Here is a 111,599-nt window from a genome sequence, read left to right on the forward strand (position 1 = left end):
GCGGAGAAGGCTGAAGAAGACGAGTTGGATCCTCGTATAGGATCCGAAAGGGTCGTAGAACCAATGGAGGACGTCGAAGAGATACCAGTGTGCGACGACGACTCCACCAAAGTACTCCGGATAGGGAGAGGACTAGATCCGGAGGAAAAGAATAAGATAATAAAGACACTGAAGGGCGCCATTGACATTTTTGCATGGCGCCAAGAGGACATGACCGGCATCAGCCCTCATGTCATCACCCATGTCCTCAACGTCAACCCGGACATGCCTCCTATACAACAAAAGAGACGCCCGCTCGACTCGGCGAAAGCCGAGGCCTTAGAGAAAGAGGTGGATAAACTTTTGTCCAACAGCATGATCCGTGACGTATACTATCCGGAATGGCTGGCCAATCCGGTCCTGGTGCCCAAGCCGAACGGGACTTGGCGGGTTTGCATAGATTTCACAGATCTAAACAAAGCCTGCCCAAAGGACTGCTTTCCGCTGCCCAGGATTGACCAGATGGTGGACGCCACCTCCGGATTTAAACTACTATCTTTCATGGATGCCTATGCTGGGTACAATCAAATAAAGATGCATACGGCAGACCAGGAGTGCACTAGCTTCAGGACCGATAAGGGGGTATACTGTTACCTAGTCATGCCTTTCGGACTGAAAAACGCCGGAGCAACCTATCAAAGAATGGTTAACCGGATGTTTAAAAGCCTCCTGGGACGAAACATGGAAGTATATGTAGACGACATGCTCGTCAAATCCAAAGCATGCAATAGTCATGCAAACGACCTAGAAGAATGTTTCGAAGTCGTCCGGAGATACGGCATGAAGCTCAATCCGAAGAAGTGTACCTTCGGGGTCAAGTCGGGAAAATTCCTGGGCTTCATAGTCAGCCAAAGGGGGATTGAAGCGAACCCGGAGAAAATCCAAGCTCTCCTGGACATGCCATCCCCCAAGAAACATAAGGACGTGCAAAGTTTGACCGGAAAGGTGGCCGCATTGAGCCGTTTTATCTCACGATCCACGGACAAGTGCATACCCTTCTTCAACATACTGAAGAAATGCCAAAAGTTCGAATGGACGGACGAATGCGAAGAGGCATTCAAAAGGCTAAAAGACCATATGGCCAAACCTCCTATACTATCAAAGCCCGTCCTTGGAGAGGACTTGTTCCTTTACTTGGCCGTCTCCGAGCATGCGGTCGCGTCTTGCATTGGTCCGGGAGGAAGAAAAGATTCAGCACCCCGTGTACTATGTTAGTAAACGCATGATAGGGGCCGAAACAAGGTATCCGGTCATTGAAAAGCTGGTATTCTGCCTCCTGATGGCATCGCGGAAGTTGAGACCATACTTCCAAGCCCATCCAATCAGAATTTTGACCAATCATCCACTCCGGCAAGTCCTCCAGAAACCTGAAGCCTCCGGAAGACTCCTCAAATGGGCAATGGAACTGAGTCAGTTTGACTTGCATTACGTGCCCCGGATTTCGTAAAAGGCCAAGCCTTGGCGTACTTCATCACCGAATGTAATGAAGCCGAGGCAACAGCCTAATACTCCGAGCCACCCATCCCCACTTGGAGAGTATTTGTGGATGGAGCTTCAAACGAAAACGGTTCGGGAGCCGGAGTGGCTATGATATCACCCACTGGGTTGCGGCTCCGCAGCACTCCGATTCAACTTCACCGCTTCGAATAATGAAGCCGAGTATGAGGCCCTGATAGCAGGGCTAAAATTGGCTAAAGCTGTAGGAGCCAAGAGGGTGGAAATCTACAGTGATTCCCAGCTGGTCGTAAACCAAGTATCCGGAGAATACCAAACCCGCGGCGAAAGGATGGCCGCGTACGTAACAATAGCCCGAGAACTGCTCCACGAGTTCACGGACTATAAAATAGAAAGAATCCCCCGAGAAAAGAACGCTCATGCGGACTGTCTGGCTAAGTTAGCCTCGGATAGTGAGATCGAAGAGCTGGGGGTAGTACCCGTGGAACGCTTGGCAGAGCCAAGCATCAAAATAAAAGAGACCACACAAACGGTTGGGCAAGAACCCAGCTGGATGGTCCCCATCATAAAATACATAACCACAGGTGAGTTGCCCCAAGAGAGGGCACTGTCTCGAAAGATTCAGTATCAGGCTCATCGTTATGTAATGATGGATCAAATTCTCTACCGGAGAGGACTCAGCATGCCTTATTTAAGGTGTGTATCGGACCCTGAAGCTAGACAAATCATGCTGGAGGTCCACGAAGGGTTCTGTGGAGATCATACGGGAGGACCCAGCCTCTCAAAGAAAATATTGAGGCAAGGATACTTCTGGCCAACAATGAAAAAAGATTGTATAGACTATGTCCAAAAGTGTGACTCGTGCCAAAGGTACGCGAACATACCGAGAGCTCCTCCCAATGAGATCACGCTGATGACAAGCCCCTGGCCCTTCGCGGTCTGGGGCATAGATCTCATCGGGTCTCTACCTACGGGAAAAGGAGGAGTAAAGTATGCAATAGTAGCAGTAGACTACTTCACCAAATGGACAGAGGCTGAGCCTATGAAGACAATAACCGCTAAGAAGGCGTTGGACTTTGTTATCAAAAACATAGTGTGTCGATACGGCTTACCTCACAAAATAGTCTCAGACAATGGAAAGCAATTTGATTGCGAGGAATTTACTGACTTCTGCAACCGACACGGAGTAGTAAAAAGCTTCTCCGCGGTAGCCCGGCCTCAAACGAACGGCCAAAGTGCGGAGCGATCAATAAAATCCTAAAGGTCACCTTGAAAAAGAAGCCGCCGGCTTGTAAAAATAATCGGCTCGAAGAATTGCCAAGGGTATTGTGGGCCTACCGACGACCCCGTAACCACAACCGGTCACTCGCCGTTCTCAATGGCATACGGTTGTGAAGCAATGGTCCCGGTGGAAACATTATTCCCATCCCACAGGAGAACGACCTACGATCCGGCCACCAATCAGGCCCTGCTCCAAGAAGCTCTGGATCAAGTCGAAGAACTCCGGGATGAGTCCCAAATACGGATGGCCGCTTATCAAAAGAAGGTGACCAAGTATTTTAACTCCAAGGTTAAAAATAGAAAATTCGCTATCGGTGACATGGTCCTAAGAAGGGTCTTCCCAGCCACCCAAGAACCCGGAGTGGGGGTACTTGGACCAAATTGGGAAGGACCATATGAAATCGAGGACGAAATCGGCTCGGCACTTATAAATTGAAAAGAATGGACGGAACTACCGTCCCAAGAGCCCGGAATGCCGATCACCTCGTAAAATACTACCAAGAGCGAATTAAACTTAGCTTTTGTTCAAAGGGTTTGTACCGTCCAAATGTATGCCTCCTCTATATTAAATAAAGCTGAGTGCCTTAAAAACAAAGTTTCTATGCCACTCAGGGGGGTACTAGGGTATACCACACGGGCAAACAAAAACAAGCTAAGTAAAATATCCTGACCCAAAGGGCAGGTCGAGCTAAGTAAAAGATCCTGACCTAAAGGGCAGGTCAAGCTAAGTAAAATATCCTGACCCAAAGGGCAGGTCAAGCTAAGTAAAACATCCTGACCCAAAGGGCAGGTTAAGCTAAGTAAAATATCCTGACCCAAAGGGCAGGTCAAAAACATGCGCAAAAATAAAGGGCGTAAGTATGAAATCCTGAGCCAAAGGACAGGTTGAAATATATAAAGTGTGGAAAAAAGATCGCACATATATATAAATAAAAAAAAATATATAAAATATCCTAGCCCGAAGGTTAGGTCATACACATTTAAACGGCCCGGGGACAGGCCTTAAATTGTCTCCCCTTCAAATAAAAGCTGCCGCCTGTAAGTAAATTGTTCTAAGGCAGCAGCAAGTATGTACAAAGAAAAAAAAAAAAGAGTTATGAAGAGAACGGGTACAATCTGGTCCGCAATATGGCGGCTCGGTCGGCCGCGGCGAAGACGAGGTCCGATCCGTGCCTCGAAGCTCGGCATCAAGTCTCTTCTTCTTCTCCCGAAATTTGGCAATCATGTCCTCGGGTTTGGGATAGAAGGAAAGCTTGATACTCTGATCGTTGGTGGCCCAAGCCATGTAGACACCATCATCAAAGCGCTTCGGGCACCGGGCACAGGAGACGGGAGAAAGGAGCTCGGCCCTCTTGGCCTTCCTAATGGACTGATCTTTATAGTCCCGAAGCTCCTTCAACTCCGCAGCCAGAGCGGCCTTGGATTCAATATCCGACTGGTGAGTCTCCTCTAGAGACCTCACCTTGGCGGCCATTTCGTCCAAAGCCTCCCTGGCCTCCCGAAGGTCCCGCCTAGCCTTCTCGGCAGCCTCGGTTTGAGCCCTTAGCTCCTCCTGATGATGGGCCTCCATCCTGCCTCTCCGCTAGGCCTCAGCCTGGATCATGTCCTCCGCCTGAGCCTCCCTCCGGATGGCCTCTTCCTCCCTGGCCTTGGCCTTCTCTTCCTTGGCCTTGGCCGCTGCTTCCTGGCGTTCAGCCGCCTCCTGATAGATCTGCCTCTCCGCTGTAAGGTCTTGGAGGACCTTCTTGACGTCGTTCATGTCCCCAAAATCGGACAGAGCGAAGCCATGGCTTATGATGTTCTTGGAGAGGCGACCAGCCTCAGCTGCAAGCTGAGCCATAACGGGGTATAAGGAAAAATTTCTCAAAGGAAGAAAACAAAATACAAACACCAAAAAGGAAACGCAAGAAGTTGCAAAGTACTTACCACAGTGAGGGAATGGCTGAGGTCCTGGACTTGGAAGATGGAGTTCAGGGAAGCGCAAGTGGCAAATTGTTTGGGCGCACAGCGCGTAAGCTGAGAAGCGAACTCACCGGTCATTTCCGCGGCGAAGGGAGCCAGAGTGGGCCCTAGGAGGGGACGGAACCAGTCCGCCAAAGGATCCAGGTTGAGGTTCCACGGATCATGATAGTCCGGATGGTTAATGCTCGCCTCAACCTCCGCTCGCAGAATCCTCCTAAGGGCCTCCACATCGGCATATCCCCGGGAGTACTCGTCCATAGCGTAGTTGTGTTTGGCTATGCGAAGCTCCTGCCTTGCCTCATCCCCCGGAATCGGGGTAAGCTCAATGCGAGGAGGAGCAGGATTTTCCTCCATCGGAGAAACCCCGCCGTCTAGGCCATGAGCGGGAGTGTCGGCCCTCCGAGGCCTCTTCGGCTCGTCCTGGGCGATCATCTTGCCCTTACGCTTGCGAATCAGAGCCACTTCAGACTCCCTCCTCGTCCTCCTCTGCTACCACTGGAAGAGCTTGAGGTTCTCCAAGACCCCTCGGCGGCTTCCTCCGCGAAGTCCCACCCTTTCCCCTGGCCTTCTCCCGGAAGCACCTCCTCGTCATCCACCAAGTCGATGGTTTCGGGAGGAGCGCCGGAGGAAACCTTCAAGGAAGGGGCCGGGGGAGAGGGGGTGAAAGCCGGAGGAGCCACCGGAGTATGGACCCCAGCCAGCCGTTCCAGGATGGCATCCATGGAGGTACCTGTTCCAATAAAACAAGCAAGTGTTAAAAGTCCGTGAGAAATTACTTACAAAAAGGTGCAGTAAATAAACTACTCCTACCCGGACTCCCTAGTTCGGCCCTAGCAAAGTCCCGAACTTTAATGCTGGCAGCATCATCTCCAAGATAACTGTCCGAGGGCCGAAACCAGCTGGACGCTATGTAAGCCGACGGACCTAAGGGAATAGGTTCCGGAGGGCCGGGGCCCATCCGGGACCGACCTAGGTAATCTCCTAAGTTTGTAAAATAAAACTCCTTCAAATGATCCCCCCACCGGGTCGACGACATCTTAAACCTACGGAGACGCTCGTCGAACCCTATGGGCCTACGACTGGTATATTCATCAACGGAAGGGACATATTGAATTATCAAAGGAGACTTACCACCAGCACCAGAAGTGCTAGCACCGGGCTCCCCACGCGAAGCCCTCTCCCAGAGGCAGCCTGGGCACTAGAATACGCCTTCTCCTGGGCCTTCCGGTAGAGATAATCTTGGTACTTCTTCTCTGCCGTAGCAATAAGCTCATCCCGGAAGGCCTTCTCCGCGACCGGCGCCCTCACGTTAGGGCAGATAACCTTGGAAAGGTTGGAGTCATCCACGGATTGGTGAGAAAGGATAAGTTTGGCCTTTCTACAATTCTCCGTGGTGACCAGGCCCCCGACGTCAAGATCGGCATTGTCGTAGGAGGCGAAGGCTTGGGCCCTTCGAAGGAAAGCCTGAGTGGTAAGCGTCCGCTGGTAAGGTAGGATCCGCACCCACTCCGTGAGAAGCTCCGGATGGTCCACGGCCCTAAAACCGGAGGAGAAGAAAAATCGGTGGCGGTATTCCTTAACATGAGTCTGCCTGTTATACGGAACCTTCCCTTCGTTAGCAGGGTGGATCCGGAACCCATAAAAACCGTCCTTAAATTTGTCCCCTTTCTTGGGGACGGATACAAGTTCGTAAAAATATAAAATCTCCGCCGGGCTGGGAGACCCCCAGCCGCGTGCGGCGTAAAAAATAAATAAGCCTGAGAGCAGGCGGTAAGCTTGAGGAATAAGTTGGTATGGCGCAAGGCCGACAAATACAAGAAAATTAACAAAATAATCCTGGAGCGGGAGCATTGCACCGCCATCGGATGGGTCCGACTCCAGCCCCGAAGCCATCATAGTTGAAGTTGGGCGTCTCCGAGTCACGGGGAGGCCGGTGGAAGGTCCCTGAAGTAGAGGGTTTGATTCCAGCTACGTTAATGATGTTCTCCAGCTGGTGAGGGCAGGTCAGGGTCGATCGAAGCTCGGCCGCCTCCCGGCCGCGGGCGCGGGACTTGTACCCTTCCCGGGCAACAGTCCCGCAGAAACCTCCTCCGTGGTGGCAATATTCTTCCCCTTCTTCTTCGAAGACTTCGAGCCGTGCGGAGACATGTTATGCTGCGAGAAAAACGAAAAGAAAAAACCCGGCGAGTTAGGCCCCATATCAAACCCTAAACCGAGAAAAAGGGAGTGGGGGTCCCCTAACCGCCGGAAAGAGGCCCTCCGGACACGTGTCACACGGGAAATTCGAAAGAGAATCCCTGAACAAGTGTCGGGTGCAGTAAAATCACAGTAAAAGTGGTTTTGCAAAAAGGAAAAGAAAAGTCTTCCTACGCCCTAAGCAATTGCTAAACGAAGGATACACGGCCTTCTTCAAACAAAACTGTACGCCTACAACTAATACAAAGTAAAACGTAAAAGCGAGAACTCGAAGAACTCAAACACTCACACTCCGTAAATCTCTCGAGTACGAACCCAGAAAATAAACAAAATAAATGTAAGCATGTTAGTGTCTAAAGATGCGAAAAACTTACAGTTGATTGTTGAACTGGGGGTACTGGGTATGGTTGAGCGAGAGTTGAGAAGCACTGGCGAAATCGAACACTGGAAGATTACAGAAAGTGTTTAAGTGTTAAGACGGTTTGTGCTACTTTGAGGAATTTTTCTCTGAGAAATTCAAGCAAAAATGGTAAGGAATGGAAAGTAACCGAAATGAAGGAAAGGTGGTGGCTTTTATAGGCAAAAGTGCATGAGGAACAGGCGTCTTCACCTACCAATCGTACGGTAGGGGAAACGCACGATTCGAATTCCCAACAGATCAACGGGCCAGATCAATCCGCCATTAAGGCGGTGCAAACGTTTGAGTATCCGCCTGACACCATCAATGCGCCGCATCAATCATGGGGCGTGAAACGAATCGACCTCTGCAAAAGTGAATCACTGCATTTAATGCCATTATTAGACACATCTTCACGCGCCCCCAAGTCGTATCATAAGACCGAGGAGGCGGCTGGAAACATTCCTGCGAACAAGCATATTGTCGCATTAAATAACATCATTTAGTGTGCCCCCACGCGCTCGAGACTCGAGCTGGGGAAACGAGGAGTCAACTGGAGACACTTGAACAAGCCTTGGTTTATTTTTACTAAGTAAACAAGGCTTGGGGGGTAAATGTTGCTCCTAAAATCGCCCAATGTACGTGGACCAATCAGGAAGGGACACATGGATCAAATTACTTGAGAAGAACTGCTAAGTCTTTGTATGACACCAGGAAGCGTTGTTCGCATGGGTCCCGGATGATGCCCCCGGAGTACAAGGTACTCCCGGAAGCGAGCATAGCTTAAAGGCACTCCGGGATGTGTCAGGTCTCTCCCGAGACATCAAGTCGCATTTAATGCTGCATGGGAGGAAGCGTGTTGGGACTGTAACACGCAATAAAGTCTGACGGCACATCCCCCAAACAGCAGCGCTACAGTAATGATCATTTAAGTCTAGCGACGGCTACTCTGCGAAGAGTCACGTCAATCATAAGACAAAAAGGACATTCCCCATAAAAACCCTACAGCACCTAGGGATTTGACCATGCATCACCCATGGTATATTCATCGGAAATGCCCAACTTTATGGATACTTACAGACACATGTGTAAGTACAATTCTAGGGATTACCCCACCAAAACACTATAAATACCCCCTCAAAGCTCATTTAAGGAGGTCGGAGAATCTTGGCTGCTTAAGAGCAAACAGAGAAAAAACTCACCAAGAACATTCTTTGTATTAAAGAGAGAAACATTCTCCCAAGTGTAGAATCTGTATTAAAGACATCCATAAATATCAGTGGCTCGTGGACTAAGGCTCATTAACGCCCCAACCACGTAAAAAGTCTTCATCTCGCTTTCTTACAGCTCATTATTATATTCATATTTTATTAGTTGCCGAAAACCTCGGTCAACAATAACATATATATTATTTTATTAAACTTTTTAGTTTCTTTTATATACTATATGCTATAAGAAAATTAAGCTACTAAGATATACTATTTTTTTTTTAATAAGTATTACTTTACAATTATATTATTCATATAATTTTTAGTTATTTAAAGAAACTAAAAATATTTTTTTAACAAGCTAAATAATATCTTAAACATCATAAAATTAATTACATTATAAAAAATTTATTTAAGTAACAATATGCTATATTGTTGTTTCTTTTACATTATTTTTTTAGTAACATTTTCGTTACCTTTCTATTCAAAAATTTAATAAGATACAATAAATAATAAGTATTTATCAGATATCTCTTATTAGTAAAGTTATTAAATATAATAATTTTTATAATATAGCTAATTCTGTAATATTTGAAATACTATTTGGTAATGTTGACCGAGGTTTTTGGCAACCAATAAAATAATAATAATTTAGAGAGCTGTAAGAAATTAAAAAAGAGATTTTTTACGTGGTTGGGGCGTTAATGAGCCTTAATCCATGAGTCTGTGTATTTATGATAGTATTTTAATACAGAGAATGTTCTTGGTGAGTTTTTACTCTTCTTGCACTTGTGCAACCCAGAATTCTCGACCCCTTTAATGAGCTTTGGGGGGTATTTATAGTGTTTTTGTGGGGTGATCCCCAGAATTAAGGTACATGCATTTTTGTAACTATCAGTAAAGTTGTATATTTCCAATGAATATATCATGGGTAATGCATGGTCTAATCGCTAGGTGTTGTAGGGATTTTATGAGGGCAGTCCTTAATCCCTCTTGACTGATGTGATTCTTCACAGAGTAGCCGTCACTAGACTTTATTGGTTATAGCCTAGTAGGTACAGATCGGGGGTTGTGTCGTTAAACTTTATTGCGTGTGGCAGTTCCAATACGCCTCCTCCCATGCGGCATTAAATGCAAGATGACTGCTCAGAGGAAGCCTGACACCACCCCGGAGATGCTTCGATGCCATCTTGCTCTCCGGGAGCATATGAGACCTTGCATGCCTTCTCCGGGAGGCATATCCAAAATAATGCTTTGCTTTATAAAGACTTAGCTATTTAATTCAAACGCTAAACCCTTTCCATCCACGTATCACTGTCCGGTTGGTCTACGTATATTGGGCAAAATCAGGGGCAACAGGTAACTTTATAAGTTTTTTTTAAAAAAGATATAAGTAGACTTGTTCTAAATATATTATTTGGTAACTTTTAAATATTAAATAATAAAAATTATGAAATAATTTACAATCTTAGTTATTGTATTAAATTTTAATATATTATATGCTTCTCTTATATAAAAAATAAGATTCTAGTAACTTAACTTTTATTAACTAATAAAATTTATTGTTATATTAAATTTTGTTTTAATTTGATTGTTAGCTAAGTATATTTTAGAAATTTATCAATATTGTCTCACATACATTTTAGTAATTTTCAAATATTAAATAATAAAATAATATTTCTAATAATCAATAAAATTGATTGGTATATTTTATTTTGTTTAAACTTTTTTTTTTGGTTAATTAAATCAAAAGAAACTAAAAGGCTATTTTTTATTTTGATTAAATAATAAAAATTATGAAATAATTTACAATCTTGGTTATTGTATTAAATTTCAATATATTATATGCTTCTCTTATATAAAAAATAAGATTCTAGTAACTTAACTTTTATTAACTAATAAAATTTATTGTTATATTAAATTTTGTTTTAATTTGATTGTTAGCTAAGTATATTTTAGAAATTTATCAATATTGTCTCACATACATTTTAGTAACTTTCAAATATTAAATAACAAAATAATATTTCTAATAATCAATAAAATTGATTGGTATATTTTATTTTGTTTAAACTTTTTTTTTTTTTGGTTAATTAAATCAAAAGAAACTAAAAGGCCATTTTTTATTTTGATTATCCTTATGCTAAAAAAATATATGCTATCACATATTAAAATGACTCATTGAAGAGTACATTATAATGATACAACTCATATGACCAAACCATTACCAATGTAGTTGGAAAATATTTTCAAAACTATTTTTCTAATATAAAAGATATTTAAAACTATTAAAAGATAAAAAAAAAAATATACATGATAAATGTCCCATCATTTGAAAAAGAATTATTATAAGGAAAAGAAAATATTGCAAGTATATGAGTTAGATAAAAACTAAGAATAAAAGGAAAGAGGTGGATAGATATTCAAGAAGAAAAAAAGAAAGAAAAACCTAGTGTATCAATATAATAATAAGAAGAGAAAGAGTGAGAAAAACAAAATAAAACATGTAATGGCAAAATTAATGGGAAACTTACAAAAATACTGGAATTTGGATTAATTTTTATAAAAATACTGTCACACGGAAATCTTTTCAAAAATACTGTGTTTCTATAAAACACCAGGAAAACACAAAGCAGAATAACTCAAAACAATAGTAGAACACTAGTAAAACACCAGTAGAACACCAGTGAAAACTTAACACAGTATACTGCAGTATGAAACTTATAAAAAAATACAGTAAAAAAGTAAAAAATACCGCCTGGCAGTATTTTTGTAAAAAAATTGCAAAAGTTAATATACTATGTAAATTTCCCAAATAAATTAGGTACGTATACACGTGTCTAAACAAATTTAAAAAAATCTAACGGTATATGTTATAATTAAGATAGTGTTAATTGTGACATTTATTTCAAAATTTTGTCACAGCGTAAATTAGCTATTGGGCCACTTGGGTTGGGCCTAAGTTCTTATAACTTTTTTTTTTAAATACATGGGTCAAATATATGTGTGGGGTTTTTTGGGCTTTGGATTTGGTTGGGCTCTAAGAACAGGCCTAGTCCGTCTTAGCCCAAGATGGGACCTGTGGTCTGCAAGGGTTCCCCGCCATTTTCCTCTCGTTTGATCCTGCTTGACAATTTACAATACGTGCAAGTTAATCTTGTCCTGGCAAATTGTATTTCACGTAATTTTAATTTTAATTATGTGAACATGTCACATGAAGTAGATAAAAATTAAATTAACAGTACAATTAATGTAATTTTGCCACCAATGCTCTTTTATTATATATTGGACTTAACTTAATCCTTAAAAATTCAGGATGACATAATTGATATGCTGGCGTGAAAAGAATAATAGGTACGCAATTTTGACTATGTAGTGGTAATTATTATAATTAGCATAATTAGGCACACACTCTTTGACTTTATTTTGCATCAATTAATAAATTAAGGGAAATTTTATGCTAGTTTCGGTAAACTTTCTTTCAGACTAGTTAGTTTAGTATTTAGGAGAGTTTTGTCAATTTTTTTTTGTTTAATCATGATTGAGTACAATGTATTTAGTTACCACATCTAATTTTTTTTTTTTTTTTAAAAAAATGAAATAGTTTTGGGTACTAAAATTAAGATTTATATATTTTTGTTGTATCTATAATTATTTTTTTTATGTGCTTAGTGGCTATTTAAATTTTATTTTCAACACTGTAAATTATTCTGAATTTTTTAAAAATTTATAGGTAGTTCTAAACAATATAGCGTACACAATTATAAAAAAAACTAAAATTTCTTATTAAAGTCGAAAAAGATAGGGCTGACACTACAAAAAATCTTACTTTTAGTCACAGTAAAATTTGTGACTAAAATTGAAAAAATTTGTGACTAATTATAAATTATTGTTCCTATGTTGTAATCTAAAATGTCCTTAAATAAAAGTATTAGTCACAAAAATTACGATTTGTTGTGACTAAATGTGGTTTTAGTCACAATACTTGTTGTATAAAACTAAATTCGTGACAATTTGTATCCAAATATTATGTTTTAGTCACAATTATCTTTTTATTGTGACTAAAAATCACATCTAATCGCATAAAATTTATGATATAACTAAATTATTAGTAACATTGTATTTGTTTTTGTAGTGCGAAACACCTATAAAGATCGTGTATAGATTTTTTCATTTAATATGGCCATATAAATAAATGTTTAATATTCACTAATATACATTAAAACATTATATTGAGTGATGTAATTAATACTGTTTTTTTTGAAATTATAAATATTAATGTAAATAAATGTGAGTAGTTAGAAAGATTAATTTCTACACTTCAATTATTGGTGTAGAAAATGTGAAAGAAAATCTGCTGTCCGAAATTAGTTTACTCTTCTTCTCTCACTAATTATTTTAGTAAACATCGTTTATACCTAATTTAACATATAATAATATAAATAATATGAAGTGTGACAAGTATTATATGTATAAAATAAATTAAAAAAAACAACAAAACTTTGACCCGTCATCCATATAATTATAAAGTAATCCTACTTATTACTTCTCCATTATTATTTAAGATGTTTCAAACTTTGCAGTCATTAATAATGATAGAATTTTGCATTAATACATATAATCATGGATTTTGGTTCGCTTCTTCCAACTGCTACAGCCATTTTTGCGTCGTCGGTTTTTGTGTATCTTCTTCTATGGAAATGGAAACAGCAAAGACGGGAGGTGGTAGAGCTAGTTAATCATTGTCCAGAAGCCGGCGGTGCATGGCCCATAATCGGCCACCTTCACCTATTAGCGGGCTCAGAACCACCTTTCAAAACGTTGGGGGAGATGGCAGACAAGTACGGCCCATTGTTCAGTATAAAAATGGGAGTGTACAAAACTCTGGTTGTAAGCAGCTCAGAAATGGCTAAAGAGTTTCTCACCAAAAATGACAGAGTCTTCGCAAACCGTCCTAAAAGCATAGCCTCAGAGATACTGACTTACAACTATGCTATGATTGGGTTTAGCCCATATGGTTCATACTGGCGCCATGCTCGTAAGATTGCTACCCTCCAATTACTCTCCAACCAACGCTTGGAGAAACTAAGCCACGTAAGAGAATCCGAGGTCAAAACTGCCATTAAACAACTGTACGAGCTTTGTGTACAGAACAAGAACAATAACAATGATCATGATGATGAGGTAGTGGAGGTGGAGATGAAAGAATGGTTTGGAGATATAACTCAAAACGTAGTGTTTAGAATGGTTGTTGGGAAGCGGTATGTTGAAGCCACAAGCTCATTTGGTGAACGCTACCGAAAAGCTTTACGAGACTTCTTTGTGTTTACTGGAACTTTTATGGTGTCTGATGCTATTCCGTATGTGAGGTGGTTGGACTTGGGAGGTTATGAGAAAGCCATGAAAAAAACTGCCAAAGAGCTTGATGAATTGGCTCAACTTTGGATCGAGGAGCATAAGAAAAAAAGGCAGCAACAGGTCGATCATGATGATGATGATTTCATGGACGTCATGCTTTCCACTCTTGATCATGATGACTCCGAATTCGGAGACTCCAATTCCACCTACGATGCCGATACAATCAACAAAGCTTTGTGTCTGGTACACATATTACTTTTTTTCAATAATTTAATGTTAATTATCATGTTGGTATAGATATATAATAATTTTTTTTAACCCTCCCAACTATTATTTTACTTTCACTTAATCTTTTAAGCTCAAATTTTAACAGTAAAACTATTCAAACTCTATCACTCTACTTACAAATTTAAAGTATCATTCACTTTCTAATTAAGTGTCAACTTTCATACACATAATAGGTTTATGTAAGTATACATAATATTATTATTTAAAAAATATAAAAAATATTTTAAATTTTATAATATTTTTTATTTTTTAAATATTTTTTTTATTTTATAGTATTATTTAATTTTAAATAAATTTTGAAAATAATTTTTAAATAATAATATTCAGTATATTAATATAAACGTGCGTATAAGAGTATGCACATAAACAGTCTATGGTGACAATTAACCAGATGACACTTTAAATTTGCTCTAGTCCAGTAATTTAGAGGGTTTTACGGTCAAAATTTAAATTTAGAGAGTTAAATGCAAGTGAAACAATAGTTAATAGAATTTTGCCAAAAAAAAAAAAAACTCTATAATAAAAACTAGGCTAATTAGAAAATTTTCCTCCTAAACTTTGTCATGTACTAAATTGTGCCCCCTGAACTTTTTTGGCCGTTAAAAATTTCCCCTGAACTATTGAGATTGTTTAATTTAAGGACTTTTGTCTAATTTTAGTAAAAAAATTCTAACATGAATGAAAGTTCAATGGGCATGATTTAATACATATCAAAATTTGAGGGGCATCATTCGGTAGATGTCAAAGTCTGGGGAGCATGGTTTAGTACTTAAACAATCACTAAAACAGTAAAATTGAATGAAATTAGACAAAAGTCCTTAAATTTAACAATCTCAATAGTTCGGGGAGAATTTTTAACGGCCAAAAAAATTCAGGACACGATTTACTACGTGTCAAAGTTCAATGAAAAAATTACTAATTACCCTAAAAACTATATGTTTGAGAAAGAAAAAAATAAACAATAAGGTGTGTGAGTGTGACAAGACTTATTCAAATGTGCAGGCTCTTATTCTAGGGGGCACTGATACAACAACAGTAACAATGACATGGGCATTGGCTCTACTTGTCAACAACCAAGACACGTTGAGAAAAGCACAAGAAGAATTAGACCAAGTGGTAGGGAGAGAAAGACAAGTAAAGCAATCGGACATAAACAAGCTGGTTTATCTCCAAGCTGTTATCAAAGAAACAATGCGCTTATACCCAGCCGCACCACTCGCACTCCCCCACCAATCGGTTGAAGACTGTACTGTGAGTGGGTACCACGTTCCAGCTGGCACACGCCTCCTCCTCAACCTTTCAAAGCTACAACGAGATCCAAAAGTTTGGGCCGAGCCCAACGAGTTCAGGCCCGAACGGTTTCTGAGAGAAGGAATGGATGAGATGGAGGTCCGAGGACAGAATTTTGAGTTGATACCGTTTGGGAGTGGTAGAAGAATGTGCCCTGCAGTCTCTTTTGCCCTTCAAGTTCTTCACCTCACTCTGGCCACATTGCTTCAAGGATTTCATATAGCAACCCCATCAGATGTTGACCAAGTTGATATGCGTGACTCTGGTGGATTGACTAACCTCAAACACTCCCCACTTAATCTCCTTTTCACTCCTCGACTCCCACCCAATTCCTATTATTAAAAAGAGTATTGCTATTAGGCACCAGTGATGCCTAGCACCTTCTCGATATGTTGTGTTGCGATTAGCTAGCGATACTCCTTAAAAGTTATTATAATAAATTATATGGAACCCGATACTTAATTGGACCAATAACGATATTGACACACAGGGCCGGCCCTGAAATGTAGTGGGCTATAGGGTAAAAATTAATTTTTGGGCCCTTATTTAGAAAAAAAATAGTATTTTTCAAAATCAACAAAAAAATTGTGTAATTTTAAAAGGGCAAATTTTTTTTTTTTGGGCCCCTGAACTAGGTGGGCCCTAGGCACAGGCCTAGCCCGCCTATGCCCAGGGCCGGCCCTGTTGACACATAGGAATGTGCATTTTAGCATTTTTCTATTAAAAATACCAATAACTTATAAATTATCATTAAAGAAAATTAAGTCCTTGGGTCACTTATAAATAAAAACAAGAGAAAATTAATTTGAGGATACGCGTTTCTTTTTAAATTATTTATGAAAATGCGTTTTACTTTATTAATATGAAATAATATCTAGCATTTCGTAATCATTCTGTGTATGCGTATACCGAAATAAAAGTTTCATTTTTTTTCTTGGAATAAAATGACACAACACAATAGGAGTGGCAAAATAGATTTCGACATGGCACGCGAATACAAATACAATATGAATTTTATAGGTTAAGGTCGAGAAAATTAGACGCAGGTGGAAAACAGATCGACACGACTTTAGACGAAATAAAAACGGATCAAACACAATACGATATGCTTAACACGAATTTAGCACGTTTAACACAATTTTTTTTTTTAAATATAATAAAATAAAAAATTATTAATAATAATATAATTATGTAAAAAAATATATATTTACTATTTTAAAAATTTTAATTTTTATTATATATAACATACATAAATGTATATATATATATTTTTTTTTTAATGGAACTTAAATTTATTATTTTTTTTCTACAACTCCAGCTTCAATATTAGCAAAACAAGTCACAATGAGTTGATACGAATATGAAGCGATTTTTTACGGGTCGAGTTAGGGTTGAAAAAATTAGACACGAGTCAAAAAACGGGTCGATACGCCTGACACAAAATATAGAAGTAGGCCACATAAAATATAACACGAACACAATACGATAACACGTTTTTTTTTTTTATTTCTTTAATATTTTTGAGAGTTTTTGTTATTGTCATGTTAATGTGATGTATGTCTTATTTAATCATTTATTTCGTGCTCTTTTTTTTAACAATTTTATAACTCTAAAGTGAATATTTTGATATTTGAGAAACATATTGTTTTTTTACTTTCATTGAAAAAGTTGAGCAAATATTAAAGGATTTTTTTAGTTTTAACCAAAAAAGGTAACAATATTATAAAAATACTTTCAACTAGCCAAATAAAAAAACATTATACAAATATCTCTTACACACACTTTCAACTCACGATTCATGCTTCCTGGACAACTATCTGAAAACCGCACAACAACCCAATGCAACCGAAACGAAAGTCCAACTAGAAAGAGAACCACAATTAATTCTGGTGACTTCACCTGAGAAGATGACCAGAATCAATCAAAACAGGAGTTGTTTCGAATTCATGAAAAAAGATGCAGAAAAACTACTACTAAACTAAAATTCAACCAAAAATTCAGTTTAATTCACATAAAACTAATGTCCTGACTTTAATTTTTAGATTCATGAAATGCATATCTCAAAGAGTTGAACTAGAGTCCCCAAACAATCTAACTCATCAAGTATAATCCAAAAAAATTACATCAATACTATAGTAAAATGTTTATCCTGGTGTATTTTCGTTGTTTTCCAAATTTCTAATAGTGAATTCGTTCATATTAAATCATGAAGAGACATGTAGATAGGGTTACGTACGTGAAAATACTATTCTAATTTTTAATATTTCATAACAGTTACATTACTGTTGCATAAACATTTTGCTAACAGTTATTTCTTCACATATTACTATTAAGGTACAAGTAATTATCGATGACAAAAAAAAAATACTGACAAATAATTTCTTACGTATACACATTCACATTTTATATTTTTTTAGTTGCAACTAAGTTGCACGTTATAAGTTGGCTCGCGACAAATATAACTGTTGCATTACAGTTTCAACAGCAACCCACGATCGAGCTTCCTGGGATTGAACCTTCGTCTGATGCAACATTCGGTCAACCACCTAACAATCTTCATCTAATGCAACCTTCGGTCAACCACCCAGCAACCATCCAGTAACCTTCGTCTAATGCAACCTTCGGCCAACCACCCAACAACCTTCGTTTGATTGTGTAAGTGATAGTGCAAGAAGTATTTTGGTAATTGAAAGTACAAAAAAGGTATAAATGTTGTCCACACCTTATGGGGGTATTTTTATAAATAAAGTATCAATTTGTATTTTGTATGTAATAATTTTAATATTAAATAGGTAATTAGTTAGTTTCTAATATTAACAAAAGAAACTGAACTTTCAACTCAAATACAAAAACTCAAACAAAATTTTATATACCAATTAATTTTAAGAGTTAATAAAAAATATTTTATAAGTTTATTATTATAAGTAAAAGTAATGTCAAAGTATCTTAAACAACAAGCTAATATAACGTTACCTAAAATAAATAAAAAAATAAATAAAAATATAGCTTAACCAATAAAAATAAATACTTTAACATTAAAACTATAATTTTAGAAGTTACTAATTGAATAAGTAACCAGTTGATTAATACATAATTTTGTGTTTAGTTTAAAGTTTGTTTGTTTTTTTTTTTTTTTGAATTTAAACTCTTATTAACAACAACCAAGAGTTTAATACAAATCAATAAGAAAAGATATATAATCATCGATCTAAGCTAAATCACCATCCACCCTAAGTGCATGCACAACTAATTCATGAGAAATGAACATGAACTAGGGATGCCTTAGGAAAACTGGAAAGCAAAGTAGCAAAAAAAACTAAAAAAACCTAGCTCATGTCAAAAGAAAGAGCACTTTTGAACAAGAGAATCTAAAGCTAAATAATTAGACTCCACATAACAAAAAGAAAGAACAATGTGTAAAGTTTGTTTGTTTTATCTCTTAATAAAATATTAAAGAAACTAATATGTAAGCTTTTGATTACGATAATCTTCTTCGGTGAAGATAATGTTATTCTTAATTCTCAAAGATTTAAGGTAATTTAAATGTTATTAAGAAAAAAAAAATAATCTAAAAGTATCTTAAGCAATAATCCAACATAATATTACTTAAATTAAATTTTGAGACAAATTTATTTTTTATGTGTTATATTGTCTTTAATCTTCTATGAATTATGAAGACATAATAAATACTTGTGAGGATATTAATTTTATTTAAATTTAAAAGTTTTTTTCAATTATTTTAAATTATTATATATATATATATATTTTATTTTGCTTTAGTGGGTACCCAATGAGTTTCCCACAACAACTAATGTGTATTCCCTTACCCCAAATCTGCTGATTACTAAACAGGGATAGAGCGAGAATAGATACATAAATTGGTAGCAGGAATAGGAATTACGCTCCCTGTACATTAATCGCCTAATTTTCATCTATAGTTTCTATATAAATATATCTATATTTATATATATGGGTGTGTGTCTCTATTTAAGTAAAAATGGTCCCAAAATGGATACTGAATAAGATGTAAATGGTGGGGATGTGGGGGCAGTTGTGGGAGGGGTGTGTAAGGCTAATAATAACTAAATAATAAGTGATGCCTCTACATTTGTCTTATTGATGAACTGATAAGTCAAATTAATAATATAGGGCCCAAGCTTAATTTTATTAGGGAAATTTCAATTTTTGACCCTAATAATACAACCTATATCAAAATTTATACCCCTTTATAATTTGTACAAATTTAGTCCATTAATTACATGAACTTCCCATTTTACCTTTTTTTTTTTTTAAAAAAAAAAAAGCTAAAATCTGAAAGTGTATTTCTCTCTCTCTCTCTTCCCTCTTCCCTCTCTCTCGTGCACCACTCTCTCTCTCTAGGAAAAAATTGAAAAATTTATGAAAAACCGAAGCTGAAATCCGTCCCACTCTCTTTATTTGCTGTTGCATGGTTGTTTTCTCGGTGGGTGTTGGTGGAAAACCGAAGCACAATACAACATCACTCAAGAATCTTACACCATTATAATGGGTAAGTTGCATTTTAAGCATTTTGTTTGACTTTATGTAGTTTAAAATTGTTATACGTGTGTTTATTGTTGGAACTGCTGTTTTTTGGTCTGAAATTGTTGAGATCTGGCAGATCTGGTTTTCAGTCGATTTCTGGGTTTTCCAGTGTTATCGATGATATGTCGATGATATGTCGATGGTTTGTCGATGATTATAGAGGAAAGGTCAGTGACGACCATTATCGACGTTATGTCGACGTTATGTCGACATGTTGTCGACATCATGCAACCAACTTTGGGATTAACTATTTGTCGACATTTTGTCGACATTTTGTCGACAGAATGTCGACAACAAGCATTTTTGTTGTTTTTTTAGAAGTTGTCGATATTTTGTCGACATGATGTCGACAAAATATCGATGCAATGGAAAAATACCGTGGATAAAACATAAACATAAACATAACATTGACAGAAAATAAAGTTCATTAAAAATAACAAAAAAAAACATAAAAAAAAAACAGAAAATAAAAGTTCATAAAAAAAAAAAACATTAAATAAAACCCACAAACCATAACATAAGAAATTATTTTTTTTTAAATTCTTTGGCTTGTGGGTGAGCCTTGCAATACTTGCATAATGTTCCAGGCTTCACCGGTTTACCGTTGAAGATGCCCAGTTTGCAACGACGGCATCCTTCGGGGAACCCAGGTGGTGGAGCCGGCCATACACCAGTTTTGCAAAATTCTCTTTCAAGTTGCATGAACCTGAACTCGTTACCGTTTCGCTCTCTTTCGAAAGCTCGAGCGGCGTCCAAAACTTTCTGCATTGCAGGAGTAACTATGCCAACATCAGGCTCCTGCTTCAGCTCCTCAGGAGTTAGGATGGGGAATTTGCCGTTCTTTCTTGGGGCCATATTTCAAACTTAAGAGAATAAGAGAAATTTTTAAGAGTAAGAGATAGGTAGAATACAAGAGCACTTATGAATAAGATTTCCCTTTGCTTTTATAGAGCAGTAAAAATGTTGGGAATGTATGAAAATTTAATGGTCATTAAATGCGTAATCAGTACGGGGAAAAACGCATGAAATGGCGTATTTGTCGACAGAATGTCGATACTATGTCGACATCTTATCGACAACATGCCAATTTAGTGTCACTGCTAACACATTTGTCGACGACATGTCGACTTCATGTCGATATGTTGTCGATAGGACACGTGTCTGACATGCAACGTTTCAGTTGGGAAGGGTTGTTGGGAACGTATGTAAAATTTATTAACATTTAATGTGCAACCGTTTTTAATTGTCGATTGAATGTCGATGGTATGTCGATGGTATGTCGATGACGAGCATGGTTGTTGTTGTTGTCGATTGTATGTCGATAATATGTCGACACAATGTCGACAATCAGTGCCCTAATTTCTGGTGTTGTGCTTCTCGACATTATGTCTATTGATATCGATGGGATGTCGATTTTTATTTTTTTTTGGTGTTTTTTCCTTTACTGACCTTGTTTTTTTGGTTTGCAATTGCAGGAGACAAAGTGTTCCTTGTTGTATCGTACGATGGTGTTTGGTTATGTGAGAATTATAATTGGATCTACAAAGCAAATAGCCTTGACGTTGACAAGCTACAACCGAGACAACCCTACAAGAACTGCGACAAATTTTATATGAAGAGATGGAAGTTGATCCGGTAGCGTATGATTTAAAGTGGAGATTTGTTCCTTGTACATGAAGGGAAAAATGGTTGCGCCAGAGGTTATTAAGAGAGAACGCCAACTGAGAACGTTTTTAGAGATGAGGGCAACAATGTCAAATACAGAGTTTATGCCATTATTCGTGACCAAGGTGAGAAAAGTTGGGAATTCGGAGCCTACGCCGCCTACTAATCCTCTCCCTCGGAGTGTGGTAGGGTCTTGCGTTCCCGAAACAGATGTTGGGATTGGTGTGAATGAGGAGGTTCCGGCCAATTTAGAGGTTCCGACCAATTTTGATGTTCCGACCAATGTAGGGCAAGAACAAGAAGCGACAGGATTTCATCAGTTTGAAGAGTTCGATACACCCTTCTACAATAATGATCCTATTGTAGATTTGAATATGGACGATGACCATGATTTAGCAGTCGATGAACCCGTAGCGGGACCATTGTTGAGGTTAGAGTGTGTACCGAGTAACCAAGGTACACAGCGAGAACGACAACCTCGTAGTGAAAATCGCACTACACCTGGAACTAGCAGTAGTCGACCGAGCGGGCGAAGAACATGCTCGTCATGCAACGTTCTCAACGTTCTCCTCTTTCGAAGTTTGTACCAAGTTCAAAGCTCCCATGTGGACAAAGGAAGATATAATGGAAAATCATGAGCTAACTACTTGTTTACAAAGTAAGGAAGCAGGGTTGATAGAGCTTGGTAATTTTTATGAAAACAAGGAAGAACTGAGACAAGTTGTGGGTAGGTTTGCCCTTAATAACAATTTCGAGTGGATGGTGAAGAAGTCATCCCCTGATGTGTTGTACGTTACATGCAAGGCTCCAGATTGTAAATGGAGATTGAGGGGGAGGAAGAAGATGCATTCTGACAACTTTGAGGTCACTGTATTTCACAATGAACACACATGTAACTTGAATGCGAGACGTTCAGATCACCGTCAAGCAGCACCATGGGTAGTTGGCCACCTTATTAAGGGGAAGTACACCCAAGACGGAACTAAGTACAAGGCTAAAGACATACAGAGGGACATGTTTGACAACTACGGTATCAGTATGAGTTATGTGAAGGCGTGGAGGTGCAGGGAGATGGGACTTACGTATGCTAGGGGTACGCCTGAGTTTTCATACATGAAGCTTCCTGGGTACTTGTACATGCTGGAACAGAAGAATCCAGGTACCATTACTGACTTGTACTTAGAGGATGAGCGGTTCAAGTACTGTTTTATATCACTCGGTGCATGTAGAAGGGGCTTTTCTTTTTGTCGTCCTGTTTTGAGTATCGATGGCACCTTCTTGAAGACGAAGTACGGCGGTATAATGTTAGTTGCTGTGGCATACGATGCGAACAACCAATTGTTGCCGGTTGCTTATGGTATCGTTGACAGTGAGAATAACGACTCCTGGACGTATTTCTTACAGAAGTTGAGGGTAGCAATTGGCGTGGTTGAGAACTTAGTGTTTGTGTCATATAGGCATCAAAGCATTGATCATGCTGTTGAACTCGTTTTTCCCGAAGCAGTCCACTGTGCATGCTATCACCACATTGTTATGAACGTGAACGCCAAATTCAAGACTGATGCTTTTCACAACCAAATATATAATGTTGCTTACGCATGGTCGAAGACTGAATGCGATAGAGAGTTCGAGAAGCTTAGAAAGATGAATCCGGCCATTGCTGCATATGTGGAGAGTATAGGGTTTGAGAAGTGGGCTCACCCTTATTGTTTGGGCGATAGATACAACATCATGACGAGCAACGGCTATTTGAAAGCTTCAATAGTGTCACAGAAGAGTTCAGGAAATATCCAATAACTACTTTGGTTGAATTTATCAGGTTCACACTCCAATCGTGGTTCGCTGATCGCCTCGAAAAATGCTGACAAATGTGCCACCCCTTTGGCCACGCTCTTCGAAAAAAACTTGGCAAAAATTCATGAAAATGCAAGGTACAGGCGCGTCCAACGAAATGGAGCCAATTTGTATAACGTTGGTAGGGGACCTAACGGTGAAAGAGGTGGTGATGTGAATCTAGTTGAAAAAACATGCACCTGCGGCGTGTTCACGTTATTGAAACTCCCTTGCCTTCATGCATGTGCCGCGGCATTGAAAACGAACACAAGTGTGTACACGCTTTGCTCACCTTATTATTCAAAAGAAACGTGGAGGAAGATTTACGATGATACCATCAATCTCGCTGGTGATGAGGATGATTGGGTTCTCCCAGAACACATCAAGAATATGAAAGTTGGGGTACCTGTGGAAAAGAAGCCTGTAGGTCGTCCAAGAAAAAGCAACGCTGGAAGAAGACGGGAGAACCGTTTCCCGTCTGGTGATAAAAAAGGTTCTGTACCACGAAAACCGGCAGCCGCTGTGGTGCTTCAGGCCACAACAGAGCAACATGCAAAGCCCGCATCTGAGGCGTCTTGTACGTATTCGTTGGGAAATTTGATATATTGTAATGATGCATATTTTGTCATAGTTATTTTTGTTGAGGTTGAATATTTTTCAAATATTTTAATTATTTTTAGGTTTAATAGTTATTTTTGTTGAATAATGTTGATATTTTATATTTGAAACCACGTATAATTATCAAAATTTGAACGAAAAGAAAACCTATATATACATAACTGTAATGTTAATTACACAAAATATACAATGTCCCAATAATTACACATATAATCAGCCGACATTTTGGTAAAATAAATCGACACACCACCGTTGACGAAACATGGCTATCCGGTCTGGCGTCACATCGGTCAATCCACGCTGCATCATGAGATGCTCCACATACTCAATGCAATACACGCCACAATCACCACTAAATGCAAAATAAAATATAAAGTCAGTCTAACGTAAAACATATTTTAATACTATAGTACTTTTTTATCGCTATGTACCTGGTTGCTGACTTCGGAACTAAGTCGTGAGTGGCTCGAGTCGCGTGCATTTTTGGAAGCACCGTGATGTCACCGTTAGCTAACGCCATGATCTGGTTGTTATGTGGAAATTCCCCGGTTGCAAGGATTAGCGAGGGCAGCAGTTCTGACCAAACCTTCAAGATGGGTTCCATGACGGTCCAATGACAGACGCTGGAATCACAGTCGTAGACATTAATTTTCCACAGCTCTATGTCGACTTCAACTGTGACCCAGTGTCTTGCCGTGGGAAGGTGCAGAACGAAGTAAATAAACTCGTTACCCCTCCATCTCTCAAAGACTTGGGACTGTAATTACAGAGAACAACGAAACAATTAACAAACCATAATAATCTTCCCAAACAATTAACATTTAAAATCTTACTAAAACAATACCTTATGAAACCCTGTGCAGTAGTCCAGGATATATTCCTCCCATTTAAAGTTTTTCCTCGGACCCTTGTGGCTCGTCCATGCACTGCTGATCATGGCGGTCACGAATGTGGAGAGAATGATACCCTTCTGAGGAAATGTCAGTGGATAGTCGGTGCGTCGCCTCCTCAGCATATGCATTGCTGCATCTATATGCTGCATATAAACGGAAATGTCAGTTACACAAAAAAATATATTAATTGCACATAAAGTTGTAAAGTGAAGTAATATTATAAAATACTTTACTTACGTCATCTGTAAGCCATTCCTTTGGTGTGAGCATTATCCAAAAGAATCCTGGACCGTAATCACCACTTCTCAAATCCCGAAGTCGGTGGTTCGGAATGAGTCCAACACACCACTTTCGGAAAGTGGTTAACAATTTCTCATCCGGTGGCTCCAGGGGATCAAAAGTCGAAGATGGCCTATGTCTCCTCTTCATCTCCGTATAGTCACCGAACCATACAGGAGGCTTTCTCTTCCTCTTCCGACTCTTAACCACTGCAGGTTGTGCCTCTATGGACAGAATCTCACCCTGCGACTCGGTGTCATGTACATGGATAAGAGGTTGTGCCTCGATCGGAGTCGCTGGAGCTCCCTCATAAGGATCGTAATCGTCGGGGAAGACCTCATCCTCTTCTACTGGGGGTGAAGCAGCTGGTGGTGGGGTAGATGGATCTGCTGGGGCCTCCGGTGCTGAAGCTGTCGTTGGCGGACGATTCAACATGGCCAATATGTGTCTGAGCTGCTCCATAATTACGTTCTGACCACCCTTCAGCTCTACATGGCTGGTCTCGTATGCCTTCTTCAGCTCGACATATGCTGTGTATTTGCACTCGTGCTGAACATCCGAACTCAGCTTCTTCTCGTAGTTGGCCTTCTGTTTCAACATGTCTTTCTGAAGCGAGTGCATGAGTCTGGCGAATGAGTGCTTCCCCCAAGGAATCCGGAAGAAGAACTCGAGGTCTTCCACATATCTAATGATGTGAGGCGTGATCAGCGCGTTGGCCTCGCGGCCCAGAAGCACTGACTCCACAAACAAGCACAAGCCGAGCTTGTACAAGTCTTCCGGGTTCTGGCAGTTTGTGAACTGAAGTTGGAGTGCTTCTGTCTTCACACTATCAGACCGGTTGAAATATTTGTTGATCAATCGGTCTGACCCCGAGCGCGCGACCTGCGCAGCCTTCTCCTCTTCTGTTGGCCCCGAGGAGAAGTCCAAACCCGTAATGAGTGCAAACTCCGACTCCCGAATCGGACCTCCTTCCGACCAACATAAAACCTCATCCTCAACTCCTCCTGAGCATCCACTTTCATTTTGTGGAGCATCAGCTGGTGAAATAACACCGAGGAGAATGTCAGTGGTACGGCATTCCAGAAGCTCCCGAAACGGCTTTCCTTCGCCGTGTTATTAAGGTTGAACTCCTCAAACCGAGCTTTAATTTTTGCAAAAATTCCAGTGCCCCTATATGTGACGCGGCCAGTGAAATGCTCGGGTGCTGGAATAATGAGTCTGGGAGCCATCTGAAAAAACAAAAAAACAAATAAATAAAGCTGCTAAAAAAATTTAAAATTGTCGACATACCATCGACATCATGTCGATATTCAGTCGACATTATCTAACAGTAAGCACACAAAAATTTCAAAACAAACATGTCGACATTATGTCGACATACCCTCGACATTATGTCGACATTATCAAAAGCAGAGAAAATACTTTCATGTCGACAAAATGTCGACATCCTGTCGACATTCAGTCGACAATTCAAACAAATAACAATTACACAATATATCGACATACTGTCGACATACAGTCGACATTCAGTCGACAATACAACCTAACAATCAATATGTTCATTTAATCGACATACCATCGACATACTGTCGATAAGTCGTCGACAATATAGGGCAAAAATACTCTTAAAATACCAGTCGACATCCTATCGACATACAAGCGATATCCTATCGACATACAAATTACAGTAACATTCAAACAGACACTCAATCTATCGACATCCTATCGATAACCTATTGACATGTCATCGACAACCCTGTAATTTACACAGATTTCATTGAAACACTACACCTAAAGATCACAAATGCTACACAAAATCCACTAATCTCAACAACATGCAATAATTGGCATCCAAATCTATGAAAAATGTATTTTTTCAAAAAAAAAATCTTACCTTTGACTGAATTTCGTGGTGTAGGCGACGGTTTTTGCTCGTGGGTGGTGACGGCGGTTTCTCCTCGTGGTGGCGACGGCAGTTTCTCCTCGTGGTGGTGACGGCAGTTTCTCCTCGGTTCGTCGATTGGGTTCGTGGGTTTGGTTCGTGGGGTTGGGTTCGTGGGTGGTCGACGGCGGCGTGGGTTTGTTGGTTTCGTGGTCGACGCCGTGGGTACGTTGGTCTGGTTCGTGTGGGTTCGTGAAGAGAGCGAGAGAGAGGGAAAGTCAGAGAGCCAGAGAGAGAGGGAAAGTGAGAGAGATAGTGAAAATTTAATTTTAGGGGTATTTTAGGAACTTTTTCAAATTAGAGGAATCAATTTGTTCAAAAAATTAATAGGTATAAATTTTGATATTGAGTGTTTTATTAGGGCCAAAATATGAAATTTCCCTTTTATTATTGCTTAATTGATTGGCTAATTAATAATTTTTTTCCCCCGAATTTTGACATGTACTAAATCGTGCTTCCCTGAACTTTTTTGGCCGTTAAAAATTCCCCTCGAACTATTGAGATTGTTAAATTTAAGGACTTTTGTCTAATTTTTGTAAAAAATTCTAACATGGATGAAAATTCAAGGGGCATGATTTAGTACATATCAAAGTTTGAGGGGTAAGATTTGGTAGATATCAAAGTCTGGGGAGCATGATTTAGTACATAAACAATCACTGAAACAGTAAAATTGAATGAAATTAGACAAAAGTCCTTAAATTTAACAATCTCAATAGTTTGGGGGAAATTTCTAACGGCCAAAAAAAGTTTAGGGGGCACGATTTAGTACATGTTAAAGTTCGGGGGAAAATTACTAATTAGCCTAATTGATTAATTATAGTCTACGTGAAAAATTAAAATAGAGGACAACCCAATTAATTATCCTTCTTTCATTTTTTTTTTGTAAGGAAATTAATAATCTTTCTTATTAAGCTTAATAATTATAATAATATGTGATTTTGGACAACAAATACAAACCGATCGAAGCTGCCACAGTACATGATGTCGGTGTATTAATTAATATTAATATATACATTTGGTTCTTCTGTATTCCCTGATTTTATTTAAATCATAAAATATTTTTGTGAACCTACGTTTTTCGAGTTATCTTAGTTTTGCTTTGGTCAAGAAAAATTGAAGTTTCTCCTTCTCAAAAGAAAAAAAAAAAAGAAAAGAAATATTGAAGTTTTAAAAAATATACATATGGTAGATATTATTTTGTACTGTGTTTTCTAAAAGTTTTCATTAAATAATGACTGTGTTTTGTTATTTTTTTTTAATGAGTATTTTTATTGGACATCAATAGAACTTGATATTTTTTACAGGTGGTACTACAAAATTGGTTAGTAATATTCTTTAAAATAATTTTTTATAAAATTATATGAGATCTAATACAATTAATTACACTAATAATAATGAGGGCCGGCCCTGAAAATATATGGGTCTAAGACGAATTAAATTTTGAGGCCTCAAAAATATATATTAAAAAAATATCATAAAAAGAGTGTTATGAGATTTGAACTCATGACTTTAGACTTATGTCATCCACCTCAACCAACTAAACTATAAATATTTGTTGCTTATAATACACTTAAATTTTACTTAAATAAAAACTTAATAATTTTTTTTTGTATTTTGGGCCCCCGAAAAGTGTGGGCCCTAGGCACGGGCCTAGCCCGCCTATGCCTAGGGCCCTGATAACAATATGATATCAATGAAGTGCTAAGTACCAATAATACTTTTTAGCAATTCTTTTTTTTAATATAATCAACTTAAAAATAATTTCTAACATAGATAAAAAATAATGTAACTATTTTTTTTAACATAAAAATAATGTAACTATTATTGTCATAATATTTCCAATTAAATTTTAATTTAACATAAATTAAACTTATATTTATTTTATACTCTTGACTTCGCTTTTAGCCAACGACAATGAGTCTATTTTATAAGCGATAAACGATATGTCGTAACAAATATATAATAAAGCAATAATAAGATACAGGACTTTTATAGAGGTTCAGCCCCGAGCAATTCGGTAATAGCCTAATCCTCGTTATTTGTATTGACTTAAGAACAAGAAAGAAGATTCCTTTTTTTTTTATAGCTCTTATAACAGTATCTTTGAATATATAATTCTTAGATAATAATATAGTCTTAGTTAGCTGCGTATCGACTTTCAATCTCTCGGTCCTTTTGCCCAGTGAACATGCATCACTATTTATAAGGCTGAGAAACTTGAGGAGGAAGAGTTTCCTCTCTCGTTACAATGCGCATAAACAGAAAGATCGTGAGATCAATGCTGAATGCAAGGATCGTGGGATTGAGGCTAAGTACACTGATAGTGGGATCGTGTGTATGCTGTATCCACGTAAATTGATCACTGAGTTATAGGGATTGAGCTGATGACTCATGATGCGAAAGCTGAATTCGCTAAGTGTTGATTGCTCTGTACGGATCGCTGAATATCTTACTCATGACATGCCAGCGAGACATCCTGCTCGGCCTATCTTCTCGAACAGATCATCTAAGTGGACTCCACGAGTCACCATTCTCGTAATGCCACATAAGAGTGCAAAGATAACATATACTATTTTAAATAATAAATATTTATATTAACTTTTAACCAAATAATTTATATCCTAAGTCAAAAGAGGAAAACTTCTCACTATTAGTTTCATGAAAGTGAGGTGCACGTGGTTCACGTCATCATCTAGTATAAACTTTTAAATATCATAATTAATTTATCTTTTCGATTAATTATTATTAGCATAGTATCAAGAGAAATATTAGAAAACATTAATAATGTGTAGTATTTTTTTTTAGTATTATATATAATTAAAAGAAAAAAGTATCGATCTACATATAACTTACATTTTTACAGAATATTAAAAGCCACCTATAAAAAAAATATTCAACACACTAATATCCAATAATAATGAACTACTATAATGATGTATATATATATAGTTGTCTTACCTTATTCCGCAAATCATTCCATATATATTAATATTAAATAATCTGATTCCCTGAATCCAATGATCCATTCAATAATTGAGAAAAATAAAGAAAAAGAAAAATATATAAATAAATACTTAACTCGTAAAATAAAATAATAATAACAATAGCTAGGTAGATATATCTTTCCGTCATTTTTAAGTAATCCCCCTTCCACGTATGACGTACCTTTAGACCATTTCTAAATTTTAATGGGAGATGTAAAAATATAATAAATTTACATTAAATTTTAAATTTTAATTTTGTACTTCAAGGTATAATTACAAAATTTTAAAATTTTAATGTAAAATTTAATATTTAATTAATATTTTATTGAAAAAAATTTAATAATTTTATAATTAATTATTTTAATATGTAAGACAATAAAAATACAATATAAATATTTTATAATTTAATGTGATAATTAAATATATTAATAAAATGTAAATAAAAATATAGTGTATTTATTATAGTGTAAATTTTACATTATAGTAAATGTTGTGTCAAATTTGACATAAATTTTATTATGTATTAAATTTACATTATTTTTTATCATACTATTAAAGTACATTTTTTATTAAATGAACTATATTTTAACTTTTTCACCACTTATTCACACCTCCAATGTAGAATGCTCTTCTAATTAATTCCCTCTACTCTAGTTTGAAATTCAATTTTCGAATAAACACAATCTTTTTCTTTACATACAAAAAGCAAACTAAATTAAATGGAATTTGAAACGAAATTAATAAAAGACGTGAGAAAAAGAGAAAAGTAGTTAACCGTGGTCAGGTCAGCTAATTAACCATGGTTTCAGGAACCCACGTTAAGCAATTGTGAGTTGAGTGAGAGACTATGTATCTGTATCTCTATATATACATATTTGATAATAATAATAATAATAATAAACATATGAATGAATTGAAGACTATGATATAATGTTTGGTGAAGGGAGCTTTAGGAAACGAAGGCCGGCCACGTGGATGTCGATGGTGGACAAAGTGGTGGTGGCCGTGAAAGCTGAGAGAGTCATCTCCAAGGCCGCACTTGCCTGGGCTCTTACTCACGTTGTTCATCCCGGCGATTCCATAACTTTGCTCGCAGTTTTACCCTCCCACACAACCACTACAAGTACGTAATTAAACTACTACCAATTAATCAATTTATTGGATTTTAATTTCGAATAAATAAAAATCATGTTCCTTATATATATCACTAGGGAGGAGTAGATTCTGGAGATCATTTCCGATACTGGCGGGAGACTGTGGGAGCAGCCACCCTCACCGGGAGAAGCTATGCGATCGGATTAGTGAGATCTCGGAGTCATGTTCCCAAATGGTGCTTCAGTATCACAACCAAATCGAGGTCACTCCTCCTCATCCTTTCTTTGACTTTGATCCCCATAATTTATGTTTAATTTTACTAATGTAAAAAAAGAAAGATGTTTTTTTAATAATTAAACAACAAAATTAAGCTGGTAATTAGATTACAATCTCATTTTTAAAAATAAATATTTTTTCAAATTGTGGTTTAATTATAGTTATTTTTTAAATATTTGGGTTAACAGAAAAGAACCATGTGAATGTGATGTATATATATATATTTTACGCGCTCTTTTTTTTTTTTTTTTAATGGAGACTATAATAATTAAAGATATGCCCGAGCTCTAATATTGCTTTTAAGCTGGCTCATTGTCATTGTCCAAACATTATTTGATAATTGATTAATAAAGGTAATAAATTATGTCTTGATAAAGAAATGGAATTGCATTCTTGCAGGTGACGGTGCGGGTGAAGGTGGTGTTAGATACACTAGCGGGTGCTGTGGCGGCTGAAGCAAAGGGCAATGAGGCCAACTGGGTCATACTGGACAAGTAATTAACATAGAAAAAAAGTATTATTTCTTGTTTCTGATCAGACCTAATTAATTAATTAATTGATTGATTGGCCACCTCTACATTCTTAATTTATTACCTGTTATTTGCATTATTGTATTGTATTTGTATGTACTACTGGTACCTATTTTCCATTTTGAGGTTGTGGTGAGGGCAGAGGAAGTTTCACCAAAATATAGAGGCCCTTAATTATATATTACTTGTTCTGTATTTTACATGCCATACTCATAGTACTGATAGATCATAAATTAATTGTTCTGTTTCTGGGGAATCTGTTAATAATGTAATTATATTAATTACTATTGAATATTGTCTTGGAAAAACAGAAAATTGAAGCAAGAGCTAAAGCACTGTGTAGAGGAACTCCGCTGCAACATTGTAGTGATGAAAGGGTCGCAACCAAAAGTGTTGAGACTCAATTTAGGATGCTCAGACCATGGTGGTGGGAGTGGGCTGGAAACCCCATTCTTTTCAGCTGCTTCTTCGCCAGTTATGGACATTCGAAAGTTGAAATTGGGCCATAAGATGAAGCATTCCACTCCGGTGAGCAGCCCTGAAGAAGAAACAACTACATCCTGCGCAAGAACAAGAGAAGGCTCCATATCGAGTTTCAACAGCGCCGCCTCTATTTTCCTTGTCTACGAACAGAATCCTCTTTTCGAAGGTCCGCACAATGGGACTTATAGACTAATTGATGAGGAGCAAAATGATGATTTGGAACTGGAAGAATCATTATCAGCTATGGACTCAAATAAACATGAAAGTGTTATAACTCTTTCTAAAATTCCAACATCTGTGGCTTGGATTCCACAAAGCCACGCCCTTGAGCTTGATGTAGGACAGCTGCCTATTAAGCCTCCTCCTCGTAATAATGGCAACAAAAATCATGTGTTTTCCTCTGCCACTACTAGCAGTAATAGTAGTAGTAGTACTCTGTTTTATCAAGATCATGTGACACCAGCTGCAGGTAGATCAATAAAGAAAAGGGAATATACTATCAATTCAAGCATTAGGGATGCCGTTTCTCTAGGAAGAACTTCCTCAGTACCTCCTCCACTTTGCTCAACATGTCAACACAAGACACCGATGTTTGGAAAGCCTCCAAAACAATTCTCGTACAGAGAGCTAGAGGAAGCTACAGAAGGGTTCTCACAAAAAAACTTTGTTGCTGAAAGCGGGTTTGGTGTGGTTCACAGGGGAACACTGAGAGATGGACAGGTTGTCGCAGTGAAGCATTTGAAGTTTTGTGGGTCTCAGGCCGATGCTGACTTCTGTCGCGAAGTTCGGGTTTTGAGCTGCGCACAACACAGGAACGTTGTGTTGCTAAATGGGTTTTGCATTGAGGGCAATATGAGGATGTTGGTTTATGAGTACATATGCAACGGCTCCTTAGACTTTCATTTACATGGTATAACTAACCTCTTAATCCAATTGCATGTTAATGCTTCATGCATTGTCCCACTACTTATTCTACTACTGAACTGAACTTTGATCTCTGCTAACTAATTAATGGGCATTGGCAGGAAACAGAGCCCCTTTAGAATGGCATGCGAGGTTAAAGATAGCAACAGGCACAGCCCGTGGCTTACGGTATCTTCATGAAGATTGTAGAGTGGGGTGTATAGTCCACAGAGATCTACGACCCAATAATATCCTCCTAACGCATGATTTTGAACCTATGGTACTACCTACTAAATTCAAACCAAATTTACTCCATCTTGTTAATCCAGTCCAGTACAACATAAGTAATAATCATTATTGTACATGTTGTGTTATTTGTCTATACATATATATAGGTTGCAGATTTTGGGCTTGCTAGGTGGCACTCTGAGTGGGACGTCAGTACGGAGGTTCAAGTGTTTGGTTCAGCAGGGTACACTAATATTATTTCTAAATTTACCCATTAATTATTTAATAATTTCATGATTGGATTAAATTGGGTATGTATGTATCTGATCAGGTATCTTGCACCGGAATATGTAGAGGGTGGAGAAATTACGCATAAAGTTGATGTGTATGCGTTTGGGTTGGTTCTTTTGGAGCTGATGACTGGGCGCAGAATCAGGGAGTTGCAACATGCAAATGAAGAGCTTTTTTTGGCTGATTGGCTCACTCCATTAGCTACTATGGAATCATCATATTATCAGTTACTTGATCCCACCTTGGCTGTTATTAGTACTTCTGACCAATCCAGTACTACTTCTACTACTTCTACTACTACTGATTTCCTTCGTCAGTTAGATGCCATGGGGCGAGCTGCTTCCTTGTGTCTTCGTCGAGATCCAGACTCCAGACCCCAAATGTCCAAGGTACTCTCTTTTTTATCCTGCATATGCATGCCATTACTGTTACTATTAATTAATTGAATTATATATATATATATATATAGGTTCTGAGAGTGCTAGAAGGAGGAGATGTAGTGGTTCCAGCGGGTTCAACCTCAATCGGTAGTAGAAGTGGTCACTTGAATGGTTTAAGTTCACGCCCAAAACCTGAACTCAGAGTCAGTCATTCTCGTAGGCTGTCACACTAATTAAAAATAGATTTCGTACGGTATAACAATGAATCTGTGGTCGTGGATTGGACCTTGCTCTTTATAGTTTTTATATATAATTTATGTGAAAAAAAAGCTCCAAATTTATTCATCGTTATTTATTACCATTGGATTTGCATTTATATTGGGATAGTTGTACTACTATTATGATTACAGGAAAAGAAATTATGGTTTAGCCATAAATGTCTTCTACCTATCGTAGCATTAATATTTGTTGTCACACGTGATATACATATATTACTGAAATTTTAGGCTTTGTAGGAGTGGTTTATTTAGTGATGTTCACACTCTGTTTTCTTTTGTAACATTTTCGCAAGTTCATTATATATAATTAAAAGAATTTCTTCACTTTTTTCTCTTAGAGTTAGAGAAATCAAACTAAATTATCCTATCCTCTCAAATGTATCACCAAAATTCACTTTACAATTTTATTCCTTTTTTATTTCAAAGTTTTAGTGAGGGTCGGTTTGAGATGGATGAAGTTATACATGCAAAATTTGTTAATTTTTCTATTTTTTTTTTTATATAAAATGATATTTTTTTTATTTTTTTTGAAATTATACATAAAATAATATTTAATATGTAACTATGATAGTAACATTTGTTGTAGTCTTGAATTGTTATTCATCAGTTGTGATTAATTTAAAAATTAACTAATAAAATAATTACTAATATAACACTACATACTACATGCATGTTGGCACTTAAAAATGGCCAACGATAGTGTTTTTTTATAGCTTTATTAATCAAACAACACTAAGACCAGTGTTGTGAGCCAAGAGTAAAGTATAAAGTCTAAAGAGAGCCTTAGAACTTAAATTCTAAAAAGAGAAGCTCTAAAAATCAGAATTAATGAAGTGAGGAAATAAGCCTCTTAATTATAAGAAATGATGTCCTAATATTTAGACTATAAATAATAATATAAAATTAAGAATATATATGGAGAATAATTCTTATGAGCCAATATGAGAACATTAAATGATGTCAAGTCTTTGATGAAGGGTTAAGATTTCTCATCCTCATGACCATTGATATGAGAGACTGAATTTGATTTATTATATAAATTTTTGATGTTTTGATATCAAAAATTCATTTTTTTTTCAACTTTAGTCAATTTTCGTTAGAAACAAAGCAGAAAATTCAATATACACGTGAGACACTCATTAAAAGATCTTTCGAATGCAATTGTATTCATATCAATTTAAATTATATCGAGTGAGATACGACCAACACATTAGGAGCTAGTCTGATACTAGCACATATGTTAACGTATCAGTGTCCAAGTTGACATCTAACATCAACCTAAACACTTTGAACTTCGTTACTTATTCTTAGCATATTTTAAGATACCAAGGTGACATTGGTGCATTACTAAGCAAATTTTATAACTTTCCCATAAGACTTTTGAGAAAAGTGTAATCGGAGCCACCATTAAATGCAAATAAATTTTTATAACATGTCTCTAAGTTTCTCTTCTCACCTAAACATGTCTTTAGGATGGGATTTTGTATTACTGCAAATTCGTTGGCTCAATATAAAATAAAATTACCATTGAGAGTTAAAAAGAGTAATATTTTTGCATGCACAATCTATATTAGAATGATATTTAGAGAACTAATTTATTTTAATAGTCACATCATACCATCCAACAACAAGTAATACTGACATGTTTCCTACCAAACTCATAAACAATACATGATTGCAAGAGTGTAAAAATAAGAACTATATAATCAACAACTCCCTGGCCTCTACCCCTTATATATCATTAACTCTAAGAGCATAAACTTAAACATAGACTTTTCCTTTTTGTTGGCTAAATTCATTCTGCCAATGTTCCCACATTACTAACCTTAATTAGACTTAGTAAATCTCACAAGAATTACGTTAACAATTCTTCCAAGTACGAAATGCCTAAAACATGCCTGAACTATCTAATAAAATGAGTGAATAATTATGTAAAATTATTGTCATATCCTCATATCTCAACCATCACATGCTCCAATTATTGTCTTCTCATGAGACTAAGAGAAATATATATATATTTTTTTTTTGCTGGAAAAGATCACTTCATTAAACAAGGCAAACAAACCAAAACACACAAAAAGGTTTTAGATGGCAACAAGAGGTGCCAACTCCTCAGCATTGAAAAAACCAAACTGATAAGAATTAAAGGACCACTTAGCAAGCTTATGAGCTTTTTCATTCCCGGTACGAGGAATCCAAACTACAGAGGCTGACGGGATACAATCCAGAGCATCCAAGAGCCGTGCGAACACCCCTGCAACCCTCCAGTTCGGAGTTTTTCGAGCCTTAATGCCCCACACCAGAAGTTGGCAGTCCACTGCAAAAGTAACATTGTGCCATCCTTGGCTTAGACAACGATGCACAGCATGGAGAAGCGCCCAAGCCTCAGCTTCCAGAGGAATAACAGCCTGTAGCTGAGCAGAAAAGGCTTCAACAACCTCGGAATTAGCCTTAGTTACGATGATACCCGCAACTGACCTGAGATCTTTGCAAGCAGCATCAGCAAACACCACAAACTCTCCCTGCAACACTTCCAGTCGAGCATGCTGCGAAGATTGATCAATCGAAGAGTCCAGAGGAGAGGTGAACACCGAATTGAGCTCAGCGACCAAACTCTTAATCCGATTAAAAATGATGAGGAAGGAGGGTCGAACATGTTCGTGAAAAGCTTGATTCCTCACTGACCAGAGAGTGTAGCAGAGAGAGACTCCAAACTTCCTGAAATCCTAAGAGAAATATTGCTTCCTAAAATCCTTTTAAAATCTCTTCGGGTCGCCTAATCCCCATCTATTATTTTGGTCAAGGTATCCAACTAATTTGTGGCACCCACTTTGAACTTGGACACAACTAAAGTAATATGATACTCTTTAAGTGTTCCCATAATATAGAGATTTTATTATCCGCCTCAACCATCCTAATAACCATAAAATCTTATACACCTCCAAACATAGGTGTAATATTCTAAAAATTTAATTATGATTAATTAGAGCATATTTTATAAAATATGGTGTAATTTGTGTATTGAGGGTTAAATAGGTAAGATTATGATCTCAATCTAACTATGTGATCATTAGGAATTTTAATAGAAATGAATAAATAACCGTAATTTATTAATTACGAAGATTTTATTAGAATATATGGATACTATACATGCTATTTATGTAAAAAATATTAGCGGCAAAACTACCCAAACTATATATTTTTTGACACTTAATTAACCACAAAAATCAATATTTTGACTATAAAACCTACTCAACCCAAGTTCCATTTTGTTCATTATCTTGCCGTCCAAAAACCTTAGTTAAATAACACAGTGGACTGCCCACGTGTACATATATAACAAATTTTTAGTAGTCCGTATAGTATTTAATTATTTAAATATTATAAAAAATAATTTAATAAATATCAAAATAAATAAATTAAAAAAAATATTTTAATTTTTTTTTCTTTTCAAAACATTAAAATTTTAAAATAAATAAATAATTTTTTTTTTCTAGTTCTTCTTTTTGTTCTTTGTTTTTCTCCAGCCACACCACCACACCACCCAACCCACCATTATTATCACCACCACCACACTACCACCACTGTCACACCCCAACCACCATACCATCACTATTATCACCTTCACAATATAACCAACCACCTCTTTAGCAAATTTGGATCAATAGAAAGAAAAAATTGGGCAAAGAAAAATCAGATTATAGTTTCCATTAATCAAAAGAAAATTCTTAGCATTTTTTTTTCATTCCCATTATCGAATTCCTACAAAATTAAGGACCCATTTGAATCCGTTTGTATCCCCTAACCTCTTTGAACCCAATCAATGAACACAAAATGATAAAAAAAATACTTTTAATAAATCATTATAAATATATTCTGATATACAAACTATGAGCTATTTGATATAGCAAAATAACAAAGTAAAGTTTCAAAAAAAAAAAAAAAAAAAAAAAAGAGATTTCAAAAGAGATTTGAGAAAAAAAAAAGGCTAATTAGTAATTTTTCCCCCCGAACTTTGACATATACTAAATCATGCCCCATGAACTTTTTTGGCCGTTAAAAATTCCACTTGAACTATAGAGATTGTTAAATTTAAGGACTTTTGTCTAATTTCATTCAATTTTACTGTTTCATGTACTAAATCATGCTCCCCAAACTTTGATATCTACCAAATCATGCCCCTCAAACTTTTATATGTATTAAATCATGCCCCCTGAACTTTCATCCATGTTAGAATTTTTTTACTAAAATTAGATAAAAGTCCTTAAATTTAACAATCTTAATAGTTCAGGGGAATTTTTAACGGCCAAAAAAGTTCAAGGGCATAATTTAGTACATGTTAAAGTTCGGGGGAAAAAATTGCTAATTAGCCAAAAAAAAAATGAAGGAGAATTTGAGAGAGATCTGAGATGGAGTGAGAGAGAGCGAGAGAGACCGAGACGAAGACGGAGGTGGCGACAACAGTGGAAGTGACGATATCGATGTTGTGGACGAAGGTAACTATATGCCAATCAGGGTTTGTTTTCTTAGCAATTGAGGATTTTTTTGGGCGAAGCTTTTGGGCTTTTCTGGGGTGGAACATAGGCGGGTTCTGGTGGTGGCAATAAAAATAAAAAATTATTTTTATAGTATTTTAATAATTAATATTACGTCGACCATTAAAAATTTTCTACGTGTATACTTGTATAGACGTGGGCAATCTACTGTGTCATTCAATTGAAATTTTTAGACGAAAGGGTAATGAGAAAAACGGAACCTGGGTTCAGTAGGTTTTGCAGTCAAAATTTTTATTTTTGTGGGTTTAGGATTTAGGGTTTAGGGTTTAGGGTAATATAAAGTTCGGGCAGTTTTACCGCCAATATCCCTTTATGAAATGAAATATTTTCAGGTCCGACAACCATGAAGACTTGATTAGTGGCCAGAAATTTCATGGCAGTATTAGTATATGGTATTAGTGATTTCGAGAAGTTCACTTAATTTTGAGTTTTACAAATTATTTCAAGATAATTGGTTATGACCAAACTACCCATAGGTTAGAGATTACTTAAGTGTTAAGTAAAATGGACAAAATGGTCTTTATAATTGTTATAAGAAATAAAAACTATCCACACTTAGCTAATTTTTTATAATTCTCATGAGTAATAAAAATTCTGAAATTCTGAATTTTAATATTATCAATTTATTATTTAATTAATCAATTAATTAAATATAAAATAATAAATATGGTACTGAAACAGTTATTGTGTAACTACAGAACACAACTATGTAACTACAAAATAAAACTAGAAGCAAACAATGCAGAAAAATAAAAACACACAAGGTTTCAACAATCCTTCCAGATTTTTACTAGTCTACGGGGCCATGCCCAGAGATAAGATTCATTAAATAGATCTCAAAAATACAAAATAATTGACTTATGCATAAATAGACTCCCTCTTATTGTATGCCACAAGCTTGATGTATTCCACATTCTAATCAAATCTTGCTGAAACTTCAAGTGCTCGAACTCCCTTCGATCTCCTTGAAGAGTGCTTGCTTCCTCCCGAGGCAAGACTTAAAAAGCAATCTCTCGAAAGCTTGTAAAACCTTCTTCCAGAGGTAGCACTGTTGTTCTACTTCTTTTGCAGACCTGAATACAGACTCGAGACAATACAAAATACATATAAACAAAGTAAGAGATGAACACTCTCTTCTCTACAAATTAAAGACTCTCTTTTCTAAAGATATGAGTGAAATACAAAGATGTAAAAGAAGTATATGACCTAGCTGCAATAAGGTGTATTTATAATTAATATACACCTTATTGACAGCTCACAATTTGAACAAGACCACAACTCACTAGATAATTTCCTAAAATAGATCTTCAATTATCCTAAGAATTTCTATTTCTGTACTTATAGAATCGTGAGCAGTAAGTACGACTTATTTTTTTTTTTTTTATAGAAATTGAAAGTTTTGCTTTGATTTTCTCCTCAAGAAATCTAATCAAACATAATAGGAAAACTCACATAAGGTCAGATTAACAAAGGTGGATAGATAGAAAAGAGAGTCACCAAACTTACCATTTTTACCTTATTTTCCATAAATAATGAAGCAGACAACTTTTCTTCTAAAAATAAATTAATTAATATAAAAGTCAAATACATAAAATATAAAAATCAATTTAAATACCGAGTCGAATTTAAACAATAAATAATACAATATTTTTGTGACATTAAAGATGCCAAAAATAAAATTAACAAATTCAAAATAAACTTAGCTTTAGTACTATGGTATCATGAAAAATAAATTACTATAAATTTATTGTATCTCCCTTACTAGCTGGTCGTGTCCAAATTTCTGCCTAAACATTGAACTATTATGAAATATACGTGCTGTCACATCTCTTTATCCAGCTTAAACCAACTTCGAATGACCAAATCAAACTTTAGAAAGAAATCCCAACTCCCAAGCACTTCAAAAAAAAAAAATTGGTAAACAGGAAATATTAAAATTTAATTTGGCATTGATTAATTAGTTTTACACTAGACAATAAGTTGTACACAAACACAAGGCAATCATCACATAACCAAGCTACAAACCAAGTACGTGTCACAAACAAAACATCCGAAACAGTTAAGCTAACACGTGGCACATTACAGTTGGTTCGTCCTGTTGTTGCTAAAACGGCCAGCAGAGGAATAGCTTCCATCGGACGGCAAAGAATCGACATCAGATATGGCATGTGGCATGGTAACCGTTTGATTAAAATCCTGCTGGGCATATTCGGAGACGCTCCAGACCTTAACGGACTTATCGAGGCTTCCACTGTAAACGACCCATCTCTGGTTCTGGTCATGGTCACGGTCCCGTTCAATAGCCAAACACTTGACTGGGCCTGTGTGGCCCGTTAAGACGGAAAGACACGTGTGAATATTATCATCCCTTCTCCACACGCATATGGTCTTATCTGCGGACCCGCTGAACACCAATCCCCCTGCAGCCGCGAGACAGAGGATCGCCAGGTTGTGACCCTTGAGGACCCCACCGTGGGAAAACGACTGCTTCTCACGTTCCCAAAAGTTGACCAATCCATCAGAGGACCCACAGTAAACTATTGAAGAGCCGTTACCGTTAACGGCCAGAGCCGTTACTGCGCTCTCCTGAACCAACAATTTCTGAAGCAAAGAATGTTTCGTCAGCTTCCCACGCTGCTCCCTCTTCCAAACCTTAACGGTTCCGTCTGCGGCTCCCGTGAAGACCAATCCCTCAACGGTTGCGACGACGGCGTTGACGGCGTCGTCGTGAGCGTTAATTGACTCGAGGCACTTGGAGTTGTCGATCCTCCAGACCTTTAAGGTCCGGTCCCACGAGGCGGAGTACAACAAGGCTTTGTCGTCGCTCAAGCTCAGGCAAGAAATGGCGTCCGAGTGTTTGATCCAGAGGGAGGTGCGACGACGTCTTCCGGCGTCGAGTACGTAGCTGCTGGGTTTAACGGAGCTTTTGAAAATGTCCATGAGAGTGGGTAAGGTGCCTGCTCGTTTGTGGAGGGTATTAATGTTATTTTTGTTGGAAATGGATGGTGGTGGTGGTGAGACTTTCCAGACGCGGATCTTGCCGTCTTGGTGTCCGGTGAAAATCTTATTACCTGAGATTACAATGGCTTTGACCAAACCGCTGTTAGATTTGAAACCGCTAAACTCCTTGAGACTCTTCCAGACACGAATGTTTTTGCTGTCGGAGCCTGTGTATAAGAGGTCACCGGAGGCAGCCAATGAGTAAATATGGCCTTCTTCGCGAACAAGTGAGCCGATGAGAGTGTTGTTGTTGTTGTTCTTGTTGTTGGAATAATTGGAATTATCGTGGTCAAATTGTGATTGTTGAGACCAAGGAGACTTATTATTATATGGTAGGAATGATGAAACTTGATTCCAAGGAGACATCATCATTGGAGATCCCTCTGTGCTTAATCTGCTGGGATCGAACCCACCCATAATTCCCATTGGACTCGTTAACGAAGCACTACTGTTACGAGCGTAATCATCCATCATCATCATCTCCGAATTATTATTATTATTAATATTTGGATCTGAATTATTATTATGTAAACTCATCATCTTGTAATTAATATTTCCTCCTTTTTTCTCCTCCCTCATTCTTTTTTTCTTTTCTCACATCAATAGTGTATATAAACAAGTGGAATTAATTAAGGAGACAAAAAGACTATATTTATATATATTTAAGGTATAAGGAATATATATATATAGAGAGAGAGATATATATATACGAAGGAGGAGACTCAAAGGTAAAATAATTATAATTGAAAGGCGAGCAGAAGAATATAAGGAGAGGGTGTATATGTATTTATATGATGGTGAAAACGAAAGGGACGGTGGAGAAGATAGCAAACTAAACGGTGATGACACGTGTAAGGACCAAAATTATCATTAAATTATTTTAATTATTAATTCCGATTTCGATGCTAACAGATCATTTATTCATCGGTAATTGCTTGTTTTTTTTTTTTTCTAAATAAAGAAAAAGAAATCCTTTTTAGTTTAATGCTAATGGAATGAGTTTATTATAGTTTTGTGTTTAAGGTATTTAATTAAAAAGTTAATATACGTACCTAAATAGAAGAAAGTTAGTTCATAAAAAAAATAGAAGAAAGTTGTTCCATTACGATATGCATATAAATATATATACTGATTGAGATTAGCATTGATATCACGATCACTAACCAGAAATAATCTCTACCAGTGAAGTCTGTCTGAAACGTACGCTAACTTCTCTTTCGAGAAATTTATATGCTTTTCAGAAAAAGAAGGGATGCTTTTCAATTTCTTTTTACTTATATATATATGTGTGTGAATGTTATAATTAAGTGAATATAAATTTGTATTATGTATAAACATAAACATAATGCATATGATATCCTTCAAACCATATTGGGTATTTATATGACCCTTTATTTGATATATGATCATTACATATACATTTCAAGAATAAAAACAAAAGCTATTTGATGTAGTATTTTTTCCAATGTATTGCTACATTCTAACTGGTGTGGTGTACTCTTTCATTTGTATTAGTAAGAAAAAAAATGAAGATAATAATAATGAATGATCACTACTCATGCATGGATGAATTAATAGCATTACAGTTTTATTAGAAAATGATTAAAAATAAAAGTAATCAAATAATGAATGATCATGTCAAAGTTCGGAAAAAAAAAATATAGATAATAAAACCAAACCATAATCAAAACTAACAAGTAACTCAGTAAACACACAAACACACAAGAATAACACTATATTTTACTTGGTTCGTGATCAAGATTTTCAGCAACAATTAATTGAGGTTATTTTGAATAATTAATGTGAATTTAAAAAAAGTATTTTTACATGACTGAAGCATATTAAAAAGTTTTAGTCCACGAATCATTTTCATTGTTGTATATTTTTACAGAAAATAAATATTTTGATCCCCCTTCCTTTATATCTTGGGATATTTATAGGCTCATAATAGTAGTAAAAATGCCACCATTTGTCGCGCTTGTACGAACCATGCCTTCACAATTTCCCAACCTTGGTTATAGAGCATGATCACCTATTTTGTGATAATGTGTCTGGGCTCAATATAGGTGTTTGGTAAGATTGGATTTTTCTCTTACTAACGATTTGACAGCTCACAATGTAGTCGTCCAATGAGGCATGGTGTTAGGTTATTTTTAGTTTTAGTATATTTTTAATTGAGTTTTAATCGTGTTTGAAGTATTTTTATGCTTGTTATCTTTTATTTGTGCAGATTTAAAATAGAAGAAAATTAAAAAAATATCAAAGAAAAAGATGGGAAAAAGATAAAAATATCATGATATTTAAAATAGAGAAAATTGTGCAAGAAAATAAACCTGAAACTTCAAGCCTGGATTCGACGATGTTCTGTTTAGGTTTTGGAAAAAGTCAAAACATGAAAGTTCTATATCTCTCTTTTATCTTTCCGGAACATCTTAAATCGTCCAATTTCGAGCAATATTGAGAGAGTTATGGCTAAAATAATATCAGTCGACGCAATAGAAAAAATATCTCGTCTGAGGTTTCCCAAAAATTTAAATCCGAATGGGAATTTAAACATGTGCGTTTTTTTCCATCTTTTTAGGCCTTCAATGTCTATATAAAGGGAAGAAGGGAGTTGATTTCAGGAAGCAATTTTAGAGAGAGAAAAAAGAGAGAATTCATATACAGAGTGGAGGGATCAACTGCAATATTTGAGGCATACTTCTCAGGGTTTTCAGCAATCTTCTCTTCTTCTCTTCTCTATTTGCATCTCTTTTCTTAAAGTTAATATGTGTAATTATGCTTCAATGAACATGTGTAGCTAAACACTATATTAGGGTTAGATGGATATTGTTTAACATTGTTTATGGTTTTAATATGATTTATTTTCTCCCTAATTTCTATGTATTCTATTTTATTTGTGCTTAATTACTTTTAATTGTCTGGCCACCAATTAACTATCTATGATTTTGATGCGAGATCTGAGAAGTGAGTGTCAAATATGCTATAGTAGAATAGAACTGAATTTTGATATAGGATGAGAGTACCTATATGGTTTAGATAGCCTATAGGGTTTCTGTGTTTAATGTCTGTTGCATGTTAAATTTATCACGAGAGTAGAAATTTTGCATGTAATTGAGATTTATATATTTGAGAAGACTATAAATTACCTTAGTAAACCTGCAATTGCATAGAAATTAATATTAGGAAGATAATCATACTAGGCCATAATCAATAGAAATAATTGAAATCGAAACCCTAGTTTTTATTAACTGTCAATTTTTTTAAATAATTGCTTCTTACTAGTTCCTTATTTTTAATTATTTCTTAATTTTCATTCAACCAAATAGAAGTAAAGGTTTAATTTTAACGTACTTAACTGCACTCCCTGTGGGATCGACCTCACTCCTGATGAATTTACTACTTGAAACGATACGTACACTTCCGTGTACAAAATATCGCAACACATGGGGCACTATAACATTTATCAATAGCGATGGAGGAGTCCATCGCTAAGAACTCCTAAATCTATCGCCATTGGCTATTAGCGGCAGGAATCTGCCGCTCATAATTGTATGCTAATAACAGTTATTAGCGGCGGAGTTCGTGTCTATCGCTAATAACTATTAATAGCGGCAGACATTAGCGGTGGGCACCCACCACTAATAGTGTATGTCAGTTTCGTTAATCGAGAATGATGTTGGGAGTTATTATTGAACTTGTCTTTCTTCCCATTACCTTACTGGTTTTCGTTATTTGACCTTTTACCACTCTAACCCGAACTAATGTTGTTATGAGAGTTCTAATTCTATTGAACGGATGTATTAGCGAAAGTGGTGTGCGGTTGGCTCTTTTTCTGACCAACTGTATCTACACGCCAAATAACTTCTTCAAGCTTTATAAACTCATTTGCTCAATCTAAAAACTCTCCTATTGATCTTACAGTAAGCCTCTTAATGTCTTTCTATAATTCTTCCAGATGTTCAATTCCTCCTAGGATGGCGGCCAACCTCCCTTCTATGGTTAATCCTTTCATGTTTATGGCATCAATCATAAATCTACTAACGTAAGCCCTCAAACGCTCTCCTAATACTTGCTTTACTTCAACCAGGTCTTCTAAGTGAGATGAGAGTTGCCTAGAAAAGGAGAACTATGTGTGAAATTCCACCATGAAGGAATTCCACGAGTTAAATTTTTCTAGAGCTAACTTGAAGTACCACTACTGGAAGACCTCCGTCAAGGTAGCTGGAAAGATTTTACACTGTACATCACCCTTTGCTGCCCAAGTACATTTGCATTTCAATGTACTTGATGTGGGACAGAGGATCTTCATTGCGCGTGTACATTTTCTATGTTGGCATTTTGAACTTGTGCAGCAGATCAAAGGGCGTTAATTTTTTATGAGAAGGGTGATCCCCTAGTACGATCAAGTTTAAGGTTTGTGAGTTTTGGGCCAGTCAGGCTTCGTACAGGGCTCTTAAGCTTATATATTTGGGCTTGCAACACTAGATCAACTTGACCTGCATGTTGACCGACTTGTATCACTTGTGGATCCCTTAGAACATTACCGGGCACATAGTTATTTACATTGGTTGGCTAAATATTGGGAGGGATGTATCGTCCATCATGTCCCCTTCTACGATTAAGATCATCTCTCAAATCATGTACGGGGCCTAATCTGTTAAAGACTAATTCACCTGGAGGCCTCCTTGTCTGGCTGTTATCAGTAATTGATTGGTTTAGTATATTCGTCTGAGATCCGATTGAAAGATTTTTTAGGCCTAATGATACTTTATTTTTTAAAAATATCAATTTTTTCTATTTTTAATATATTTTTTAGGCTGCCTAAAATGTGAAATAAACTAATTTAACATGTTGATTTTTTTTTTTTGGAGAAGAACAGATCACGATTGGGTTTGGGACTTGAGAGGAGAAACCAAAGGTTATTAATAATGAATATGATTGTACAGGTAACAATGGTATAATGGGATGGGATAGTGACATTGGGATGCGTATATCATTAATTAGATTTTTACTTGTTAGTTTTTATTTTTTTTTTTACTTTTGCTTTTTTTTTTTAGTTAAGAATATTAAAAATAAAATAATAATTATTAAATATATACTTATATATAATATATTCTGGTCGGGTCTCGGGTGCACACCCGAATAAAATTCAATGGCTTTTTGAAACCCGAACCCGATACCCGAATTATGCTTCTTCGGGTCAGACCCGACCCGACAATACAGACTTTGGTTTTTTCGGCTTTTTCGGCATCGGGTCGGGGCAGGTGGTCGGATTTTTCGGGTTGCCGGGTCCTAATGTTCAACCCTAATGTAGTATTGCTGCTATAAAAAATAGTGGATTTGTCAAAATTCACCCGTTGCCCCAATGCCTTGGCAAAGCTCTCCAAAAGATTAATAATGTAAGAGACCTCCTCATTCGTTGCTTTACAGTACAAAAAACTATCATCCGCAAAAAGCATATGGGAAACCAACGGAGCACCATTCGACACTTTACATCCATGAATCCATTTTCTTTCTTCATATCTTCTAATAAGAGCTGAGAAACCTTCAGCACAGATCAAGAAAAGATAAGGTGAGATTGGATCGCCTTGCCGAAGCCCTCTACTAGGAACAATAGGGCCAAGAGTGTAGCCACTGCTTACAACATTGTATTGCACTGTGGAAAGACAACCATATATGAGACGGACCCATTTTTCATCAAACCCCAACCGAGAAAGCATTGGACAAAGAAAGTTTCAATCCACTCTATCATATGCTTTACTCATGTCCAACTTCAAAGCCATATAACCATCTTTACCAACATGTTTCCTTTTAAGATAGTGCAAAATCTCAAAAGAAACCATTATATTATCAGTAATAAGCCTCCCTGGAATGAACGCACTTTGGTTAACTGAAATAACCTCTGAAAGAAGACTCTTCATCCTATTTGCTAGGACTTTGGTGATAATTTTAGCAACAACATTACACAAAGAAATGGGTCGTAATTCACTTATCAGATTAGGTTTCTTTTTCTTAGGAATCAACACAATATTAGTATTTTGCATCCCCTCCGGCATCTCTTCAGTTTGAAAGAAATCCTTCACATATTTTATCACATCGTTTCCAACAATACTCCAATATTTTTGAAAGAATTTAGGATTCATACCATCTGGTCCCGGAGACTTATCAGGGTGCATTTGGAAGACAACATCTTTCACTTCTTGATCAACAATCACTACAACAATTTGCATTAATACCAGCGGACACAATACCGGCGGGCCACATCCGTCCCTAATAATGGGATTAATACCGGCGGATGTAGGGGTCCGCCGGTATTATTATGTATTTATTTATTATTTTTTTAATAAATAAATATAAAATTCATTAGCGGCGGGCATTTATTAATACCGGCGGATAGCCCGCCGCTAATAGTGTAGGGGATTTTATTTCAAAAATTAACCGGGAAAATTCGCGGGCTTTAATTTTAAAAATTATTAGCGGCGGACATAAAACATATTACCAGCGGACCTTCCGCCGCTATTACAGTTAATTTTTTTTTTATTGTTGTTTTAGAATTAGCGGCGGGAAAGACTAATAGCAGCGGACTCCGCCGCTAATCCATTTTGTATATATAAAACAATATGAAAACCCTAATATATCATCTCTCCCATCCTCTTCGTCTCTTCTATTTGGGACTGTTTGTCCCTCTGCTCCTCCAGATCGTCGACAAGCTATCATCCGGACCAGTGCACCAACAAACCCACCACCTCCACCATTCTTGACGTGTCCATTGCCTCCCGAACTTATTTTCTTCTTTATTCATGTGTGTATATTCATCTCAAAATCCAAACCCACAAAAACCCTCATCTCTAATCTTAGATAATTTCACCCAAACCTACCATATTCCTTCGTCAGCTCAGATCCATTACCAAAATCAAAGTCAAGTCTCCATTTCTCAAATATTAAGGTATATATATATGTATATATATATGTTTATATATATATATATATATATTTCTAAATATAGCTTCTTTTTTTTTTCAATTACAATATTAGGAAAAGTTAATTTTTCCTCTTTCATTTGGCCTTTCAATATCTCTTTTTCTTTTAATCTTTTTCAACTCATAAGAAGCAAAATTTCCCTAATGTCAGATCTGTAAATCTAAGAGATCTGTAGATTTAGAAAGTATATGAATGTTTGTGTGTTTATATATATATATATATTGTGTTTCGAATAGGTATGTGTACATGTGAGCTTTTGTATTGTATTTCTAAATTTTATGAGTGAACACTGTTGGTTTGTTTAGAAAGTGGTTGACTTAAGAAATTTGAGTTTCTTTAGGAGAAACTTTGTTTAGTAAAAAATAATTGTAAATTATTAGTGAACTTTTCTTTTTTTAGTGTTAAATTTTTATTATTGGTTTATAATGTCTTTTTAATAATATAATAAAACTTTCATATGATGATAAAGTTTATTTTGTCTGCAGGTAATATAGAAGATATTGCATTGGATTTGAAGAGAAAATATTTTTCATTTGTACACTTTTATGTAATTTTTGTAAGAGTATATATATATTTATATGTTTATAAAGAATTTGAGAGATAATCCGGTTGTAAGAAATTAAGATCTCATGATTTTTTTGTATGGAAGATCTCATGATTATTTATTTAGTTATGTGAATGTTAAAATGTATATATTACTTATTTAATTTGTGTAAGTATGTAATGTTTAAATATTTATATAAATAAATATTGAATGATAAATATTTTTATATAGCATTTATGCTGTTAATATTACTTAATGAATAATATTTTAATTTTAAATATATTTAATATTAATCAATTTATATTGTTATTTAAAAGAAACAAATATTAATTTATTTAAGAAAATAAAAAGTATTACAGGCGGACTCATCCGTCGCTAATAATACTATCACATTATAAATCTGACACTATTATTAGCGGTGGGAGTGTCAGTCCGCCGCTAATACTAATTATTAATGACCAAGTAGTACCGGCGGAGTAATAGCGGCGGGTCCCGCCGCTATTACCCTTTACCAGCGGATTAATGGATTATTACCAGCGGACTCCTCCGCCTCTAATAACGGTAAATGTTGTAGTGAATGGGCCGAAGCAAACTTTGATTGTGTTCCTCTTTGACCCTCGACACCACACAGTCAAGAAAATCTCCCCATACGCCATTTTCAGCCTTAAAAATTTCATTAAAGTAATCCACCATAACATCCCCCAAACCATTCTCCCAAGTTCTCAAAGTACCAGAAGCATCTCTCAAATGAATAATTGTGGACTCTTAAGCCTCATTTACAAAAAAAATCTTCAAATGTGGTGTCTTATACAAAAAATTTTATTTTATTTTCTAAAGAAATACTTCTACAATATTTTTCATTTGATCAATGTAATACGTATATATGTCACTTTTTCTCTTTTATATGTAGATGATTAAAGGATGAGTCATAGGTTATTAGAATTTTTTAATAGCATCTTGATTGGTGAACAATATGTAAGTTGATACAACATAAGTAACATTCAAGTGAAGAATATTTATATCGAATATTTATCGAAAGCCATACTAACAGAGTCATACAAACTGTGGTAAAAAAAATATTATTTGAGTAATTAATTGTACAATCACATATATTTAAACTTTAGTTTTATATGTCAAATGTGTTCATAATGTTCAATCTTCAAGTTTCACAATATATCAAACAAAAACATTGCAGAAGTATTTCTTTAAAAAAAAAATTCTCATGTAAACACCTCATTTGAAGATCTTTTAATAAATTAGATTTAAGAGTCCACAATATTAAATATTAGTAATTTTTTTATTAAGGGTCACTAAATTATTTTAAAAAAAAAAAAAATATAAAAAAAATTAATTAACTAATAGTATAAAATAATAGAATGACACATAATGAAAAAAAAAAAAATGTCTGTATGTAGAGATATTTTTCGTGACTCTATCTAAGCATTTTCATATAAATGATTATTGTTCTTTATTATTGAATTAATTCTTAAAATGAGTTATGAGGGATTAAAATTTATCTTTTTGGTTCAAAAATATTAAATATATTAATCTTACGTACACACTCTCTCATCACTAGAATGATGATCTTCCATCTCGCAAATAAATTGATTCCCACTCTCTTTCTCAATCTTTTATATAAGATATTTTTTTTGTTACTTTTAGACGCTGTTTAGAATGGGTCAATGCTAACAAGAGAATGATAAAGTGAAATATTAATTTATTTGTTTTGAGAGTTTAGCCTTAGAATGTTATTCCTTTAGTAATATAACTACCTTTGAGGAAGGTAATGTTGATACCTTAAAAAATTGTAAGATTTAATTATTACATTCCATTATATTAATTTGAATAACATTTTTGAATTAATAAATAAATTTTAATACCAATAATATACATTTAGTCTGTGAGATCGATTTTTTTAACTGAGTTATTTTTATATTATTAGCAATAACATATATATATTTATTATACATAAATTTTATGCTGATGGTATACATAAATGATATTGCAAACAAAAATAAATAACATAGTGATAAAATACACAGAAATGTTCATTTCAATTAATAAAAAATACAATAAATTTAATATTTACTAATTAATAAATATATTTCTTTAATAAATAATTATTTTATTTTTATATATAATTAACATTAAATATATATAATAAAAAATATTTTTATTTTAATTTTTTAAAATAATATATAAGATTCATGTACTTAACCAAACTGTAATTTAATTAACAGAAATATGCTTATATATTACCCTACACAACCAAACGTAGTTTACACATTTTCCTATAATTAAATTATTTTGAACAACTCGTACCAAACACCCCCTAGTAAACATAATATATTAGTAAATAATATTCATACTTTCTATTTTGTTTATTTATTTATTGCAATATTATTTAGTTACCAATATCTAATAAATGGTTTTATTTTTTTGCTTTGTCCAAATTTTAATAAATTTAATTTAATTTTAATATATATACATTTTTGTGAAGTTTGTAGTTATAGTTGGCTTGTAAAAATGAAATAGTAAGAAGTTTATACTTAATTTATTAAATGTTATCTTATCTCACCCTCTCATAGCTTAGTCATGTTAGACCACTAACTCTATACTGCCCAAAATTAACTACCGTATTACAATACAATTGTTCAATTAGAATAAACTATTGGGAAATTCTATAATGCATCATTTAAAAGGGATACACTGATACATCTTTATCTGTTTTAGTATCCGAAATAATTTTTTAGTCAATTTTTTTCTCATGGTCATGTAAATTATACTTATTTAAGTACATCCTGCAAAATTTTAAGAAATTTGGAAAAGTTTAATACACCGAAAATTGCGTTCAAGTAGTGTGTTGCACGCGTGACTATTTTATTTTATACACGTGTAAAATAGACTATTTTAACATTGTTTCTATGTTGTAAATTATTCCGAATTTCTTAAAATTTTGTAGGATATCTCAAATAGCTATAACGTACATGAATATGAAAAAAATTAGACTAAAAAAATTTTTTAGATGCTGAAACAAGTAAAGGGTGCATCAATACATCCATTTTAAGGAGCGCAGTGTAGAATCACCCTAAACTATTAAATGCTTTACAAATAAGATTTTTTATTTATTTATTTATTTATTTATTTATTTTTAATTTTCCCACCTTAAAACAATCATATATATCAATCTATAAAATAATGTTTTAAGAAGATCCCTCAGTCCACACACAAATAAAAGTTACAATACTATAATTAAGTTAATTTTTGATCGATCTAAAATAATCTAAAAAAAAAGCCAAACAACAAGTGTGTACACTTGGAGCTAGGAAATGAATTGGGTCTAAATTAATGATAAAATTGTAAAGAAGAGTACTAAATTACAAATATATTTTGTTATGTAGTTGCTTGACCTCTAATGTCGCAGCCATTTTGCCCCAATTCTTAGGGTGCTAACACTCACCTTGGGATAAATCTAATTCAGAAAAAAGGTCGGTTTGGAACCCTGTAACATATCTTACCCTAATACAAAAACAATAACGATAGAAACATCGAAAATGATATATAGGAAAATAAACGAGCAATTAATAAGAACCAATGAATGATGGCATGAAGTAGTACTATTAATACTATTAATATATAATGGGTCTCTTTGGAACTTTGGATTTGGATTGTATTGAACTAGACAAGATTTAGATTGTACTAAAAGTATTGTAATTTTGTGTTTAGTTTAATCTATATATATTTATATATAGGAGATATTTATATATAGGAGAAGTATGAGGTTGGTATTCTAAAAATAGTTTTATTTATTTTTCCCTTAATTCTTTTTTTTTTATTTTATTTTTTATTAGTTTGAGAAATATTAATTAATATAAAATATATTTATTTACTCCTTAATTTACTCATTTTTTATCTTTTTATTTTTTTTTTCAAAAATGATATTTGGTTTATTAACTTTTTTAATTCTCATCACTTACTCTTTTTTTACTCACTCATTTATTTTTATTGTTTTAAATAAATGATAACTCTAACAAAGTTTTGGCTTTTTTTGAAATTATTTTCTAATTATATTTTATTATTTTTTTAAAAAAAAATCTTCTACTATGGTATAAACATTTATTTACTAATTATTTTATTATTTTTAAAATATATAAATATATATAAAAAGAAAATTACCCCATATATATACTATTTTTTTCTAATTTTTTTTTTCAAAATTTACAGTTTGGGTTTCTTCGGTGATTTCTTTGGTGATTTCTATGTGGGTTGCTATACGATCTTTGGTTACAATTTAGGTTGCTCTGTTAGTTGCAATAGGGGTTTTTATGTAAAATTTCGTAAAAATACAAAAAAAAAAAAAACTGTCTTGAAATGTAAAAATAAAAAAGTCCCTATATAAAGTTGAAATATCAATGATCACGTAGTTTTTTAATAGGAATAAGACGCCATTTTTTGTAAAATATTTACATTTTTACGTTCAAAGAATGTTTTTTTACATTTTTACGATTTTCCAAAAAATAACACGAAAACAACATAAAATCAACAAGAAAATAACATAAAAGTAACATGAAAATAACATCAAAATAACAACAAAAAATATCATACATATAACAAAAAAATTAACAACAAATAAACAAAATTTCAACATAAAAAGATCGTATTTTATGTAAATAAAATTAAAAAAATCGTAAAAATGTTTAAAAGTTCGTGAAACCGTATTTTTATTGGTTTTTTATTATTTTTGTGCATTTGTGAAATTAACCTTTTTTAATATATATATATATATAAACATATAAATTACATATCATTTAACAAAAATTTCATTAAATATCTCAAATTAAATTTCAAATCATATAAACCTATTATATATTTATATATATCACTTCCATTCTTCCCACATAACTCAAATAATAATTTATAAACATATATTATCACTCTAATTCTTCTCATAGCCATATATATCATACCCTAATTTTAATTATTTTTTATATCATCTTCCTTTTTTTTTCGTTAGCATTGATTTTGTATTTTGCTTACAAATATTGTTAGAGATATTATTACAATGGAAGAAAATTAAGATATTACAACTCCATTGTAATACAATACAAGGACCAACAAAGAGATTAAATAAATATTACAACAACATATATAATATACAATATGTATATATTATATATAAGAAATGTAGAAGAAGATAAGAACACATGTAATATAAAATACATATATATAACTAGAGAATAATATATATGTATATACTCACTCACAACCTTGAGTGTAGATTAGTGGGGATCACCATGACTTGAACAAGGTATTATACCTTTGTCCAAAAGCTTATTTATATTTTCTTTTTAGGTTAAAGTAAATGTATATGTTTTTTATTGTAAATAACATTATTCAGATTTTATGTTAATTACTATTCAGATTTAATGTGAATAAAATTCATATTTTTTTTTGTTAAAATTTAATTGATGAATGAACTCTCTTTATGTTAATTACTATTTTAAAAAAATAATAATATATTATTAATAATATAAATTCAGATTAAATAGAAGGTAAATATAATAGCAGCAATTAAAAAAATAAAAAAAGAAATATTTTTACCAATAGTTGTAAAGAGTCATTTAAAGTGATTTTTCTCAACAGTTATAAACTGTCATTTAAAGTGATATTTCCCAACAGTTATAAACCGTCTTTTAAAATTCTGTATTTTTATGACACCCACATAGCCAACGGTTTTAGAAACCGTTGGGAAATAATATAAATGACAGTTATAAACCGTTGGGAAAAGCTAATTTTGTAGTAGTGCCCCCTATCTCTAAGCACTCTCTAGGAAATAGCTTTGGGAATTATCAAGCCTTAAGATTTTCTAGCAATGTGCTTTCTTGATAGAAAAACTTCATCTCTCTCTCAAATGAGCACCAAAGACCTCATTTTATAATATATATGTGATCACTTAGAATTCAAATACACATCTCATTTCTCTCATATAATGAGCATTAATATAATTGTAACAACTATATTTTATAATATTTAAATCCTATCATCAATTTGTGTAACATCTCTCTTATTACACAATATTATGATCAACCAAAAGAAGTTACAAAATCAATTAACTTTGTAACTCCTCTCCATGTTATAAAGTGTAGGTTACAATTTTAGGTTAAATAAATTATATGTTACACAATTTATTTACCAAACACTTAATACATATTATTCACATAATAATATGTATTACTACATTTTAATCTACACTTATTATATTATAAAATAATATAACAATCCCTCACTAGATTAAAATGTGGGACACACTTGTAACACACTTGTAACATTTATTTAATCAATCAAAATATAACATTCCCCCACTTTGATTGAATAAATACACACTTTCAAAGAAGTCTTGTTTAGGTGCATTAGGTAAAATGTCTTTCGACTTGAATTTTACCTTAGTGTAGTCACAAAGTTTGATGAAATGTTGGTTGCTGTAGCATTGAACCACTATTCTTTTAGTTCAAACCGGTGAGAACACACACACCCTTGCTAATGCTCACTTGAGACCACATGTCTCGCTCTTGCACTGTTAATGGCCATGTGCAAAATTCCCATTCATGGACTCTCTAGAGAATAACTACCAATTCTCATAAGAGGCGGCACCACCTCTAGTCCATATAGGTGAAGTTTTAGTGTCTCACCTTTTTTTAGACACTTCTTAAGCTTAAGTGAATTTTCTTAAGCTTAAGCTCCATTAAAAAACTTTTCGGTTTTAACCCTCAATTTTCACAACATGTACTCATCCATAGATGGGACAATTGAGTAGTACCATATTCACTCTATTGACTTGTTATTACCTATTGAACTTAAGACTATATTTTTACTAGTGTTAAGATAGGTTACCATCAATGAGCAAAACACTAAGGGAGTTTTGGTCCCATCCCTCGAAAATTCATGATTTAATCTTGTACGGAGATTAAGCGATTTGTTATAACCTCTCACTATTGATTCCATGTGAATCATGCATGCCAAAATATAGTGTTCACTTTGTGACCACTTTTCTCCTTAAGTACTTAAGCTTTGAAAATTTAATCGTAAAAGATTAATTTTCACACAACTCAAATTCTCAATATTTTTTATATATCAAACATATAAAAAATACACCAATTTAGACAAAAAATTTGTCTAAATTCTCATATTTTATTTTTAGACACCAAGTATGTCTAAACTTTCTCATATTAGAGTATACACCCCCACACTTTCACATTTCATTATCAAGACAATATCTTGATTTTAAAATATAGAAGACCACTTTGTCTCTATATAATTTTTCTTAAATTTAATTTCCTTCTTCAAATTATTTTTACCAAAAATTTGACACCAAATATGTCAATATTTTCACTTATGCACATAGCCAAACTTGATTTAGAATTTGAATTCAAAATCAAATAAATTAATCAACAATGTCTCAACACATTTTGATTAAATTTGTGGCTCATCCCCACATTTCTAGCATAAAGTGTATATAAAATATCACTTTTGTGTATTTCCTCTTGGAATGACTTTTTAAGGTCACCTTAAAAAATATCATTTGATATTTTTAGTTTTCTCAACAAAACTAAAATATCAAACTAACATCACCACTTTGATTATTTAAAATTCAAAATTGTTTCTTCAATTTTGTTATCTTTTCACAATTTTTGAATCCACATTGATTCATTTACTTTGAGTCCAAAATTGCTCTTCCAATTTATGGCTCATTTCACAAGTTTGGATCCACTTTTGATCCAATTTGTTCTTGCTATGACAAGACAATTCTCATAAGTGTAACTCTTATGGTTCACTTTTCTTATCTCATAAAATGAGATAATTATCGCTTTTATTCTCAAAGAATGTACCTTCTCACAAGTTACAATTTATTTTCTCAAAATCACTATTGAAAAAGAATTTTAAATTCTCTTTATTCACAATATACGTATATGATAATAATCTCCACATCAATAGTAATAAACACTATTATATTACTATCAATATTATTATCATATACATTATATAATTTATATATTAATGTACAAAATTAATATATAACTCTCATAATTATAACTCTCAAATAATAATTCTATGCCAACTAATATAATATATATGTAACATACATAATATTAATTATATAAACATATATGTTATATATATCATATATCATATACACATAATATATATAAATACACAATTATATATGTTACATACCTCACACATATATAACATTTATATACTTTAATATACATGCATGATATATCTTATATACACACAATATATATTATATACACATAATATATATTATATATGTATGTCTCATATAAATACATAGAAAATAATTATTTCTACATATTTAATCTCACTAATATATATTATATCACATGCTCTACATATATATAATATATATTACTCATATATACATGTTATATATTATATATCTCACATATATACATATAATAACATGATATAAAATTTAAATATCATATGATATACTACTATATATATTAATATGATACAAACACATGATCTCATATATATAACTCATATATCATATATATCACTATAATATAAAATAGTAAATCACATAATATATACCACCATGCTCACCCATGAATGGTTTTCACATAAAATCTATTATCCTTGTATTCTCAAAATCTTGATTTATCACCTCTTCCATTGAAAAGAAATAAGCTTTTGACTGTTAGAGATATTATTGCAATGGAAGAAAATCAAGATATTACAACTCTATTGTAATACAATACAAGGACCAACAAAGAGATTAAATAAATGTTACAACAACATAATATACAATACATATACAATATATATATATATATTATATATAAGAAATGTAGAAGAAGATAAGAACACATGTAATATAAAATATGTATATATATAACTAGAGAATAATATATATGTATATACTCACTCACAACCTTGAGTGTAGATTAGTGGGGATCACCATGACTTGAACAAGGTATTACACCTTTGTCCAAAAGCTTATTTCTCCCTATCTCTAAGCACTAAGGGAACTCTCTAGGAAATAGCTTTGGGAATTATCAAGCCTTAGGATTTTTTAACAATGTGCTTTCTTGATAGAAAAACTTCATCTCTTTCTCTCTCTCTCTCTCTCAAATGAGCACCAAAGACCTCCTTTTATAATGTATAGGTGATCACTTAGAATTCAAATACACAACATCTCATTTCTCTCATATAATGAGCATTAATATAATTGTAACAACTATATTTTATAATATTTGAATCCTATCATCAATTTGTGTAACATCTCTCTTATTACACAATATTATGATCAACCAAAAGAAGTTACAAAAGCAATTAACTTTGTAACTCCTCTCCATGTTATAAAGTGTAGGTTAAATTTTAGGTTATATGTTACATAATTTATTTACCAAACACTTAATACACATTATTCACATAATAATATGTATTACTACATTTTAATCTACACTTATTATATTATAAAATAATATAACAAATATTAATATTGAAAATTAAATGTTTTTATGCATATTAATTTATGTATTGGTTTTCAAATTTTTATAATGTGAGTATAGGAGCTTGAGGCTGATTCTCTCTATTTGTTTGCTTAATTTTTGCAGGTTCGGTAGTGTATTGGGTCGACGGTAAGTCGCAAAGTACGAGGTTAAGACTAGGTTAACTGTAAGTTAGGACTTGCTATAGGGTGTCCTTTCGTTTTCCTCCAAGAGTTTTAATCATGACGTTATATATTACATGTTACTTATTGGATGGCTCGTAGGTCTGAATGCTTTTTACCTCAATTTTGATGAAATTGATTCACATTATGAAGCAAAATCCAAAGATCTACATTAAATGCAGAATGACAATGTTGATTGTGTGGTCGTATAGATCTCCTCTCTTGGAGCTAAGAGAATGGAGTAAATGGTGAAGTGAGGCTCATAATCTCGTAAGGGCTTGCCCCTATAGTCTTGGGCTTCTTTTCACCGGGGGAGTTGCCTGACTTACCACCGTTGTTGGTTCTCTTTCTTTCGTTCGAACATCCCTTCTTCTCATTTCCTTGCGCTTTAGTAGGAGGGGATTTAGTGTTTGGTGACTTATTATTGCCACTCTTTGAGCCCTTGGGTCAGGAAACGACTTCTGCAAGTTAGATAAAGCCATTTGCTTTATCTAAGAAGCCATTCATGGTGTATACCACCTTGAGACGAAAGTCGAACCATAAAGGACTCATCTCCTTGAGCCCGACTACGAGTCTCATAACCCTTGCATCCTCGCTAAGACTTTTGGTCTTACTGACTGCCTCTAAGAACCGTTGGATCGATGCAGTCCTTAAGGTGCTCGTCTTCCTGTTTTTTGATGTCTATCAAATCATTGGGCTCAATCTGCCATTTTTAGGAAGGAGCGAACTGGTTGCCAAAAGCATCCACTAGATCTTTCCATGAGTTGATTAAACGAATGGAGAGCTTGATGTACTACCTTTGAGCTAGGCCTGTCAGTGTGGCAAGCAAGATTCAGCACCTAACATCGTCTCTCACACCTTGTAGATTGGTCTGCACTTCAAAGTAGTGGCTGTGAAATAATGGATCTTCCTTCCTTGTGTATTGATGCCAGAAAGGGCTCTTGAGCCTAAGAGAAATTGGAAGAGATTTAATTCTTTCTGAGAGTGGTGAGCGTTGCTCTCTATCGAACTCAAATTCAGAAAACTTAAGAGTTGTGATCTCCTTCACTAAAGCAGCCAAGGTGTGGAGTTATGCCCAGTTGACCCCATGAGTGGTGTTTTGCATCGCAGTCGGAGCTTCTGTTACCCGAATAGGGCCTTCTCTAGAAGTTCCTGCATCCACCATTCTCTTCTTGGTTAAGAGGTCACACAAGTCTCTTGGTCTTCTAGACTGATCTTATACTCTGGTCGACTTGGATCTTGTTGTTGTCTCCTAATCACAAAGTTGTGAAGGCAACTTTAGTGAGTCCTCTAGAATGAACTATGCATCGTCTCGGGATGACCCACTGTGGGAGTGTTCATTTGGAGCAATGTAGTGGATACTTCCCTCGAAGTAGTCTTTAGCCAGATTATAAGTGTGAAAAGAATTGAATTGGTTGCTCAGGTTTAATTTCTCTCCATGCCCTCGAGGGAAGTACTCACACTGTTAGCCATCAGGGCCACAGACAAAGTAACGATATAATTCACCCCTTTCATCTCAAAAGTATTTTCAAGTATGAAGTGGCTCTTTAGTCCTTACCCATCAGATCTCATAGCCTCTAGTTTCCAAGTAGTGTCTCCTACTACCTCCTTTAGCTTGAGTAGCAGGTCCCTTTCCCGTTGCAAGGTCTCAAGATCTGTTTCTTGAGAACAATGAGAAGGACTTTTTGGAGGATTCCTGTTGGTTCTCTCATTGTTGCGAGGTTGTTCAACACTAGGTGGAGGGCCCATTGGTTTGTGCCCACGAGCTTGAGTCCTCTCGTGCTCTTGCTCAAAGGTACTTTCCCTCTGGGAGGTCTCCATGCTTGGTATTTGCTTAGTACTCGCTCAGTTACTAGGTGTAGTAGTGGTGTTTTGAGCGTTAAGGGTTTCACCTTGAGCACTAGTTCCCATGTGACTAGTTGGTCGACAAGGGGTCTCTCTCACCAACTCGGAAATACCTCTACGGGAAGTAGTTTCGCGATTAAAGCAATAAGCCTCTCTAATATGTTGAGATAGGTTAGCTCTCTGCTTCTCTTGCTTTACGCATTGGCGTTTAATGGTTCCTCCAGTTTTCTACAAACCATTGTCGAAACTATTCATGTTTCTTATCGAGAGAGTCTCGCAGATGTTATTGCAAGTCAGCCATAGTTTGGTTGAGTCGAGGATTGGCCTCCTTAGGGTCATCTATCTCCAAGTGAGGCTCCTCAAGCGGGATCTGGTCGTTGGTGCCAGTCCCAGGAGCAGTTGATAGTGGCCTTGGAGGAAGAGTTGAGGAGCTGGTTCCGAGGCCTACTCCTGGCGCTTGGGGTGCAAAAGTCCCGGTTCCAACTCCATCAACTGGTGTGCCCCCAATTGTTTGGCTAGTTGTTGGAGTCTGCCTGTCAACACTCAACACGTGTAGAACGTGTTGCAACCATCTTGTAATAACCTTCTTGAGTTGTGGCTCTTAACGAAAGAACCAAAATATTAACTCAAATATCTGGACTAGACTTCTAAGCCAACCCGCTGGCTAAATTGGCGAGAATAAAAAAGTAATTAATTAATTATAAGAGAGATACAGTAAATTTATAGTAGTTTATTCTCTGTATCGCAATAGTAATGAATCTACATCTACTTCGAGTTTTATATTCAAGGCATGCTGAATTAGCTATAACATGTACAAAGTGCAACCCTACTAACATTTTAAATGTAATATAAAAAGATTCATTACTATTTTGAGTGTATTATAGCTTTAAGTTAATTTGGCTATTTTATTTGCATAAAATTTAATTTAGGCCACAATATAAAAATCTTTGAAAAGTTAGAACTTTATTACCTTATACCATTGGTCCCAGTCCCATATTGCAGTTCGAGAATATCATTCTAATATGAAACCAGGATTGGCCCTAGGCATAGTGAGCTAGGACTGTGCTTAGGGCCCACATCTTTCGAGGGCCCAAAATAAAAAATTAAAAAAATTGTTAAGTTTTTATTTAAGTAAAATTAAGTATATGGTAAATAACAAATATTCATAACTTAATTGGTTAAGGTGTATGACATACTATACAATGTTTGGGTTCGAATCCCATAACACTCTTTTTCAAAAAGAAAATTATATATGTTTTGGAAGGCACAAAATCAAATTTGCCTTAGTGTATGAAACCTTTATTATAGGGAAATTTACATAGTATACTAATTTTTGTCATTTTTTTTACAAAAATACGGTGAGGCGGTATTTTTTACTTTTTTACTGTGTTTTTTTATAAGTTTCATGCTGCAGTATACTGTGTTAAGTTTCACTGGTGTTCTACTGGTGTTTTACTAGTGTTCTAGTGTTGTTTTGAGTTATATTGCTTTGTGTTTTACTGGTGTTTTATAAAACACAGTATTTTTGAAAAAATTTCCGTGTGACAGTATTTTTGTAAAAATTAACCCAAATTTCAGTATTTTTGTAAGTTTCCCTTATTATATATCCTTCCAACGAAAAAGACTTGAGCATCATGTAAAGGCATGCATGCATTCATATAAATAAGAATCTTCGATCTTTATCTTTACATGTAACTTTTAATAAATATTCTTAGAAAGGAAGCATAAGAATCTACCTTATCTTATCCATATTATCTTTTGTTCATTTCCCTCACATTTTACATCAATATTACTAAAGTGGATCACAAAGAATAACTTAACACCTTCATTCTGGCTATTATTATATAAATTGAGGTGCAGGGACACTAGTATCATCCAAAAAATTATTAAGGCCCTAACAAATAAAAGAAAAGATTGCTCAGATGTTGGGGACTCTCACCGCCCAAACAGAGACACTAAACCATGTCCATGGTCTAATGGAGGCCTTCAGAGCTTTTGATTCAAACAACGACGGCTCTATCACTGAGGCTGAGCTTGGTGGCATAATGGGGTCGCTGGGTTACAACCCGGGTGAGCAAGAAGTTAGGGCTATGATGCAGGAGGCAGACGTGGACAAGGATGGTCTTCTGAGCTTGGAAGAGTTCCTGGAGTTGAACACCAAGAATATGGAGCTTGGTGGGCTCGGAAACTTTCTCATGAACGCAGCTGAGGCACTGAACAACAACAATAATAATGGTGGTGATGGAGTTTGTGATCATATGGTTACTGGGGAAGAGCTGTTTCAGGTTTTGGAGAGCTTAGGAGTGGTCAAATTTGGCCTTGAGGATTGCCAGAATATCATTGCTTCCATGGATATGGATGGGGATGGAGCTGTTAGCTTAGAAGACTTTAATCTTGTTGTCACCTCTCTCCTCTAGATCATATATATATATATATATATATATGTTTATCATTATAAATAAATTATGGACCATGCAAGTTATACGTACGTAAACATAATGTAGAAATGGGCAGAAAAACCAGCTTTGTTATGTGTTGTTGACCAGTCGATGATCGGTTCAGGTGATTCTAGCTAGAGCCCTGTTGGGACTCTAATAAATAATTAATAAGATCACCTGTTTGTTTGTGTATCATTAATATATATAAAGTGTAAGACATATATATTTATATATTTATATATATCCTAGCTAGAGAGAGACTCTTTTTGGACAATAATAAATAATAACGATTATTGCATGTCTATATTTGTGTATTGAGTAATTACTATCAGAAATTATAAATTCAACGTGAGAACATCTATATTGGAATGCTAAAATAGTGGGTGTAGTTCTATATTTTATCACTTTTAAGAAGAAAAAAAAATGCCAAATTTGGCAAGCAAGTACTAATTTTGACCGAAGACCGTTTTTAATGGAGATGTAAATTAGTGATCTATGACTAGAATATAAAAGTTTACTTGCCCAAAATTAATTCGAATTTGTCACATAAGCACAGTTGGGATTCAAACGAGGACCCCACCCACATACACACCCCACATACCCTCCTCCCTATGATCATTGCCCACTTGAGGTTATTTGAGTTAGCCTACACAGTATAATATGATGATTCACATCATAATAAATATACTGTTTTTATAATTATTTTTATGCTATTTTTAATATTTTATTAAAAACTTTAGTTATTTTATTAAATTATCAACTTTTTATATTTATTTTTTATTGTTTTATATAATAAAATTAAAGATAAATTATTGTTTTTTATTTTAATAATAAAATCATTAATTAAATATTAAATCTCGCATCAAGTTTTTAATTGTGCATTGAAGTACAATATTAAAAATTGATGCAAATATATTACAAAATCACTTTTTGTGCCAAAAAAAAAGTAATTTTTATATATCTCATCGGAGATGATTTAAATATATAACATTATGTCAAATTAACACACAATAAATGCAAGTTTTTTTTTTTTGGCAATTTTGCCATTAATAATTAATTATAGAATTAATATATATTATTTAATTATAAAATTATTCTATTATCTATTTATTAATTCATGATTGTTGTCCACCAAATTAGCACGACACGTGTTACCGCCGAGACTATAAGATCCATAGGTAATGTGGCATGAGATGGGAAGGACTCACAAACAGGTCTAAAATAAACCTAACACCTTGCAATAAATCACAAAGCTAAGTCCAGAAAACTCAAGTCTAAATAGGTCGTTGACCAGGTGGGATAGGATAAACATTAATTATGCGCCGAAAAGGAAAGATCTAGGATATAATATGGCCCATGGGGTCCTTGACCTCTAAGATGACTTTGCCTTCTAGGAAGACTAAGGGACTCTAGTCTTGAATGGATCTGACTTGGAAATAGGGAAAGCATGTTTGGACAGTACATTAGGTGCCCTCATTGTCCTTAAATGAAAGAATATTTTAGCTTGTCTCCACCATACAAAAAGTAAAGGTAAGAAATCAGAATAAACATGCTGCTAGATACGTACGTCCACTACTCATACATCCACATTTCCAAAGCATAAAGTGGTATTTTACCCGAAAACTAGACTATATGACGAGGACATCATTTTTGACATGTGTCAAGAAGGAAGACAATCTCGTAATCCCACATCCCGAGACAAGATAGTCAACCTGTGAGCTAAGCACAAGCCCAGTGCCTAGGTTCACATAAGGGGGCATTCGGGTAGGTACTTAGATCATGCAAAGTCATTTCCAAAGTACCTTCCCTTAGAAGTCTAAGAAAAAAGGTCAAGTAAACCTTAAACAATGAACTGGGAAGTTGAGGGTGTCAACTCGATATCTTAGAAATTAACTAGGAGCTAGGGGCTAAGCCCAGCACCCAGGTTAATATTTTGTGCATTAAAATTCATCAATTTTGATTCTAGAAATCAATATCTTCGTGCCAACTGCTCAACCTTTCAACTCAGACACATGAGAGACATGCCACAAGCATGTTACAAGACCAAGAACCAATATTAGAACATTTCTGATTTGGAGTACGAGCACCCAACGCCCAGGTTAACATTCTCAATCAACTTGGGAGACACGACAACTAGGGTTTGGCTTATTAGAACTTCTTTGGACCTTGAATCCTTAAACCCAACAAGGAAGGATGCTAGGACTTAAGTTTTTAATAAAAATAGTGCCCAGGAGGGGCAAACCTTGGCCCAGCATCCAGGTTGACGAAATGTGTCACCCGGGAGCAAGTCACCGACTCTTATTTCCTGAGTAACGATCGTGTGAGTTAGAAAAAACTCAATCTACATGAGTATTTTCCACCAAAAAGAACAACGAGCATCAAAAAGACGAATTTCAGGTACCTTTAATCTAGACCCAGCGCCCAAGTTCATAATCACCCAACTACAACGCCCAAGTTGACATGTTGTTGACCTGGGATGCTTCTAATGAGTTTTCCAAAGATGTTTTCCTGGCATTTACTCAGTGTTTTTGGATAACAAATGAGACAATCTAGTGGTCTGAAACCCAACCAGTGCCCAGGTTCACATTCAACCTAGCGTGTGTGGTTTCATCAGTCAAATGCCAATTCTATTTTGGGCATTCTTCGTACTTTAGTTCAAAATAGGGAAAGAGTCCTCGTGTTCGAACCAATTCATCACTAGAATACCAAAACGAATCTTGAAGGGCCCAAGAGTTGCTCCTAATGCCTATGCTGACACTCAACCTGGTGTGCATGGTTCTATTGATCTGAGTTCACTTTTGTGTCAGACATTATGTTAGTTTTCTACCATAAATAAGATATTAAAATTGTGGAAAGTCAAACAAATACTTTGATATTTCACATTATGACAATGTTGAATATTGGAAAACTAGTCACAAATCAGGTGGTCGCAAATCATCACCTGGGCCACCCAATTTATGAACGAGAAAAATCTTCAAAAGCCAATGAACAACTTTACCAATATCAAGAAATTATCAAAGTGGTGCGATTATATCACTTAGACGACTCAAAATATGCTACGAACAAGTTTTTCAAAATCTCTAGCTCTCATGTTGACATCAAACATCATCTAAGCCACAGGAATGTCACCCTGTCGCAGGCTATCGATCTTCACGTAGTAAATCATCCATAACTCACTCATTACAACTTTGATTGACGCAATTTTAAGTGCATTAAAAAATTATTTTCAAGATCTTTCTATTCATGTGTAATAGTCCCATCGCAATTCTAAATATTTCTAGTCCAAAAATTTCTTCCATTTCACAATGCAATTTTTGTAGTAAATAAGCTGAAAATGATCCAACGAATGCGATCCAATCTTCCAAAATTGAAGATCACCATCTATAATATATGAGTATTTCTTAAAATAAATTTGTTTACCTAAATTTTGACGGGAGTGATGTGGCGAGTATGATAACACGTGGCACGAGACTATCCGAGACTAAATTAATGAGAAATATGTAAAGTTGCTACCCCTAGGGGATGAGATTAAGTAACAAACTCCCAAGGGTATGTTTAAGCAATCACCCCCGAAGGAGAGTAACTACCCCCATGGATGTTTGAGCAATCACCCCTAGCATGAGTAACTACCCACAAGGATATGTTTGAGTAATCACCCCCTAAGGTGAGTGACCGCCCACAGGGGTATGTTTAAGCGATCACCTCTAGGGTGAGTAATTATCCCTAGGGGTACGATCACCCCCTAGGGTGAGTAACTACCCCAAGGGTATTTTGAAGTAATTACCACCAAACGTAGACACATGTGGTGCATGGTTGTCGTCAGCTCATGTAAGATCCTTTGGTTTCTTATATTTCCCCTATAGTTGTTAAATACTCTCACGGGTGAGATAGGTATCTACCCCCAAAAGTGGGTTAGACAGCCATCTCCCCCTAAGGGTAGGTCATCTACCCAGGGGTAGTAACTTATTCTAGGGGTTAATGCCCACCCCCTACACTCTTATGGTCGTAATATCACACCCTTGTTACATATGACATGGATAGTGCAATACTTGTTGGGTTTTGTGCCCTAAATAAAACTCATTTCAATATAATCAGATTTACTTATTAATAAAGATCAGAAATAACATTTTATGTTGCATGGTTCACATGATTTATTTCATGATTATATATATAATGTATGAATTCTATTTAAGTCGAGAACATATGAATTTGTTAATGATTATAGTGTTGTCAGCACAGTGGAATATAATCTTAATAATATGTTCGAAAGTTTATTCCCTGATTTGTCAGAACACTGGATTTAGACTGACATGGTATAATCAGCGATAGGTATTCTTACACCTTGGAAAAGTGTTATGTCCTTTCCAGGACATTGGCAAAGTTTACCAGTATCGGATGTATGGAGTACACATCGGAAGGGACCGATATTGAACTTTGATTAGATATATTAGAATTTATCGTAATATCTATTCAATTCAATATCACCTTTTGATCCTAGATCAAATGATCTTAATCCTGATATGATTAGGTTCAATCTCAAGAGTGTTATTCGTGTTCTTTGATTTGTTAGTTAAGCCTACTTTTGGCTCAGGGTGATACGTATATTTTTGGAACACGGTAGTGCAATTGAGTGGGAGCGCTAACATAAATATGGAATCTATAGCTTCTATTTGGAGAATAGAAAGTAAAGGATGATTTCCTCCGAGCTTAACCAAACAAAAAATAAATGGTGGAGTACTCATTTCACTTAGCTGAAATATCATTTATACAGGGTTAAGTGTTTAAAGGATAAAATACATTGTAGGGTGTTACGGTAATTTAATCCCTTTACAGTGTAAATCATCTATATAGAGGATCATTGATCACATTAGGATTATAACAATGGATAACTAATGACGTGTCTATATCATGGAACATATAGAGCGTTCTATATGACTGAGAGTGTAATTCCAAGTTCTAAGAGTGGATTCAATAAGGAATTAATAAGTTGGGGAATTTACTTGGTAAATTCGATTCGACTTATTGGAAGCTCGGTTATATAGACCCATGGTCCCCATACTAGTTGAGACCATACTGCTTGTAAGACTCAGTTAATTGATTTTAATTAATCAATTATAATTCTAAAAGTTAGATTATGTCTACTTTATGAATTTTCACTAAGCAAGGGTGAAATTGTAAAGAAAAGAGATTCTAGGTTTATTTATTAATTAAGATATTTTATATGTATAAATTAATAAATATATTAAATGACAATATTATTTAATAATTATTTTTAAGTTATTAAATAATTAGATTTGAAATTTATGTGGTTGAATGAGAGAATTGACAATCTTTGAGAAAATGAGAAACTAGAAATGATGAAATAGGAAAGTTAAAAAAGTGAAAGGCTTGTTTCCACTATGCTACGGCCGGCCACTTAACTTGCCTTTTCTCATTATATTTTTCATTTTTTAATTCCAAGTAAATATTCAACCTTAACCATATGTGGTATTCTATAAATAGAAGGTAAAGGCTTCAGGTTTCACACACAATTGCATCTCATTCTTTTCAGAGTGAATTCCTGAGCCACCACTTTCCTCTCTCTTTTCTTCTCTGTTTTCGAAATTCCCTTGAGTGATAGAGTAGTGCCCACACACATCAAGTGGTACCTCAATCATAGTATGTAAGACTATGGAAAATCAGCATCAAAGAAGGAGAGAAGGAGATCCAGATTCAGATCTTGATTATGCTCTGCTACAGAAAGGAATCAAGGGCTAGAGATCTGAATGGAAGGAGTCATAATATTCCGCTACACCCACTATAAGGTTTTCTTAAACTCTTATGTGTTTATTTCATTGTTTTAGAACTCATATTAGGATGTTAATCAAACATACTTGGTAGTAAATCTAAATCCTGGTAAAATATTTCCAACAATACTTACTCAAATTATCAAGACTATATACTAGTAAGTACTCAAGAGAACACGATGAGCATGGAGGAGATGTTACAGGGTTACCACCACGAGGTGAGTACCACCCTCCCTAAGGTCGGTGGGTCAGGCTGCACCCTAGGGGAGTACCGCCACATAGCCTGATGCATCCAACACTCTTCCAATATCATCCAATCCCACATAAAGCTCAAAAGTGGTTACAAACCCACAAAAATAGCGGGATACTACTGCATGAATGATACCTCATCCACCTCCAAAAATTAAGGAAACGATTGAGATATTTTAGCACTAAGGTCGCATCTCCTGAAGTAGATGCACCAACCCTTCCCCTATATAAGGGGTCACACATAGCCAAGGAGGGGATCTGGAAATTATCACTCAAATAGCAAAAACACTGTCTTTTTTAATCCTTTCATCCAAGAGCGTGTTCTTGTCCTACAACAAAGATTAATAAAATACAAGGGAAGTAGGCTATTTACCAACACTGAGGCCGAACCTCTTTAAATTATGGTGTCACAATTTACATTATTGCTCGTGTTTTGGTTTAATTTCTCATTTATAAAGTTTTGGCCGTTGGAACCAAAAATCTTTGCAAAGTCCTAAAGGCAATCTATCAAGCGGCACAAGCAAGCAAAATAATAAGCATGAATATAGAGTAAGCATGCATGAGTAAAACGATTGTCTCAAAAGTTACCACAAATAGCCCCGCGGTTAGGGCACGGTTAAGATTTTTTTTTTATGAATTAGAAAAATTTTCATTACTCTAAAAATATCCTTACAAACAAATAGCCCCCTCAATTGAAGACCTATAAAAAAAAGCCATTGTACATGTACGACTTCTTTCTCTTCTTTCTTCTTTTGATTTTTATACTGTATATCCAAATACGACTTGGAAAACCAACTTGTATCTATAACTTTTACTTTCTTAGGCCAAACACAACTAATTCTAGCTTTAACATTATTTTTAGTCTTATTTACAATCTGAGTTTCCCTGTCATTACTTGAATTCCACATAATCTCATTTCTAGCTCGCCAAAGTCGATAAACCAAAGCTGCCATTGCAGCAATAAAAACCTGCTTGCGAAACTTGCTGCATTTAACTTTTACAATCTACCGAGTAAGTTTATGCAGCTAGTTTGATTCGGCCTTCCAAGACAGCCATGTTTTTGCTTGTTGAAGACAGTTGAATGACAAAGAACATTGGAAAAAAATGTGCTCAGCTGTTTCAATATTGTATTGTAGAAAACACATTTTGCATAAGCAATAATGTGAAATTTCAGCAATCTATCCTTTGTTCTTAATCTATTTTGTATGGCTATTCACAGTACAAAACTATGGTTGGGAACATTAAGTCTTCCCCACACTTCCTGGCTCCAACAAACTCTGTTTTGGCTTGGACATAACAGCTTATATCCTTTAGAAATATGATATTTCCCTCCAAAAAGTTGTTGTGTTTTAGCAAGATTCTTGAATTGATCTTTGACAACAATCAATTTTTTCTAGTACCAACTACCATGGGAAGGAGATTGGTAATTCTACTAATTTTGTCTTTGATATATACGATATGTACCCAATGAACCCATAAATTTTCCTCCTTATTGGCCACTGTCCAAACATACTTTAAAAGGGATAAAAGATTCCACTTCGCAATCTTCTTAAAACTAGCCCCTCCATCCATCTTTGATTGGCAAAGTAAATCCCAAGCAATAAGTCTCGATTCTTGAAACATATCATGGCCTTTCCAAAGATAAGCACGAAAAATAGCTTCTATTTTATTAATTATTTTCTTTGGCAAAATCAAAATTTTACTCCAATAAGAGTGAATAGAGAGCAATACCAAATTAATAAGGAAAACTCGACCCACAAATGATAAATTCCTAGTGGTCCAAGCTTTGATTCTAGATGTCATGTTCTTAGCTAATATCGAACACTCCTTGCTTGATATCCTTTTAGAACAAATAGAAATGCCTAGGTACCTGAAAGACATTTCTTTCTTGCTGAATCTTGATGCATCAACAATGTGTTGTACCTCTCTATCTTGCATACCACAATAATAGATTGCTGATTTTGTAGGATTTGGTTGAATCCCAAAAGTGAAAGAAAAAAGCTTCAGGCCTTAAAGAAGGTAATAAATACTTTTATAATCACCATGACAAAATAAAATAACATCATCTGCAAAGCACAGATGATTTATTTTCAAGTATGCACACCTGTCATGAAACTTAAATTCTGGCTTGGTACTAATTCTTTGCAAGATTCTTGAGAGATACTTCATTCCGAGAACAAAAAGGAGTGGAGACATTGGATTCCATTGCCGCAAATCTCTTTGTGATTCAAAATAACCATGTAGTGAACTGTTGAACATAAGTGAGAACCTAGGAGTCCGAACACAGCTCATTATCAACTTTACAAACTTGTCAGGAAACTTAAACTCCCGAAGCATTTCTTTCAAAAAATACCACTCGATAGTATTTTATAAATCAAATTTAATAATGCACCCTGATTTTGTTGGCAAGGTTAAGATTGTTTCTACAAAACCATAATTAAAGCAAAAAAAAAAAAAAGAGAGAACTAATTGGAGGAGACTCACTTTTTGGTTGAGATCGAGAATCATGCATGCCAGTCCTTGGGAAGCTCTAGGAAGTTTTGGATCGCAGCCCTAGGGAAATCACCGCCTCAGTTGGTCGCTCAAGCCTCAAATCTCTGAGTGTTGTTAGATGGCTGACGGGAGGCTTCTCTTTGCATTCTCTCTATGGTCTCCCTACAATGATCACTAATTACGTGGATGCCTTGCATGAGGAGAGTTTTCCGGCCATAATTGACCTCCAATAACTCCTTTTCCTTTTTCACGTCCTCAAAATCCCTCTTCAAATCCTCATTTTCATCCAGCACACTCTTGACCCTCTCCTCGGTGGCCTTCTTAGCGTTGTCCACCTCGACAACAACCTGATATTTTGCTTCCCAAAGCTCAACTAGTAGGGTTAACGACATGCAGCTATTGATTCTTAACATTATCCTGCTCAAGCTCCATGATAAGGGTGCCTACTTCTTTAATGGCCCTCTCTGGCATCAAGGTCGCCTAATACAATAATAAAATGTAAGAAAATAATATACAATAGTGGGAACAAGGATGGAAGAGTCAAAACTTACACCCACTACTTGTTGTTTAGCGGCATGGGTCAAGACAAACACATCAACACTACTACAAGTTGCCCATATATGTCTCTAGGGACAGCTTGGATACGCTACTAGCCACTTGGTATAAGAGTTCAACAACAAAAAGTGTAGTTTCTCTCCCCACCTTGGGCGTCAACCGCTTCTCTAGAGCATCAATGTCTACCATTGGCTCAGTGGGGACGGTGGCAAAGAGGCCTTCAGAAGTCTTGACCCTCTTCACAGTTGAGAGCATGTTAGCTCTCGTTTGTAGAATCCTCCTTTCCTCCTCAGGCTGATTCCGAAGGCATTTTTGGCCTCCCCCGCTCTCTGCATAGTAGGAAGATTAAGGGAAATAGTCTTCATGGGGAATTTAAAGCCCAGGCAAGAAATCTCGGGCAAGAAAGTAGATTGCTGACGCCGTGATTAAAACTATTGATGCTGGTGTTACTATTGTTGACTTATGGCCATACGTTAGAATTATCCCATATATATATAAATATATATAAATCTTATGTATGTTTAAAGAGCCAATAAGCACTACTATTCATCAAATGGTTCGTTTAGTAATATTGAAACTTTTCCTACGTACCTTCTTGTGTAGGCATTACAATTTCGGTGGTTGTAGTTTAGTAAGTCTTCTGTATTTAAATATAAAATATTTTGTCTTTTACATGAAGAATAAGATAATTTAAATTTTGAATCTTTGTTGACTAATATTCTCTTTTTGTATTTGTTGACTTCGCTTTTAGCCAATGACGTTGAGTCAATTAAAGCAATAAGGATAAATGATAATTATTAAATGAAATTAAGCAATAAGAACATGGAGATTTATAGAGATTCGGCCCTCGTGATAGTGATAATAGCCTGCTCGCCTTTTACTTGTATTACTTATGAGAAAAGAAACAATTAACTTTCTTGATCTCTCTCGAAAGCTTACAATTTTAACAGCATAAAAGCTCTCTTGAATAATAAAATTCAGATCTCGTATGTGTGGAGTATCTTCCACTGATTGATGTCCACTTAACTGATAAGCTCGCTAAATCAGCATGGTTACCTGGCTCGAGCGATTATCAATCACTGCTTGTTGGGCTCTCATAATCTCCATCTATTGATTCATCCACTCCTAGAATTGGCAATTTTGCTGTTCAAATGCCAGATTCACAGCTACTTAGGTATCCTCATGATCATGGTGAAAAGTGTCGATATGTTCTTCCATTTTCCCTAAGGCATCTCAAAGGTTTTGCAACTCAGTATCATCAGTGATCACCACTCGAGGTTCTCCGACAGATGGATCTCTAGTACTCTGGCCAGTCTATCTGGTATGAGTACTATTGGTTCTAGTTTACTGTGTGCCCGGAGTGAACTCATCCAAAGGGGTTGTCACTCCCTATCTTGCTGATGGTGAAACTTGTGGAGGTAGACTGGTGCTTAGATCAGAATTTGCCACCATTAGATCACTCTTATTAACAGGAGTTTGCACATTAGGATCCGTAGTCATCGTTGTTTCATTAGTTTGGAACCTCTCGGTAGTTACAACCATCCTTGGAGGGGATCAAAGCAATAAACAATATACTTTTTGCTCTCAATGAAAGCACCAAAATGTTAACTTTGCTTTTAGCCAACGATGCTCAGTCAATTAAAGCAATAAGAATAAATGATAATTATTAAATGAAATTAAGCAATAAGAACACAAAGATTTATAGAAGTTCAATCTCGTGACAGTGGTAATAGCCTACTCCTATTTTACTTGTATTACTTATGAGAAAAGAAACACTTGAGTTTCTTGATCTCTCTCAAAAGCTTACAATTTTTACAACATAAGAGCTCTCTTGAAGACCAAAATTTGAATTCCTAAATAATGGAATGACTCCACTATTTATAGGAAAGAAATATATCAATTAGGTTTCCCAGATAAATGAGAAATAAGAAAGGAAACTAGGAATGTTTCCTATTTTACCATAATAACGTGTGGAAATCCCAGTAAATAAGAATTTAATTGATAAATAAATAAGGCAAGTATCACTAAAGATATTTCAGTCGCATTTACCTTTGTCGGTGTATGCGGGCTTGCTACGAGATTGATGTTGGTCGGACGGTGTCATTTACCTTGTCCGGATGTTTCAGCTTATTCTTCAAATAAGTTGTTCGAGGAATAACCCACCCTAGACGGCATGCCAAAGATGGAATCACCTATCCAGATCTCAAAATGCTTCCCGTGTCACTTAGATGAACAACACGTCACCCAATGCGAAATTTGGGATAACAATATTCTACCCTATCTAATTTTAAATGAAAGAACTCTTTATTATGTCAATATTTAAGTATATGTAATTTTTAATTAAGTAATTTGTAATATAAATCTAATTGCAGATAAATATTTAAATTTAATTTTTTACTTTAATAATCCTTAATTTATATTTCTAGAACTTTTGTATGTATCTGACCATAAGTGTCAAGTCAATAACCACGTGACAATATTGATTGGTTCATGTCATTAAATTTTTATTTTTAATTTAAAAATTAACTTAAATATAACTGAAAAAATGACACGTGGATGCTCTTATTTTGTCATTTTCTAACGTGTAATTTTTTCCTTTATTTCAATGTCTTGCATGCATTGTTTTAAAATTATATTTTTCATATCTAATATAATATAAGATAATATCAATGATTTTAATAATTATTTAAGAGTTTCTATCTTAAACACATTCATACAAATAATTCAAGTTGATAATGTTTTTCAATTAATTTTTTTAATCAACCAATTAACTTTATATTAATTCAATTTAATTTTTATGTATTTGTTGAATGATTAATATTTACAATAATAATAATAATGATATACATGCGATCTTCAATTATACTTATACACATTACACAAACTAGTATTCTATAAAAATCACGAAATATACCAAAAATTACGTGCATTGCCATTTCCAAAATTAGTACACTATCTCGAATTAAAAGAACTAAACACCTCAAAGTGCACCAAATCAGAAAACTAACAAAAACTATCACTTAATTTCATCTCGAGTGATATCTATGATAAACTCAAATTATATATTAATGCATGTATAATTAATCTTAATATGGTCCAAAGCTCAATTTTTTTTTTTTTTTTTTTGAAATAGGTCCAAAGCTCAATTTGAGTGTAGCCCATTACTCTTTTACAAAAATATGATTGTACAAAATTTAAAATATTTTTACAATTTTTATAGTTTTATTTTAAAAAAAAAAATATATAGTATTTTAATGCATTTTTATGTTATACTATACTTTTGTTAATTTATAGTAGTTGATTTTTTGTTATTTGTAAGTTTTTTGATGTTGTTTGAATTTTATATTTCTATTATAATTTTTTTTTATTATTTTCGTGTTATTTTATAAAATATAGTAAAAATATAAAAAAATCTTTAAATGTAATTGAAGATACTGATTGTGTGCTTTCTCAACAAAGAAGGAAACCATGGAACACTTGTTCTTTCAGTTTTCTTTTAGCCAAATGTGTCTTCACCAGATGAAGAGTTGGTTCGGCTGGCAATCATCCTCTATTTCTTTAGAGAAGGTGACAAAATGAATAGAAAGAGCGAAGATGTCTCGATTCAAAAAGAAGGTCAGCTCTAGCTTCTCTGTTGTACAATATATGGAGAGCTAGAAATGGAAGAATTTGGTAAGAAGAAAATGTAAATATAGAAGTTACAATACATAGAGCAAAGAATGATGTAAAAACTAGAATATTGAGCATATGGCCTAAGAAAGTTAGTCCAAAAGATATCGAGTGGTATAATTGTTTGTAATAGCATACAGCTGCTGATTTATCAAAAAAGAAAAATTAAAATTTTACAAAAAAAAATAATATTTTATGTAATTATCCAAAGAATAATAATAAATAAATAAACAACCTAACAAGAATGAGCTAACAAGAATGAGATCGCAAACGATTGAAGTATGTGAAATGAATGAGATCTCTACGAGATAATATAACAGCATTATTCCACACATTGTTCGAATAAAAAACTTAAATTATCATCTTTACAAGTCCTGTATAAGATGGCCTAATTAAATCGTAAACTAACGGGCAATGATGCATAATCTTTATTCTTTAATCGATATATTTGCCATCAACAAGAATAATAATAATGTTTTCATAATTAAGTTTCAAACATTGTAACAGCCTACCTAAGCGTACTCTTGAGCATTCAACCCAGAATTAAGGTCCCATGCATGCGCTATACCCCTAAGACAACCTCACTTGAAGATTCTCTCTCTCTCTCTCTCTATAGACTCAATTTTAAGAACTACAAAAATCAATCAATATTCATCTATTGTGTAAAAAAAACATGTGTGTACTGTTTGGCGATGTAGAGAAGAAGAATATTCAACAACTATAATAATAATCAAACAACAATATAGCAACGAAAGAAATTAAAAACTTCATACAGTAGTGATTCACAACAACATTTCCTATTACAACTGGCTATATTACACAAACACAGGACATTAATTCCTAAAAGATACAACAGTAGTACCAATATAGTCAAGTTCAAATTGGTACAAAAACCCTTCACAAAAAAAAAAAAAAAGAAAAGACATGACTTTTAAGTCCTTATAAACGGTCATGATGTTTCCAATTCACCCTAGAATTATACTTGGCATTAATTAATTAATTAATTAATAACCAAGCTCCAGCCAGGGAGAGAATGAAAACATAAACCCATATCTAGCTACTAATAATATATATTCTCAAAAAACAAATCCAGCTGATAAAATCAAACTGATCATGAGTACTATTAGTATACTAATCTAGCTGCTAGTAGTAGTACTAGTCCAACATGAACATTATTACTATACATATATTATATACCAAAGTTGAACTTAATAACCTTCTCCAGGCAGTGGTGATTGTGTGGACCTATTAATGGGGTGTCTAGGCCTGGCTTCCACTGTTCTTCCAAGGTTAAATGCTCGACCAGAATAGGTTCCTCCATCACGGGCTGGAACAAACATAACTGGAAGGTATTCAACGATGTTACAGTAGAAATTCTTAGACTTGAAGGCCTCCCTCAACGCATCAAGCCCCTGAGATTAATAATAATTAGTACTTAAATCTTTTAGTTTCAGATATATATATATATATACAACTCTTGTCGTACAAATTAAGTACCAACCTGGATTTTGGCCAGTGTGACTTCACAAACCTTGTTGCAGTCATATGAAGTTGACCAGCTAAACTTGTGGAAAGATTCGAAAAAACTCCATGCTCCCTCAGGCGAAGTGAAATTCACAAACCCATAACCTAAATTAGTATTTGTCTTGCTGTTCCAGTATTTGCTACATTGTTAATAAATTAAAAACTCAATCTTTGCATAACCACCGAGTAAAATTAGTAAAACAAAATATTAATTTATATATATATTACTTGAAATCCATGGGCAAATACAAAAAGTTGTATTTGGAATCACTGCATGTTTTACAGTGATCGTCCAAGACTTTAATCAGATCACTTCTCCTGTAAGAAAAATGATTGTTAAATAGGTCGGTGCATGTCTATATAAACTCGGTCATTAACAGGTATTAATTCAAGAGATCAAACTAAGAAAGGAAAAAAGTTGTGATCACCTGAAACGATTCGGAATATTTCTAATCATAACCGTGGTATGGTCAGACCTTTGAAGCTCATCAATGTTATCAGGAAACGGTATGGTGTAGTTCGGAGTCTTGTCATCCGAGCCACCGGGTTTCATCACCGTCGTCGTCGGCGGCGGCGACAAAGGATGATCCTTTCTCATCCAAACGGACCTCCGAGACCGACGACGTCTACAACTAGGGCTACGGATTCGATCATCATTTTCCGGCGGATTTTGAAAACGATGGAGGTTACTGGTAGCGTCGACAGCGAAGACTTTGTCTTGTTCCGGCGGTGGCTGAAGAGGTGGGCAGAGATAGAGAGGAAACATGGGTTGATAAAAGGGATGAAAAACACGACAGGGAATGTAGAAGTAGTTGGGGATGAGTTTTTGCGTAGCTGTGAAAAATGGAGTAGCGTATGGATTCAAGGGCCTCGCCATTGGTGGTGAGAATGAGAAGAAATGAAAAAGAGAAGAAATCCAAAGAAATAGGATTAGCTTAAGAGCGAGTCGGCAATACAGTACTATATAAAATTTTATGATTATTATTTTTTATTTTGAAGAAGGTGGTAGAGTAGAGTAGAGCAGAGTAGAGTAGAGTAGATTAGATTAGATTGATTTTATGGGGTATATAAAAAGATGGGTAATAATAATAATAATGAGGTGTTGGATTTGGCGGCTTTGGTGATGATCTCTGATTCTCTTTTGCACTGGGACTCAGACACTCCCACTCCATTCTTTTACTGATCAAGATCACATATACATCAAAGGTACAGATATTTATTAATTATTATTATTTTTTTTTTAAACAGGTAGGGATATTTATTTATTATTTGCTTTTTACGATGTGCAAATAGAGCAAGAGGATTGCTATGGTCAATTTTTTGTTACAATATATTAATCAATCTTCACGTTTGAAAACACACGTTAGAATATTTTTTTTTTCAATTTTTTTTTCACGGCGGTGTTCGTTATGCTTACAATATTATCTCTGTAAATTTTTGAATAGTTTACGGTGTCGAAAATATATTTGAAGTTTTTTGAACATACTTAGTAAATTGGAATATCAAGAACTCTGTTTTCGGTACTGTAAATTATTCGGAATTTTTTAAAAATTTACAGAGATGATAATGTAACTATAACGAATACCGCTATGAAAAAAAATATTTCGGCATACGATTTCAGACATAGAAGTTGACTAAAAGGTTGTAATAAGAAGCTATAATTAGCACTCTGCATGGATCAAATGGTATGTTTCAAGGTGAACATGAAATGCATAAATTTAGGATTAAAGGTTGCTTAATGAGCTACATGTTTAAAAAAATTAAAAGAAGATAAAGTCACGATTAAAGACCGCCTGATCGGTCATTGGATCATTGGTTTGAAAGTAAAGGGCTTTAAGGCCATACAAGAACTATATAAAAAATTACTTTAAATGCATAAGACCAGGGTCATGCAGAAAAGTGAAAAATTCAAGCGCGAAAAAACAATAAAACTAAAGTTCTTTTTTTTGTATTGTCAGGTGCAGATGAGTCTTGGATAGCAAACTCAATAGTAGGAGTGTCGTGGGTAAAATTAGTAGCCTGGGAAGCCCCCTCAATGGCCTGCTACGTGAAACCCTGGCCGGAATGGGTCTCCACCAAAGGCTGGCCTACATGTATCTCCACAAAAGTGTTGGTTGGCCTCCCTATCTTGGCCAACCTGTACATCATCTGACGTCTGGCCAAGCTGGTCGGCAGACGCCCTTAGAGTACTCTCTTTGGCTACCCTAGCCTCATACAGCTCCTTGGCTCAAGCAATCATGCCCTCGCAGTCAGGAGACTCAACATAAGAAAAGTCACCCACAGAATTATGGAGGTAACACTCATAAAAAAGGTCTCCACGGCCAATTCGCAGTACTCGACTACTAGGTCATCCTGACCCTACAAGGCTGCATCCAGGAGCAGAGCCAGGATAAGAAGTTTGGGGGGTCAAACTATATAATAAAGAAATTTACAAAATACACTTAAAAACATATTTTTTTTAATATTTTTTACGGTCCTTTTTTTATTAACATTCTTACAAATTTTTTATTTTAGGATTTTTTTTTCTAGAAAAAATGTTATTTTCACGTTATTTTCCCATGACAGTTTCATCCAAATAATATTGTTCTGAAACAATAAAAAAAAAACAACACTCTGTATAGTTGTAAAAAAATAACGTCAAAACAACATTTTTTAAAGCAACAGGAAAATAATACTCTACAATTTTGTAAAAATAATCCATAAAAGATCCATAAAAATGTAAAAAAAAAAAAAAAAAAGCAATAAATTCATAAAAATGTAAAATTTATCATTTTTGTATATTTATGAAATAATCCCCATATAAAATGTGCATATAATATATCTTTATATTCATTATATCATTAACTATCACTTGAAATAAAAAAAAAAAATATTAGTAAAATTATTTTTTTTAACTAAGGAACATACTCAATTTATATATACAACCATACAAATAATAACATATAAAGTTAAAACTTTATCAATTATTTTTATATATTATATTTATTATTTAGGAGAAAGAATACTATTAATAGAATGCGGGTTGAATAATTAAAATGTATATGTCATTTTCTATAACATACATTTATTTGTTATTTGAAATAGTCACTATTCTTTTATATAGACTGCTTTTCAATATATTCTTGTAAAATTGCGGCCACTAATTAATTATACATGTTATTTTTTGTATCTTAATGATAACCCTTGCTGGAGCAGGCTGCCCGACTATGTCTCTGGGTGCCCTTGCCAGGTGCCTTGGGAGGAGGAGGAGTTGTCCTGGGCAAAGAGTTGCGAATGACAGGCTGATTGGTCGGAGGTGGGCTTGAAGGAGGTGGCGGCAAAGAAGTCTAGGTCACATCCGAGGCAGTCCCCGTCATAGCAACCTTGGACTGAGCACGCCCGCCAGAGAGGCTGCTCGATCGTTGCCTCATCAAATCTTTTAGTCTAAAGGCCGTGTCTGCAAAAGAAAAACAACGAGGTCAGTATATAAGTAATAAATATAAAATGCAAGCAAAAATAAAAGAGTTACTACCGTCAATTTCTTCATGATGATCTACCCAAGGAGTGCCACCTAAAGGCCCCTCATCCTCAGAAGAGAACTCACTGGAGCTATCTTCAGTCATGACAGCCTTGCCCTTGCCTTTGTCCGCCAGCACAGGCTAGACAGGTCTTGCATGCCCCTGCCTCTCAGGCTTGATCAAAATTGGGACATCACCAACAGTGGCCCCACATACAAGACGCCGCCGCAGAGCATGGTTCTTCCTGGTCTCTGTCTGGGCCACCTTGGCCAAAGAAGCCTCCTTAGCAGACATGCCCTTTCCCTTCTCAACAGCAGGTCTCTTCCTTTTTTTTACTCGTTCCTAAAGGGAGCATTACCAGGGTCCTGAGGAGGGTTATTTGAAGCAACAACACCCCCACCAGAATGGTACAAACCATACTTCCTAAAATTCTCCTCAAATGCCAGTGTGCAAATGTTGCATCGAGTTGCTAAGAGAAACAGAATATGGTTGGCCCTATCCCTCAATGTCAATGTGGGGAGTGGCCAACTATAGGTTGGAACAGTGAAAAAACTGATGGATGCCCTTTATGTTGCATGCCATCAAGTAACTTCTGGCATAGCCTCCAACCTTTGACATGGTTGTGTCATTAGTACCGACAAGCCACTGATGCCCTCCTGGCTAAAATAAAAGTACCCAGTCCAATTCTGCCTAGGAATGTATTTCAACTCAAGTAATTCACCTCGAGTAACTTTAAAATATAAAAGATTTTAACAAAACTAATATAGATACACCATGATCTTTAAGTAATATGCTTTTGATTCTAACAAAATATGAAAAAAAATATTAATTTTTCTTTCTACGTGGCAAAAAGACAATATAAATAATAAATAGTGTATAAGGGTCATTTCTCTACAAGTTTTGAAATGAAGACATTTACTTACATAGTGCTATGATTTGGTCATGCATTTGCTATAATTTTCCAAACAAAAATCACATTATCAATCCATTTAAGTTTTATTTAACTGTGTAGTCTCATACTTACACAGTCTCAGAATCATTACACTTGACCTTCCCCCAAGCGATGTCGGATTGCATAGGTCCCAAATTTTTCCCTTGCGGATCATGAGACTCTAACTATCACATATATAGCTTGAATTGATTCTCTCTATGCGCTTGAAACAAATATTTAGTGTATTAGTTGTGTTTCTAAGAGACATTCTTTTTACAATGATCTTGAATCATTGTTAGTTGATTTGTAGCAAGTATGTTATCCAAATTTTGAGGAATATCTCTAATCTATGTTCATTTGATGGTCATAAGGTTGCACATAAATTAGATGTATATGCTTTATTATCTTTGGAATGTTTAGTAGTTGTATGACTATAGTTTATTATTTGAGAAATGCTAAAAAAACACCTTAAGATGTTAAGCATTACAAGAGATATCATACTACAATTTGAAATCTAATCTCACCTATTTTAATTTAATAAATAACATAAAAAATTACTAATCACTGTTAAACCCGTATAATATTAGACAAGTGGATTTATTATTTGAAAGATATATTCATTGCTTTCAAAAATAAATAAATAAATATTTTGCTACACAATGGATGGAACTTTCAAGTCAATCACTTCTATCCAAAATTGTAAGAGATATATATTATATATAATCTCCGGCACTGTACACGCATGGGTGAGTACACTGAAAATCTCACGAACTACGTATTATACTGAGAGCCGAAAAGCCACTTTCAGCCTCTGCTGACTATAGATTGAAAAGATCGTTTTTTTCCCCAGTTATATGTGCTTTTTCTTCCTTCGAAAAACCCACTTATTTTTTGTGTTTTTAATTGAACAAAGCATCGTTTGTAATTTTATTTTTATTTTTATTTTAGTTTAATTAGGATTTTTATCTCCCTACATCTATTAAATTATTTCTCTGAATTTTTAAGGTCATTCAAAATGTCTCTTGAATTATTGAGATTATTGGATTTAAGGATTTTTGTCTAATTGTAGTAAAAAAGATAAAAGTTGACGGAGCATGATTTAGTATATGTCAAAGTTCGAACATAATTTAATAAATATCAAAATCTGAGGAGCATAATTTAATACATAAACAATTATTGAAATAGTAAAATTGAATGAAATTAGACAAAAATCTTTAAATCTAACAATCTCAATAGTTTAGAGGAAATTTTTAACGGTCAGAAAAGTTCAGGGGCATGATTTAATACATATTAAAATTTAAAAGGCAAAAATCTTAATTAGTCTTTATTTTATATAGAAGTGTGTATCTATTTACTTAGTATTTTCATAAAAATTATAATACTATACTATTTAACATTCTCACCATTAAATTATACGAATTACGGGCTGCTGCATGTATTGCATGTATTAATTATGTATATTCCTTCTCAATTAATAACACATTTCTTCCTTGGGATCCATTCTTTGATATGTTTTCTATGTAAATTGATTTCTCAGTCAAGAAGAGGGTCTTGTTTATTTTAAGTTTTGGTGATTTTATTGATAAACGAGATAGAAAGTAAAATGGAAGAATGGTATTTAAGTGAATTAGCCCCTAGCTAGCAGTAGGCTCTTGTTATTTTTTGTCTTCGGGTAATGTCAAGTCTTCAAAGTACGTACAATGAGACTTAATTATATACATATTTGTATATACAAATTCGACCTAGATGTTGTGAGTCACTACAGTAACAGTACTACACATCCAAATTTAAGAGATTTTAGCACTATTAACCCTTAAGTTAGTTGTGGTTTCTCACTTTGGTTCTTGAGATTTAATTTTTGGCAATTAAGTCCTTGAATATGTGAAAGTGATAAGTAATACCCGTTGATGGGTACTGAAAAAAAAAAATTAAAAACAAGATCTGTAACATTAAAATATAGCAATTTAGAGCATGTTACAAGGTTCGAGGATTAAAGTTTGAAATACAACTGTTTCAAATAACAACCTCTAAATTAGTTCCTAACGCCCTTTGAGCAAGAATATTTAAACTTCTTGGAACAAAGCTAAAAGAAACATTGGGAAAATAAGATAAAGAGGAATCAATCTTTTGAATTAAATATGAAAGTGAATCTATCTCTCCATTTGTGCTTAATTTTCTTAACTAAAACTTGGCAATCTGAAGAAATAACGCTGATAGGGAAACGAACTGCTAAACACTAGCTGAGAGCCTTGGAGAGAGCTTCAGCTTCTGCAAAAAGAGGGGAAAGTCCCTCGATACTAAGGAGAAACAACCTGCAACAACTTCCCCCCTACAATCCTGAACAACAGCACCAAAGCCAATTTTACAGTCTTTATCTCTAATTTAGGCCCCCACACTTAGTTTATAAGTTCCTAATGAAGGAAGAACATTGTCTTGAGCACAACCATCATCGAGACGATTTAATAAAATGTTGGAATCTACTTCATTACTACCAGCTAATGAGATAATAAGCTTGTCTTGGGTTGCATAAAATTCTTGCAAAGAGATAACCCAGAACTCTAGATCTGCAAAAGAACGCTTGTGAGCAAAGAAAATAGATTTGTTATGATTATTCCAAACTGTCCACAAGATACCAAAACAAGTCATCTTTATTAAGAACCTCAAACCCTCTCAAAAGGAATTCCTTTATATCACAATCTTTGTTAGTATTAAAGAAATGAGCAAATCTTGTAGTTAACCAACCTTTAGAAGCTCTGGAACACCCTAGGAGAGAGTGAGAATTAAGGTCGACATGAAGATAGAAAATGGAGCAATAAAGGTTATCAAACATTTTTCTCAAAAAGAGATTAAAGCCAGATGGAAGCAAATGATTAAAAGTTTTTCACACAAAATGCTTAACTTTGGGAGGCATCTTGGAAGACCAAACATTTTTCCACAAGCATTTAAGAAAACCAGGATTAGAGGAAGAAGGAGAAGAGAGAGCAGAGTTAGCAAGATGATAGCCGAATTATAGTGAGATTTCCAAAAGGATGATGTCCCCAAATAAGGCAGTCATTTCTAGCAGGATCAATAGGGATTCTAAGAATGGAATTAACCACATTCTCTGAGAAAAAAGAATTAAGTTTGCCAACATCCGAGAATCTCTCCTCTTTAATGAAAAAAAATGTATCCTTAGGAGGACAAAGATCATTTTTATAAGAGACAACTCTCAAGTCCAGGATCCAATTAGCACTAGTGGTTTGAATAGATTTGTCATTTCCCATCTTCCAAACTAAGCCCTTGCAAAGTAGATCCCTTCCCCAAAGCAGACTTCTCCAAGTAAAAGAAGGGTAGTGACCAAGGGAAGCATAGAAAAAATTATTATTTTTGAAATATTTATCTTTAAGGAGGGTGGCCAGAAGGGAATCGGTGTTAATGAAAATCCTCCATGCATGCTTAGCATGGCTTGATAATGATGAACAATAGCACAAAAGCCAAGACCCTTAAAAAAATTGAACTTACAAAGAAGGGACCATTTTTTTCCAATGAGTTTTCCTATGATTATTCCCCAAAGAGCCCCACCAAAAGTTAGCCATTAGCTTCTCAAATTGCTTACAGGTAGATAAAGGAAATCTAAAACATGACATGACATAAGAAGGGATAGCCTGGATAACTGCTTTAAGAAGGATTTCCTTGCCAGCTCTAGAGAAGAGTTTATTGTTCCAAATAGAAAGTTTACTACTGGCTTTTTGGAGAAGATAGTGGAAGGAGGATTTTTTTCAAGTGAGTAAAATATTGGGGCACACCTAGGTATTTATTAATAAAAGGTTTATCATCAAGACCAAAGAAGTCAAGGAAAAAAGTTTTGTCCTGAATGCTAATGTTTGGCGAGAAAAGCATAGAGAACTTAGAGAAATTGACAAACTGGCCAGTAGCCTTATTATAAATGCGAAGAACATCTTTAATGGCATTACAATTATGAGAGGTAACAATAGTGAACAGAAGGCTATCATCAGTAAATAACTGGTGAGAAATAGAAGGAGCAGAACGACAAATAAAATACCCTAAAAATTATTAGTACGTACTTTAGTATGAAGTTGACAAGGGATCCCCTTGCCTAATTCCTCTAGTAGGGGAAACCACAGAAGACAAATGGTTATTAATACAAAGCTTAAAAAGAATAGTAGAAATACATCGTAGAATAAGGGAAATAAGATGGCCAGGAAAGCCAAACTTATTAAGAATATGCCTAATAAAGGTACACTCAACCTTATCAAAAACCTTCTCATATCTAACGTAAGGGCAACCCAACCAATTTTACTACTTCTCCTATTATTAATGGCATTAATGACCTCATTAGCTAGAAGGATATTATCAAAGATGATTCTATCATACAAAAAAGTACCATGATTATAAGAGATAAGGTTGTTAAGGATAGGTTTGAGCCTATTTGCAATAGCCTTAGCTATAACCTTATAAATAGTAAAGCATAAACTTATAGCCCTATAGTCTCTAATTATTGTTCTTCTTAGGAATAACACAAGAAACGTCTCATTAATGGACGACAGGTCAACACCATTGTTTAAAACATCTAGAGTAGCCTTGCAAAAGTCGAATTCAATAACAACCTAGTTTTTTTGGTAGAAATAAGAGTTTAAACTGTCAAGGCCAGGAGCTTTGTCTCCAGAAAGCTGAAACAAAGCTCGCGTGACTTCACTTTGATCAAAAGGTTTAGCATAAAAAATGGAATTGCTGACCACTAATACTTCTAAAGATACTCGAGAGAATAACATTGACACAATCAACATCAACATTCTGGGAAGAGAAAAGATTTGAGTAAAAACCTACAAAATTATCACAAATATCCTACAAATTATGAACAGTAGAACCATTATCCAGGGTGATGGACCTAATTAAATTATTTCTCTTCTTAGTAAAAGCTTTATTATAAAAATATTTAGTGTTCTTGTCCCCAGCCTTACACCAATTAACCCTAGATCTTTTCTTCAAAAACAACTCTTCTTTATATAATAAAGAGTCTAAAGAGGATTGAAGGATATTGACCTTAGCAATATTATTATTAGTAATAACATGGGACATATAAATGTTATCTATAGCAAACTACAGATTCTTAATATTACTTTTGAAATTATTCTTATTCCTACTCCAAACCTTTAAGTTATGAATACAAGAATTTTGCTTATCAAGAAAATTCATCAGACCAACACTATTATTAGAAATAGAGTTGCTTGAAGACTTGTTATCTTTAACGATATTAAAAAATTAGGCTCCATAAGCCAGTGATTTTTCAAAGAAAAATCTACCAAAAGAAAACCTAACATTATTAGAGTCATTAAAAACCATTTTACGAGCCCTATGGTATGAACCAAAAAATGAGAGATGAAATAAAGAAGCATAAGGAAAAAGGTCAAACAAGGGCTTATTAATAATGCCACAATCAAGTCTTTCCATAAAATCACTGTGTTTCCAAGTACAACCACTTCCAATAAAATGCAAAGGAAACAAATCATACTTGCCCCTAGTTCCACTTGGCACTTGAGGTATAAGAGTAGTCCTCGTTCTAGCTTCAGCAACTAACGTGTCCCTAATTTGCTGGCTAGTTGTTCGGGATCCTCTTTCAACACTTGAGGAGTGTATTGCAATCATCTTGTAAGTGACTTTCTTGAGTTCTGGCTCTCAATGAAAGTACCAAAATATTGATTCAGAAATTTGGATACGGACTTTTAAGTCACACCTCCTTGCTAGATCGGTGAGAATAAGATATATATTAAGTATAAATAGAGAGACACAATAATTTATAGTAGTTAACTCCTTGTGTCGCGATAGTAATAGAGCTACGTCTACTTCGAGTTTTTATTCTTACGATATGGATTACAGAAAAATGGCTAAGTCTCGGTGCTCTAATTTCTAGAGAAAAAAACTAGAGAGAGATTCTGCAATCTTATGGCTACTTTTCTGAATATGAAAAATGAGCTAGAGGAGCTCTCCTTTTATAGGTGAAGGAGGTCTTATTAAATGTGAATAAAATAATCCAAAAAATATAGAAAAATATATTTAAAGTATTTTTGACAGTAGATGATGATCTAATAGTAAAAATTAACTTTTGAGATTGATCGTCAATTTTCGTAGTTCGAGTCACAACGGTGGGACCCGCTCCGGGTAAGCTGTAGCTTAAATTCGTAACTCTCTTAGGATAAAATTTGGAGTCGATAGCTTCAGAATTGTGATTTAAGTATGAGACATGACTTGATATATCATTGAAATAGCTTCAAAATGCAAGTGACAATGCATCAATAGAATCTATATTGAGTGAGTTATGACCATTTTACTAAAGGTTATTTTGGGCCCAGCGCCCAAGTTGACATGTGATGTCAACCTAAACGCTGGGTGAGTGGGAAAACGTGTCAAAAATGTATTTTTATGCCTACGTGATATCTTGACATCAGTTAGTCCATTTTCGTATTCTGGCGAAGCTGGTCACCAATTTTTGGAGATGTTGTTGTTTTGCAGAAATATGAGACTTGAAACTACCCGATTTTCGAGTATATCACCTTGTCGGAAATGTGAAAATATGAAGTTTTGAATATTACTCTTCTGACTTCATGGCTCTCAGTGATTGTGAAAAACTAGATGAATGGTTAAAACAGAATCAGAAATGGATAAGAAGAACCTAGCGCATTAGGCCATTTGTCAACCTGGGCGCTAGATGCTCATTTCAAAGCTTCCGAGATGTTATTTTGGCACTTCCAAGGTTCTTGAACTTGAGGACGAGGTCTCTTACCCTGATTTTGACCATTTTGGAGAGGAATCTTAGAGCAAAAATGGCATTTGAATGATCAAAACTAGCGCACTAGGTTGATTGTCAATTTAGGCGCTAGGTGTTGGGCTTAGTTTCCAGGCCCTTGGGATTGTAGTTTTCTCCCCAAGTTTGCTTGTATCTTCAATATTTCTGATAGTAGAAAAAAATGCTCGAAACATTTTTCTGGGAAACTAGTTGGAAATAGCCCAAGTTGACAATATGTCAACTTGGGCGCTGGGCCTAGTGCCAGGTGTCAACTTGGTGCTGGGTCCAATTTCAGCCACTTGAAAGTTCTGTTTAGTCCTAAAAAATAGTTGAATTTTAATATTTACTAAAAACAGAGCATATGCTCGGAAGACTTCTTAATCAAACTCCTCAGAATTGACCCAGGTTGACAAAATGTCGACTTGGGTGCTAGGCAAACCCCAGGTGTCAACTTGGGCACTGGCCCTTGTTTTGGCACCCGGGATGGGCAATTTCTTCCCCAAAAGTACTTGTTTCCCTGTTTTTTAATGAGGATAAAAAAGATTCACGAGTCATATTTTTGATATGATGCTTGGAAGTGGCCCAAGTTGATAAATTGTCAACTTGGGCGCTAGGGTGCCCGGGCACCGCGTGTCCAGGTGCTCAAAAATGAAAGTTCTCTGAATCTGATTCAGATGTCTCAAATATGTTTGTGGTATGTCTAGTTCATGTCCCAATGTAAATTTTGATCCATTTTCACTAAGACGGTGCCGAAAACTAAAACCCTAGTTGACGTTGTCAACTTGGACGCTCGGTGAAACCCTAGGTTCCTAGGTTAACTTCTGAGGTGTTGGTTCATGTGTTTTTAGCTCTCGTGGCCTGGACTTGCTTGCTCTGTGTCTTCATGGCACTGAATACTAGGGGTGTACATCAAACCGCTCAAACCGCCCGCACCGCAAAAAAATGCGGTTTGAAATTCTTCGCGGTGCGGTTGCGGTTTGAATTTTTCCCAAACCGCGCGGTGCGGTGCAATGCGGTTTGCGGTTTTGAATTATTAAACTGCGATTCAAACCGCACCGCACCGCATGTTTTAAAATTTCAATTTTTATATTTATTTAATTAAGCCCATACATATGAGCTCAACCCAAGCCCATTAATCTTAGGACAAAATCCATAACTCTTCACAAACCCTCTCTTCTTAGCAACAAACCCAAGCCCATACATGTGTATTGAAATTTGGAGTTGGAAGTTTGTGTTTGTTTTATTTTTAATCTATTGCTGAAAGTATGTTAGTTGTACATTTATATTGTTGTTTGGAGTTTAATTAGTTTTAAGTTTGTTATTTTGATTTAGGTGTGTTGTTGAAACTATAAAAAGATTATTGACTTATTGTTGTTGTTATAACTTTTATTAGTCTCAAGTTTGTTGTATTTTCTTAAGTATTTTGGAATAATTATATTAATGATATTTTAATTATTTTATGATAATTTCAAAAAAAAAAAAATTGTGATAGTTCAAACCGCATAAACTGCAGAAATCGCACCGCACTGCATCATTTTTTGTGGTGCAGTTTTTTAGTATCGCGGTGCGGGTACGGTTTGGAAAATTAGAAAAATCGCATTTGCGGGTTGGTTTGAAAAAATGGTTAAAAACCGCACCACCCGCACCGTGAACACCCCTACTGAATACTAAAAAAATAGTGAGTTGGAAATAACTTATCAGAATTCAAACTTCCATTATGGACTTCCCAAATTCAACCTTGGTACAGGGCTAGGGACCCTTCCCAGATCAACTACTATGACTCGAGACTACTCAACTCCGAGATGTCATCTTTCTTGCCACGTGTTAAACATTGATGTCCATGTAACCATGGAAAGTTTATGGGTTAACAGATTCCGTACTTGCAGAAGTTTTCCTCTATGGCCAATGTGGAAATGTCCCTAGCCTCCATGGAGAGCCTCGATATCTTGTGGGCCCTACTCCTTAACTCCAAGGTAAGCAATGGGCGGAAGAGTGGCCCAACAGCTTGGAAGGAATGGTGATTAGCTTGGATTTCCATGGCTATGAAATAATCCCAAGCATAACCTTCTATCTTTATTATCTCCTTCATGCCCATCAACCATGAGTAGCTTAAGAGTGAAAAGTAAAAGTGTGACAGTCAGTAGTCCCGTGATCCGTAAGGGGAAATACCGAGTAAGTTGTCCAATCCCACACCGCCTGGGGAAGGTCAAGTGGGATGATTCTGAGACTGTGTAGGTATGGGACTACACAATTGAAATGTCTTAAATGGATTGATTGGTACTATCTATATCAACAAAGTGCATCTTGTTTTTCGGTAGCACATCACAAAAGAACTCCACAATTAAGCGTGCTTGACTTGGGGTAATTTCAGGATGGGTGACCTCATGGGAAATTTTCCCAGAAAGTGTGCGAGTGAGGACAAAGTACACTAGAACACTTATGTTGGTTTGTAGGGCCAGTCGTTATTCCATGAAGCAGCCAGAGTGACGTACTCGTGTATAATAGTCATTCATTCTGTGAGTGTAAGGGCCTAATGGAGGCTTGAAGCGAGGGACGTTACAAATGGTGTTAGAGCCTTAACCCAGCCAGAAGTGTGGTCGATGAGGCGTCGGACCCCATAGGGGGGTGATTGTGATAGTTAGTAGTCCCGTGATCTGTAAGGGGAAATACTGGGTAAGTTGTGCAATCCCACACCGCCTGGGGAAGGTCAAGTGGGATGATTCTGATATTGTGTAGGTATAGAACTACACAGTTGAAAAGAGCTGATTCTGAGACTTTGTAGGTATAGGACCACACAGTTGAAAATGGCTTAAATGGGTTGATTAGCATTACCTATATCAACAAGGTGCATCTTTTTTTTTTTTTTGCTGGCCCATCACGAAAGAACTCCACAGTTAAGCGTGCTTGACCTGAGGTAATTTCATGATGGGTGACCTCCTGGGAAGTTTTCTCAAGAAGTGTGCGAGTGAGGATAAAGCACACTAGAAACACTCGTGTTGGTTTATGGGGCCAGTCGTCATTCCATGAAGCAGCCAGAGTGACGTACTCATGTATAAGAGTCATTCATTCCGTGGGTGTAAAGGCCTAATGGAGGCTTGAAGCGGGAGACGTTACAAAAAGTACCCCGAGTAGTGATTGCGGAAGTTGGATTTGAGATTGAAAAAACAATTGATCTCATGGGGAGAAGGCTCCCCCAACCTTGTTGGGCGCACAGTACGTACAACACTGACAAGTACTTCAACCCCTTTGGGCAAATATGTGTCGAGAAGATATTGTAATAGTTAGCCACCCTTTGGAAGTAAGGGTGGAGCAGTAGGATGGCGTCTTGCTCAGCATGGGGCCCAGACCATGCATAGAGACCTTGCCCCGGGCCTATTAGCTAGTTGACCCGCACGCAAGGGGGGAAATAACAGCCCCATTGAACCACCCGGTAGCACAGAGGTTGCTCAACCTTTTTGTTGTTAGCCTAGATGGAGGAGATTGATATAACGGTTGAGCCCTATTAGATTTCTTCCGAACAGGCATGGCTTCTGGAAGCTCCTCCCTGATGTAGTCAACATTAACCTCTAATACCAGTTAAGAAGGAGACATGGGTCCCCCCTTAGTGTTGAATCGACCATCAATGTTAGGGGGACCACCCTCTTCCATCTCCAATTCAACTTTCTCCTTGGATGCCTCTTGGGGTTCCAAATCATTTTGAGCTTGAGCTACCATTAGCCGCCTAATGTGGGGATCCAAAACCGAGGCTACTTAAGTTGTTTACTTTGTCCGAGCTAGGTTAAGCCTTACAGCTTGAGTTGGCTTGGATGTATGTTTTGCAATAGAAACAACAAAGTCTGCTAGGATAGTTTGTTTCCTAGGCGGAGTGGAATGTCCAGCAGGGAGTGTGTCCTAGACGTCTGGTTAGACTATGTACGTCCACAAGACTGGGAGGAACTACCTCCAACCTTAGTTTAATTCCCAAATGTGTCGGTCGTAACTATCACCACTTACCTGGTCGATGTAGTGATGATGTTTGAAGGAAGATTCCAAAGAGTCACTAGAGAGATCTTTCTCGGTGAACTTTGATGAAAAAGAAGTTTTGCTTGAAAATGAAGATGGATTTGTTGCTCGGAGTGTTTGGTGGTGCTCAAAGAGCAGTCCGAGCAGGTCGTCATCTATTCAGTGGTCACTTTCCCAAAATTTGCATGGATTCATCTACAAAAGAAGGACAGAGATGTGAGGCACCGAACATCGTGGAAAAAGTTTTTCATGGAAAAATACTTTCAATGCTCTGACTAGAAGGAAATTCGAATCAAAATCAAGAAACTTCATATTTTTGATAGAGTTTTGAATGAGAAAAGGTTTTTTGGGTTTTTAAAAACCCAAAGTTTCTAGAATAATTCAAAATCCATGAGAAAACTTGCTAAATCTAAGAGTAGAACGCTGATCTAGACTAACCCTTAATAGATGGAATAAACAAAACCATAGTCGAGCAAATCACAGATTCCAAATCAAAAAACAAAGAACATCTGAACATTTCTTACAAGATACACATTCAAAATCGTAAAAAGTCAAAGAGAGAAAGAACAAAGAAACTTACTCACTATTCGACTTGATATGTGAAGAAGATATCCCTAGAAGAGTAGTTTGTGCAATGATCAGTCTGAGAAGAAAACTCAAGAACTCAAAAAACTCTCCCTTTTTTTCTCTAAAATTCAAAGGTGCTAAAGTTCCAAATGAAGTTTCCTTCGGAGTATTATAGAGGAAATGAAAATGTGGGAAAAAAATTTGGGGATTAAATTTGAAATGATTGATTTTTTTCCAAAAAAAACCCCAAAAGCCCCATTTTGCAATAAAAGCCACTTGAGAAAACATGTAACTGTCAAACACAATCTTCAAAGTGTAGTTTTCAAGAGAAGTAATCATGGCAAAAAGACTTAAAAAGACAATAAGAATATTTTCCTCTGGTAGGTATAATGCCCAGGTTGGACAGACCAATTGAGCAAAGCTAGGCATCACATAAGCCAAAAAGTCCTCGTACGACTAGAAGTTCCTGTGCAGACTTACAAGGAAAATGTTATTCCAAAAATTACCTTGGTGATGTGGCATAGAATGATGTGATACATGACAAACATGAAAGAGGTTGAGAGGATTGAAAACCCTCCAAGACTCTCCAAGAGATATTGGTCGGCTATATGGACCAGATGGAGTCGCGCGACCTCAGACATATGCTGGATAGACTTTATCCACCAGCAATTCGAGTCACCAATGACTCACCACAGGAAGGATATCCAACCAAAGACTCTCACGAAAGGAAATGTCCAGATTCATTTCCTTAACTGATTTCTCTATAAATAAGTTAATCCACACTCCTATAATTGAGGGATTGCGAGAATAAGGAAAGATTAGAGAATTTCGTGGGATCGACTCAATCAACATTAATTATTTATTCTAATTAAATATAAATCTTCTACATTATTCTTCATATAAATAGTGGATCATATTCACTAATAAGAGGACGAAGTTCTGTATTCTGAAGAGAGCAAAAACTCTACAGAAATATTTGTAAACTTGAGAGATAATAAGAAACTCACTTGATCAGGTTCATGTGATCTTGTTATTCTCTATAGAAATGCAACAAAAAGTGGAGTGGGCTATTACAGGGTCGAATCTTTAATTTTTTTTTTTTTGTCATATATAACTTTTTGATTACCTTTATTATTCAGACACTTATATTATCTATTTACTGACTCTGCGTCGTTGACTAAAAACGAGATTAATACATTGGATTTGAGTTATTATACAGATTGGATTAGATTAAAAATATGAAATTCACGAATAGTACAAATCAGATGCACTAGAAGAAAAATATGAATTAAATTGGATGAACACTTATAATAATGATGCGACCAATTTTGGAAAATATATTATTTTATTCAATTGAAGAGAATCAATCGTAACAACAAATCATATGATTTGTTTATATTATTTTCTCATTAACAAATCTTCAATATTTTTTATAGGTATACATCATGTGATTTATTGATATATATGACTGATTATCTTTAATTAAATAAAATACTTTCCTAAATTTGTTAGTGAAAAATTTAGAGTGTTGAACATCAAATTGGACTATTTTAGACCATAATAAAGACGAATACATAAATAATATCAAAATTTGTTGTTCTCACTCCAAATTCTAAGTCCTTCATATTCTAAAGGTACATATTACCAAAAAATATTGAAATTAGGGGTATGTGTAAAAGTAATTTTATAATTACTAAGTAGGGTAATTGTTAGGGTAGTAATTACATAATTTAGCAATTACACTATATTTTAAAATACAAAATATGTTTGAATATGGAGTGATAATTACATATAAATTCTTAATATCATGTTTCATAAAATAGTTAATAATTACCTAAAAAAATAATATTTTTTAGTAGTTAATATTAAAATAAAATAAAAAATTAGTAATTACATAGTATAATTACACTAATTTTCATGGGGACTGAAAGAATTAGAGAGTGTAATTGAAACCCCTCAATTACCTTAAATTACACATTACACTGTAATCACGTGATCATACAAATATGTCAAATTGCGTAATTACATTTTATTATAGATAAATCTAATTACAACATGACTTTCCAAACACGCCATAAAAGAAGTAATCTTAAACCGATAACCATGAAAACGTAAAAGATTATCTCTTAAACCTTTTACCTTATCCCAACAATTATTTAAAAAGATGTCTTACCAAACTTTTTATACAATCATTGTAAAACTATTTTTAAGCATCAAATTTGCTTTTTTTTCGTCTAAAATATCTTATTTTCATAGTACTATCGTTAGGCATCGTTTTGAATTAAAAGAAAAATTTTCATAATACTTTATTATGTATTGTTAAATATCATTTTTTTTACCTTAATAATCAAATTTCATGGGATGAATCAATTTTAATCATAAGTATAGAACTTATTAAGTTTCAGATTTAAGCAATAAAATAAAAGTGCAAACAAAAGTAAAATAAAATTCATCCACAAGTAATCAAATCTATGAATTGACGTCTTAAAGTGACAAAATTTCTTTAGTTTTAGCTTTAAATTGGATTCCAAATATTAAAACATTAAAAAACATAATAAATGTCACAATTTCTTCCATGGGTACGTACTTCAATGGTGGGCACCATAGATTATATTTGCTTCGATGGTGTTTACACGAGGGGTGGACAAGTTTGTATTTTCAGTATAATCTAAGGCTGACAAATTTTATGGATATGGCCAAGGCTTCATGGGATATGGATACATATACTTATTATTTTGGTGAGCATGAACCCCAATGCAGTTATCAAATTATCTTTTGTGTGGGAATACATTCCATTCCACCTGCAATTGGGATATTTATTTATAACTCGAGCGTCCACAAAAGAAGCTTATTTATTTTTTGAAGAACACAAAAGAAGCTTTTGTCAAGTAAAAATGATTGTCATTTGGCCTTAACTCTTGAAAAAACAAGGCTTCCTAACTGAAATTGTAAACAAATCCTGCAGTAAAATAAGGGGGGAAAATTAAATAGACGCCATGTTCGGGATAGCATATTCTACTCTTTCTTCTATTTGCACCCACAACAAACATGTTAAAGTAACAACTCTTCTCCTTCCTTAAACAAGGTTACTTTTCTATGCCTCCTCGTCGTTCTCCACCAAAATCCTCTTGCACGCTTCATAGCACATGAATGAAATCCCAGCAGCGGGAACTAACTTCATACAGCTAGGACCAAGTCCTCTGTACAAACCTGGGATCCCTTCATGTTCGAGGATACAAGCAAGCGCGTGAATCACATTCTTATATACCTGCCTTCCACTCAAGGCTCCAACCTGCATATGCTTGCGGGCAACCTCAAGAGGGAAAGTTGCAGTACTTGAAATAGCACCAGCCGCTGATCCAATGAGAAGAGTTTCGATGTTGCCAATCTTATCTTGCTTGAGAAAATTTCGATATGCTTTGCGCAACGAGTCATATGCAAAGTAATTAGTGGCTGCATATGGGATTACTCCAATAAGACTAGGGGCAAGACCTCTGTAGAGTTCTGCAGGTCCCTCTTCCCGTAAAATTTTCAAGAACGCATCAAAAAGACCGTCATAGACACCTCTCTGCCAAATCGATGGTAATATAGAGGTGAAAACAATGTGCCCATCAAATGCAGAAATTCAAGGTCTTGGTATTTTGAAAGTACCTGTATTGTTAGACGAGTCTTAAGCAACTCTAGAGGATATGTACACAACGTTGAGCTAACTCCAGCACAGGCCCCAGCAATTAGTGAGGGAGGGAAAGGGTGTTTGGCTTGTTCGCCTGGTTTTGGTGACAAATGCTTATTAACTGTGTCGTAAGCAAAGAGCTGCAGAGATAGGAATATTTAAATACAAAACAGAAAGTTTGCCATTCCAGGGGGAAAAATAAACATATATATATATATAAATATATCTCAGCACCTAAGGCCATGAGCATAGATTGGATAGAGCATATAAAACAATGTAAAACACAACCTATCATTTAGAACTATGAACATCATCATTATAAGAGATTTGATTTCTGAAAACATATCTGTACCCAATGGAACCTTTTAGTCTGACTCAATAAAGGACGTAAAAGTAGTTGTAGTTCCAAGGATATGAACCCTTTATCAAATCCTTTCAAATTTCACCATTACCAGAAAAGAAACAGTTGCTTCAGAAATAACTAAAGGGCAATTGAACTTTACCACATGCACTGCAGTGCTCCAAATAGATATTTTTAAATCAAGAATGAGAATATCGATAAACCTCTGTATATCATATGAAAATACAAAGGACTTCACTAATCAGTACTTAATTACAAAACGTTAAGTTGGATTAGAAGAGAAAGAAGCTATAGTTTTCGGTCTTACGTTCAACGAAAAGGACGTTCTTCCTTCTGATGGATACACACTTGTAGTAGTTGCAACAATTAAGTCAGTAAAAACATTATGTAAAGAATTCAGTATCAAAAATACATAGACAGCCAAACAAAAGAGGGAAAAAAAAAAAAACATTGAGAAATAACGAAAGACAAAAAGAAACGAATATGGCTGGATAGCAAATCTAAACACTAAAAGTTGGATACCTATATAAACCAGTAAATCAATTAACAACAAACAAACATTCATCATAAGGAGCGAAATGAAGCAATAATTTGAGTCTAACGAGCTATTAAATCCGTACCTCTATGGCTTTGCTCGGTGCAACACGAATCACGTTGACAAAATTCCCTCTAAACAATCCCTTCCACCCATCAGTCTTCATAATATCATTGAAGACTTCAGTTGTGGAATGGCCACTAGTCCCAACCATCAAATGAGTCCTTATAGTCTCTAATGGCGCAACGGCAGTCCGAGAAATAGCCCCAGCTATGGCACCACTTATTAACCTCCGTAGAGATGGATTAGAAACCTTAATCTTCAATTTAAGACCATTGTTCTTATTATTCTGCTTCTTCGTCAGCCCATCCCCCTCCTGAACACCGAATCTCCGAATACCCTCCACGTACTTCATGTACATGTCGTTGTACGGAAGCTTCATGCCGCCGCCACCCCCACCGTCGTCACGGGGGTTCGGAGGGTTCGGCGAAACACCAAAACCCATTCCCACCTGACCAACGCTGGCGAATAAGCCACCGGGGTGATAATACCCCTCTTGGGAATTCCATTGAGAAGACCCTAAACCGCTGACGGAGTAAAACCCATCTTTCGTCTCATCAAATAGTTGAACTCCTCTCTTACCCATTAATCTCAAAAAATAAAAGACACAAACTTTCGGACACGCTCTCTTTTATTTGCTTCTTCTTCTTCTAGGGTTCTACCGGAAAAGCCAAAACATTCCTTCTATAATTCAATTATTATTATTTATTATTATTATTATTACAGGCGTTTGAGAGGCCAATAATCAATTATGACCAAATGGGTATGGTAAGAGGAGAGCCCAATTCAGAATAGCAGAAGATGATAATGGGTTTTGAGATGAGGAATATGACAGAGGAGGGCGGCTAAAGCGAGGCAGAAACAAGCAACAGTGGAGGCGAACTTAGAAAGAGAGAAAGAAAGGGGTGAGTTAGGTGAATCTCTCTCTCTCTCTCTCTTTCTCTCTCTTTTTCTCTTGTCTCTGGTCACTGTTGATGTCCGCATATGTGTTTAAAGAATAATAATATTATATAGTTGCTTAGTTCGGTTTGGTTGGCTTCGCTGTGTGTTGGTGTCTTCTCGTTTGTTGGTAAGGTAGGTTTAGCTTCGGGTAGCGACGAGTGTGTACCAAACAAACCTAAACCCATCTTCTTTTAGATTCTTTATTTTAGAAACGTTGTAGATTGAACTCTCTATTTTATTAAATAATAAAATAAATCTTATATTTTTTAAAATAGTATAAATAAGATTTTAAGTTTAGCTTTTAATTTTTTTTTTAATATAACTAATTTGAAGACAACTTTTAACACGAATAGATACAGAAAATTTAACCAGTTTTGTCATAATATCTCTAAGTCGGATTACCATTAAGTTTTATTTTGATAAGAAATTAGTTCAGGACCCTATTTGTATAATTTTGAAAAATATGGGGTCTACTTTGTCATCTAATAAAACAGAAGGTCAAATCAATAACTTTTACAAAACACATAGTCTAAAATAGTATTTACCCTATTATAATTGAATAAAATTTACCTATATATATTTATATAAAGAAAAAATTTTGAGTGATCACGTGACATGCCATAATTTTTTCAAAATAATTTTACAATTTTTCGAGAGTTTCAAATTTTCACTAAAGGAAAAAATCATATTATCTTTTATCAGTTTATTTAAAACCCTCTCATTGTTTAAAAATAGTTTAGGTATTGTCTATGTAGTCTATAAATAGACTCAATATTACTTTTAATTTATTTTTACGGGATGATTAATTAATGTCTTACTAGTTATAATCTATTTTAGTTCAAGTAATATATTATTTATATGGATGCAGATGGTCCATAGACTGTCAGGGTATATTGTGTTCCAAGAATAGGAACTAGTGAGGTAAATTTAGGAGTAGAAGCAATAAGAGTTGATGCCAAGGGGACTTTGAATGCTTACTGATAAGCGTCTTCCAAACTAATAAAGCTTTGTGCCTTAGCCATGAACTCGGAAAACGTCTCGACCCTTCTTCTTTGCATCTCTCCCCATAAGAGGGAGCCAACTGCAAGTCCAATTTGCAGGGCCACAAGTTTCATGTCGTCTGTCACTTTAGTTTTAGTTGCTGCCTCTATCATTCGCTGAATGAAACTCTTTAGGCTTTCTCTCGCCTGTTGTTTGATGTTGGTGATGGATCTCATCTCCATGTCGTAGTCGCGGGCAGCTATAAATTATTTTCGAAAGGTAGACTGCAAATCCTTCCAGGAGTGGATTGATTTGGGAGCCAGCCTTTTCCACCAATCCTCAGCAGACTTAGTGAGGGTGAAGGAGAAAACACAAACACTTGACGTCTTCACTCACTCTGGCAACATGCATCATTTTGTTATACTTGGCTAAGTGAGTCTTTGAATCTGTGCGCTCATCATGCGGCCTGATTTGGGGCATCTTGAAGTTCTCCAGGAGCAGAGCCTTCATGATCCTTCTAATACACAATTTTGGGTCCTCATCCTCAGAGTCAATGAGGGCCTCACTTTGCTTTCAGACTAATTTTGCCAGTACAACAATTTGTTCTTCCAATCTTTTGGTATCACTATCCGGGAGATCTCTTCCGAGGACTTTGTCGTTAAGATGGTTTTTGAGGTCGTTACCACATGGCCTTGCCTTTTTACTTTTTGTTTTTTCATACTTGGCATCCAAACACCTTCTAAGATTCACCGCGGACCAACTGTCATCAGAATTTTGTCCCCTAGTCCTACCGTCCTTGTTGACAGAGTCACTAGGGTGGTTTTTCCATCCCTTGAGCTTTGGTACTTTCATACCAGTCCCTTTTGACGTAGTAGGGCCTTTCTGGGTAAAAGGATGCCCGAGCCCGGAGGCATCAATGGTCTTCCACGCCTGAGAAGGCCCGTTGGCTGGATTCATGCCTTTTCGAGGAGGTACGGGAGCATTAAGGTTTTGGTTGTCGCCTACTTTTGCCTTTCCCTTGTCCTGAGCAATAGCAGAGATTCTAGCATTAGTAGGGTTTTCCCTATTGTTTCCTCCAACATATTTCACTGAGGGATCATCGTCTGAATCTCTTTCATCTAGGTCTCTGAACTTACTTCAAAGGCGGGCCATCATCCTTTCCATTTTTTGAGAAAATTTCTCTTGGTGGGCTAGTTTTTACTGAGTCTTGAACAACTCCTTGGACATTCGAATCACCTCAGAGTCCTGCTCATAATAGTAGTCGTCCTTGTAGTACCCATCTTTAACGTACTCTCCATCGCCCTCCTCCTCCTCATCCTCAACATCTCAGTCTTCATCAACATTGTCATGTTGTTTGTCGAGGTTGGCCTCTCGATTGTTTGGGTTGGATGTATCCCATTTTCTCGCATTGCTCAGCTAGGCGAGGCTTGGAGATAAAGGTTTTACATCCTCCATAACAACATGGATGTCACCGTCTTGAGGAGTCTCCTTAGTTACCATTTTTCGTGTAAAAACCATGGTAGCAGTAACACTTTAGGTTTACGTCTTTCTTCAGCTCTCAATGAAAGACCAAAATACTTATCGAGATTTTCGAAAACTAAATATTTGAGAACTAAAGAAATAATAAAGTGCAAAAATTAATAAGATGAAAATTTTTACGTGGTTCAGGTGTTAATTAACCTCAGTCCAACCTTTAATGGCATATTTGATGTGTTTATAATATTTAGCAAGAAATCCTAATTCTATTCTTAGTTTCTCTCGAAAAGAAGAAATGAAGCAATATTGGCAGAACTTTAGCTATGTAAGGTTCTCATGCCCCCTTCGTATAGAAATAAAAGGGTATTTATAGGTGTTGCTCCTAAATTCGCCCAATATACGTGGACCAGTCAAGAGGGGACACGTGGATCAAATTACCTGAGAAGAACTGCTAAGTCTTTGTATGACACCAGGAAGCATTATTCGCATGGGTCCCGGAAGATGTACCCGGAGTACAAGGTACTCCCGGAAGCGAGCATAGCTTGAAGGCACTCCGGGATGTGTCAGGTCTCTCCCGAGAAATCAAGTCGCATTTAATGCTGCATGGGAGGAAGCGTGTTGGGACTGTAACACGCAATAAAGTCTGACGGCACAACCCCCAAACAGCAGCGCTACAGTAATGATCATTTAAGTCTAGCGACGGTTACTCTGCGAAGAGTCACGTCAATCATAAGACAAAAAGGACATTCTCCATAAAAACCCTACAGCACCTAGGGATTTGACCATGCATCACCCATGGTATATTCATCAGAAATGCCCAACTTTATGGATGCTTACAGCCACATGTGTAAGAACAATTCTAGGGATTACCCCACCAAAACACTATAAATACCCCCTCAAAGCTCATTTAATGGGGTCGGAGAATCTTGGCTGCTCAAGAGCAAGAAGAGAAAAAACTCACCAAGAACATTCTTTGTATTAAAGAGAGAAACATTCTCCCAAGTGTAGAATCTGTATTAAAGATATCCATAAATATCAGTGGCTCGTGGACTAAGGCTCATTAACGCCCCAACCACGTAAAAAGTCTTCATCTCGCTTTCTTACAGCTCATCATTACATTCATATTTTACTAGTTGCCGAAAACCTCGGTCAACATTTTGGTGCTTTCATTGAGAGCTGAGGAAAGCTGCTTCACAACAAGCATTTAACTTCACAATAATGGTGGAGACAAGAGCTACACGTCACCCTCGCCCTCTAGAAGATGCTCAAGATCCCAATGAAGAGGATGTAGCCTCAAGGGCAGCAGAGGAATCCGAGGAAGAAGTTCCAGATGAAAACCACGAGGAACACCTCGACGAGTACGCTTACGATGATGGAAGCTACCAAGAGCTGGTGCTCCTCAGACAAAAAGCTATCGATCACGAAGCTGAGATCGAAGCTCAGAAAGTGCAAAATCAAAAGATGCATGAGGTGATGCTAGCCATGCGAGAAGCCATGGAGGCGGCGGCATTCACGTGCATCCCAAGGCAATGGCCGCCGGACTCGACGGAGAGCCGCCTACGTCTTCGCCTAATTCCCGGCGGCAAAGGCCTAGGGAACCTAGCCCTATAAGGCACCCTGCTGAGGAAAACCAAGCAAAAAACCCTACTTCTGCCCCTGGTCGAAAGAAAAAGGCGCAGGATCCGCGTAAGGTCCGCTCAGATTTCCCTAAGGGGAAAGGTCCGCAGAGGGGCAAGCCCCAAAGAGGGAGTCTTGGCCCTCAGGATCGAGGGGACCGAAAAGCGTTTTCGTGCACCGAGAACCGGGTAGAGGAAGAGGAGGACGAGATGTCCACCCATTGATCCGAGAAATCAAATCAATGGGAATCAAGGTGACCTCCGGATCACCTTGATCGAAAAGATACGGACCCGAAGTCTCCTCGGGTGCGTAAACGAAGGGATTATGGCGAGCTTGCCATCCTTCGAAAAGACATTGCCCGAGTCTCCCGGAGGCGGCGAAGGGAGATGACTCCGACTCGGACGGTGAGGACCGGAGCCCCGTGCCAAGCATATCCTGGAGGCGGAGCTCCCTAAAACTTCAAAATGCCCGAAATGGCGGCATATGCGGGAACTCCGACCCCGGTGATCATTTGTCACGATTCAACCGAGTCATGACGGTCATGCGGGTCGACAATGACGCCAAATGCCTATGCTTCCCCCTCACTCGAGCGGTTCGGCGGAGGAATGGTTCAAAAACTAGAACCAGGATCGGTGGGATGTTGGAACAAACTCCAAACCAACTTCCGGAGGCAATTTGTCGCCGCCAGGAAGGTCAATTTGGAGGTTAGTGCCTTGACTAACATCAAGCAACTACCCACCGAGACCTTGAAAAATTACATCAAGAGGTTCCGAGAGGAAGCCTCGAAGACCAAGAAGGTCGACGACGGACAACAGCTTGCGCTTCTCCAAGCAGGAATCCGCACTGGGACTCCCTTCGGAACGAATTACGGCAAGAAGGCGCCGCTAGCCTTCGGGACTTCCGAAGCGAGTCCAAAAATATATTAACCTCGAAGAAGCCCGCATCGTGGCTTACGGAGGCTATTATCCCACGGGATAGCGGGATACATGCCGGGAGTATCGCCCTCGGGTGCGTCCCGACCGCGACCCCTCCGGTTAGTGGCATACGGTTTTACGCTACTCCGGATACAACCAAGGCCAAGCTCGCCCCCGCATCTTCCCATTACGGCAATCCGTCCGGGTGAATGGACGGGCTCCTTCACAGTCGCCCCAACCGCTAGCTTAACTGTGCCCTACCCAAGGGTCTAAGCAAGAGGTCTTCCAAGGGCAACACCCGAACGGAGAGAAGCGCCAAAGAAGGGGTACGCACCTCAATACACCCGGTACACGAGCTCACGGACTCTCGGGAACGTGTCTATTTTGCCACAAGGCGAATACGCATTACGGGAGACCCGGCCATTGTACGGGGACGGCTCCGGAGAGATCCGAGCAAAAGGTGCGAATATCACAACGACATTGGCCACAGCACCAACGAGTGTAAAAATCTCAAAGATGAGATTGAGAATCTGATCCGGTTGGGCCACCTCTATGAGTGGATCAAGAATAGGTTACCCCACCTTAACCGGGGCGGGTGGCGGGGGGCATGCCTTCGGGAACACCGGGGGTACGGCGGGAGCATTGCCTCCACTGCTCCCGCAGTGACGCCCGGCATATACCGGACTACCGCCCCGCCTAATGGACGGGTAGCCATGATCTCCGGAGGTCCCCATATCGGAGGAAACACTCGAAAGGAGCAAAAGAGATATGCCGAGGCCGCAAGGCACAGTGAGGTGTGGGAGGTCACTCAACTCCCAGCTCAAAGGCCTCGGCTAATGGACCAGCCCATAACGTTCACGGAAGAAGACGCCAAGACGGTGCGCTTTCCTCATCACGACCCGTTGGTCATAGAGACCCCCATTGCAAACAAAGTAGTGGCCAGGGTCCTGATTGATAATGGAAGTTCCGTGAACTTGCTCTTCAAAGAGGCCTTCACTGCGATAGGGTTGGCCGACCGGACCTCTCTCCTAGCGGATCGCAGCTCACGGGGTTTAACGGGACAACTCTAATCCCGATGGGAAAAGTCGGGCTCCCGGTTACCTGTGCCCGGACACTCCCTGCAGCACGTTTAAGTATTGCACCTTCGTGGTGGTAGATCGTCCAACCACTACAACGCAATCTTAGGCCGACCGGCCCTCGTCGACTTTGGTGCAATAACTTCTATCCGACACCTATGCCTAAAATTTCCCACCCAGGAAGCCGGAGTCGGAACGGTGAGGGGAAATCAAGGAGAGGCCAGGCAATGTTACAACGTTGCCACCCACTTGCCAGTGCTCATGGTCCGGGCCCCCGGGCAGAAGGCTGAAGAAGACGAGTTGGATCCTCGTATAGGATCCGAAAGGGTCGTAGAACCAATGGAGGACGTCGAAGAGGTACCAGTGTGCGACGACGACTCCACCAAAGTACTCCGGATAGGGCGAGGCCTAGATCCGGAGGAAAAGGATAAAATAATAAAAACACCGGAAGGCGCCATTGACATTTTTGCATGGCGCCAAGAGGACATGACCGCATCGGCCCTCATGTCATCACCCATGTCCTCAACGTCAACCCGGACATGCCTCCTATACAAAGAAAAGAGACGCCGCTCGACTCGGCGAAAGCCGAGGCCTTAGAGAAAGAGGTGGATAAACTTTTTGTCCAATAGCATGATCCGCGACGTATACTATCCGAATGGCCGGCCAATCCGGTCCCCGGTGCCCAAGCCAAACGGGACTTGGCGGGTTTGCATAGATTTCACGGTCTAAACAAAGCTCGCCCAAAGGACCGCTTTCCGCCGCCCAGATTGACCGGATGGTGGACGCCACCTCCGGATTTAAACTCGCTATCTTTCATGGATGCCTATGCCGGGTACAATCAAATAAAGATGCATACGGCGGACTGGGAGTGCACTAGCTTCGGGGACCGATAAGGGGGTAAACCGTTACCTAGTCATGCCTTTCGGATCGAAAAACGCCGAGCAACCTATCAAAGAATGGTTAACCGGATGTTTAAAAGCCTCCTGGGAAGAAACATGGAAGTATATGTAGACGACATGCTCGTCAAATCCAAAGCATGCAATAGCCATGCAAACGACTTAGAAGAATGTTTCGAAGTCGTCCGGAGATACGGCATGAAGCTCAATCCGAAGAAGTGTACCTTCGGGGTTAAGTCGGGAAAATTCCTGGGCTTCATAGTCAGCCAGAGGGGGATCGAGGCAAACCCGGAGAAAATCCAAGCTCTCTTGGACATGCCATCCCCCAAGAAACATAAGGACGTGCAAAGTTTGACCGGAAAGGTGGCCGCATTGAGCCGTTTTATCTCACGATCCACGGACAAGTGCATATCCTTCTTCAACATACTAAAGAAATGCCAAAAGTTCGAATGGACGGACGAATGCGAGGAGGCATTCAAAAGGTTAAAAGACCATATGGCCAAACCTCCTATCCTATCAAAGCCCGTCCTTGGAGAAGACTTGTTCCTTTACTTGGCCGTCTCCGAACATGCGGTCAGTGCTGCATTGGTCCGGGAGGAAGAAAAGATTCAGCACCCCGTGTACTATGTTAGTAAACGCATGATAGGGGCCGAGACAAGGTACCCGGTCATTGAAAAGCTAGTATTCTGCCTCCTGATGGCATCACGGAAGTTGAGACCATACTTCCAAGCCCATCCGATCAGAATTTTGACCAATCATCCACTCCGGCAAGTTCTCCAGAAACCTGAAGCCTCCGGAAGACTCCTCAAATGGGCAATGGAACTGAGTCAGTTTGACTTGCATTACGTGCCCCGGATTTCCGTAAAAGGCCAAGCCTTGGCGGACTTCATCACCGAATGTAATGAAGCCGAGGCAACAGCCAATACTCCGGAGCCACCCATCCCCACTTGGAGAGTATTTGTGGATGGAGCTTTAAATGAAAACGGTTCAGGAGCCGGAGTGGCTATGATATCACCTACTGGGTTGCGGCTCCAGGCAGCACTCCGGTTCAACTTCACAGCTTCGAATAATGAAGCCGAATATGAGGCCCTAATAGCAGGGCTAAAATTGGCTAAAGCTGTAGGAGCCAAGAGGGTGGAAGTCCACAGCGATTCCCAGCTGGTCGTAAACCAAGTATCCGGAGAATACCAAACCCGCGGCGAAAGGATGGCCGCATACGTAACAATAGTCCGAGAACTGCTCCACGAGTTCACCGACTACAAAATAGAAAGAATCCCCCGAGAAAAGAACGCTCACGCGGACTGTCTGGCTAAGTTAGCCTCGGACAGTGAGATCGAAGAGCTGGGGGTAGTACCAGTGGAACGCTTGGCAGAGCTAAGCATCAAAATAAGAGAGACCACACAAACGGTTGGGCACGAACCCAGCTGGATGGTCCCCATCATAAAATACATAACCACAGGTGAGTTGCCCCAAGAGAGGGCACTGTCTCGAAAGATTCAGTATCAGGCTCATCGTTATGTAATGATGGATCAAATTCTCTACCGAAGAGGACTCAGCATGCCTTATTTAAGGTGTGTATCGGACCCTGAAGCTAGACAAATCATACTGGAGGTCCATGAAGGGTTCTGTGGAGATCATACGGGAGGACCCAGCCTCTCAAAGAAAATATTGAGGCAGGGATACTTCTGGCCAACAATGAAAAAAGATTGTATAGACTATGTCCAAAAGTGTGACTCGTGCCAAAGGTACGCGAACATACCGAGAGCTCCTCCAAATGAGATCACGCTGATGACAAGCCCTTGGCCCTTCGCGGTCTGGGGCATAGATCTCATCGGGTCTCTACCTACGGGAAAAGGAGGAGTAAAGTATGCAATAGTAGCAGTAGACTACTTCACCAAATGGACAGAGGTCGAGCCTATGAAGACAATAACCGCTAAGAAGGCGTTGGACTTTGTTATCAAAAACATAGTGTGTCGATACGGCTTACCTCACAAAATAGTCTCAGACAATGGAAAGCAATTTGATTGCGAGGAATTTACTGACTTCTGCAACCAACACGGAGTAGTGAAAAGCTTCTCCGCGGTAGCCCGGCCTCGAACAAACGGCCGGGCGGAGGCAGTCAATAAAATCCTAAAGGTCACCTTGAAAAAGAAGCTGTTGGCTTGTAAAAATAACTGGCCTGAAGAATTGCCAAGGGTATTGTGGGCCTACCGGACGACCCCCAGAACCACAACCGGTCACTCGCCGTTCTCAATGGCATACGGTTGTGAAGCAATGGTCCCGGTGGAAACATTATTCCCATCCCATAGGAGAACGACCTACGATCCGGCCACTAACCAGGCCCTGCTCCAAGAAGCTCTGGATCAAGTCGAAGAACTCCGGGATGAGTCCCAAATACGGATGGCCGCTTATCAAAAGAAGGTGACCAAGTATTTTAACTCCAAGGTTAAAAGCAGAAAATTCGCTATTGGTGACATGGTCCTAAGAAGGGTCTTCCCAGCCACCCAAGAACCCGGAGTGGGGGTACTTGGACCAAATTGGGAAGGACCATATGAAATCGAGGACGAAATCGGTTCTGGCACTTACAAACTGAAAAGAATGGACGGAACTACTGTCCCAAGAGCCTGGAATGCCGATCACCTCAGAAAATATTACCAGTAGCGAATTAAACTTAGCTTTTGTTCAAAGGGTTTGTACCGTCCAAATGTATGCCTCCTCTATATTAAATAAAACTGAGTGCCTTAAAAACAAAGTTTCTATGCCACTCAGGGGGGTACTAGGGTATACCGCACGGACAAACAAAAACAAGCTAAGTAAAATATCCTGACCCAAAGGGCGGTGTCAAGCTAAGTAAAATATCCCGACCCCAAAGGGCGGGTCAAGCTAAGTAAAATATCCCGACCCAAAGGGCGGTGTCAAAAACACGCGCAAAAATAAAGAGCGTAAGTATGAAACCCTGAGCCAAAGGACAGGTTGAAATATATAAAGTGTGAAAAAAGATCGCACATATATAAATAATAAAAAAAAATAAAATATCCTAGCCCGAAGGGTAGGTCATACACATATAAATGGCCCGGGGACAGGCCTTAAATTGTCTCCCCTTCAAATAAAAGCTGCCGCCTGTATGTAAATTGTTCTAAGGCAAGCGGCAAGTATAGACAAAGAAAAAAAGAGGAGTTATAAAGAGAACGGGTACAATGCGGGTCAATAATATGGCGGCTCGGTCGGCCGCGGCGGAAGACGAGGTCCGATCCGTGCCTCAAGCTCAGCATCAAGTCTCTTCTTCTTCTCCCGAAATTTGGCAATCATGTCCTCGGGTTTGGGATAGAAAGAAAGCTTGATACTCTGATCATTGGTGGCCCAAGCCATGTAGACACCATCATCAAAGCGCTTCGGGCACCGGGCACAGGAGACGGGAGAAAGGAGCTCGGCCCTCTTGGCCTTCCTGATGGACTGATCTTTGTAGTCCCGAAGTTCCTTCAGCTCCGCAGCCAGAGCGGCCTTGGATTCGATATCCGACTGGTGAGTCTCCTCTAGAGACCTCACCTTGGCGGCCATTTCATCCAGAGCCTCCCGGGCCTCCCGAAGGTCTCGCCTAGCCTTCTCGGCAGCCTCGGTTTGAGCCCTTAGCTCCTCCTGATGGTGGGCCTCCATCCCGCCTCTCCGCCGGGCCTCGGCACGGATCATGTCCTCCGCCCGAGCCTCCCTCGGATGGCCTCCTCCTCCCCGGCCTTGGCCTTCTCTTCCTTGGCCTTGGCCGTCGCTTCCCCGGCGCTCGGCAGCCTCTTGGTAGATCTGCCTCTCCGCTGTAAGGTCTTGGAGGACCTTCTTGACGTCGTTCATGTCCCCAAAATCGGACAGAGCGAAGCCATGGCTTATAATGTTCTTGGAGAGGCGACCAGCCTCAGCTGCAAGCTGAACCATAACGGGGTGTAAGGAAAAATTTCTCAAAGGAAGAAAACAAAATACAAACACCAAAAAGGAAACGCAAGAAATTGCAAAGTACTTACCACTGTGAGGGAATGGCTGAGGTCCTGGACCTGGAAGATGGAGTTCAGGGAAGCGCAAGTAGCAAACCGCTTGGGCGCACAGCGTGTAAGCTGAGAAGCGAACTCACCGGTCATTTCCGCGGCAAAGGGAGCCAAAGTGGGCCCTAGAAGGGGACGGAACCAGTCCGCCAAAGGATCCAGGTTGAGGTTCCACGGATCATGATAGTCCGGATGGCTAATGCTCGCCTCAACCTCCGCTCGCAGAATCCTCCTAAGGGCCTCCACATCGGCATATCCCCGGGAGTACTCGTCCATAGCGTAGTTGTGTTTGGCTATGCGAAGCTCCTGCCTCGCCTCATCCCCCGGAATCGGGGTAAGCTCAATGTGAGGAGGAGCAGGATTTTCCTCCATCGGAGAAACCCCGCCGTCTAGGCCATGAGCGGGAGTGTCGGCCCTCCGAGGCCTCTTTGGCTCGTCCTGGGCAATCATCTTGCCCTTACGCTTGCGAATCAGAGCCACTTCAGGCTCCTCCTCGTCCTCCTCTGCTACCACTGGAAGGGCTTGAAGCTCTCCAGCACCCTCAGCGGCTTCCTCTGAGAAGTCCCACCCTTTCCCCTGGCCTTCTCCCGGAAGCACCTCCTCGTCATCCACTAAGTCAATGGTTTCGGGAGGGGCGCCGGAAGAAACCTTCAAGGAAGGGGCCGGGGGAGAGGGAGTGAAAGCCGGAGGAGCCACCGGAGTATGGACCCCGGCAAGCTGTTCCAGGATGGCATCCATGGAGGTACCTGTTCCAATAAAATAAGCAAATGTTAGAAGTCCGTGAGAAACTGCTTACAAAAAGGTGCAGCAAATAAACTACTCCTACCCGGACTCCCTAATTCGGCCCTAGCAAAGTCCCGAACTTTAATGCTGGCAGCATCATCTCCAAGATAACTGTCCGAGGGCCGAAACCAGCTGGACGCTATGTAAGCCGACGGACCTAAGGGAATGGGTTCCGGAGGGCCGGGACCCATCCGGGACCGACCTAGGTAATCTCCTAAGTTTGTAAAATAAAATTCCTTCAAATGATCCCCCCACCGGGTCGACGGCATCTTAAACCTACGGAGACGCTCGTCGAACCCTATGGGCCTACGACTGGTATATTCATCAACGGAAGGGACATACTGAATTATCAAAGGAGACTTACCACCAGCACTAGAAGCAAGACCGGAGCACCCGAGTTTGGTTCGGGGACTGAAGGCTGAGG

General features: G+C 36.6%; 7 protein-coding genes and 1 long non-coding RNA gene across 8 annotated transcripts; 3 read left to right on the top strand and 5 right to left on the bottom strand.

Annotated features, from left to right (window-relative positions):
* The first annotated feature begins 13,095 nt into the window (after nt 1-13,095).
* Nucleotides 13,096-16,301, top strand: LOC115699955 (cytochrome P450 CYP82D47). Its single transcript, XM_030627502.2, has 2 exons — nt 13,096-14,136; nt 15,184-16,301. Exons 1-2 carry the CDS (start codon nt 13,159-13,161, stop codon nt 15,811-15,813), a joined length of 1,608 nt encoding a protein of 535 aa, XP_030483362.1. The 5' UTR covers nt 13,096-13,158; the 3' UTR covers nt 15,814-16,301.
* A 7,978-nt stretch (nt 16,302-24,279) lies between these two features.
* LOC133031888 (uncharacterized) lies at nt 24,280-26,272 on the bottom strand. Its single transcript, XM_061105648.1, has 4 exons — nt 25,281-26,272; nt 24,995-25,186; nt 24,582-24,907; nt 24,280-24,502 (listed from the first exon to the last, which is right to left on the bottom strand). Exons 1-4 carry the CDS (start codon nt 25,941-25,943, stop codon nt 24,364-24,366), a joined length of 1,320 nt encoding a protein of 439 aa, XP_060961631.1. The 5' UTR covers nt 25,944-26,272; the 3' UTR covers nt 24,280-24,363.
* A 95-nt stretch (nt 26,273-26,367) lies between these two features.
* On the bottom strand, nt 26,368-27,467 carry LOC133031889 (uncharacterized). Its single transcript, XR_009684934.1, has 2 exons — nt 27,217-27,467; nt 26,368-26,551 (listed from the first exon to the last, which is right to left on the bottom strand). It is a non-coding gene; the product is annotated as an uncharacterized LOC133031889 (long non-coding RNA).
* A 3,558-nt stretch (nt 27,468-31,025) lies between these two features.
* On the top strand, nt 31,026-35,036 carry LOC115699959 (inactive protein kinase SELMODRAFT_444075). Its single transcript, XM_030627506.2, has 8 exons — nt 31,026-31,371; nt 31,460-31,605; nt 32,019-32,113; nt 32,461-33,542; nt 33,658-33,815; nt 33,931-34,007; nt 34,095-34,443; nt 34,524-35,036. Exons 1-8 carry the CDS (start codon nt 31,179-31,181, stop codon nt 34,665-34,667), a joined length of 2,244 nt encoding a protein of 747 aa, XP_030483366.1. The 5' UTR covers nt 31,026-31,178; the 3' UTR covers nt 34,668-35,036.
* Nucleotides 35,037-41,190: 6,154 nt separating this feature from the next.
* On the bottom strand, nt 41,191-43,029 carry LOC115699965 (protein JINGUBANG). Its single transcript, XM_030627513.2, has one exon. The coding sequence runs from the start codon at nt 42,845-42,847 to the stop codon at nt 41,348-41,350; it is 1,500 nt and encodes a 499-aa protein (XP_030483373.1). The 5' UTR covers nt 42,848-43,029; the 3' UTR covers nt 41,191-41,347.
* A 20,160-nt stretch (nt 43,030-63,189) lies between these two features.
* LOC115699971 (probable calcium-binding protein CML29) lies at nt 63,190-64,078 on the top strand. Its single transcript, XM_030627518.2, has one exon. It carries the CDS (start codon nt 63,261-63,263, stop codon nt 63,753-63,755), a length of 495 nt encoding a protein of 164 aa, XP_030483378.1. The 5' UTR covers nt 63,190-63,260; the 3' UTR covers nt 63,756-64,078.
* A 13,932-nt stretch (nt 64,079-78,010) lies between these two features.
* Nucleotides 78,011-78,929, bottom strand: LOC133032779 (protein MEI2-like 7). The gene is made up of 3 exons (XM_061107216.1): nt 78,481-78,929; nt 78,281-78,370; nt 78,011-78,192 (listed from the first exon to the last, which is right to left on the bottom strand). The coding sequence occupies exons 1-3, from the start codon at nt 78,927-78,929 to the stop codon at nt 78,018-78,020; spliced, it is 714 nt and encodes a 237-aa protein (XP_060963199.1). The 3' UTR covers nt 78,011-78,017.
* A 17,738-nt stretch (nt 78,930-96,667) lies between these two features.
* LOC115699977 (adenine nucleotide transporter BT1, chloroplastic/mitochondrial) lies at nt 96,668-99,517 on the bottom strand. The gene is made up of 3 exons (XM_030627523.2): nt 98,488-99,517; nt 97,485-97,646; nt 96,668-97,401 (listed from the first exon to the last, which is right to left on the bottom strand). The coding sequence occupies exons 1-3, from the start codon at nt 99,046-99,048 to the stop codon at nt 96,928-96,930; spliced, it is 1,197 nt and encodes a 398-aa protein (XP_030483383.1). The 5' UTR covers nt 99,049-99,517; the 3' UTR covers nt 96,668-96,927.
* Nucleotides 99,518-111,599: the final 12,082 nt, after the last annotated feature.

The sequence above is a fragment of the Cannabis sativa genome, chromosome X, assembly GCF_029168945.1.
Source record: "Cannabis sativa cultivar Pink pepper isolate KNU-18-1 chromosome X, ASM2916894v1, whole genome shotgun sequence".
Classification (NCBI taxonomy): Eukaryota; Viridiplantae; Streptophyta; class Magnoliopsida; order Rosales; family Cannabaceae; genus Cannabis; species Cannabis sativa.

What these genes read in the sequence shown, in the direction of transcription:
- LOC115699955 (XM_030627502.2), top strand. Translation starts at nt 13,159, where the DNA reads ATGGATTTTGGTTCGCTTCTTCCAACTGCTACAGCCATTTTTGCGTCG. An exon ending in TCAACAAAGCTTTGTGTCTG is followed by an intron (nt 14,137 to 15,183) that starts GTACACATATTA and finishes TCAAATGTGCAG; the next exon opens with GCTCTTATTCTAGGGGGCAC.
- LOC133031888 (XM_061105648.1), bottom strand. Translation starts at nt 25,943, where the DNA reads ATGCACTCGCTTCAGAAAGACATGTTGAAACAGAAGGCCAACTACGAG. An exon ending in ACTGCACAGGGTTTCATAAG is followed by an intron (nt 24,908 to 24,994) that starts GTATTGTTTTAG and finishes CTGTAATTACAG; the next exon opens with TCCCAAGTCTTTGAGAGATG. An exon ending in GTTCCGAAGTCAGCAACCAG is followed by an intron (nt 24,503 to 24,581) that starts GTACATAGCGAT and finishes TTTTGCATTTAG; the next exon opens with TGGTGATTGTGGCGTGTATT.
- LOC115699959 (XM_030627506.2), top strand. Translation starts at nt 31,179, where the DNA reads ATGTTTGGTGAAGGGAGCTTTAGGAAACGAAGGCCGGCCACGTGGATG. An exon ending in CTCCCACACAACCACTACAA is followed by an intron (nt 31,372 to 31,459) that starts GTACGTAATTAA and finishes ATATATCACTAG; the next exon opens with GGAGGAGTAGATTCTGGAGA. An exon ending in CGCATGATTTTGAACCTATG is followed by an intron (nt 33,816 to 33,930) that starts GTACTACCTACT and finishes ACATATATATAG; the next exon opens with GTTGCAGATTTTGGGCTTGC.
- LOC115699965 (XM_030627513.2), bottom strand. Translation starts at nt 42,847, where the DNA reads ATGAGGGAGGAGAAAAAAGGAGGAAATATTAATTACAAGATGATGAGT.
- LOC115699971 (XM_030627518.2), top strand. Translation starts at nt 63,261, where the DNA reads ATGTTGGGGACTCTCACCGCCCAAACAGAGACACTAAACCATGTCCAT.
- LOC133032779 (XM_061107216.1), bottom strand. Translation starts at nt 78,929, where the DNA reads ATGGCGAGGCCCTTGAATCCATACGCTACTCCATTTTTCACAGCTACG. An exon ending in AATATTCCGAATCGTTTCAG is followed by an intron (nt 78,371 to 78,480) that starts GTGATCACAACT and finishes TTTTTCTTACAG; the next exon opens with GAGAAGTGATCTGATTAAAG. An exon ending in TATTTGCCCATGGATTTCAA is followed by an intron (nt 78,193 to 78,280) that starts GTAATATATATA and finishes TTAACAATGTAG; the next exon opens with CAAATACTGGAACAGCAAGA.
- LOC115699977 (XM_030627523.2), bottom strand. Translation starts at nt 99,048, where the DNA reads ATGGGTAAGAGAGGAGTTCAACTATTTGATGAGACGAAAGATGGGTTT. An exon ending in CACCGAGCAAAGCCATAGAG is followed by an intron (nt 97,647 to 98,487) that starts GTACGGATTTAA and finishes CTATCTCTGCAG; the next exon opens with CTCTTTGCTTACGACACAGT. An exon ending in AGACTCGTCTAACAATACAG is followed by an intron (nt 97,402 to 97,484) that starts GTACTTTCAAAA and finishes TCGATTTGGCAG; the next exon opens with AGAGGTGTCTATGACGGTCT.